Source organism: Rousettus aegyptiacus, unplaced genomic scaffold, assembly GCF_014176215.1.
Source record: "Rousettus aegyptiacus isolate mRouAeg1 unplaced genomic scaffold, mRouAeg1.p scaffold_m13_p_7, whole genome shotgun sequence".
NCBI classification, from domain to species: domain Eukaryota; kingdom Metazoa; phylum Chordata; class Mammalia; order Chiroptera; family Pteropodidae; genus Rousettus; species Rousettus aegyptiacus.
In genome coordinates, this window is record NW_023416310.1 from 65,649,102 (window position 1) to 65,788,856 (window position 139,755).

Below are 139,755 nucleotides of genomic sequence, written 5' to 3' on the forward strand. Positions count from 1 at the left end.
GAAGTCCTCAGGGCACAGTGCCCTCCATGAGGCTCCAGGTAAATTCAGGGCAAATAAAACGCAAAGCTGCTGCATGTGCTTAAAAACAAAGACTCCCAAAGCTGGGTTTAGAACAAGGTTCAGGAGCAAGGTGAGGGCCTGATGGAAAGCATGGTGTCTACGGTTGGTGACGCTGTGTTTTATCACCGAAGTTTGCTAAGAACATGCAACTTGAACGTTCTTGCCATGGATTAAAGATCAGTATGTGGGGTGACATGGGTGTTTCACGGTGCGTACATACCTCAAGTCACTGTGACGTACATTTTAAATGTCTCACAACTTTGTCGCTTTCACATCAATTAAGCTAAAAAGCAAATTTAAAAAAGGCGGAAGGACAAGTGTAGGTGGCCGATTTACTCTGTCTTGCCACCATGTTTGGTGACGACACTGCACCAGGGGTATGGGATTTCAGTGAGGGCTGTGGCTCTGATTACCTCCCACCCTTTCACTGGCCTGTCCTCTCGGAGGCCTGGGACACAGAAGGCTCCTTGCTACAGGTCAGACTTCCTCCACAGGCCAGTGGCGGCCTCCTTTTCTAGTTTGTGTTCCCATTTGTCCCAGGGGCTGTCTGTGGGCTCTCACTACACCATCTGTGCCCCCCAAACACACAAGTGGCAGGCAGAACGCTGACTCAGCATTTAGATCTCGACTCTGCTGTCAACAGGGTGATTCAGAGCAGCCTCTATGTCTCTGTTGCCTCAAAACTCGCTTGGATGTCCTGGGAGATAAATAGGGTTACTCGAGAGGTGCTTGACAGTCACTGGAGAGTAGTGAGACTTAGTGACAGGGGACAAGGCTGCTGTTACTGGGAGGAAGCACCATACCCAGAATCTCCCTCACACAGGGTGACACCACCCAGGAAGGGGCCCGGAGACAGAAGCAGGCTGCAAAGCAATGATCCCCCTGCTGAGGCTGCTCCAGATGCGGGGAGGCAGGGAGGAGGGTCTGGAGCAGAATGCAAGACGCCCAACGAGGAGCGAAGCGGGGGTCTGGGGACGCTGTGCTCAGATGCCCAGCCTTCCTTCCTGGGAGGCGGCCCGTCCACTCGCCAGCCCCCAGGGTTCTGGCTCTGTCTTCAGGGCCCTGGGCACAGCTGCGGGTTGGGAAGGTCCAACTCTGCTTCCTGCCAACAGCAGGGACCTCTGGTATCCCAAGGCCACAGAGAGCAAAGCTAGTCCTGTGTCTGCTGGAGCCCTGGGTGTCTTCCTGTCAGGAAGGCAGCCCACTCAGGCAGGCGAGGGCCCTAGGAAGGCTCCTGGGTCCCGACCCCAGCTGCTCTGGGCTGGCCACCGGGCCTGGCACTAGGACGGCATTCCTGCCAAGTGATCTGCTCCCCTCTCCTAGGGCAGGAAAGTTTTCTAGCCACGGGGCCTGACCTCACCCTGGCCACACCCTGGGTTCCAGAACCTTTTTCCTGAAGGCAATAGGAGGGAGCTGGGGAGGGAGGAACCAGGCCAGGGAGAGCAGAAATCCCGATACCTGCAGCAAGACCAGAGTCACCAGTGATCAGCAGGACACGAAGTCATCTGCCCACCAGCTAAGAACCTTGTGTGTGGGGCACTTACTTCCCTGAGGCTTTGTTTGCTCACCAGCAAAACAGGCTGCAAAAGGGCCCAGCTTAATATTTGTAACTTGGAAAACTCTTATTACTAGAAAGAAGCCGTCCCGTGTTAGCTCTCTCCAACAGCCCTCCCTCCTCTTGTCACCTTCCTCTCTGCCCCCAGAGAGGCTCCACCAAGGGGCTGCAGGCCGGCAGGGAGACACCCTCCAACCCGAAACCAACTGGACAAATGCCACCAGTGGCTTTTTCTAAACTACTTTCCCCACCCAGTGGCCCTTCCCACTCACCTGCCAGGACCTGTGTTTCTATTTCTGGGTTTTGAAAGCCTGACGGGAGGGGAGGAACACAGGGCAATTAATGATTGATTCTCTGGTACAGCCACCAGGAGGCCCCGGGGCAGGCAGTGGCCATTTCCTGGGGTGGGGACAGGGTAGAAGCCCTGAGTGGTTGCGACACAGCTGGGCAGTCTGTGAGGAGAGGGTGCACCCTGACCACTTCTGCCTCTGCAGACTGTCCGGGGCCCCCTCTGCCCTCGCTCTGGGTCCCACACAGATACCCCTGCATCCTGCGGCCCCCACATCCACTCTACACTCACTGGCCCTTTCCTGCCAACAGGAAGTCACCTGTCCATCACCCAGGGGCTCAGGTGGCTGTTTGAAAAGCTCACAGTGCTTGGGGACAGGATTAAAGGAACCGACCTCTAAAGCAGAATTTCCGAGGAGTTTGACTCTGCCCTCATGGAAGCCTTGCCCTGCCTTTGTTGTCTGATAATTAACTTTGTGCAGAGCTACCCTTTCAAAGGCTTTCACATCCACAATTCTATTCTCCTCACAACAAAGCTAGGAAGGGCCACCCCTCCTCACACCCCACCTGCACCCATATCCCACAGAAGGGGAAACTGAGGTTCAGGGAAGGGACAGCACCCACCCTCTTAGCCCACAGAACTGCTCACCTCCTACCCAAAACAGGAGTGGCCGTTTCCTTCCCAAAGGTGCTCTTTAATCCTAGGAGTTGTGGGAGGTGGCGGGGACCTTCCCCCAAGCCTAGTCTCTCCTGGGGTACATGGGAAGGGAGAGAAGCCTGTGGACCAGCTGGAGTTCAAGGAGCCAAGCAGCCTGAGCCTAAGGGGTGGGCTTCAGCTGCACAACTAAACGCCTGCCGTGGTCAGTGTGGACTCTGAGCTGCTGGGAAAGACCCCAAGCCACCAGCTTCCCGGCTTCCTCAGCTCGGCCTTGTTGGTCCAGGACAGTTGGGTTCCAGCACCCAAAACTCCACCCCAGGAAAAAGATGCCCTCAGCCTTGTCCTTGACCAGCCCTATCCCCAGCTCAGTAGATTTCAGCTGGGTCCTGGGAACAAAGATCATCTTTAGAAAGTTCAGCAGATCAACCGAAAATTTAAAAAATTACAGAATACTCACTGGTCTTAGGTAGAGATGTATATTAAATGCCTGAGGTGTATGGTAAACACTCTGAATGTTAAATCTGAAAGAATATTCATTTCCACAAAGAAACGCTCAGATCTGTGGCCAGATTGGTGCGATATTTAAAGGCAAGCCAGAGGTATTTTCTCTTCTCTATTCATTTTCTTACTGGCAACTCATTAATTTTGGGGGGGGAAACATTGAGTTAAAAAAAAAAATTGTAACTGGGCTTAAACCACAGGTTGCCTGTTGATTATGGCATGAAAGGCTGGCGGGCATCACATCACAAAGGGCTGGGGAGGAAAGGGCTCTAAATTTCCCATTGAGCTTACAGTCAGCTCTTAGTCATGACACTAAATTCATTTCAAAATTTCAAGTAACATCGAGGGAAGGCTGGAGATTTTTATGCTTACCTAAGAGGATCACAGATTTCTTTTTAAGTTGGAGAAAAAACCATGATAAAAGGCTTTTGAAATAAACATAAATATACATACAATTCAATCTCTTTCATTTTGCTGGCCCCAAGGGATGGGGGGTCTGTTAACAACTTTTTTTAGCCTTGGGATCCCAAGCCTGCTTCCCACTGACACTGGAAAGCAGGCCCAGGAGGGAATGAAGACCCCTCCACGCCCCGGTCTCCCCCCACCCCGCCCGAGGGCCCCTTGGCTCCAGAACTTCCCTGCAGAGCCACCAACTGGCCATCTATCTGCTGTGTCACCTGCCCTCTGGGCAAGGGGTGTTCTCAAAGGGCATGGAGGTGATTTTTGCAAACTAGGTTTTCATGTTAAAATGACATTTAAAAAAATAAGCTCACAAATGGGTCAGGCACATTTTGATGACTTGCCCTTTTGTCCTCTGAGAACTTTTACCAAAATGGGGAGGGGGCAGGGGCTCGTTTTGTGAGCGGGAGACAGCGTTGGCAAGAATGGGTGCGTGACTTTCACGGCCGATGGTTCCTCAGCCCCGTCGTGTGCCCCTCTGAGGTCTGCAGAACTGTTGGGTGAGGGCTGTGGTCCCTGGAGGGAGGACAGCCTCTCCCAGGCCCAACACCCCACAGCCCCCCAGGTGGTGATGACCCTTATACTGAGGTCGCTTCACCTGCACACCTTGGAGCTTCTCTCTGGGGTCTGACCAGAGATGTGGAGTGTCTGCAAATCTAGAAACCACGAGCAATTGTAAATAACGATTTTGGAGAAACATTTAAAATAACAAAGCAGCTACTGTTTGTTTAGAGACATTCACAAATGCCGAGGATCCACTGGCAGACATATAGATTCTTAGCTCGGTTCCCAAAATGATTAATTTCTGCTCAGTTCAAAAACAAGAGTCTAGGGATGTGGTGGGGCTGGAGGGGAGTAAGTAGATTAACCTGAGAGATAAAATATTATTTTAACTAAGAATTCTGTATGTATACACACACACACACACACACACACACACACACACACACACACACTCCTGAACAACCCCAGTATCCTCTGCCCCTTCCCTTTCCACTCACTTCAGACCTCTGGCTTATAGTCCAGAGCAGCACACTGTCCTCTCAGCTATAACCCTGAATCCAGAAACCTGGTCTGAAATTGAGGGGACAACTGGGCTTTGCCCTGTATGCACAGTCTGCCTTGTGCCTTGCTTCCCTCCCGTAAGGAGAGGCAGCTTTGCCACCACTAAGGGCTCCCCAGTCCCACAGAGGAGACCCTCTTGCCTACACCCAGACCCCCACGTCCACGAGGCTGTGACCCCTGCAGACAAGGCGGAGGCCAGCTCAGTCCCGTCCCTTTCCAGCCTTCCATGTTGAGGTCCAATGTGGGTCCTCACTGCCAGTCTTCTGAACTCTTTTCCAAAGTTCGAAATCCTCAGGAAGCAAGAAGGAGAGCTGGTGCTGTGTGTATTGGGAGAGAGGGGTCCTGCGCAATGTCATCAGCATAGTGGTGGAGAGTGTGGCCCTTGTCCGGTGGTGAGGCCAGAGTGGACTTAGAGGCTGTTTAGGGATGATGACGAGGTGGAACCTTTGGCCTACAGCTCTGCAAGCAGCCTCTACCTTAAGAGACAGGCACGAAAACAAAAGTGTCTCTGGTAAAAAAAAAAAAAAAAAAGGCTGCTTGTTGGGGGTGCGGGGGGGGGGGGGGGCAGACCAGGGGTGAGGAGGGGAGGGTGTCACACTGCAGCCATGCTTCTCATTTCTGGTAGCAGGGACTCTCATCCCCATACTCTGAGGCAGCATCTCCCACCCCCCAACTGTGTCGGGGCCTGCTCAGTTAGGGCTCACTGCCTCCCTCTCTTCTCTCCGCTGGAAACAGAAGCTCTGGCCTATGTTTCTAACTGCTGAGTCCACTCAGCCATGTCCCCCTTGCAAAATCCGCCCCTTCCCACACCCCCTGCTCCAAGCCAGCCAATCCGCAGGCTGAGAGGCTCTCCAGACCCTTGTCTCAGGGCCCTGGCGGGATAAAACCGGTCTGCGATGCCGGGTGGATGGGAACAAACTTGGGACAGAGAAGAGACATAGGCCCAGGGCACCCTCTCAGAGGACCTAGGGCACTGAGGGCCTGCAGCTGTGGGCCAGGTATGCCGCCCAGGGGCTGGCTGCAGCTGACCGGGGGAGCGGGGTGACTCCAGAAGGGAGAGGGTCCCAGGAAGCTATCTCCCCACCAAGTTAAACTGGATGAGGCTAGGGTGGCAGAGGAAAAGGGCACCAGGGCTGGAGTTGGGGCTTCGTCAGCAGACCGCAAGTCCTGGACCCTCCGGCCCTCCATGTGTGTGCTCAGCCAGGTTCAGATTGGCCACACTTTAGGAAAACCCTCAGACTCCTGCCATGCCATGAAGGCCAGGGGGACAGGGCCTGGGAAGAGCACTAAGGCAGCAGTCACGCGTCTCATGCCCCTTCCTCTGGGTCTGCAGGGCAGCAGCGCGGAGGGCGCGGAGGGGACCTGCGTGAGAACGCCCTGAGCCCCGGCGGGCCGCGAGTGATCCTGGCAATGCCTCACAACTCCATCCGATCCGGTAAGGATGCGCGTGGCCGGACCGAGACCCGCGTCGCCGCGCGTCCGTGCGTGCGCTGTTTGGGTCGGTGAGGCTGGGGGCGTGCGCGCTGGGCTCGCGGGACCCCGCCGCCCCCTGCGTGGGGACGCAGCTGGGGAGCCTCGGGCCTGGCTCTCCGCCGCGACCGCCTCGCCGCTCTCTGGTCCTGAGGTCCCCGGCGCCCGGCGCAGCCGCCTCCCCAGGCCTTGGTGTCTGTGGGCCACACGGAGGGGTGAGAGGCTTTCTGTGGGGTCAGAAGGGGACATTCGCGCCCGGCCGCGGCTTTCATGGCCCGGGGAAGCGGGCGTCCTGCGCGCTCAGGCCCTGGGCTGCGCCCTGCTGGGCTTGCAGCTCCCCTGTCCGGATCTCTGAGCCCTCAGCCGGGTGCGCTCCGCTCTCGCCCTCCCGTAGTTCCCCAGGAAGGACAGTGCGCCCCGCGCACTTCTCGAACCAGAGGAAAAGGAGTCATTGGTCCGGGCCTGGGAGGCTTGAGTGCGCTTGGTAGCTCTGACCACTTCTAGCTGAACCTGGGCAGGCGGGGAGTCACGCGGGGGTCGTCCAGCCTGCGAAGACTGACTGCCTGCGGGGCCGAAAGCCTCCCCGCTGGCGCCGGGGCTCAGGGCCTTCAGAAGCGTTTGGGGTCCTGGCGGTGGGCGCCTGCTCTCTCCATCTCCTGACCCAGGCCGGGGGTGGAGACGGGGTCTGTGTTGGGAGGGAGCCCCAGGGTCGGGCTGATGGGAGCGCTGGGCACAGCCACCGGCGCGCAGCCAGTGTGGACAGCCAGCAGAGGCGCGGCCCGGCCGCGGTGATAGATGGAGCTGGGCCGGCCGAGGGGAAGGCGATTTATGGGGCCAGGGCGCAGCGCTATCGATTGGGGCCCGCAAAGTGAGAGGAAATCAATATCTCAGAAGAATTCTCGCCGAACATGAAGTCCACTCGGCAAACCGGACATTCGTTATAATCAGGAGGGTCGGGCCGACGCGGCACGCTGCTGAGATCTCTATTCTGCCCGAGCGCCGCGGTCCAGCTTCGCGCGCAGCTTCGGGTCCGCGGGCGGAGGCGCCACAGTGAGGGGCGCGGGGAGCCCGAGGCGCCAGAGGGTTTGCTCCGGGGCGGAGACGGGCTCGGCAGTCCGCCCCCCACTGCTGGCCCTCTGAGGGCGCGGGGTGGAAACCTTGCGGCCCTTCGCGGAGCCAAGGGACGGAGCGGCGGAGCTGCCCTGCACTCCTTGCCCAGCTGCGCCCGGGCGCCCCGGCCGCCCCGGGCGCTCCTGGACCACCGTCTGAGGCCAGGACGAGGTTTTCGCCCGCTCGGTCTGTGGCCAAATCGGGTGCGATACCGCCTCAGGAGCAGGGCCGGTCTTCAAGGCCGAACGCGCTGCGGGCCCGATCTCTACCGGGCCTGGCGGTGCCTTCACTGCAACCCCGGTTGGTCTGTCCCCCCGACCTTCCCCTGACCTTTCTAACGGTGGTAGGAGAGGGTGCTCTCAAGACCCGAATTTACCGCGGTGGACCTGACCCTTTGAGATATAAGCAGAAGTCCCGGCCCCTCCTGCTGGCTTGATTTTGTTTTCTCTACTTATTTTCGTTCTAGAAGCGCTAGTTATAACAAATGGGAATAAACGAAGGGAAGGATAAAGGTCACAATTTATTGTTATTTTTAATCAACAAGAGGCCCAGACTCTGCGTGGTTTCCCATGCTCTTGGATGCAAACTGCCCTTGGTTTGTGGGGAGCAGTGCACCCCCCAGCCCAGGACAGAGGCATTTTCGGACCAGGGGGGCTTTGGCCCTCCCCAAAGCAAAAAGAAATGAGGCTGAGCGGGAGGGAGGACGAGACTCTCTCCTTCGGTTTAATTTAATGCTAATGGACAGAAGAGAATTGCCTAGAAGGCAGCTCTGAGGGTTCAAGGCTGCCCCTGTTCCCAGCTAACTTGGTGCTGCTGCCCGTATTCCCACCCTGATCCTCCACCCGGCCCCTCCCGGTTTTGTAATGCCCTTCCTCTCTGAGGTGTTAGCAGCACTTGCATTTCTTAGGGGCTTCGCCCACAGACCCCCCTCCTAGTGTCCTCTGGGGCAGGGAGCAGGCTGTTCGCAGGAGCGGGGTGGGCTGTTTGCAAGACCGAGCTTGCTCCGCGTGTCCCCCGCCTCTGCCTGCCGCTGGTCTGCTGCCGGCCCACCAGCGGCTTGCTCTCAGCTGGTCTTGCTCTGCAGAGAGGTCTGGACATAAACTTTCTCCAGCTTTATTCTGAAGGGATGTGGAGAGCCAATGACAAATTATTCTGGTGTGCGCTGGTTAGCTTTGATCTGAGCGCTTTGTAAAACCCACTGAGAATTTTGTAGCATCGGGGGACAGGCCCTCTAAAGCAAATATGTTTTAAGTATTCAAAGATGCTTGAGGAATGAGAAACGCCACATAAATATGAAAATGTAAACAATACGCTTTCAGTGCAGATGAGTTTAGTAAAACAAGCAGGGTGTTAGTAAAAGTTTGTGCAATAACTTGCCACAAGTCCAGCTCCGGAAAGTCGAAAGTTGGTTATTCAAGTGGTAAAAGGAGACTTCAGATGGCGGGGGAGAGTGCCTGTAATATCCCACATCTGGGAGGTGAGGCCCTGTGCCCCACTCTGGGTCCTAGAGAGGATGAAAGGGGCCAGATGAATTTGCGGCAGGTGCGTTTTCTTCCAGGTTTCTTGCCTAGGTTGAAAATAAGGTCTCTCCGGGATGGTAACCTGTCCAGAGGAAGAGAAAGAGTTATTGGTTTCTCAATCCATCTTTGTTTCAAGATGGTCCACCCTCCCCCCTCCTCAGTGCAAGTTAATTAGGAGATAATTTAGCTAGCTTGTGAATTAGTTTTAAGATAAGTATCTTTTCAAGCTTTGTCACTTTAATTGCCCCACTGATTGATAAGAAGTAATTATTTCTAATTGACACTTTTTTGATGTCTATTGGAAGCATTTATTTGGGACTTTTTGGGAATGGAAGAAAGTTAATTAATTTTATCCGTCTATACCCAAAACTGGCTCTCCCTAATTTTGCTGAAGAGGACAAAGGAAGTGAAGGAACACAGCACAGAAATCAATCTCATGGAATTTTAATTATTAGATATTTTTGTTCAAAGACGAGCATCTCCTAATATATTCATATGACAAAACTTTGTGTTCATGGACTCAAATCTTGGCTTTTAATGGGGTACACGGTCTCTGAGTATACACTTCTCAGGCGTACGCAGGGCTCTCTTGTATGCAGACTTCATTTTGGAGGTTACTCTGTTTCGTAATTAAGTTTTGTGGAAAGTAAAATTAATAGAACTCAGAATGCTCTTTTGTAAAAGCTAACTGTAAGAAAGATTTCCTAACAGTCATTCTTGTTCTCTAATTATTGATAGAGTTGGGTATAAAGGTGAACCTTTACTTATGGTGACATGCCTTTTCATACCTGAACTCGGAGTAAACAGTTTAATCATTCACATCCTCCAGAATGGGTTACCGAGAAAGAGAATGTAGGAAAAGAATGAAGAGAAAAAGAAAGACGCTGAAAGGAGGCAATGTGGGGCTGTCTGGGGCGAAGGTGGCTGGAGAATAAAAATGAAAGAACTTACTCCATAAGCGAAGGCAGCCAGTGCATGGAACTCTGGCCGTTCACTGTGAGCACATCGCTCTACTTCAAAACACATCCGTTTGAACGCGATTCCCACCAAGGCCCCCAAGCAATCCCTGACCACCACCAGAACCCCTACTTTTCTGGGCATAAAAGAGGAAAGAGGCAGGCTCTTTGGGAGCCAGCTGGTCTGGAGCTCAGGTGTCTAGATGTCGACATCCTAATTTGTGTCCATGAAACAGGAGCAGGAAACTGCGCTGAGCTCTGGGGGCTCATGAAGAGATTTGTGTTGTTTATTTTGTCATTAAAGCACCGCCCCCCCCCCTCCCCGGGATCTTCACTCCAGTCTGTGTACCCACAGTCTTTCCACAGATAAACTTGTGACTCGCTGACAGGAAAACATGAGCTCACGAGCCCAGAGTGGAGACACACTCTCACACGCGTGCACGTCTAGAACGAGGGCACAATCAGACAGTGTGCCCACCAGCGGGCTGATCATGGCCGGTGCCCTTGTAGATCATTTATGTGCAAAGTCTTGCCTGCCTTTAATGGTGTCTCTCCCAGATTACGTGGGGCTGCAAGAATGAGGAAACACTTTAAATAAAGAAATTTAAGACACACAAACAGCAGATAAATATCACATACCAACCTCACTCTTTGTGCAAGTGAAAATATCTAAATAATCCAAAAAGAAAAATCAGCAAGGGAGAGTTTAGTAATGGAAAATTCCCCTGCAATTAAATGAAACAGTAATTTAGTGGAGATATGCCTGAATGAATTAGCATTTATTAATTGTTTCTCGTAAAAACAATGTGTATGTGTGGCTGGGGGCGGGTATGTTTAAAGTATCTATTTTTCATAGGAAAAGTTTCTCAAATATTCATATCACATTGTGTAGTGATCACACTCTATTTTGTGAAAAATCTCAGTTCCCTTCCTGGTAAATTCCACCTGCACACAAACAGCGTGGGGGTAAGGATGGGGGTTCCCTTAGATGAGATTAAAGCCACCCCTCTCCTCTAGGGACATTTCCAAGTGTGAAACCATCGGGAGATACGTTGGCAGACTCTGCCATAGTAGAGACATCCAGACTGGGGCTGAGTAGACTCCCTGGTGGCCCGTGCCCTCAGGGACACAACTGCGGGATGCAGAGGGGCTGCTTTGCGGCTTCACCCAGCCTGTGCCAGCACCTCAAGGCTGGGCAGCAGCTGCGATATCTGTTCTCGGGAGGAACTGGCCAGCATCACTGTGCACAGAAATGCTCTCCATCACCACAGTGGACTGTATTCAGTCCCAAGCACTTGGAGCTGCTGGGTTTATCAGTCCGGAGGTGCTGAGTTCCCAGCTCCGCTCCTCTGGCTCTGGATGCATGAGGAGCCAAAGGGTCAAAGAAACGTCTCTCAAGAGGATAAAGCATATTTTAAAGAGAGGGGAAGGAGAACGCACCCCGTTCAAGACTGCACCTTGCCTTCGTTTTAGTTGTGACTTGGAGGAAAGCTGAGTCCCAGTCCCCACGGCGCCTACTCTCTTCAGAGACAGAACTTGGGGATGTAAACAGAGGAGAATATGCCCCACCTTCAGGGCGCTGGGTTCACGCTGGAACAACACCTTAGCCCAGATGCTTCTCAAAGGGAGCTTGAAGATGCCTGCCTGGCAATGTGCCAGTGACTTCTCCCAAGAGGGGGACAGGGATTCTCTCTGGGGAAGAGGCAGAGACTACCCCAATCCAGTGGACCCCTGTTCCTGGTCACTCTCCTAGGCCAGTCCCAGTTTATCAGCACCAGTGTCAGTGGCCTGGGCTGGAGCCCCTGGGCTGGGGGTGAGGGTGGGCATCCCCCTTCCCTGTGTATCTGTGGTCACTGCACTTTTAGGTTTATCTGTGAGGGTTCGTAGCTATTTCCTTGGGGCCAGGGTCGTGGCCTACAGCCCGTCTGGAGTCTGAAAGCCCTTCCACAATCTCCCCTGGCCAGGCGGCGGCATGATGGGAACATCTGTTACACAGGGCCACACAGCAGGGCGACCTTCACGGGGCACAAGTCAATCCCTGAATCTGGGCTTTACGGTGACCGCGGCTCCCTCCCCAGGAGTGTCCTACCCGAGGGGGGCTCCCCCATGACACTTGGGTCCTGTTTCTGTGTTGATTCCTGAGTCCCCTCCCTTAGTCATGAATGCCACATAAGATGGCAGATATCACGAAGACTCCTCACAGCCGCTTCAACCCCGCCAGTGCCACCTCTATATCCGGAGAAAGAGCAAGCGTGCCCTGCTCTATGAACCCTCAGCCAAGGGACGGTGACTGCTACGCAGGAGCCTGCCTAGGTGTGGGGTCCACTGGAGGAGGTACACCGTCACTTCTCATTCTCAGGACTTGCGAGGCAGGGCTGCTACCTACGCTGGCTGGCGGAGAGGAGCGGACCTCTGCACAGAGAGGCTGATCAGCTTCCTGCACATTTTCAGCTGCCCCTGCTCAAAGTCCAGCTCACCACAACCCCTGCGGCACCTGAGGGTTGCGCTGCCACTCCGGACCTGGGGCCAGAGCCCCCAGTGAGAAGGCACAAACAGGGGACCAGGGTCTCCGGTCCCTCACTTATTTTCCTCGTCTGTGTCCCCAGGTCTCCAGCTTAGTGAGAACAGCTCCCTCCAGTGCAGGGCTGAGACTTCTGGGAGAAGTGGTCCCTGACTCACAGCAGTCCTAGAGGCCATCGTGAGGAGGACGGACGTGAAAGGCAGAGAGAGGGTTTTTCTTTGGACACGGTCCCCCAAGGCTGCCATGTTCCCACCTGCACCAAAAAAAGCAGCTCTCGTGGACACCTTCAAGGACCACAGGCCACAAAGGGACTTACTCCTGGGCATCTTGAGGTCACACCTGACCTCCCCGCTGGGCCCAGAGACTGGCTAGTCAGTGGGGCGATGAAATCTGTTTCAGAGTTGTCAGAAGGACCCACCCAAGAAGTCGGGGACCGCTGCTGGACCCGTGCCCACCGGAACGCAGGTGCTGGGTCTCAGACCCCCACTGCTCCCTTGGGTCACTCCACTCAGGTTCAAAGCCCAGTCCCACACCCCGTGGGGGCTCTGCCGAGCTTAACTTGTAATGTTGGCAGCAAAGAGGTTTAATTTTAAGGTCTCACTTTTTGCTGTGGAGAGTGGGCTGGTGGCATTTCTCAGAAGAAAACCCTTCGTGGTTCAAGCAGAGACTTTGAGAGGAAAAACAGCATTCCTTCTACCTGCCCCCTCCCATCTTCAGCCACAGGCTCCTTGGCTTTGTCTCCCGCACTGCTCTGCTAAGTGGCCTTGGAGTGACCAGAGTACTGAGTGCTGCCTGGACCCCTGGGACACATTGTAGCTGTCAGAGCCGCACAGAAGAACCCAGGGAGCTGGCTGGGTGACGGTCTGAGAGGGAAACAGCTTAATCTGCTATCGCGGGAACCACATGTTTGCACAAACTCAGGGCCTCCGTGTGTTCTGATTCCGGGAGGGCGGCACGACCTTTCCCCCAGGTGTGTGTGTACCCACCTTTCCCCCAGGTGTGTGTGTGTGTGGGGGGGTGACTTTTGAAGTCACTGTGGAGCAGGGCCTCTGGCAGCCTTCCGTCTCTACAGGGGCAAGAGGGGCTGACAATGACCCCGACCTTGCTGATTCTCCCTGTGTGATCTGAGGCCAGTCAGCTGCCTCTCTGGCATAGAACTTCCTCACCTGTGTGAAATGCCAGGGCCATGGGGGCTTCCAGGAGGCGCTGACAGTTGGACCAGGATCCTCGCCTGGCAAATGGCAGCTGCTCACAAAATTTCTCCTGCTCTAGCAGTGGTCACCAGGGAGATGGTTTTCCCAAGTCCGCTGAGGCAGACGCCCAGGTCTTATATTTTCTTAATGTTTCCTGTGAAACATCCTGAGTAACTTGAAACCAGGCGACGAAACTTTGTTCCAGTTGAAACCGAGGACAGACCTTTTAAGGTTCCACAAGCACAAAATCAAAGCACCTGCCCGGGGCTGTGGGATTAAACAAAAGGACAGGCAGGAAGTGCTGGCCCAGCGCCTGTGGCCATGACCAGGGGCTACCACAGCCCTGCCTGGAAAAATATTCCTTTCTTCATTTCACCAGAAAACCCAGTCATAGGGGAAGCACCCAGCTGGGCCTGGAACAGGCTGTTGGTGGACTTCCTGTGGGAATCCAGAGCCCTCGTGGGTTTGGGGATCATCTGTCTCGAAGGAGAGACGAGCTGAAGCGGGTGTGGCTAAGCCTGGAGGATCTGTTCTTGACCGACACAGAACCTCGTGCCTATTTTTTAAAAATAAAAATCCACTCATCTTCATTCTTCTCCCCGCCGCCCACCTAAGTCTTATGTTTTCTAGCTTTGTGTAATGATATCCTGCTTTGGCATGAGAGCAAACCCGGTTGACATTTAAATCTGTGATTTGCTGAGCAGCGGATCACCGGCCCCAGCCTTGTTTGGTTCCCCAACACTGAGGTGGCTCTGAGTACTGTCAAACAGAGGTGGCGGGAAGGGGTGTCCTCTTGACACAAGGGGTATCCTCGGTGTGTAGCTATGACTTTGAGGTGGGAACCAGGAGCAGGGGTGAGGCCGGGACAGCTAGGAGCCAGCTAGGAGCCAGCTGGATCCAAGCACCAGTGGTTTAATTCAATTTATAGGCCGCCTGCGTGTGCAGAGTGCCATGCCAGCGATGGTGGCAGTCCCTGCCAGTAGTCAAGGTAGATGATGAGTGACACATTTCTTAGGACTGGCAGTTGGGGTCTCATGACTCCCTCTCAAGTGGACCGACCAGCACCAGGAGGGGAAGGAATCAGACCACAGAAGCCAGTGGGGAACAAGGACTGTGAACTAACACCCTGGCTGGCGGGTGTGCCGAGCCATTCATCTTAGAGTCACCCAATACACCACGCCGTGAACCGCACAAGAACCTCATCCAGCTCACTGCTCCGGACAGGCAGCTGTGAGCCGCAGGCTCAGCCAGCCCCATGGCGGTCCCCACTGGCTGCAGAGGGTGGTGCCTGGCCAGCTCATGGGAAGTGTGGACAGCTATCGGTGCCATGTTGTGGGGACTTGCCCACCTCTGCCAAATGGAAATGCATGCTGGACACTTCCACGCTTAATCCCCAGAGGTTTGCTGATAACGGGATGCCGCTCTGGACCTCCAGTCTCCTTGACCATATGACAAGGCCTGGGGCCTTCCAGTCCCCATATTCTATGGTGACATGATAGCGTCCATGCCAGGAAGATCCCATGCCTCCATGGCCCCCATCCTGGCGGCCACAGAACATCTGAATCAACGCCCCTAACTGGGTATGGGTACAGCCTGCTGCGCATGGGTACAGCCCGCTACGAGTAGACCAGCTCTCAGGAGCCCACACTTGCTATCCTCAGGGCCTGGAAGGTGTCCGTCTCCCTGGAGTCTGAGCCAGTAGCGCTTGCGTGGTGCCCCTGCCCACTCTACCCTGAGTCCCCCTCCCTGGAGGTCACCGTTCCCACCGCAGCTTAGGCATAGCCTCCGCGGTTTGAGTGTGCCCATCCCCTTGGACGCTGCTCGCACCCGTATGTCAGGGAGCCTACCTGTCCCCCTTGTTGGCTGACCCTTCAGGGTCCCACATCCTGGTTTCAAACTCCCTCCAACTGCTTACACCTGTACGACGACACCAGTAAAGGGACTGGCAGCTCCTGCCCACACGGGCTGCTGAGGGTCGACTGAGCTCACTTTTGAGACGCACCAGGTCATGGGTTCCCTGTGCCCCTGGCCTCCTCAAGGCTGAGGCCTCCATGTCCCCTCACCGCTGCCCAAGTTCCCTGCACTTCCCATGACAGCCTGTTTTGCCCTCTGCTGGGGTACGACCCTTACCTCTGCAGCTCCCTCCTAGACTTCACGCCTGAGCACCAGGGAGGATGTGCCTCATGCAGCACAGTGGCCTCAGGGGATCTCAATACCCTGTGGTCTCTTTGCACCCCAAGATGATCGGGCCAAAAGGGGCTCCCAGACGAACACAGAGAAGCCAGAGCAGCTACGGGCTTTCCATCAGAGTAAGGCTCCATACGAGAGCCGGGGCTGTTCCTGACCACCCACCTTCCAGAGCGTGGGTCGGGGGCTGAGCCAGGCCTTTTTCTGTGCCTGCACCTGGAAAGGAGTCGCCGTCTCCTCCTCTTCTCATGTGGGTGCTGACCTCCACCGGGGCTCACCTTCATGACCCCCTGCAGCCCTGTTCACCTCCTGAAGGCTCCACCTCCACCTGCCTTCACACTGGGGGTCAGGACTCCCATCTGCGTGTGGGGCACGAATGTTCGGCCCACATACCACCCACAGAAACATGCCTATTTTTCTCCCTCTTGGGTGCACAGACTCTGGGGTCCTCCCTCTGGACACCCCAATTCTCAACCTTCTGTGTCATGCGACCCCTTCCCCTCCTGGCCAACTTCTCCCCAAGGGCCACTCAGTGTGGACCCTGTGCCAGGATCACCCCAGTCTCACCATGGCTCCTAACGGACCTCCTGGTGTTCCTCACTCTCTGCTTCTGAGCCCTGGAATACCCACACCCACCCCATCACCCTGGTTCTTACACCTTGCTGTCACCCAGGAAGGAATCCCTGGTCACACAAGCCTTGGGGTCTAACTGCAGTTCTCTGCAAAGGGCATCATTACTTGAACACTCAGGGCAGCAGGGGAACGTCGTGAGCCCTTTGGGATGACATGTGTAGTTATAGGCTCCGCAGACAGTGCCTCTGCCATTATGACAGGTTCAGTGCAGGTGGGCACAAAACGCTGAGTGCTGAGCTGTGTGTTGGGGGGCAGGAGCCTCCTGATTGAGGCCGGGACCCCACCAGATGACCTGACGAGGGGCTGGCAGGAGCAGGGATGCGCAGTCCCGGGTGTGCGCGCTCTGAGAGTAGGGACAGCGGGGCTCAGACCACTGTGGGCTCTGACCACAGAAGGTGCAGGTGCCAATCTCGACCTTCTTCTGGGAAGCCCAGGTCACGTGCACGTGGAGCATGAGGCTCCCTCCTCACCTGGCTCCACAGTGCACTAGAGGCATCAATTCCTTGTCCCTTCCAGCTCCTTGTCACAGCCACGTGCCCACTTGCTCCATCCCACTCAGCTCCATGCTTTTCTTATTGAGGGGGCAGCCTGGTGGCCATTGCAGGAGCTGGAGGATCGCATTGTTGACATGCTCCGGTTTGTCCCTTTCTCAGCCTGGTGACTTTCCAGAAGAGTCTTAAGCCCTGCTTATACTTCCTTTCCATCCATTCTTAATAAGTATTTACAGGAAAATCGTGTGTACATTCTGAGAAGTGCCTTCCTGATACCCTGACCAGCCTTCCCACCATCTCCGAGTGCAAACTCATGTTCTAGCCAGCTAGTCTTTGCTTCCAAAATGCACGTGTATGGCCCCCCCTCTGTGCCTGGTCCAGGGGACATCTTTCTGTGCATTTGTTGGCAGCTGCCTGGACCACCGTCCCCATGCCCCACATCCTGGCATGCTCAGTCAAGTCCCAGCTACCTAACCCAGACCCTCTGATGCCAACACCTGTGGTGGCCATCCTGCTGACATCCCCTTACACCTGCTCTGCCCCTTACTCAGCATTCAGGTCGTCAGCAACGTTCAGTGTCATCCACCCTTGCCATTGAGGCCCAGCCTTGGAGCCAGGCAGAGTAAGAGCTGCGGTCTGTGCTATGGGCCAGTCCCTCACTGTCCAACATGCAGTGAGAGCTTCACGGCATCCACAACAGTTGTTTTCACCTAACTGTGTGATGCTACACTTAAGTGTGTGGTCAGTGGACCTGATATGCAGGTTTAGGTTTCGTTAGGTTTTCCTAACATGAGGCATACCTGGTCTTTTTACGAGATGATGCTGTCACCCTGCTACTACTTTCCTTATGATAAGTGACTACTATGGGGCTGAGGCTCCCTAGAAGGGAACCTGGGAACCTGCCGCGGCCATCAGGGCCCGAGGTGCCCCACTGGGACACCTTCCTGGTCCTGGGGATGTCTTTCTGTCCTGGGCTTAGACGCACAGTGTCAAGGCTGGGCAGCAGTGGTCTTTGAGTAGCAAGTGTTGGCAGGCCTGGACAAGTCTGACCCTAGGAACATCCTGGTGGACACTGGATGTTGGCTCGGCAGGGCGGTCCATCGGATTTAGGCAGAGCATCTGTGAGGACCAGCAGTTACACGACTCTGCAGGCTGGTACTAAAACTCCCCAGACAATATCTGGCACATATCAGATGCATAGTAGGTGCATAACAAGCATTTGGCAGGAGGATGTCTTTAGCTTGCCCTGCATGGGGCTGTGGTCTCCGGTTGAGTGTCAGATGTTCTGGGCTCTGCTAGCAAACCAGCCCGTGGGAAGCAGAGATCCAGGCCAGCTCTCAGGGTCTCTCAACCTCTTGGAGATAGCCCTGCTTCCTATATGGTACCTATCCTCCCAGAGATTCCCAGGAGAGATCAAGTGCTGACACAGCCTCAGGTCTGCTCTCAGATGGCTGTGCAGAAGCCACTGAACCTCCAAGCTGTCATCCTCACCCATAAAACAGACTCAAAGCACCAGCCACACAGAGTGTGAGAACCTATCTCTGAGGCAACCAAGGCCCAATTGATATTTACTGTATTGAGTTAAATTTTAGAATCACTTGCCTGACAGCACTTCAAAGGGGCTCGGCAGGTGTTAGGTGGTTCATCACCAACCTGTAGACTGGACCCAGAAAGTTCTGGAAGGAGGAGGAGCCTGGCGGCTTCAGGTCCAGCCTGGCAGCTGGCATCATTGTGCTGTTGGTTGACTCTTCTGCGTCACAGAATAATCTGCCACATGATGCAGGGTCAAGAGCAGAGACCAGCATGGGGCCCCATGGGAGGTTCCCAGTGCAGAAAGCTTTGCTCTTGGCTGCACTGACCAAACTTTGTACAGCAAAGCCACTTGGAAGGAACTCCCCAGGCCTGCCATGTCTGCTTCAGAGCCAGAACCTCATTATCTGTGCATTGTTCCCTGGGCTGCCATGACAAAGTACCACAAACCGATGGGTTTCAACACCAGAAATGTTTTCTCTCATGGTCCTGGAAGCTGGAAGTGCGAGATCAAGGAGTCCATAAGGCAGGGTCCTGCCGAGGCTGAGGGAGGGTCTATTCCATGCTCTCCCGCCACTCCTGGGGGTTTGCTGGCACCTTTGCTGCTCCTTGGCTCGTGGCAGCATGAGTCCAGTCTTCACATGGCATCGCTCTGTGTCTTCTCTATGTCTGCACTTCACCGTCATGTAATGACACAGCCACATGGGATTAGAGCCCATCCTGGTGGTTTTATCTTAGCTGGTCCTCTGCAAAGACCCTATTTCCAGATGAGGTTTCATTCCAATGTCCTGGGGGCTCAGCTGTAAGGTATTGGATGTGCGGGCACAGTCCAAACCACAGCGGCCTGGGTATTACACGTTCTTGGCATATCTCAGCCCTTACCTGGCCCCTATTCGGACTCTCAGCAGGTCTAGGTCCAAGTGACACCAGCTGTGAAAGCACAGTGTGGAAGTGACAAAGCGCAGAGAAGGTCACACATTCTCTAGAGCCTTTCCCGTTGTGCCCGTCCAAGCACTCCCATGAGGAGGGGACGCTGCCCCCAGACCCAGGTCCCACAGGAGAGAGCCTCACAACTTGGTTTTCCACCTGAGAAAATACAGATGACAAGCAAGCAAGCCAACTAGAGGATCAGAGAGCTTGCAGGTGTGCCACCATCTGGAACCCATTCTGCCCAGTCCCCAGCACCTCTTCCCCCACTGTCTACCAGGGCAACCCTAGCCAAGATGGCACCAGGTCTCAAAGGGCCCAGGGTGTGAAGCAAACAGGGCTTAGGTCAGGGATTATGAGTGCTGCCCGGCCTGCCGAGAGGTGAGTCTGTAACATTAGATGGGCCGTCTCCCTGTCATGGCCAGGGAAGCTCCCAGATGTACCCCAGACTCTGGTGCCTGCCGACCTCAACTGGGTGTTAGCTAGAGTGTCTTGCTTGCCACCATGCAGATCACACTGCCATCATGGCCACTGTGTACTACTGTCCCTCACTGGCTACTCCCTCCCAATGCTGACCACAGGTCCCCAGAGGCCAGATTTGGGCTCAGGCCACCCCAAGTAGTTGTCTGGGTGGGAGACTGCCCAGGTCCCCACAGAGCCCTCTGCACCCCTCTGATCCTGGTGGGAAGGCATCCTGGCACTGCAAATGTTAGCACTGGGGGACAGCAAAGGCCATCTGCTCCCTTCAAGCCAGACAAGAACACTGAAGTGTGAGCATGCAAGTCAGCATGGACACAGCTGTCTCCTCATTCTCCAAACCAATACACACACAGACGCACACACAGAGACACACACACATGCACGCACACAGACATGCATGCATACACAGACATTCACACACATACACACAGACATCTACACACACAGAAACACATACATGTACGCACATACATGGGTAAACACACAGATAGAAAGACACACACAGATAGACATACACAAACACACACAAGGCACACGCACAGATAGACATGGAGTTGGACACACAGAGACACACACAGAGACACACAGATAGATGCACAGACATGCACACACACACACATACAGAGACACGCACACATAGCCGTACACTCAGACACACACAGATACACAGACGCACGTATAGGTAGACACACACACAGATAGACGCACACACAGATGGACACACAGACACACACAGATAGGCACACAGATATATACACAGGTAGATACACACACACCACGGGTGTCCCCAGGGGAGGAAGGGCTGCAGAGCAGTACTCTCTCTGGGTTATGGAAGTTTGTCTTCTACTCCGAAGCCACCTCCCCACATAGCCCGAATCTTATCAGACAATACGGCTGCTCACTGAGTTGAGATCCAGGGAACTGAAAAGTGCTCCAGGGCAGACTCACTTTGTGGAATCAGCAGTGACATCTTCAGGCCTACAGCCCCAGAGGGAGTGGTCTGTACAGACTCTGGGCTCCCTGTGCATGTGCAGCAGGGGCCGGCACACCCACCTCACATGCAGCCGCTGTCCCCAAAGGAAGGGGCCCTGGCCCTCGCACTGCCGCCAGGTGTGTGAGGCCGAGTCCGGGCACTTGGGAGCTCAGTGGGAAGGAGCGTGGACAGGTGGCCTCTGGGGACCTGTGGTCAGCATTGGGAGGGAGTTCGTGTTTAATCAATTAATTCTTGCTTTCAGTATGTCTTTATTAACCATCTGCTGAGTGGATATAAACTCTGGGCAACCACCAGAGGAGCTTTTTAAAAATGCAGATTTGGGGGCACCATGCCGAGAGATTCTGGTTGACCGAGAGTCTAACTGTTCAGAAGCTTGGCCTCCTCCCTGCTAGGCAAGCCAGCGAGGTCAGATGGAATGCTGTGCCTGCCCACAAGGAGCCCAGCACCCAGGGCAGGCAGAGTGCTGGCTGGAGAGAGGCCTGGACACTGAGACTCAGGTAAATGACTAAGCACAGTGGTCAGTGGGGCACAGTGAGGAGGTAGAGGTTCTGAGGGCCAGCCCATGAAGGCTCTTTTCTGGCAGATGTGCAGGGGAGAGTGCAGGGTGAGGGCTAGCCACCCCAGAGCCATGTCTAGAGGGGAGGCTTGCCTCTTTAGAAAGGAAGGGGTGTCTCCACTTTGGGAAATGGGGACAGAGGTCTAGTGGCCCATCCTCAGCCACTGACATAACTTACAGGGTTCAAGAAAGCTTACAGAGTCCTCCAGAAGTCTCTGAGACATCCCCAAAGGAGTCCCAGCCCTGGAACCCTTGACCCTGGTAACCCTTAGGTCTGGGCATCCAGACACGGTGGGGCCTTGCACCCAACAGCGCTTTGCTTAGGAGGCTTACAGGTCTGTGGACATTTGCAGTAGCTCCATCCCGAAAGTCCAGTCCACTGGGCCCCGGCACCCCAGGAGGGAGGGGACAGAGTTAATCTAAGGGCTGGGGGGAGGTGGAGAAGGGCCTTGAAACCACTCGTGAAGCCAACCAGATTAATAGGGGAAGAGAGAGGGGGTAGACCATTAGGAAGACAAAGAGAAAATCATGCTGGAGCAATAGAAAGGAAATCTAATATCAACTAGGGAAAAATAAATGGAGATTAGGGCAAACAAATTAGCTTTAATGGGTTTGGTGCTAATACAAGAATAACAGCGAGCTGAGAATGCCTTTGAGGGGAAGACGGGTAAGGGACCTGAGCAGTCATGCAGGCAACAAAGACAGTGGGGAGGGGACAGCACAGCTAGGGAGGAAGGGAAGTCTCTGGGCGAGTGGATGGGAGGCTGGTGGGAGGCAGCAGGGAAGGGGCTGGGAGGAGGTGAGAGGCAGCAAGGAGAGAGCAGGGGCAAACATAAAAGATAGCAAGGGACCTGAAGAGACAGAGGACAGAGGAGCAAACCGGCAAAGGCCTGGGGAGGGGGTGTGGCGCAGGGGTAAACAGGCTGGAAAGAGGGGGTGAGAAGGAATTAGGTTTGTTCTAAGGAAAATCACAAAAAGAGAAACTTAGGCTCCAACCCTGGCAAGGGTTGAAAACTGAGTTTGGGAAAGTGGCCCCACTTGGTGGTGACAGGAAGAAGGGTTTGCTCCTAGAAGAGGGGCTGCCCTGAGACCTGGGCTGCAGCCTAAGGAGCAGCCTCCCAGCTCGTAGCACCAAACAAGCCGCACCAGGCAAGTTCCAAGGGTCTCGGCTCCTCCTGTCTGTTAGGTGGAGATAATGTGCTCCTCATCAGGGCATCATGAGAATTTAACACAAAGATGTGCTTGGAGTGTCCACTTGCCTCCAGAGTGAGCCTCCCTACACCTGGCTAGGGGTGCCCTCCCAGGGGAGAGACTGAATACTGCCCAGGCCTAGATCCCTCCTTCCTTCCCTGCTTCCTTTGTCTTTAAAGTCGCCCCCGCCACACACACGCAGAGGCCCACCACAGGAACCTCAGTGTCCTCCCTCATCTACCTGCCTTCCCGCTCCCCAGCTCTCTCCTGGTGGGGCTGGAAGCACAGTGCTCCCTCCTACCCTCCAGACTGATCCAGGGAACCAGACTTCTCACCCTATTGGTCTCAGGGCCCCAGGGACTCTCCCATTGGCCAGGACTCCAGAGTGTGGGAGGCCTGGCCTAGGAGACAGGCCCGCCTGTGAACCCTGTGTGGCTCCTCACAACAGCCCAACACATTTAATGTCAATGACAAGACTTGATGGCAGAGCTGACAAAGTCCCCTGCAGTCGTTCTGCCTCCTGCAGGGGGGCAACCTCTCTGTTCCTGGGGGGGGGGATAGCTGTACCCCCTCTTTAAACAGCCTATGTCTCAGAGTTCTGCTCAGGGCAGAGAATGTGGGGGCCTTACACATTCTAAGCTCATTTGGGCCTGCCTCCTTCCCTCCAATAATTAACTCAACCAGCATTTACCGGGTACCTATTGTGCATTATACTAGATATTAAGGTCTCGTGGACAGAGCAGCTATGTTACCCCTCAGGGATGCACAGTATATGCAGCACCACCCAGCCAGAACAAACACATGCTTACATCCTGCTATGCATAAGGGGAGAGATTATGCCCTGGCACGTTTAAAAGAGACAATAAGCAGAAAGGTCAGGGAGGACTTCCTATAGGAGGTTGCTTCCTGAACTAATTCAGGTTTGAGAATGAATCAATCAGGAGGAGGTAAGGATAGAGCCTTCTGGCAGAGAAGGCAACATTAACAAGAATACAGTATGGTGGTGGTGGGTGGGAAGGGATTCGGGATTCGGATGCTGCAGAAGGTGGGCATCTTCCTCCTGATTTAGTAGCCTAAACTTCACCCTGCAGATAATGGGGCCGCGCCCTGGAAGGCTCCTTGAACATGGGAGTGACGTGGCCAGGCTGAGGGCTTCCTGCACAAAGCTGGGTACACAGACCAGTGAGCCAGGTGATGGGCTAAGCCCTGCTCACTTCCATCCCAGAGCATGTACACACCACTCAGGTTTTCCTTGGTCACCCAGAACTAATTCCATCTCTTGCCCTGCCCTCATTATTCTTTAATGCCATGCCCTGCGTTGTGTTCTTCTTGGCACATATCCTAGCAATGATTTTACATTTATTTCTGTGTTTCCTTATTCCTGGTTTGGAAGCTACACGAGGCAGGACAAGTTCCATGCCATCAAGTTTAGTTAAGTGCTTGGCAAATGATCGATGCTCAATAAACATGTGTCGAGTGGATACATGAACATAGGAACATGCACGTGCTGGGGGCGGCCGGGTGGTACTGGCTAAGTAAATATTTAGGAGGTGAAAATGGCATGGTTTGGCGAGTACTCTGCAGGGGCAGAATGGAAGACACTAGCGGCAGCCAGTTAATTCACGTGGCGTATATTTCTTAAACACCTAGCGTAATTCAATGGTGAACAAAACAGACATGGTCCTGTCCTCATGGGCTTTCAGCCTGGTGAGTGAAGACAGTCACCACTTGGACAAATGATCATGCGAATGCACGTAGAATTAAAACATGACCTATGCCATGCTAGAAAGGTGACAGGTGCTACGTGAACATCTTTCTGGACAGGAGAACATCTTTCTGCCCTGTGGAATGATACAGAGCCACCTGGGGAATATGACCGGGCTGAGCTGTACAGAGTGGGCAGGAGGTGACTAGATAAGAGAGAATGAGGGTTCCAGGTAGAGGGGACATACAGACAGCACTAGAGGAGGAGCCTCAGCAAAGGGGAGATTTCCGATGAAAAGTTGAAAATAAAATGGGGCTAGAGGCACCTGGGATACCCAGGAGGCCATCAGTATGTGAGGCCAGGTAAAACAATAACAGTGGGTGGGGCCGCTGAGGACAGCCAGGTGGAGTGAACACAGCACCTGGATTTGAGAGAAGTCCCCCTAAACACACACACACAGTGGATATAAAGGGACAAGGGAGGGCCGAGAACCCATCAAAAAGGAACCACAGCAAGTCTGAAGGCAAAAGGACTAGAAGGCTTATTGCCATGGAAACCTCCATGGGGATCCTAGCACCGCCACCATAGCCATCTGTCTGGCGTCACCAAGCGTCTGAGCACATGTCCAGCACATGGGAAGGTGACCATTGAGCAGCAAAGGCGGAAACGAAGGAAGTGGAAGAGCAAAGCTTCTTGAAAAATTCAGGCGAAGGCCACAGGAAACAAACGTTTTGTTGTCAAGGGAAGGGTTTTCTTTGCATGCGCACGTACATGTGTATGCATGTGTGTGTGTTTGCTGTGATCAGGTCTGCAAGGCTGCAGAGATCGATCCAAACATGTCTGCAAGTCCAGGGCAAGGACCTGGTTGAAACGGAAAGGCAAACGATATCATAGGAATGGAGGGTAGTTGGTAGAGAGGGTTCCAGGACAGGCAGAGGCTGCAGGACCAACAAGAAATGGCTGCTGTCTTCAGAAGCAAAGGACAAGCCGGTCGGGGGAAACCCAGATGCGGTGCCACTCTCAGCCTGCCAGCCCTTTTGTGCTCGTCTGAGGGCCTGAGTGCTCAGTCTCCCGCACCCTCACGCCGCAGGAGTGACCTGGGGTGCAGACTCGGGGTGGGAAGTGGAACAAGAGGTTGGAATACTAGGTTGTTCCAAAAAGGCGCCACGCCAAGGGGAGCAGCTGGGAGGTCACAGTGGGAGATCACAGCCTGCAAGTGAGCGTGCTCTAAGACGCCAGAGACGGTTGGCTTGGCATCGGCCCCGCCACGCCTCTGTGCAGGGTGGGAGGCATGACCCAGAGTACACCCCACATCCCACCAGAGTCCTGCCAACACCTACACTTACAACCATACTCTGGGCTTAAGCAAAAAACCCCAGAATAGCACCTTGGATGTGCAGGAGGAAAGTAACTGAGTCTGGGACCTGGGGTTCCAGGGTGGGGAGCCCACTCAACAACCCTTATGGTGCTCCTCATGTTTATGAAGCATCTGTCAGTCATGTGTGTCTAGTAAATAGCATTGGTCGGACTTTTGTGACAGACGACACATCCAGGAAAGCAAACAGAAAAGGTCACGGTTCAGTGTTGCCATGCTGTGACAGAAATGTATGCAAAGGACCGTGGGGCACGGAAAGCCATCCTCACACCTCCAGGGCTCAGGTGTCAGCGACTAACACAAATCTGGGTATGAGCCTCTCTTTTCCCTACTCCTTGGAGCCCAGAAGGGGAGAAGAAAACACAGAGAAGGTCCTCAGACCTCCGCCTCTGCTGAGGACGGCAGGCCTCCCAGCAGCGCTGCGGGATGCAGACGCCCTCACCGTGCAGCATCCTCTCTGCCTGGGCAGCTGGCACACCCTCGTCCAAGGACCTTCACGCAGAACCCACTGTGTCCAGCCAGGCTTCGTCTTCCTCCTCCACACCTACAAGCCTCTGGACTATGCCAAGGGCCTTTGCCACAGGGGTTGCAAACTCCTTCCTGGTCCACACCTGCTCCCGGCCCCACCAGGAGCTCCCACTCATGCCTGGTTTCCGGCCTCCAAGGCCACCCATCTGCTGCCGCAGGAAAGGTGGCTAGCACTCCACCGTGCAGGAAGGAAGGCTGCACCCACCTCCAGGCATTCACTGAGACTGACTCAAAGGAGTCCACCCACCCATGCCAGACACAGGAGGGACACAAGTCCTTGCATGTCGGGGATGCAGCTCCAAGCCTCAACCAGAGGGGCTGTCTCCATTTGCAGCCAGCTGGCCCTGAGCGAAAGCTCCCTCCTGCCACTCTCCGGCCACAATAAGGCCTCCAGTGTGGACAGCACAAAGGCCTCATGCGTGGACGGCTCCACCTGGCCATTCTCCGGTCATACCACCCTACAGCTCCTCTGACCCCAATGGGCCCCAGCCTCCAGACCCACCTCTGTAGGGAGCGTCCCCTTAACGTGGCAATTCCCAATGGTCCGATCACATCCCCCTAGAGATTTAAGTTCCTCCAGGGCCTGGCTTCAGTCAAGTTCAAGTTAGAGCCCTTGGGGCTTTTGGCCTGGTTCACTGTGGGCACTTGGTACATATGTCTTAAGAAGAGAACTGTAAGAATTATAATTCCAGAAGAAGGTGGGGCCAGAGATAGGGGTGCACAGGTAGTCAGCTGTTCTCTTAAACTTACTCCACCAGCCACCGCCCACCCTGAAGCAGTGGCGCTCGGCCCATGGCCCAGGGCCAGCAGCACAGCCCCACCTGGGACGTCTTAGAGGCACAGGTTCTTGGTTCCATCCCAGGCCTGCCAACTCAGAAGCTCACTGGGCTCAGCAGCCTGTGTTTTAAGAAGCCCCCAAGTGATTGGATGTTCACTCAAGTCTAAGCACCGCTGCCTGGCTTAGGGCCAAGCTTGGGCCACTACATGCAACCACATGAATATAGAAAATTAGAAAACCTTTACATTTTTAGCAGAATTCTCAGCTAACCAAGCACTCCCCATCCTCACCACCCCCGCCCTACACATACACTTCCATAGCAGATGGCATTGGTCAGCGGCAGATACAAGAGGCTCTGTTTAGCTCCATTCAGCGGATGAAAACACTAAGGCTGAAAAAAATCCAACTTTCTCAAATGATAAAATTGAGACAGACTGAGTCAATGTGGGAGCCCACCTCTCCGCACAGTCACATGAGTCACTCAAATACCATTAACATAAAAGAAAGACCCAGAAAATTCAAAATTCAAAGGTCCCCACATGCTGAGCTAGTCAATGAGCTCCTGGAAGGGCCTACATCCCTGGGTGCTACGAATCAGCCAGCCAAGCCTTTCAGAGAAGCAGCTATTATGTTAAAGGCAAAACACCAAGTAGTTCACACCAGCCAGAGTGGCATTTGGATCTTTAGCCCTGCAGCCTGTCTGACAGGGAAGATCTCCAGTTGTGGGGAGCCTCGCTTCCAGACACGGAGGTCCTGGGCCTGTGTGGGTGGCCTGGAGCCTCTGTTCTGGGCAGTGGGGACAAAGCTGGACACTCAAGGGCTGGCTGGGTTTTGGTGGCTGTCTGGCGCCACCTGGTGTTCAGTATCTGGACCCCAAAGAGTTGAAAGGCCACCAGGACAGAGAGGAGGTCAAAGGGCTACAGCTGTTCTCCAAGACAGGCTGCGGCCAGGGAGGGGCCAGTGAGCCACTCCTCAGCCATCTGGGCAACGCCGATGCCCCTCCAGGCACCCCCAGCCCTGGAGGGAAGTACTCCTGGGGACAAGCTGCCCAGGACAAGGAGGAGGAGGGTGTGCCCAAGCTCACCAGGAAGTTGGATCATCGTGTCCCTCCTGCTGAGTGTTTGGCCAGAGGGCTTTTCCTCCTGACTTAGTGCCCAGGCCGGAGGCTTTTGGCCTCTTTAATTTTTTTTTTAAGGGAAATTGACCCCTGCGCTGAAGACAGCCTGGGCCAGAGGAGGCCCTGCACGCAGTTCTGACTGTGCTAAGTCAGTGGGCGGTAATGGGCACGGGGCGCCCAGCGGGGGGCTGCCCAGCCTCGGCCACAAGGGGTTTTTACCAGGTCCGCACAGAAGGCCTGGCTCCCCTCGCCTGCCTATTCCCCAAATGCCACCCTCGAGGCTCCACCATCGTGGCTGCTCGCCACATCCTGCCCCTGTGAGAAAAGACATCCTCGTGTCGGGACCATGGCCTCCTGAGTGCAGGGCCACTGCCCACTCCCAGGCTCAGCTCGGGCCAAGGGCAGAGCCCACGCAGCCGGTAGCACAGTGGGGCCCTCACCCCTCAGTTGGGTCCTCGCTCTTCCACGTACATGCAGAGGCACGTAAGTGCTATGATCAAACCACTAACACGCTCTGAGCCCGGTGTCCTATCAGGCTAACAGAGGTCTGCCCTGAAATCATCCCAACTGGATCCAGGCAGTTGCTCAACCTGACAGACCAGCCCCTCGCTCCCTTATCCTTCCCACTTCGCTCAGCCAGCAGCACCTCTTCTCCTCAGTCCCTGCTTGGGCTTCTCCAGGAGCCCTTCTGCCATCCCCTGAGCCTGGGCTTGGTCCCCTCTGTGCTTCCATACCCCTTGTAGATCCCTGCCCCTCAGTGGCCACCTGTCATATTCCTGGGCTGCTGGTGGTCTGGACCACACTTTAATAAACCCCATGAGGTGAAAGCAGGGAACATCCGCCTTATTCCTCTCAGCAGAGCCTGGCACATAGTAGGCCCACAGTACCTGGGTGTGGGACAACAGATAGGCACAGCAACCCAGGTTGCCCACCTGGCCCAACCCCTGAGCTGGCCCCTGTCCTCTCAGGCCATGGAGGGCTGAACCAGCTGGGAGGTGCCTTCGTGAATGGCAGGCCGCTGCCAGAGGTGGTTCGCCAGCGCATCGTGGACCTGGCGCACCAGGGTGTCAGGCCCTGTGACATCTCCCGCCAGCTCCGCGTCAGCCATGGCTGCGTCAGCAAGATCCTCGGCAGGTAAGCATGAACTTCACCCACTTCTCCTGCAGGCTGGCCTCACAGCCACCCTCACCAGCAGGGCCCAGTCCTGGGATGGACAGGGTAGGCTGGTGCCTCTGGCCATCAGCTCGTGGCTCTTCCTTCCCTACACACCTCTCCTTTCCCCCTCATCTCATTTTTCAGAGGCTTCTCTGCTCCTGTAACAGGAGAGTCTTCCCCAGAGGCTATCCTCTTGCTAAGACCCAGGGACAAAGAGCCATTAGGCAGGGGACATGTGCTCGAAGGTGGGCCCCAAGGTCAAACCCCTACACGCGTGACATCCAAGTTCGTGCTTCTCAAACTGTAGCTCCCAGAGCACCAGGCTGCTTGGTGAAATACAGACCCCTGGGACCCCAGATTCACTACATTGCATCTCCCACAGCCAGGCCTGGTGCTGGGAACCTTATGAGATGGCCAGATGACACTCATGAACACTAACTCAGCGCAGTGGCTCACAGCCTTCTCTGCATGTTACAGTCACCTAAAGAACCTTAGTTTAAAAAATGAATTCAAGGTCTAGGCGCCAGCCCATGCCCATGAGAGCAGAGCTGGGGGGGCTGCAGGGGGGCGTGCTGTCTCCCACCCCCATTCTGCTGAGTCCCATCTTCTGGGTGAATTGGGAACCTCTGACCAAAGGTTTGAGTGGGACCAGAAGTAGCCAGGACTGCATCTGGGCTGCTGTGGCCACTCTCGCAGCAGTGCCCCTAGGAAAAGGGTTGGGGCCTCCATCCAAGTCCCCTCAGGAAAGCTGCCTCCCTGCCCCACCCACAAGCAGGGAGTGGGGGGCTCCAGTTCAAAGGAACAAAGGGCCTGGGCTGTCACTGAGTCCTGGGAAGCTCTGGCCTCCTGATGGGAGGTGTCAGGGGAGAGTGGGATCAGGAAAGGGCACCCTGGGGCGAGTCTGTCCCAGAAAGGGGGTGAGGCCTGGAGGATGGTGACGGGTGAACAACCTTTGAAGAGTAGAAGTTAGTTCATGGCAGAGGAGACCAGAGAGTTTCCAGAACAAGGCAGGGTGGGCATCCTGACGCTGGCTGGTGATCTGCCAAAGCAGCTGGCTGGGTGGACAAAGCAGAGGCTCAGCTTGAGGATGCAGCCGGATATCAAGCGGGGCTGGGATCCCAGACGCTGGGAGGGACGGCTTCAGCCTGAGCCCCAGAACCTAGTGAAAACCCCGTGTCCAGCAGGGGTGGAGTGAGGGGAAGGGAGGTGAACCAGCAGACAGGCAGAGGCCCAGCCACCCCGGCTGGCCTCCTGGGGAGGGGCAAAACCAGGACAACCAAAGAGATTGCGAGCCACACTGTGGCCAAGAGAAGCTGGGTGGAGGAAACCACCACAGTGACCCCATGATTCACAAAGCTCTGACGTAAGCACTGCCTTTCTCAGAGGGAGTCTCGTAGGCCCCATAGAGTGGCACCACTGGCGAGAGGGAGGGGAAGGGAAGGGGAGAAACCAGGCATCCAGGTTGAGGTCTGCAGCACCGCAGTCCAGCAGGGCAGCAGCATAGACCTGCCCATGCAGGAGACAGTGCTGGACCACCAAGTGTTTGAGGCCAGCCTCGGGGCACAGACCCCAGTCGCTCCCCAGAAGCCTCTGCGGGGACGAGGGCCTCCTGCCTACTAGGCGGTCTCTGGGTGCCTACTGGAGCAGGTACTACGAGACTGGCAGCATCCGGCCTGGGGTGATAGGTGGCTCTAAGCCCAAGGTGGCCACCCCCAAGGTGGTGGAGAAGATCGGGGACTACAAGCGCCAGAACCCCACCATGTTCGCCTGGGAGATCCGGGACCGGCTGCTGGCCGAGGGCGTCTGTGACAATGACACTGTGCCTAGTGTCAGCTCCATCAACAGGTGAGAGATGGGCAGAGGGCATGGCCCTTGGGGGACTGTGAGGGAGAAGGGCCTGGCTTGTGGAGCGAGCTGGGGGGGACCTCTGCAGAAGAGGAAGCAGGTGTCACCTCCCCCCACCCCCCTGAGGCTGCAGGCACCCCCACGCCCCGCCTGACTGTCCTGGCGGTCTCCTTCCCTGCGCAACACATGCTCTTTCGTGCCATCAGATCCTTCTGTTTGAATCAATTCTTAAGGTCACATGACCCCAAATCTGGAACTCATTCAGTCACTCATTTGTTTAACCATCCGGTGATTCACTCAGGACCTTAACCAATCACTTGCCCACTCATTTCTTCACACCTACGTAATTCACTGCCATGTGCTAGGTGCTCGGAGCACAACCCTTGGCCTGGCAGAGCTTCCAGTGGGAAGACAGAGGCTCATCAAGTGCCCACACAAACAGCTGTAAAAACACAGATCTAGTGGTGCTAAGGAGAGGGCCGTGAGGGCATGTGAGCCAGCATGGAGCAACCCGGTTTAAGGGAGCTCTAAAGAGATGCCCCTGAGCAAGACACAGTGAATAATGTCAACTAGCTGAAAGGGGGCGACAGAGCTCCGAGACAGCACATGCAAAGGCCCTGTGGCTCAGGGGACCTGAAACAAGAGGTTGGGAGAAAGCCAGCACACAGAGAAAGACAGGCAGGGGACAGGCTGAGGAGCAGCTGTCAGCAAAGGCCACAAGGTGGTGTCAGTAGGAAAACAGCAGGGGGGCCGGTAACATGGTCTTGTCTCTGGCTTTTGAGCGAGGAGAAGCTCGTGGCAGTTTTTAAGCAGGAGACTGACTTGCATTTCAGAAAGTCCAGTCTGACTGCAATAGAAAGAAGAGACCGGAAAGGACGAGATGGATGGGGCGGGCAGTGAGCAACCTGGAGGGAGGCAGCGGGCGGCGGGGCACACTGCCGTGCCTGCAGCCATGTGCAGAGAGGGACCAGGGCCGGAGGGGTCCAAGGTCAAACCGCAGCACCCGAGAGCAGTGTGATCGCAGAAGGAGGGGTAGGCAGTGTCAGCCCTGCATCTGCCTCAAGTGACTGGGATGTCACTGTGAGATGGGAGTACTGGGGAAGGCCATGTGTGAGCAGTGAGGTCGTGGGTTTGATGGGCACAGGCTGAGTGCCAGGCGCCTCTATGACCCCCAAGCGGAATTTCAAAAGGGCACTTGGGTCTGAGAGGCCCCCGGGCCTGCTTGCTGGCCCCCTCCTAGCCTCCCCATCTACCCCGCAGAATCATCCGGACCAAAGTGCAGCAGCCCTTCAACCTCCCCATGGACAGCTGCGTGGCCACCAAGTCCCTGAGCCCAGGACACACGCTGAGTGAGTGGCCGAGAGGCTGCAGGAGCACACACGGGGACACGCAGGGGGTTGTGCACATGCCCGCTATGCAGATGAGCCCTTGCACAGGGACAAAGCCTTGCTGGGCTCCAGGGTCCGGTCACTGAGATGTTCAGGGTGGCAGTACCTCAGGCAACCTCAACTCCAGAATCCCTTCTGCCAGTGGCCCCAACTCCTCCCTGGTGGCAGCAGGGGCTCCCAGGGGTGTCACTCCCCCATATCCTGACCCTGTCCTTCTCATGCCCTTCAGTCCCCAGCTCGGCCGTGACGCCCCCAGAGTCACCACAGTCCGATTCTCTGGGCTCTACCTACTCCATCAATGGGCTGCTAGGGATCGCGCAGCCAGGGGACAGCAAGAGGAAGACTGATGACAGTGAGTGTGGGGCACAGGGGTAGGGGAGTGCCAGGGTGGTTTGCTCTGATGGGGACAGAAGCCTCTTCAGCCTAGGGCTTTGCAGCTTGGCAGCTCCCCACCTGCAGCATGTGGCCTATATCTGAGCAACCACAGCCAGAGCCTGGCCTGGCCCTCTGTCTGCAGCTGAGTCTGCTACTCCACTCTGGGCTGGGTGGAGATGAGTCCCCTGAGAGCTTTCTCCCTGCCTGGGGATGCCAGGTGACCAGGACAGCTGCCGCCTAAGCATCGACTCGCAGAGCAGCAGCGGGGCCCGCAAGCATCTGCGCACGGAGGCCTTTGGCCAGCACCACCTCGAGCCGCTTGAGTGCCCCTTCGAGCGACAGCACTACCCTGAGGCCTACGCATCTCCTAGCCACTCCAAAGGCGAACAGGTGAGAAGCACCTGGGATAGGCGTGCAGGTGGGCGACGCACGGTCTCCGAGGACCCCAATCTGCCCACGGTCCTGCCACCAGAGCAGCCAGAAGTTGTCTTGATAGCTCGGGCTTGAGCGTCACGTGGTTCCAAGCTGGCATGCTGTTCCTCCAGGAGCTGGCACTTCCTCCTTGTCCCCCAGCCCTCTCGCCTCCTCTGAACCAGCCCTTTGAGGGGAGCCACACGGCCACTACCTTCTGGCCAGAGGCACAGCCCCAGACCCCCTCAAAACTGTAGCCCAAAGTCTCCACGCCATGACTTCAACCAGCACCCCAGCCCCCTCCAGCCACTCGCACTCACACACCCATGACCCTGGTGACTCATGTTCCACAGCACGCACTCCGTCCATGCCTCCCTGCCCTGGCACGCTGTGTGCCCTCCCAGTGCTCTGCCCGGAAAAGTACCGCCCAGCCAGTATGACTCAGCTCACGCACCACCTTGCCTGCAAATTCTGCTCCCCAGGTGTTTGACCCCTCCCTCCTGTGCTTTTACATGGCGACCTGCTGCTCCTGGTCACCTCTCACACTGGATCGCAGTCATCCAGTGGACAGAGGTGTGAGGACACGGGGCAGCATCTTGGAGCATGTTTTACTCCCCAAGCTCTGTGCCTTGTTGAAGTAGGTGCTCAGGAAAAGCAGAGTCAGTGAACACAGCGAGATCCAGACAGTTGATTGACAGCCCCAAAGCCACTCTCATTCCCAGCTCAGGACAGGTGACGGTTTGTGGTGGGCTGGCTTCTGGGAGGTGGCAGAGATGGCCCAGTGAGGTTGCACCACTGACAGAACCCCCAGGAGCTGCCTCTGGCCGTACTGGCTGCCAGAAGTCATTGTGACCCCCACCCTGCCGGTCATCAGCGGGGGAACTTTAGATGTCTTTCCCTCTTTGCTCATGTTGTCACTGTCCAGCAGTGAGATGGCCCTATGTGCTAAGATCTGAACAGGACAATGGCAATGAGGCTGCCAATCTGCTGAGCCTTTGCTGGTGGCTGTCTGGGCGGCCGGGTCCAGGTAGGCAACTTTGTCAACCTGGCTACAGCAGCCACAGGGGCCAGGGAGGAAGCTGCCATCAGCAGCTGGGGACAGGCTGGCTTGCTGAGAGTTGGCACAGGGCTCCGGGGGCAGGGAGCAGCAGTTGAGCCACTCCCCAAAGGGACCAGCATGACCCGAGTACAAACACCGTGTCCTGGTAGAGGTCAGGAACCCCGCCACAGGGCCCTCCCTGAGCACCTGCTGGGCCACAGTGCCATTTCCCAGCCCCATTCCCCATGGGACCTGCTGGGTCACAAGGAGACTGAGACCCTGGCACATGCACAGGAGTCATGCAGTGAGAGTGGCAGGGACCTCAGGACAAGTGTCTCCATGTGTGTGGGGATGAGCCAGGGCCAGGAAGGGTGGAAACACCTGATGTCACTCAGACTGTGCGATGGTCACCTGTGTTAGAAGCTGTACCTCTAGGTCAGTTCTTGTTTGAAGACTGGAAAAGAGTTAGTGAAAGCCGGGGACCTGCTGCAGATGGGGAGACTGAAGCCCAGCACATTCCTCAGTGACCCCCACCCTATCCCTGTCACTCATTCGTTGTCATTCACTCCTTTAGCTTCTGGCGAAAGGTCTTTCCAGCCCTCGATGGCCAACGGTGCTGCCCAAGGAGCGCTGTGTTCCTTCACCTGGCACAGCCGGGCCCTCGGGGCTAGAGGTGGGGTAGGGACAGGCCACCTCCTTGAGAACCCAATATGGGGAGGGTGTTCAGCAGAAGCATTGGATGTCACTCCCAGGCGTACCCAAGGTGTGTAGCTCTTGTCCCTCTACTGTCCACTCGCACTAAGCAGCACATTGACATGACAGAGGTCAAGAGCCCAGCGGCTCCTGACTCCTCATGAGTTTGTGACGACCGATGATGAGCACATGTTGTCCCTGTGCCTCGCGCCTGCACACATACACGTGGACAAACCTCAGTCCATGCATCAGCCTCAGGAAGCAGGTCCTGTTGCCCAGGTAATACAGGTAACAAAATCGCGGCTCAGAGAGGCGAGGACACTAAAGCTGCTGGGGGTGATGCAGACCCGCCTCACCTAGCTCAAGTGCAGTCCCTCAAGCAATCCATCCATCCATAGGGTGTGGAACCCACTCTGTGCAACATCATCAAAATGCTGACTGTGTAGATTTGGGTTTTCTGTCCACTGAATTTCCCAGATTTTGGAACAGCCACAGGATTTCAGTAGGTGTTTTGCTATGGAACCAAGATATCCGTAAGATACTTTAAACCTTCCCTACACTCTAGAAATTAGGTACTTGTTCTGTCACGTTAAGCTGGGCCACAGCACCTCCACCCACTGTGAAGCTGGCCCCTTGGGAGGCATGAGGCTAGAGCCCACTGAGTCATCAATTGCTGTGATACCGGTGCCCTGGTGGCCTCCAGAACTGCCCGCAAGTAGTGAAAGCACTGTGTCCTTGGAGAGCGGGTGGATGGAAGTCACTGGAAGCGTCACCTTCAGTGGAGTGCCCCTGCACTAGTTCTGACAGTTTCACATAGCTCAGTGGGCGTGGTGCATTCCTGCCTTCGATGGAGAAACTTCTTTCTGGAAGGGACACCAAGGAGATGGCCCTGCTCATTGCAGAGGCCAAGAGGGGTTGAAGATGGGGTTTGAATGAAGAGAACCCACGTACTTGACAAAGAACTTCTCCAACACCATCAGCTGAGCGTCGTCTCCAAGCCAGAGCTGAACACCAGCATTTGCTTGAACATGGAGGGAGCCCACCTGCCACTGCAGGAGAAAGCTCCGGGGTTAAGGGTCAGGGCGGTATCCTCAGTGCAGCTGCCCAGGCTCCTGGCTGCGGGCTCCCCACAGAGAAAGCAGACGTGATGTCACTCACCCATGTCACAGAGCTGACGGGGACAGATCAGCCAATAGAAGCAGAGCTGTGCAAATGTAAGAAGGGTGATGATGTCAACCAGCTTGAGCATCAGCACTGGGTTTAACCCTGGCCGTCTCCTACGGCAGGGGTCCCCAACTGCGCCACACAGCAGGAGGTGAGCAGCAGGCAAGCAAACGAAGCTTCATCTGGATTTGCAGCCGCTCCCAGCACTAGCATCACCACCTCAGCTCCACCTCAGATCATCAGACATTAGATTCTCATAGGAGCATGGTCCCTGATGCCAGAAAGACTGGAGACCACTGCCCTGTGGGACAGTGACAAGTTTCTTGACTTCTCTGCACCTGTGTTTCCTCTCTGGATGGGAGTCAACTATGGAGCTGAGTGAAACACTTGGCACAGCTCTTGTGGGCTGAGGGCTCTACCCTGTACCCTGTCCTCGCCGGGTTCAGACCCTGCAAGCAGACGAGGAACCGGACTGCGTCAGGCCAGGTGACGCCCTCAGAAGGAGCCGCCCCCTCCTGTATCTGCTCGCAGGCCGCCAGCTCTGGCAGAGGGGGCAGCTGTGATCTTGGGGGTGAGGAGAGCGAGGATGTGAGTCAGAATAAAACCACCTGAGCCTGCGAAGTGGAGTTAAGAGTGAGTGGAAGAGGGGACAGTGCGGGTGTTTCCTGGGACCCAGCTGAGGTAAGGCTGCCTCGGGCTCTGCTGACTTCTCTTTCTCCCCAGGGCCTCTACCCACTGCCCCTGCTCAACAGCGCCCTGGACGATGGGAAGGCCACCCTGACTCCGTCCAATACACCCTTGGGGCGCAACCTCTCAACTCACCAGACTTACCCTGTGGTGGCAGGTAGGACGCTGGGATCTCCTGGGCCCCGTGGACCTGGCTGGAGGCTGGGCTGGAGGGCAGGGCGTGGCTGGCCTGAGGAGGAAGCATTAGGGCCTGGGACCTGGAGAGGACAGAGGCTGTGCTGGCAGGGCCTCCTGGTGGGTCATGAGGGTCTGACCCTCTCTGCTCAGCCCCTACTGCGGGACAAGCAGTCACACAGCCCTCGGCCACACTGGCAGGGGCACCACAGGGAGGTAGAGGCTCCCTACTTCGCCCAGCCTGACAAGCTCCCCTCCCGCCTGCCGCCTGCCCCATCTCATAGCTGGTCGTGCATGCCCCCCATGCCATCTCACCCTCTCTCCTTGTCTCCCTCCCCGGCAGATCCTCACTCACCCTTCGCCATAAAGCAGGAAAGCCCTGAGGTGTCCAGTTCTAGCTCCACCCCTTCCTCTTTATCTAGCTCCGCCTTTTTGGACCTGCAGCAAGCCGGCTCTGGGGTTGCAGCCGGCACCTCGGTCCCGCCCTTCAATGCCTTTCCCCACGCTGCCTCCATGTACGGGCAGCTCGCGGGCCAGGCCCTCCTCTCAGGTACGACAGGGAGGTCCGGGCCAGCAGCCTATGGGGGCGGGAGGGTCCTCAGAGCCAATCCCCTGGTCCAAGGGGTCCGGCCCTTGCTCTGCCCCCATCAGCCTCTTCCCAAATCCCCAGCAATTGCCGGAGGTACCAGGACGTGGGTCTCCATGGAGCAAAATGGGCCACTTGGGGCAGGCACTCTGGAGGTACTTGGGAGTGGGGTGCCCTGCGGGTTTCCAGCACCTGGCCCAATGGCCAGCAACCAGGCACTGAGAAGCAGTGAACACTTGATCTGGGTAAAAATATTTAAAAAGAAGGAGAAAATGACAACACTTTGGAGGGGAAAAAAAAATCATTGGCTTTTAGAGCCGATTTCTGAATCAGATTTTAAAGAAGACAGAAGACCAGTCACAGTTGAGTTCCCACTGTGTGACTCCCTCTGAGTAGACTCCACAGTGTGCCCCTTAGAGGGCACTCAGCGGTGATCCACCCATGAGAGACAGGAGGGCCGCATCCTCGAGGCCTTCCAAGCTGGAAGCACCTTAGTTACGTCGAGAGCAAATCTCGGCACCCAAGGAGAGGCAGGCAGGGAGAGGGCCTGGCTGGGCCCTGAATGGGCACTTGGCTGGTGAGGGCCTGGCCCAGTGCACCCTGTGACCCTGGTGGGGCCTAGGCAGCAGCTGACCAGGCAGGGCATTTGCTTGGGCAGAGCAGGCATAGAACCAGGACCCCCTGTGGCAGCAGGAGGGGACAGCCCTTGGACCAATGGTTTTCACTGGTCCTGGCCACTCTCTCAAAATGAAAGCTTTTACTTGAAAATCACTGCCCCTCTGCCCAGGGACCACAGCTACACACCTAAGTTCATCCCCCTCTCATAACTGACTGTACCGCAATCCACTGGACACTGAGATTCCTCTGTGTATCCCACATTTGCTGTGGGAGGCCCTCTGCGCGCCCCACGTCTGCTGTGGGAGGCCCTCTTGGAAGAGAGGGCACAGAGATAAAGGGTTAACACAGCAAGCCCAGTGTGTGGGAAGCAAGGAAGAAAATGTTGACTCAGAGTCAGGATTTCAAAAGAGGTGAAGTCAGTGGGGACGGGTCACTTGTTTTGACCAAAGTGATAAAAGGAGAGTCTGTGAGCTGCGTGGGCTGACGTCAGCAGAGAAAATGGGGGTCAGGCATAGGAGAGGCCACCTTGTGTGAAAAGCAGGCCAGGGCTAGGAGGGCCAGGTAAGACAGGTTCAGGGTGAGAGTGTAGTTAAGAATGGAGGATGTGAGGGTGTGGATGGGCGGCAGGACCAGCCAAGAGCGGGGGACAACAGAGAGCTGGACAATAGCTTAGTAGTGGCATAGTGGCATGGAGTATAGCTGAAGCAGCTCAGGACAAACTTCCTGCCATAAGGTCCTCATGCTTTCTCACCTCCCCATCTTCCTGTCAGGGCTCCAAGCACCCTTGTCAACATGCAGTCAGGTCAGGGGACACTTCCTACTTCTATTTGCTCCTGGCTGAGTGACATGCCGGCTCTCCAGATTAGCTGCAGAGCATGCGCCATGGAACAGAGAAGCTGGTGGCAGGCGCCTGGAGGTCAGGCAGGCAGCAAAATCACAGCTTTGGGGTGTTCCTCAGGCACGAGGCCATGACATTGGTGCCCATGCCGAGATCAGGGCATTGGCTTGGGCTCCTTAAAAACTGTCCACCTGCAGCCCCTGGTTGAGACTGGATGTGGGTACTCTCCATGTGGCCAAGCCAGGGCAAGCAGATGGGAGGCCACAGAGAGAAGGCAGAGGTGCGGGGGCTGTTACACCTGTTCAGAGAGCAGGAGATTAATTTAAGAGAGGAGAAGAAGTGGGGACAAGAGGGGAGCAGCAAGGCAGTGAGTGTCCGTTCCATGGCCATCTCAGCCCACCTATGCGCCCCATCCTCCTCCGAGGTTCCCGTGGACCCTTCTGCTACCTCCTGCCACTTTTGCTGCTTGGCAGAGTTTCCAGGTCACTGACCACCCGGCCCAGGCCTCTGACTGTCCTGCTGGCTCACAGCTTCTCCCCATCCCACTAGGGACCAAACTTCATCGGGGTTTGGAGGGTGCTCCCTATTCCTCCCCATTCCCTCCAGACACTCATCTAGGGTCCCAACATATTTGTCAGAAGCAATCTGGAGGAGGCTGGTCTGGGCTGACTCCCGCTCCACTGGTCAGAGGCTGTGAGTTTGGTTTTATCATCAAAGAGTCCACTGCCTGCCTCCATCCTTTTGTGCAAAATTATATTTAGTCCTGCCAGAGAGATTGCTGGGTTCATAAATTCTCCTTGCTATCGGAACAAGATAAGGGACTGAAAAGGTCGTGTAGAGGGCAGACATCAAAGCGGGCAAGTAAAAGGGTCTGAAACCACGTCCGCCCGCCTCGGCATCCCTCCGCATCACTGTGTGCTAAGCCCGCTCTGTACAATAATCGCGACAGCTACCAAGATTTCTGGGGTGCTAGTGTTCCCTTGTGAAACCCCACTTTACAGCCAGTCGACATGGGCCTGTGCCTATGTCTTAAAAATAGGACCGTATTGGAGGCATATTTGCAGAGGAGATGGAGTTACAGACCAAAGAGAAACTTCTGGTGAAGAACCTTGAAAGTGAGTGGATGAATGCCACAGCTGGGTCGCCATGGAGGAGTTCTGTCTTGTGGCTTCTGTAGTTTCACTTCTGAGAAGGTGGCAAGGCTCTTGGCTTTTGGGGAAAGACTATGTATGTAAGGAATTGAAGCGAAGAGTGCCGTGGGACTCGTAGGAAAGACCACAGTCTAGGAGAGGGCACCCTGAAGGGGGTCTACCAGCCTGTCCCAGAGGCTAAGGTCATGGGAGGAGGACTTCGGGGTCTGCTCCAGCACTGCTCAGAAATCTCTGCCCCATGGAAGGAAATTGGGCAGCTGAGGGGAACGAAGGTTAAAATCTCAGAATACAAAGGAATGAGGCTGGCGAGTTCGACTTCCAAGAGCAGTTTGGGGGCTGGTTCTCATGGGAGGGGACCCCGGGCTACTGTGCCCTGGCACTCAGCCCGCTGAGCTGCTCAAGAAGCAGTAGGGTCAGGCGGTGGAAGAGACAAGATGAGGGCAGGAGGAAGCAGCAGCCTGAGGTGCACCTAGGCCTGCCCCACAAATCAGTGGCCTGAAAGCTGAAACTTACCTCCTCACTCCTGCCCCATCATGGTGGACACAGATGCGACCTCAGAATCTGCCCCATGCAGCGCCCCAGGCAGTCCCTGGCCACTGGTCAAGGGTCTTGTCCACTGGCTCCTCGTAAGACATGTGGGCAGGAGGGAAGCCTCTGTCCTTTGCTCCTCAGCCACAGCCTGGCCTGGGCCTGGCCCCTCTCTCAGGGGTGGGGGGCGGCATCGAGCCTGAGCCAGCTCAGCACCCCCTCTGCCGTGGCTTTCCCCCTAGGGCGCCTGCCCTCACAGACGTCACATCACTCCCTCATGCAGGCTCTCAGCCAAGCTGTTGGCCTTAGGGCCAAGGGCCGAGTCTGAGAGCTGACCACCCACGGTCTTCTCTGAAGGAAGACCAGCTTGGCCCTGGATCCTCCTCCTGCTGCTCCTGAGCATTCTGCAGTTCCTTTTCCTCACCTGCATTGCCATCCCCTCACTTGCTCGAACCCTGTGTCTAGGGACCCGGATCCATCTGTAGAAACCCAGCAGGGCCTTCTCTGTTTGATCCAGCACCAGTCACAGCTGCACATTATCCTGACATTCAAACAAAATGTTGTTCATTTTGATCAACAAAGTCACCCTTTTTCAAATCATGAACCTCGATGACTCATTTTAAACAGAATTTATTCTGTAAAGACTCTCGCAACATGTAATAATTTATAGGATATGTCCACAGCACTAGTCAGTGTCCACCTGTAGTAGGGACCACACTGGTGACACCATAGCGCTAGGGATGCAATAGTAACGGTGATAAAGCACACGAGACTACTTCTTTTCACATTCTGTGTGTTCAGAGGCCAAGGCTTGGGGCACGTGGGTGGCTGGCCTATTATGGCTGCTTGGAAATGGTCCTAGAAGCAAGATGAGAGCCAAGGTCCTAGGACACCAGGGGCAGAAGTCCAGCGGGCCTCCCTGCCTGCTGACCTCTTGTGCTTGTCCCCCAATGCCCACCCCAGTCTGCGCCCTGTCCTCACCTGCTGCCTGGCCTGGCTAGTCCAGCACCCTTGTTCCTGCTGTAACACGAGTGCTCTGAAACATGCTAGCACATGCTCACAGGGTTTTTGGAGGAGCAGCTATGTTAGGGGATGCTCCAGAAAGAGAGGCGAGGAGAACTTAGCCACTGATATTGATGACTTACAGGGTTCCATGGGACGTGCCTTCTCCTCCATCACGGCCAGGCACTCCCCAAAGGGGCTAAGGGAGGAAGGTCCACACAAGGGCTGCTGGGAGGGAAGTTGGACCCCAGTGGGGTCCAACAAGGGAATACACTTGGGAAGTTGGCTGGCAGAGACTCACAGGGCCACTTGAGTCCTCGAGGGACTTACAGACTGGGGTAGAAGAGCAAAGGGCACTGGGTAATGGTCACAATCTACACAGTGGTTCCCAACCAGGGGACATATGGCACCATCTGGAGAGAATTTCGATGTCACACTGTGTAGGAACTGCTACTGGCACCCAGTGGGTAGGGGCCAGGGATGGGCCTGAACACCTTGCTGTGCAGGGATGCCCCGAACGTCAGCAGCATTGAGCTCGCGAAACCCTGAGAGGTCACCAAGAGCTTGGATGACCCAATAAGTCACCCTTCAAACACACTTGTCAGTGGATTTGGCATTGTTAACAAATGTGGTGGGACAGAGGCCCTGACCAGGGCAGAGCGAGAGTCCTCAGAGAGGGGGCCTGACCCAGGCCTGCATGACGTGAGGAGAGACTGAGGGCCCTGCAGCCGTTGGCACAGGGTGCTGAGGCGAGAAGCCCACCGGCTCAGAAGGCCTCCAGAGTGGGAAGGCTGGGCTGCCTGAAGTTAGGGACGGGCATAGCCAAGGAAAGCAGGGCCTCATGGGACACTGGGTGGGTCTCCCGCAGATACAGATAAACAGGGGACCAGGCTCTGTTTGACAGAGAGTGGTTCTTTTCAAGAATAGAACGGACAGTGTGTGGTTTGTGGTCACACATAAATGCTGAATATTTCTCAGCTGTGTCTCCTTTCCAGGTCGGGGATGGCCAGTGGGTTTCATGTCCTTTGTAACTCTGATGGGCTGTTTCCCTGTCAGACCAGGAGGAGGAGACCCCACTGTGGCTCAGTGGAAAAGAGCACAGTGACTAATACAACGTCTGCCGTGAAGCCAAAAAGGGTAGCAATGGGCCTGCAGGCCATACCTGTGCCACCCTTCGAGGGGCCTTGCTCTTGGTTCTCCTCAGAGCTGGGGCTGAGAAGGCATGAGGTCTCAGGCCTCTAATGTTTTCATTTAGGCCACTGCTATGCTGAGGCTGGGGGTCAGGGTTATGGTTAGAAAGATAGCCCCAGCATCACCCCAGGACAGTGACGTGTTTGTGGGTGAGTAGAATTCACATAAGCGAGTCACCAAGAACAGGGAACAATGCAGCCTACAACAGCCAGTGAGTGCTCTCTGCATGGTGGGGCCTGTCCTCTGCCAAGGACAGAGGAAGTGGCTTGGGACAGAGTGAGCAATGTGGGTGGGAAGCAAGACAGAAAGTACATGGGCCCCTTTGGCCCAGCTGATGACTCCTTCTTGTGTTTTTCCAGGGCGAGAGATGGTGGGACCCACGCTGCCCGGATACCCACCCCACATCCCCACCAGCGGACAGGGCAGCTATGCCTCTTCTGCCATTGCAGGCATGGTGGCAGGTAAGGGAGGGACTGGCTGGAGGGGACTGTTGTAAGAGGAAGTGTCTGCCAAAGGTGGAGCAAGAGGGGACAAGAAGGAGGGGTGTCCTATGCATAGACTTCTGGAGGGACACCGGAGGGTAGACGGGAAGGTCCACCTTTGTAATCACCTGGAGAAGAGACTCTCATGTAGTCCTGGCCACTTACCTGTCCCCAACTTGGCCTCCTTCTTCTCAGATGCTCCCACATCACCTGCCGTGGTGACAAGGGGGTGGCTGAGGCAGACAGCTGGTCAAATCCAAGCTCTACCCCTTCCACCTATTTCAGGAGCGCTGATGGAGGGTGCTTGGGGCTGCGAAACTCTAGGGGCCAAACATAGCCCAGCCTGTAAGAAATCTGTGGTCACCCAGTTACTTAACGCTGGTGACTCTGGTTCACCATTCTGTAATCTTTGAATTCAGATGGTGTTGGAGTTGGTGATAATGATGGTTGAAATACAGCCCCCTTCACATCCCACACTCATGGACCCTGTGTGGGCAGAGTCCTTTCCAGCTACTCTAGAGGTACTGCAGAGTGTGACAAGAGCTGGGAGCATTGCTCCATCCTCATCCAGGCTGTCCTGCAGTCTTGCCTGCCAGTCATTTCGGTTTCTTTATCCACCAGCATGGTCATCATCCAATGGTGATCCATGTTGTCAAGGTCTGGACAAGCAAGGAGGACAAGGAAGGTCTCTTGGGGCGAGTGTCTCTCTTAGGAACCACACAAGAAGGGTGGACAGGGTAGAATCAAGCCATTTCCACCGCCCAGAAGGCCCGAGGACCTGGAGCTTCTAGAAGGGACTCTGGATCCGGGCATTGGTAACTCCCACACCAGCCCTGGGCCAGCCTCGTAGGCCTGATCCCAGAGACAGTGCCATCACCCAGGCCTGCTCCCTGTCCCACCCCCCACCCCAGACTGTCTCTGCCAGCCACCCACTCTGGTGCCCTGTGCGAGGGGGGCAGGGCTCCTGGGCAAAGGGAAGGGAGGGCTTGGAGGGCTCTGCGCTCCCTGGGAACCTGCTGAGCTGGCACTTGTTGCTGCCTGGTTACCGTGGCGATGTGCTTAATGCAGCGTTGAAAATACAGAATACTGACTCCTCTCTCTCCCTCCTGGCCCCACTCCCTGCCTCCCTCCCTTCCTCTCCTGGAGCGTGAAATGAGATTGGTCAAGATAAAAAAGGAAAAGATTCGGTTATTTTTTTAAGAGTGTGGATAATGGGGCCTCTCAATCAAAATCCCAGGCTCCCGTCGGCTCTCCCATCCCCCTTCCAACCTCTCCACCTTTCCCTGCCGCCAGCTTAGAGGGGAGGAAGAAACATAAAGCCCAGCTCCTCTCTTAATTATGAATCGTCCTGTCCCGGGAGCAGGCCCAGGGCAAGGGGTTCCGGGGGACCAAAGTCGAAACATGGGGTAGCTGGGAGACGTGGGCCTTTCATCAAAGGCCCCCAGGTTGTTTCCAGAATGACTTCACCCTGAGTAGGTGTCAAGAAAAATGGCTCAGCCCCACCATCCACTGCAAATTGGTTGCAATAGGGAGGAGCCCTGCTTTGTGCGGCGAGTTGGCTCTCGATAAGTTACATACAAATTTGTCATACTGAAGTGTTTTACCCGGTTCCTAGGAACTCCATGGTGCAGAAGAATTCTTAAGGAGTTTTTTAGTAGAAAAATTATTTGTCCATCTCTTGCCAGTGGCCACAATCTCCTGGTTGACTGAATGGGGATTTTTTCCACTAGATCAATAAACCTTTCACTGAGCACCTATTATGTGCTATGACATAATAAATGCTCCAAGCAAGGCATGCCAATGACAGTCTTCAGTCAGTCATGGAAGGAAGGAAGAGATCATTTATTAAGTCCTTTTGTGTTCCTGGCTATCCACAGATGTCACTTTATTTCTTATTTACCACTCCCATGTGCTTGGGGAGCTAGTATTATCGTAGTTTTATAAAGATAAGAAAACAAGCTTAGGAAAGCAGAATTGTGTGCTCAGGGCCATAGCCCTACTAACTGACTGAGTTAGTAAATTGATTTCACACCTAGAGCTCTTTCTATTGCACCACACTGCCACCCACCACACCGGACACAATGATACCAGCTCCAGGAGAGCAGCCCGGAACAGGACAGGACCCAGACTTCTGCTTTGCCTTCTAATTATTGTCGTTGCTCCTGCCCCACTACTAACACTCTCACACCTGTTCTGGAGCTGAACCAACAGCTCCAGACAGCTTGATCCATCCACCCACCCACCCACCCATCCACCCATCCATCCATTCATCTATCTTTACACACATTTTCATACATCCATACATATCATCCATCCTTCCATCCATCCATTTATCCATCCACCTATCATCCACCAATTCATTCATCCTTCTATCCATTGCCAACAACACTTGCTGATGAATTGGCTATAGGCGTTCAAAAAAAGAGAAACGAGGATGACTCCAAGGTTTGGGGTTTGGGAAAATGCATGGGTGGTGGTGGCAAGTGCAAGTGGGGGAGACTGGGAGAGAAAGAAGAAGAGTGTGTAGCAGGTAGAAATCAAGAGTCGTTTGGGGCCAGGTTAGGCTTGAGACACCTCCTCTGTACCCAGTTTAGTAAGTCAGTAGGCACGGCATGTGTCCCAAGTCAGGAACCATCCTGGTGAGGGCACACATTTCAGCCTCTTTTCAGAGCTGTTATTGAATGTGAAGGGTTAGACAAGATCAGCAAAAAGAATGTGGGTGAGAATCACAGAAAGTTCACACGCCACGGCCGGGCTCTTAAGCACTTGGAGTTCTCACAGGGAGGAAGCCAGAAGGAGAGTGAGGAGGAGAGGCCAGTGGGTCAGGACGCAGACCTAGAGAGGGCGTGGTGGACAAGTTGAAGCTGCTGAGAGGTTCAGGGTGGTGGACACAGAAGTGGCCACTGGAATGACCAGGTGGAGGCTATGGGGATTTGGACCATCAGCCGGACACAGGAGCATGAGAAGGTGAAGGCAGCAACCATGCAGCAGAGATAGATGCTGGGAGCTGAGAGGGGCAGGGGCTTAGGGAGAGGGTTTTTTAATGTGGGGAGAACAGGGAGCATTTGCTGGCTGAAGGGAGTGATGGGCTAGAAAGGGAGAGACAGAGTTAACGGAGAGGAGCAGGGATCCAGGGTCAGAGCCAAGTCTTTGGAAGGAGCAGCAAGGGCGCGCCTTTCCTGTGCGTGGGGACACCCACAGGACAGGTGTGGGAAGGTGCTGTGCTGCCTATCAAGTCCTGCCCGTCCCTACCCCAGCTTCCCTGTGACTGAAGCAGACGTGTGTTCATGTGCTCGAGAGTGAATGAAACCAGGGAGGAAGCCAGAGAGCACACACACCTCATTTCTGCCTCTCTTCCTTGTCCCTTAGAGCAAGTGGCATTGGCCCTGGGTGGGGCACAGGCATGCGGCACAGGGCAGACTGGTTTCCTCCACGGACGTAGTAAACCAGGGAGGTCTGGGCTACATGGGGCGCTTCGCATTGTGGGGTGCAGGAAAGAGCTGGAGTAGGAGCTGGGGGGTTTTGGCTGGCTGTCAGTGCAGATGTGGCCTTGGGCTGTCATTCCCTCTATGCTTAGCAGGCTCTTCATTTGGGAGACCAGTGGTTGGATCAGATCATTTCTTTCTTTCTTTGCTTTTTCCTCCCTCCCTCCTCTCTTCGACACATTTGTTTTGTGAGCCCAGGTTGAGTTCAGGGACCTGCTCTGTTCCTGCCCTGGCATCCTCCCCTCCCCCTCCTCACTCCCACTCACTCCTGCACAAGTGCCTCCTTCCCAGGTCAGCAAGCAGCCCCTCCAACCCCAACTCAGGCTTTAACATTGTATTCTGGCACCTGCTTAATGGGAAAAGAAGAAAGGCCAGCACTCCTTAACTGTTTCTTGCACAGCAAACATGGTGCCAAGCATTTAATGTGCATCATCTAACTCAGCCCTCACGAACCATTTGCCCCTTCCTACAGATGAGGAAACCAAAGCTCAGAGGAGTGAAGTGACTTGCCCAAGGTGACACAGCCAGGAGGTGGAGGCAGGGATGGGACCCCAGGCCAGGCGGTTTCAGGCCACAGTGCCACAGAGATACTCAGCTCCCAGGAGCATGAGTTTCTGAAAGGCAGCGTGGACACTAGTGGGACCAGGGTCAGCAGGAACCTGGAACTGAGAGCCGAGAGGCCCAAGGTGGCTCTGCTCTGCTGCCTACGGGGTGACCTGGTCCACCTGGAGGTGCCCTGCCCTCCCCTCTCTGCGCGCTTCACGGGAGGGCTGTGACAGCAGGGGCACAGTGCTCATGCCTACTTGACCCTGTGGTTATTTAAGGGCATTCTTCAGTCATTTCTTTGGAATATAATTCTTCGGTGATGCCAGAATCCAGTCACAGAAAGAAGCGATCTGACTTGTTTTGTGTAAATTCACACACTGAGTTTGCTTGAAGTGGCAGAGTTGGGACAGGACAACAAAGCCCTCAGCCAGGTCCCTGGACAGGTTCCCGGCGGCCCCCACCCCCAGCGCCTCCCCACTGCTCCCTAACAGACACGCGGGGGGTGGTGTGGGTGAAGGCAGAGTCCCCTGGCCCTGGCCCCTCTGCAGACGGCCCAGGCCGCAGTAGCAGTGCTTAAGACATGGGCCCTGGGGTCACAGCATCCACAGGTCCCTGGCCTGTCCTTTACCTGGGGAATAAAGTGTCGTCCACCTCTGGGTTCCTCTGGGTTCCTGAGGGCAAGGCCTGCAGTACTTGGCAGGAAGGGCACTGCCAAGGTGTGCCGATGAAGGGCCCGAGGGCCAGGGGCGCCTTCTGAGCTCCCATCAGCCTGCCCTGGCTCCTCGGTTGTTATTTGTTTAACTCTTCGGCGCTGCACAGCCCCGTCCTCTACCCAGGCACCATTTTGACGCCCACTTCTCCTCTTGCCCTTGTGTCCCCAACAGGAAGCGACTATTCTGGCAACACCTACGGCCACACCCCCTACTCCTCCTACGGGGAGGCCTGGCGCTTCCCCAACTCCAGCCTGCTGAGTAAGTCCCGGGGTGGCCCTCTGCTATGCAGGGCGCTGGGGCATGAGGCTGGGCGGCCAGTGGGCAAGGGCCTGGGAGACAGGGTCACGAGTGGGGTCACCGGGCCAGAAGGTGGTGCACCAGGTCAGGTCATCCTGTGTTCAGGGAAAGAGGGTGGGAGGGAAACATCCCTGAGCCTTCTCCCTCCTGCTGCCACATCTACAAGATCTTGTTCTGAGATGGACCAGGGCTCAGGCCTCGGGAGGCCCAGGTAGATGGGAAATCTCAGGATGGACGCGCTGCCTTCAGGGGCTGGCAGTCCAGCAGCAGCAGACATCTGCGGGTGCCCTCTCTCCCCTGCCTGGGAGTGTGCCATGCGCACACGTGGGCCACCTAAGAGATGACAAGTGCTCGTGACGCAGCAGAAGCCCCCCACTCCACCACCACCCTGGGGGTTGGCTTGGAGCTGGACAGGCTTCAGGGTCTTCCTACGTCCACGGGGCCCTCGAACCCTGGCCCCTTGACCATCAGATTCCAAATCCTTTGGTTCTTAGGAGGAAGATTCTGTGACCTCTCACCGTTCAGGCAAAGCTGGGGGGCCCCCAATGGTCCCCCGGTGTGCATGGTTATGGGGTCACAGCAATCGTGGGGGAGGGGCAAGAGCCGCTTTCTCATTCAGGCCAGAAGCTCAAAGGGGAGGCAGTGGAAGAACCAGGGCCGGGAGCCGATCAGACAGGCCAGGGGGATGAATAACCTGCACTGTCCCAAGGTCTGCGGAGCCGGGCGGCTGTGCTGCGACCCCCCTCTGACCAGCAACGCTATTATTTTTTGATGTGTCCAGGTTCCCCCTACTATTACAGTCCCACACCAAGGCCAAGCGCACCACCCACCACCACCACAGCCTTTGACCACCTGTAGTGGCCACGGGGCAGCTGGAGGACCCGGCCGGGGACGGGCCCCAGAGAGTCACAGAAAGGAATCTTTATTTATTACACAGAGACCATGCAGGTCCGGCCTCACGGTCACTCCCTGTGTGGTTGGCTTCATGACCCATGAAATGCAGGACAACTCTGCAGAGGCCCCATCCTCTAAGATTCCTTTGTGGGGACAAGAGTCTCACCAGAGAGATGCAGACAAGGGACGTGCAGACAAGAGGAGGCCGAGCGCTCGAGAGGGATGGCAGCCTGGCCCAGGGCACCTCCCTGGCTCCACCAACAATGTGCCATAGCGGTCCCATGCTGTCAGCACTCCTGCATCCCCCTCTTGGCCATGCATGGGCTGAGGTCCATCCATCTGAAGCTCCAGTCTCCGTCAAGAGGCCTTCCGGCTGTTGCCATGCACCAGCATGCCCTGCCTGTCATCCCACGGCTCGTCTCAGAAACCAGCTCCTCACAGCTGCAGACAGACTCTTCAAAGGGCCCAGCATAGAGCAGGCCAAGCTGCTGGGGACCTGTGTCCCTCCAATAGCACTGCCACAGTCCCGACCCCTAACCCCAAGGACACTTGCGCCCGCCCACCAGCCATGCCAGCTCCCTCTCAGCCCACAGCTCCTGCCCCAGGCCTGACTGTAAATACTGCAGATGCAGCTCTGCTGGGCCCATCTCCCCTCTGTCCACACCTACTTGAACATCTCACCAAATTGTCTGCGTTGGGCTTATCTCCTTAATGCTTCTTTATCAAGGACCACTCACCATTGCCACTCGATTCAATAAACCATTACTCTGTCTCAGGCCTTAGACTTGGCTGGGAAGGGGTGGGGCACTGGGCTCTCACTTTGGGTCCAGGGTGGACAGCCCATCTAATACCCAGAAGCTCTCTCCCCTGACACACTGAACACCAGCACACCACCGACTCCACGCTTGGACACCTCCATCTCCGAGTAGATGCAAGGATAACATAAGCACAGGGCACAGCTCCGGGCCAATCGTGGCCACCCAAGTAGGCACTATTAACAGAGTTGTAGGGAGGCTGGTGAAGGCGGGGATGGTGTTGTACAGAAACGACCATGACGTGCGGTGTGACAGGGAAGGCAGAAGATGTTTACTGGGCTCTATTGTGCCAGGTGCAGTGTGCAGGCCTCATACCAGTTTAGGTGGGGTCGGCCCCCATTTTATGTGTATAAAGACTGAGGCTCAGAAACAATGAAGTCGCTTGCCCAAGGGGTAGCTTGGACTCAGTCACATCCTGCTACCGTAAGTCTAGCACCTCAACCCCACAGCACAGGGCCCCGGCCAGGCGACTGGAGGGGAACTGTGGAGAGGCACCAGGTGGCAGGGCCAGAATGGGGGAGGGAGCCCATAGGAACAACCTCTTCCTTAGAAATTTTGGAGAACAAGGGGACATGTACCAAGGTGTTTGGCTCCCAGGGGCTATGTGATGTCCATGTGGACTCTCTCTATGTGGGACTCCAGTAACAAGGGGCCAAGCTCTGTGGCTGGACAGAGTCAGAAGAGGAGTCCTCACCCCAGCATACCCAGCACCCAGTGGTGCCAAGGCTAGAAGCAAGATTGGCCAGGGGTTCTTGCCACCAATGGCATGGAGCCACAGGGTGGGGTTCCGCCCCACAAAGGAACCAGTACCTATGTCTCCAGGGCAACCTGAGATGAGGCTTGCCCTTCAACAACAGGCTGTCCTCTAGCCACAAACCAGGAGCAAGACTGGCCCCCATTGTACCTAAGGCCCCAAGACAGCCCACCTGGCTCTGGGCCACAGTGAACCCCACCTGAGAGTCACCTGTATGGAGATGCAGGGTACCCAGGGAGCCCACAGAGCAACCTCAGAATGCCGGTGCCTCTGGCCAGCTCTCTCCAACCCCTGAATGACAAAGAGACTTGGGCTGTGCTGCTGGTGACATGGTTCAGAGCTCCCCTTCCTGCCCATCCTGTACCAGGGACACGCTCGGCCCTGGGACAACTGAGGCAGGGGGGTTGGTGTCACAGCCAACAGATAGGCCTGCTGAGGGCTCCTCTCTCTTGCTTCCTCCACACATGCACACACACACACACACACACACACACATACACCACACACATACACATACCATATGCACATATGTAAATACAGACACATATGTAAATACAGAAAGACACATACACACGTGCACATGCATACATGCGCAACATATGTACACAGAGAGACACATATGCACACACATGCATGCACACAGGCACACACACGCAGGCCATCTCTGGCATCCCCGTCCTGCAGGAGGAGGGGTATGACTCCCTCCCAGCCTTCCTTACCCCCAGGAGCATGACAGCCCTTTAGGTAGCCTCAGTATCTTTCTGTGGTAAAGTTTGTCCACACCCATTTTCCTCTGATTTTGGACATTGGCCCCATTTTTCACCTGCGGAAACTGACAGCAAGAGGTGAACTTTCAAAGGCATTCAGAGGATCTGGGACGACAGCCGGAGCACTGTCATCTAAGGCCTCCAGTGTCTGGAAGCGGCCATGCTTCTGCAGAGGCCTCAGGCCCTTGTGGGGAGGGACAGAGTTACTGGCCACCTGGGGCACTTTCACCAGCTCCCAGCAGTGAGTTGTCCTGGGTGGAGCTCACAAATCAGCATAGGTCCAGGAGGAGTGCCAGGTGACCCTGTTTCCCACCATCCTTTGCTCCTGAGTCCTCCCTGCTCAGTCTTTACAGTCAAGAAGTACTGCCATCTGATGTTGTGCCCAGGTTGCCTGTCACCTTCTGTAGCACTGGCCTAGCCAGGCTGATAGTGGCTAATCCTGGTGAAAGCATGGACCCTGTCCCACAGAGTATCCTCCCAGCCCACCCCGCCCCCACTTTCCTGTTTTCACCTCTGTTGGTTTATCCCAGTCCCTCTTCTGTTGTGTCCCAAGCGAACATGCCCTCATGCCCTCGGTCACCTTCCTAGATGCCTTAGTGCCTGCAGGGTGCGCCCTCCCTCCATCCCCTTTTCTCTGGCTGCTCATCCCCTTTCGTTCTTCCTTCCCCTGGCTCCCTGGGAGACTGGGGACAACGCACTGGGGATGTCATCTCCTGGTGGCAGAAACTCACCCCTCCACCTCCCCTCACACGTAACTCCATGGAGGAGGCTAAAAGCACAGGCCAGGCCGGTGGGTCAGCACCCAGGGCCAGGGCCCAGTCGCACAGAGGCTACAGGGGGCAGGATGTGTGGTGGGGGCCCCTTCTAGGGGCGGGAAATGGCCATTGGGTGGAGGGGGGCAGCTGCTCCATCTACGAGGGTGGCAGCAGGCCAGGCTGGGGAGCCAAGGCGCCCGGCTGCGGCTCTCCGCGGGAGGGGACGCCATTTCCCGCGGGTGAAGCAGACTGTGCAGTGTGGAAATTGGCTCTTTCTGAGCCAGCGGCGCTACTGAGAATCAGGCCGGGCCGCGGGAGGCACTGCCCCTGGAGTGCACAGAGCAGCCATGTGCTGAGAACTCATTAGGGATAAATCAAACCAGCACCAGTGCACGAGCTCCCAGCGCACTGGATCCCCAGACCTCCTCCAGCTCAGACCCCCGGCTCAGGCCCCTGGCTCAGGCCCACGCATGTGCGGAGAGGCAGCAACACCTGGGAAGGCCTGTGCGGTTACAGATAAACTCCGATTTGCTGGTTTTATGTTTGTTTGCTTTGGGGTTGGGGGTGAGGAGCATTGGTAACAGGCCTAACATAGGCCTGGCTAGGACCCCCTCTCTCACACTCCCCACATATGCTCCTGGGAAGACAGGCCCAGTCTAGCCGCCACCCCAAGGACCTTACAGCAGCAGGGAAGAAGCTCTTTTCAGGGATGAGCCCAGGTGAATGGATGCTCACTGCCCGCAGAAGGGGAAGAGGTAGGGAGGACGGCGAGTGAGGCCCAGCTCGCAAAGGGAGGGGCTGGTACCCCTGCCTGCCATTCCAGGTGCTGAGCTGTGGGGGGTCATTGGACCCTGTCAGTCCTGTCACCATAAGCAGCCAGACCATCAGGTTGTCACCTTTTCCCCTGCCTCCTGCTAAAGAGTCTGGGCCAGGAGTGGATTAGTGATATGCCCCAACACCTCCCCAGAGATGACACCTAGGGGCCCCGAGTTTCCTCAGCTGTGAAATGCCAGTCTCTGGCCAGAATGACGTCCACCCGGAACACCTGGGTCAGTGCAAGGCAACGCAGCCTCATCTGGCTGGTTCAGGTATGAAGCCCTCATTCTCCCAAATCCCCAGGTAATTTTCCACTTAATACCACAGGCCAAAACCACATTCTCACATTCAGGATCCGGTCTCTGTCTGGGGGTTGGGTGTCCTGGGTGCCGCCCCAGCTACAAGCCACAGCCAGGCACCCAAAGGCTTCCAGGCTGGGACAGGCCCCAGAGCTCACCAGCCAGTTCATATAGGCTGGGCACAAGAAGTCACACTCATTCATTCATTCATTCTTTTATAAGTCTTTCATGAACCACCCACTATGTGCCAGACCCTGTGATAGGCACCTAGGGGACAAGACGAAGCCAATCAGATTACATCCTCCACAGAAACAAAACAAAGCAGAACACCCGCTGAGCTTAGAAATGAGACTTTCATGAAAGTCACTTGAGAGCACGGTAGCAAAGCAATGACAGGCATAGATGGTGGGGTATGAAGCGCTGTCAGAGGCGATGCCACTTGCAAAGCCCCTCAGGCCCTCCAAGCCATTCTCTGCCTCCCTCATGTCCTCATGTCCAAGCAGCAGCTGCTGGGGACCAAGAGCAGACCCTAAACATCAGGACTAGTTGGACCATCTTCCTGAAAAAGGGCTTTTCTCTGTGTTCCTGTGTCTCCGGGGCTATAAGGAAGACAGGAGACCAGAAGATGCAAAATGTACCTTCTTTTCCCAAGCATTCCCCAGCCTGGGCCTAGACAGGAGCTGGCGCTAAGCTCCTGGCTTTGCTTAGAACCACTGCTTTGCTTGACAGTGAGTGTGGGACAGGAAGCCTGGGGCCTTGAAACGGGCCAGAGCTGCCCCTCCCTGTGTGATCTGGCTAGTCCCCCTTGTCCTCATCTCAGTTCCCCCCTCACCAAGCTCAGGCCAGTGCAGACCCCAGACCTCAGGTCCAAGTTTCTGGAGAGAAAGAGGGAGGAGGGTCCTGGGTGAAGAAGTAGGAGGTGGGGGCCCTGCTGGCTGAGTCCTAGGTCTGGGCTCTTCCTTCCCATAAACTCAGGCCCAGGGGTGGTGTCAGTGGTGGGGCCTTGGGTACAGGCCTCACCGCCCTGACCCCTTATCCCATCTGTTTTTCGTTCAGCTCCCCTTGGAGGGTAGACAGAGGGTCTGCAGGGATGGAAACACAATGGAAGGGAGCAGGTGCCACCCGGCAGCCAGCCTGGGTAGCTGGGGGTGGACCCAGACCCAGGCCCAGGCTCAGACCCATCTGAGCACGTCGCCTGCTGAGGAGCAGAGGCGGGTGAGGGGAGGGCGGGGAGGTGAATAAATAATAGGAAATAAAAGTTCATGAAGCAGAAAATAAAAGGCAGATTATACAGATGTGGCAATTTGAAGGATCATTGCCTCTGTCCTCTTTTAACTGCCGCATCTGGAGTTTTGAAGCAGCATACCGTCTCCCCACTTTGCCAGGTCTCCGCCTGGTTGGAGACCCCCACGGGGACAGCACCTCCAAAGGCTTGGCCACTGGCATCTCCTCGCACCCGCACTGCTGCCCAGCCTGGGCAAGCCTGAGGGGCTGGGTGTTGGTGAAAGTGGGCCAGGTGTTTCGGGGCGCAGCACTGGGTGGCTGTGGCTGTGGCTGTGGCTGTCTGTGAGAGGGCAGAGGGTAGGCGAGGCCGAGGCTGGTCCTGGGAGCATGCACGGGAAGAAGCAGGACTGGGTGAGGATTCCAGTAGGGCAGGAGCCCAGGGGGCTTGGACGAGGCAAAGCCATAGCGTGAGGTCTGAAGCTCTGTGTCTTCATGCGGGCAGCTCCTTTCTCATCTTCATCAAAATTCACTTGTCAGGCTTCAGCTTGATGCTGTGCCAGGTGCTGCACAAACAGACATGGTCCTTGCCCTTAAGGAATTTCCAGCCTAAGACACACATACTGACATTTTGTTTATCATGTTTTAAATATTAATGTATTCCCCCACCTTGTTCCACAGAGGTTTTGAGACAACTCACAGGAAATGCACACAGTGAATCAATCAAATCCGAGGGAGAAACAAAGCGTCAGGAACAAAGCAACATGAAGTGGGGGAGTCTGGCAGCCAGGGCAGCTGCAAGAGACCGCCTGTGGGCCCCAAGTGTCTTGGTGGCCAGATGAAGGGCCGTCTGGTCACTTACCTGGCTCGTTTGCTGGATGAGAGAATCCTCACTTCTCTGTCCATCTACTTCTCTGTCCATTGCCTGTCACACCAGATGGACACCAAGAGACCAAATAGCAGAGAGGAGGCGATGGCCCACTTGGCTCCAGTCTGCTCACCGCCCTGGTACACCATCTCTCAAAGCAGGGGACGACTGTCACAGGGCCATGAATGCAGATGGGAGTCAGGGCAGGCAACGCTATGTTCAGACCTAGGTATGATAGTAGCACCCATCCCGACTTGACCATCCCAGGAGGGTTTGCAGAGGGGCCCTGTCCCATGGACGGTTAGAGCGCCAGATCTGAAATTCAGAACAAAGATGGGAGAGCAGGCTAGGTTATGAGAGGTCCCAGAAGTTCCCCAAGCTTTGTAGGCAGCGCCTCATGGGGAGGCTGAGCCCAGGGTTTGGAGGAGCGAGAGGAGGAAAAACAGAAAACAAACGTGCAGGACAGCAGAGCCAGGAGCATGGGCTGCACTGGAGCCAGGAGGTAAGGCTTGAGGCTCATGGTTCTACTCTAGGTGTTAGGCCTGGACGAGGCCCTGGGAATGCAGTGGAAACCAGCTTACCCTTCCTACCTATTCTCCTGGGAGCAGGGAGTGGAAAAGGAGGGGAGGTGAAGGGGGGGAGGGAGTTACAGACTCACTGTGAGGGAGAATAGCTGGGGAAGAGGGCTCAAGGAAGGCTTCCTGGAGGAGGTGGCATCTGGATGTCAGGGAGCATCGCCCCTTCCAACTCCTGGGAGAACTCAGAATTTCTCTGCTGCTGGTCCCAGTCCCCATGCTTTGGTGCATTTGCCTCCAGCCACCCCAGCCCCTCTCAGAAGATGAGCTCTGCCTGCCCGAAGCCCTGTTCCTAGTGGCGGGCTCAGAGACAGGAACATGAGCCGGGCAGGCTGCTCAAAGGATCCCTACTCTCAGACTTGAGTTTGTAGTCCTCACAGGGCAAATATTTTCTGTGTGCTGGATTTGCACCCCGAAGAGGGGGTCTTGGGAGCTGCTGAGCCATCGTGGTACCAAGAGGCTGCTCCTGGAGTGAGCCTCACCTGTACAGAGACCCCCTAGTCAAGGTCCTTTCCTGCCAAAGCCCATCTGAGTTGAGACTTGTGACTTGCAGCATCCAGGCTAGAGAGCACAGTGCAGTGGCACAGCCTGGGAGAGGACTCTCTGTCAGAGGACCCAAAGGGTAGAGGCCCTGCCAGCTCTCCCGCTGTGTTCTTGGATATTTACATGCTTCCCTGATTCCAAGGACCCCCTGAAGCAAGCATGATTAGCATCCCATTTTATAGGAAAGCAAACCAGAACATGGGAGGCTAAGCGATTGGCCCAGGGTCAGACATAGGGACAGCGGGAACCCATGCCCAGGCAGTCAACTCCAGGGCCTGCTGCCAAGACCTCATCATGCTGGCCTTGGGCAGGTTGTGAGGCCAAGGGCCAAGGGCCACCGAGAGGGGAGGGACAAGGCTGAGAAGACACTCACTGAGGGTGATCAGTGGCACTTAGGGAGGGTGGTGTTTTAGGGAGGGTGGAGTGGAAGCCAATTTGCAAGGTGTGAATAGGAGCCTGGTGAGGGAGGAAAAGAGCTGGAAATACCACCTTTTTCTTCATGATGGTGATACCTAAAGGTGTTCGCAAGGTAAAATAATGAAGCAGGTAGAGAGTAGGCCCACAGGCCTAGCTGGGACCCCTGAGGAAGCCAGATCATGGTGGCAGAGAAGTGGGCGGTGGTGCGCTGGCCCAGGGCAGGGGTCAGTCTCCACCATACAGAGATGCAGGGGCAGGAGAAAGGAAGAGGAAGGGACAGGTAAAGGCGTGAGCCACGGGTAATTGCGCGGGGCCCTCAGGCAAAGGTGTTGGCAGCAGGGTGATGGAGAGGCACTGTCATAGACAGCGTGGCAGTCAAGAAATGGTAAGAGTGAGCACGTGGGGAGCGAGGGAGGAGGGGGGCCAGGCGTGGTACCACCAGGGCATCCTAAGGTTTCAGGCCACTCTGTGGACTTATAGAAGAGTCTTGCAAGACAGCACAGATGGTCTCCAGACCACATTCGGACTCTGCCAGTTGGCCTTGCTCAAGCCATTTCACTTTCTTAAAGCCAGGCCCCTAGGCTGTCTCCCAAGCCATGAGCCAGTCCCTCTTTCACCGGGAAACCACACTCCTGGGCTGCAAGCAAGGGCCTTTCCGACCCAGCCTCAGTCTCCCATTCCTCCGCGGCCTCCCCGCACCTCCCCTGCCCGCAGCCCAGCTCCTTCCAACCCCTACTTGTTGTCTGCATCTGACTCTGAGCTCCCAGAGGAAAGGACCCAGGCCTGAGCCCTAGAGACCATTCCCTCTTCCCTGGTGCCTGGCAAACAAATGATGTCACCAGCAGAAAGCCAGATGGAGCAGAGATGTAAGAGGCCAGGTGGTTCCACCTGGGGTCCCACCCGGGCCATGGCCCATGGGGAAGGAGGGTGGGGAAGCACAAAGATAAGATGTGGGCCTGTGGGTCCATCCTGCCCCATACGCAGGGTGGGGGCTGCTTCCGCTTTCGCAGGTCACCTGGGATGATCCTGCAAGGAGCTCTAGGCTAGCCCCACAAGCCTCCAGAAACTTCCGTCTGCTCATCTGCAGGAAGATGCCATAGTCCCTCCCTTTGCATGGTAGAGATGTGTCCGGATGTGGGAGGCCCGGCCTGGGCCATTCCTGGTTCTAGATGGCGGGACAGACTTCCTGCCGTCTGCGGCTGGACGCCTGGGCCAAGGAGCTGGGGAGATGCAAGCCTGCCACCCAGTGGCCACCTGTCATGACTGCAGCCCAACAACCAGCAGTCCACCAGCAAGGCCTCAGACACAGCAGGCCTGGCAGCCACCACGCGCTGGCTCTGCAGGCCTCTTGTGCCCAGGTGAAAGAGAGGTGTGGTTCCACATGGGCAAGGAAGCACCGAGTATTACACACCCACACACATGCACACAAACCTCTGCCTTTTATTCTGGTTTTAGAAATAAGAATACATGTTTGGTGAGGTCCCATAACCCACCCAAGGCCACCTAGCTGCAAGCTTCAGTCATGGGCGGAGTTCCGTCCAGCCTAATAACACGAATGATCAGACTCTGCCGTGCCGTTGCTTGCACTGCAGTTACCCAGAGGGCTTCAGGAGTGCACATCCACACCCCGGACCCAGGCCCAGTGGTCCAAATCCTGCGCGCAGGCAGGAATGTGTCTTCAGCTCACCTCCCCTGCAAGATGAATGTGTCTCTCTGCTAACATCTGGGAATCACAGGGCAGAACTGCCACCTCTGGGAGGTCACGAGTATGTTCAATTCAGTTTTGAACCCCCCAGTACTGGTTCATAAAAAGTGGCCTGGATCATTTGTGAAATGAGTAAATGAAGGACCTGGTGAATATGATTGAGGTACCCTCCAGCTTTTGACAGTTTGTAAACGTCTGACTCCTGCATACAAACACACAGTGCTCTACACACATGCACAAGAATGAATACACACACACAGACATGCATATACACAGACACAATCAGACGTAGACAGAGACACACAGATACATATGCACACACAGATAAACAGACATGCATATAAACACAGGCACACACAACTACAGATACACAGACGCATATGCAAACACACACACATACACTCGCAGATACACACTCACAGGCATGCATACACATGCAGACACGCATTACTTCACACACAGACATACATACACTCGCAGACACACAAACACATGCGAACACATATACACAGACATGGACATTCGCAGACACACATGTATACTCAGACACACACACACACGCACACACATACACTCGCAGACATGCGCGCACACACACACACACACACACACACATATACACTCGGAGATACGTGTATGCCACCGAGCAGAGGGGAATGCAGCCCGACACTCTGCATGTGTCCCCAGCTGCTCAGAGCTGCCTGATCCTCCCCTCCTTACACACTCATGCACACCTCCTTCTTTACAGGCCATATTTACTGCACACCCATTGGGTGCTTGGCTCAGCCCCAGGCCCTGGTCAGACACCTCTCGTGCCCCCTGGGTCAGCCCCACTTGGGGCAGTTCCAGCCCCAGGGCTGCTTACAAGCACAGCTGGGAGGAGGGCCTCACGAGGGCTGGGGAGGCAGCCATCAGCCAGCCAGCAGGCTGCAGGCGGCAGGCGGCAGGCGGCACCAGAGGCCCCTCTTGGCAGGCAGCCTGTGGGCACACTTGGGTGAACAGAGACAATGGTGGCTGCTCCTCCAGCCCAGCCCCCTTCCCACAGGCACAGCTTCGGGTTTGGGAGTGTCCAGACTGCCCGCCCCCCAGGAAAGGCCCAGCTGGGAGTGGCCAGGGGCAGCTCAAGAGGACTTCCTTGAGGGTGGGGGGTGGGGGGGTGGGCAGAGAAGCCTGTGAGCCCATTAGAAGGGAAGGGGTCCAGAGGATCGTGAGGATGGAGCTTTAAGGAAGAAGGAAGTGTGGCAGGGATCAGGGCCTCCCTAGGGGTCCAAACCTCCTGCTCAGCAGGCTCTGGGGACACAAATGCCCCTTGTTCCAGGGCTCCCTGCACAGCTCTGGGAGTCCTCACCCTTTTGGGCCATTGGCCCTGCTCTGTTGGTTAGCAATTAGGCATGAAAGGCGGGAGCTCTTGGCTGCCCCAGGCACAGGGACACAGGGATGGAGGGATGAGTCTAGGGAAAAAAGGATGAAGGCCCAGGCCCCAGGGCCCTACCCAGAAGGCTGTCCCCTCTGCGACCAGGGCCTGAGCGACCTTGCTCCCTCAGTCACAGGAGGCCAGCTGAAGTCTCCCAGGGCCTGGACCAATAGGTCACCTGACTCTCCTCTAGGGCCTCTGCTGCCCCAGGCTCTCTCAGAAGCCGAGGCCCCACCACTCTGATTCTCAAATAAAGGCCCAGGAACCATAGCCACTTGGGCTTCTGGAGGGGTGGAGAGTGACATAGGACAAACTGAAAATGTAACCAAATCCTTGACCTCCACCCCCCCACTCAGGAGTGTCCAGGGACCAGGGCAGCCGAGGACCTCTCACGGGGGCGGGCATAGCAGTACTGGCAAAGCTCAGAGCAGGAGTCTGTCTTCCAGCAGAGGTGGGGGGCCTCACCCTCACTGTGGGCCACTGATTGGCTCCCCACAGGAGTCATCCCAGGGACTTCGAGTGGGCCAGTCTGCCCTGTAACTGTTTCACAGCTGGTGGCGGCCTCGCCTGGGGATGACCTTCCGGTAGGTTCTACGCTCTGAGACATTGCGCTTCACCTTGGCAGTGGTGGGTGCCTCGTCCTGGTGCAAGGATGGGCTTGAGTGTGACTTCTTTAGGCCGGGCTTGGGCCCCTGGGTGCCTCCAGCTTCCCTCCCCAGCTGCTCCTCCCACAGGTCCAGGTCATCTGCAGGGCAGTGCAGACGGGCCACCAGCAGCTGCAGGTATGTCTCGTAACGGGTTTTCTGCAACACAGGCACCCCCACCTTAGCACCACCTGGCTCCAGGCGGTGGGAGGCTGGGATCGCGAGGACAGACCGCTCACGTGTGCAGGGAACTACAGCGATAAGGGATTCTGCAGAAGGAGGTGGGTGATAGCTAGCGTCTGCGCTGCGCCCGAGCCAGCGGCCTCTGTCGGACACAGTGAAGTGTGTGACAGCCCTGCCGCAACCTGGACAAGGGGGCAACACGACTGCCAACATGGCAAAGTGCTGAACCAGCAGGTCCAAGACACTGAAGACCCGTGACCCACCGGTCTGAGTCCTGAATAGAGGTGGCTGTCTACACTGACCAGCACTGTGACAAGTGGCATCGGCAGAGCGGGGTGCCAACTGCCCTCCCCTCATCTGCTCATCTCCACTATGGCCTCTGTGACTCACACCCTCCAGGTCTGGTTCGCAATTTGCTCAGTGTTCTCCCTCCTCCATCCCAGTGGGTCATCATCCCAGCCTGGGAAATCAGGTGGGGCCCTATCGCTGCTTATAAAGAGAGAAAGGTGGCTTCATGAGGACCAGTGGCTGCTGAAGGTCCTGCTAGTCAACTATGAGGAGGGGCTGGAATTTTGCAGGCAGAGCTGGGTCCTGTCAGCCACACCGGGGCTCACAGCCATGGATGCGACAGAGGGACAGCCAGGAAGGAAGAGGGCAGCTCAAGGGCCCAGTGCGCACAGCCAGTGGCAACACTGAGGCTCCCTTCTCTGGCATCTGCCTTGGGATGGCCTCTGTCCCCTCTGTTGTCACACTGCCCCTCACCCACCACTCCTGATTAGGTCTCAGAGAGTGCACAGGTAAGGCCAAAGCAGAGTTGGTGTGGTGGGGGGGGATGGTCAATAAGTCTCTATATCGGTCAGGGAGCGAATGATGGTCACTCCTTAGCTAAGACCATAAATGATTGAAAGAGCATACAGTCACCACTAGACAAGCTCCTTGCTCTCTCTAGGCCTCATGCTCCTCATTTGTGAAACAAGGACCATAGCCCCTACCCCCAGCCCACTGGAATAACTATAAAATAATCCAGCACCCCTGCATACATCTGATCGCTATTAGTTAGGTAAGCACTATGGGAATAACTCACTAAGATAGTTTTCTCTTCACCTTAGGAAAAGCCAAGTATACCATTTAGGAGGAAAAGATAACCGTGGCGTCCCCTGAGATTGTGTCAGCCAAAAGTCTGCTCAGTCCGAGGACCTGAGGACTCCTTTCCTGCCCATGGCACTTCTCAGCCTGGGAGCGCAGGCTGCAGGCAGGTGCTCACCTCATGCTCCAGATGCTCCTTCCGCAGGCGGTACTCCTCCAGCTCGCGGCTGCGGCTGCGCCCCTCTGGTAAGTTCCTCTGCAAGTCCAGCAGGTCGTCGGAGGCAGCGTCCAAGCAGTTCTCGTGGGATCGGTGCTGCTCCTCCTGCAAGCCCAAGGCGGAGTGGAAGCCGTCAGGGGCATACATGAGCAGCAGCACCTCCCCTTGTCCCACGCCCAGCAGAGCCCTGGTCCCGGGTTATGCACACACCGCCCACCCACCACACGCACCACTTCACGGCCCTGCTGCCCTGCTGCTTACCAGAGAGCTCTGGGCGGGGCCCGCGGGCAGGATGGGCCGCACGAATCTGCGCTGGGAGCCCACCGCGGCAGGGAAGGGCGGCGCTGAGTGCGTAGCAGCGGCCAGGTTGATGCGCGCGATCCAGGAGCTCATCTCCTTGGCAGTGCTGCAGGCACAGAGGCCCGTGGGTTCCTAGGGCCCCAGAATCGGCCCTGTCCCTGATCCCCGCCCCCACCTCCTAGGTCCTCCCAGCAGCTCAGGCCCAGGTCCCCCAGAGCCAGAAGCCCTGCCACTGGCAGAGTGGTCGACTTCTGCCAGTGGTTTTTCTCAGCCACCAAAGAGGTAAGTCTGAGAAGGCAGCAGGTGTATATAGGATGCCAAAGAATGACAATGGGAGTGACATCCTAGAACCCTCTGTTCCCAGGGGGGAAGCTGACCTGGGCTTGCAAGGAGCAAGCACACAGGGGCCAAGGGGGCAATGGGCAGGGAAGAGGGGTGCCACCCCAGACCCCTTCCAGTTTGCCCATCTAAGCTCCCAGGGCCAGCAGCGCCAGAGGTGAACAGGGCTCAGGAAACAAGGAACTGGGGCCCGCTGCTGGTCTCCCAATCCGACTCACGGTGCCTGGAAGAGGTAGAGGCGCCAGTCTGCAGTCCGCAGCTGGAAGACGTGTGGTTTCTTGGTATAATGGGTGGCTGGGGTAGCCAGCGAGTGGTGCACTCCCACGGGCTCATCAACCATCTGCCCCTCTGGACCATAGTCCTCTCCCTGCCACAGGGTACAGGGCTCACAAAAAGACCGTTTCAGCAGTTGCCCACCCTCCCAAACATGCAGGCCCTTCCTGGTTCCCCACTTTGCCCATCAGGAAGGAGATGACCACTCCCTTCATACCTTTAGGAAGTAGAGGGCCATTCCTCGGAGCAAGGTATGGAACATCTTCCAGCCGCGCTTGCCCCATGGCGCTGCTCCGGGAGAACACGCAGGTGGGTGGGGCACCCCCCTCAGATACCCAGCCCCCCGCCCACCCCCCCGCAGCCGCACATAAGCACGAAGAAGCATGCACACACAGTCACAAACAGGCAAGGACCACGTCTCACACATAGAACTAGTTATGACACTCAGAAAGACTGTCCCCTATCCCGACACAGTCACCCACAAGCATAGCCCCTCTCAGAAATCGGTCTGGCCCCTGCAAGATGATCTTGCCTTTGGGAACCTGTCTGAAGGAACACAGGGCCTGGCTCTCAGCTTGCCTTGCTCGCGCAGGCCCCAAGGGGTTCCAGATTCCTGGTGGTGTCCACACTCATCCTCTCTGGGACTTCATAACTGCTCTGGTCACCTGCTGCCCTGCTCTAAAGCCTCTACACATCTGGTCTGTGAATGAGACTGGAATGCAAATCCAGGTATTCTGGCCTAAGTGCATCATTCTCTTTTACATGCCCCATATCTGGAGCAAACTGTGCCTGCTCCTTTCTCTGTGGGGGATGCCCTCTACCCACCTTCAATTACCCAGACCATCCAAGGTTCAGCTCAGATACCATCGTTTCCTAGAAGCCTTAACTGTCCTGCCCCCACAAATACATTCCACGCCAAAAACAACCCCAAACCTTGCCTTCCTCCATACATCCCATACCTGACTTAGGCCTCTCGACACCATTCAGCCTATGCCTCACCTTGGGGGTGCTGGGGGCAGGAATACTAGGCCCCTCCTGTGTCTGCACCCCAACCCCTGGTGGGCACCTCACACAGCATCTGGCACACAGCCACCCTTGAGGAAGAAGCGTGGCTGCCTGTCCTCAACCTGTGCACACATGAGCAGGTGCCCCTAAGCAGAGTCCCCCGCACACCCCTGTGCACAGAGGCCCCACACAGCAGCAGGCACCCACTCTTCTTGCCGTCTGCGTCATGATGCATCTTCCGAGCCAGGACGCCCTGCTTATAGGTGGGCACCGTTGGGTCCTGGACCAGCTGGAGGAGGGGGCTGCTCGTCTTGCTGGCCTGGGGGGCCGGCCGGGCCTTCTCTGGCCTGGCTGCGTCGTCTTCGTCCCTGGACATAGAGAGCCAGGCTGCTGGGGTGCTGACTCGGCAGAGGCCACCAGGAGGCGCATGCCGCCTCAGAGGCCCCACCCTCTGTCTTGCTGGGAGCCACACCCAGGATACCCCAAAAGGGTCCTAGAAAAGCCAACCAATCAGTTCCTGTCATTTCCCCTACCACCCCCCTCCCGGTTCCTCCATGTGTCACCTGGGTCCTTAGAGTCTCTCTGAATCTGGCCCAGGATCCTGCCTCTAGCTCAGCCCCAGAGGAACCATGGCCCAGGGCCCTGAACTTCCCCTCTCAAGTGGGCTGGGGAGGGAATGGGGGAAGGAGAGAGGAATGAGAGGAGAGGGGCCCTCACTCACACAGCCCACTCCAGCTTCTCACTCCGGATGGACCAGTATAGGGCCTGGAATAGAAGCACACAGGTAGGCAGGGGAGCCTCAGGCTACGGGCCCCAAACTCCATCTGGAAGGGGTACTGCAGCCTGTGTTTTCCACCCCCAAGACAGCTACCCTCCTCCCTTAAGCTATGGGGAGCTCATCCCCATATCTGTGCACACACACAACTTATAGAGAATTTGTCACACACTGCCACTCGCCAGGCACTGTGCTGGGAGCTGGAGACATGGGGTGACCACAGCAGTCCTCGTCCCTGTCTGAGCTCAGGGAGGTCTGACCTGGTTCTCTCAAAGGGAAATAATCACCCACATGCTGTCCTTCCCAGAGGGAGCTGACAGCAAGAAGGTTCACCAATGGGGCGGTAAATGCAGAAGGAAGGAAGGAAGGAAGGAAGGAAGGAAGGAAGGAAGGAAGGAAGGAAGGAAGGAAGGAAGGAAGGAAGGAAGGAAGGAAGGAAGGAAAGAAGGAAGGAAGGACTGAGCTTTGAGATGATGTAGTGGAGAGCTCATTTGTACATCCGCCAGCTTTCATAGCCCTGGCCATGCCTGGCTCCTAGTAAGTACTCCTTAAATGCTGACTAAACAGATAAGGACAAATGCTGTGACTGCTGATGGTGCCGGACACTGTGACCCATGGGGACACCAACACTGTTAGTACCTCTGCCCCAGGAGGAACGTGAGCCTCCAAGGGGTAAGTTGCCCAGACCAGGACTCAAACCCAGAGCACCCACCCACCCCCCCACCCCCCACCCCCCACCCCCGACCCCCCACACACGGACTTTCGCCTCTTGCAGCTTTGCCTTCCCTCACTCAGCGCTCCTCAGAGTGTGCAGGCCTTGGGATCACCTGGAAGCATCATGACCACTTCGGGGGCCCCAGCCCACCGGGCTAGGTCAGTGAGTCCAGGGTGGGGGCTGAGAACATGCACACGCTAAAAGACCCAAGCTGACACTCCAGTACTCTTCACACTCTGAAGACATCTGGGCAGAGCCAGGCCTGAGCTTAGCAGGGAGCTGCTGCCTGGGTACCCTTGTGCCTCACCTTCAGCAGCTCCTTGGGGAAGTTCCCACCTTCCTGCAGGCCGTTCAGGTTGCTTATGAATTCCTGGCAGCTCATGCTCCTCCCGATGTTCTATGGCCGTGGAGAGAGGGGACAGCTGGCACTCCAGGCCAATGGGCACCCCCACCAGCTACTCTGGAACCCTCCTATCCACAGGGCCATCCCTAGCTTGGACCCTGGCCAGCTCTGGTCCCACAGGCGCCTGCCCAGCCGCTCACCTGTCCATGCAGGTCCGTGTTCAGGAGCATGGTAGCGCAGGTCAGGGTGTGCACGGAGTCTGCCCGCGAGGGAGGTGGATGGAGAAAAGACACTGAACCGAACCCTGCATGTTTCCTCTGCCCGCACTGGGCTGGGTGGCCCCCAAATACTTCTGCTCCTCCGCAGCCCCCCAAACACCCCGCCAGCCTTCATCCAGGGAGGTTCCGAACAGGCCTAGGGACAGGTCTCGCCACCCTCCCGGCACCCGGAGTCCCTTGCCCGCCTACCTACTGAGGGGAAGAGCCCAGGGTTGCAGTGATGGAAGCGCCTGGAGAACTGGTACAGGACGCGCTCCCGCTCCTGGGTCTCCCCACTGAGCACCAGGGCTTGGAGGAAGCCCCTGGACAGATGGCCAGAGTCAGGGCCGCACCCAGTCCGCAGGCCCACAGGCCCAGGCCAAAAGCGGGCCCCAGCCACCCTCCCTCCCCAGAGACCCAGGCAGTACCGGAGGGCATGGTCCAGGCTCTGGCCACCAAACTGGAAGAAGCCAAGGTACTCCTGAGCCACGGCCCTGCTAAAGTCGTTGCTGTGGAGAGGAGTGGGGCAGAGTCTGGGCTGGGGGGCTGGGATGGGGGACCCCAGGGCCTGCACACATCCCGAAGCCTGAAAGGTGGGTCCCGGGGCAGAGAGGGCAAGGGTCAGCCAGGGTCTGGTCTGCTGGGTGGGAGGGACACCTAGAGTCAAGGCAGGGGGTCAAAGTGGTCAGTCCAGTAGCTCTAAGCTGAGTCAAGGGTGTGGAGAAGGGGCGACACAAGTGTGACTGAGAGGAAGAGGCGGGCACAGCAAGGGTACGGGAGACAGGTGCCACCAGGGCAGATGTGGTGGGGTCAGAGGTCAGCGGTGCACTGGGGGGCACAGCAACAGGGAGGGCAGCCAGGGGAGCAAGCCTGTATGGCCTCACCCTGGAGCCTCGCCCAGGCTCAGAGCCCCTTACTTCTTTTGCAGGTGGGCAGCCACTTCAGACTTCCGGAAACCCTCCAGGCGGTAGAGGCGGGAGGCCAGGTCCCAGGCCAGCTGGTGGCTCCTCACACCGTTAGCCAGCTTGTCTCCAGCCTGCTGGCTCTGGCCCTCCTCTGGGGATGGCATGTGGGGCGTGGGGCTCTCAGGAAGCCTGGAAAAGTCCATCAGCCCTCAGACTCCCACTTGGATGGATACAAAGGGACTCTGGGCCAAGTCGTGGAGGGGCCCTCGGTGTGCCTATCTCCCTGACGCCCTCCAGCTCCAGCCTCCACCGCTACACTTGGAGCCAAGAAAGCTGCGCTCACACATGACGGGGGAACTGAAAGCTAGACTGGCCTTAGGAGTCATAGCAGCCGGGGCTCAGGTGGTCCCCAGTCTCTCTTCATACCAAGGGGGACAGGCAGACGACCCGTTACCCATTGACACAGGCCGGCAGCCCCCACAGAGTCTGACACTGAGAACCTCATAAGTCATACCCCACCTCTATCTGACCCAGCAACATCACGACCCGGGCCCAGTGGCCTGGCAGTCTGGGTGCGCATTACCCAGCTGCCACAGTTAGGGACTGCAGGGAGCAGGACTTGTAACAGAGAAATGCTCCCTGATAAGACACTCTCTGTGCTTAACACGTCCATCTCTGGCCTGACTGGGACAGTGTCTTTGTTGGTCCCTGCTCACTGCGTCCTGAGGCTCATATACGCCTGATAAGCACGGCAAACATAACAGAAACCAGCCGAGAAGTGAAATCACAAATCTTGCAAAAAAAAAAAAAAAAACACTGGGCTTTCAAAACGTCCATGAAAGTGGTGCTGCGAGACCAGGGGTCACAAGGAGAGCCACAGCCTAGGGAACCTGGGAGCGTTTTTCCACTGGAGAGCTGAGCGCAGGAAATAAAACGACTCACTTGCCTCCTCTAAAAAGAACTACTTGGACATTCAGCTGACGAAGCCATGAAATACTTTTACAAAAGTGACCTAGTCAGCGTTGTTACCAAAACAATGTCCAGGTGGAAAGGCTTTGGGAAAACACTGGGTAAAATGCAAGTCGGCAGGGGATTGGATGCTTTACATGAGTGCATCGTAGGGCATGTGACTCTATCTCAATAAAGCTGTTATTACAATCAAATAAGAAAAAGCTTTACGGTCTCACGAAAGCCCAGCATGAAAGAAGGACGTCTCACTGGACCAGCAAGCTTATGCCGGAAACACGATACCTCCTACATCATGTTAAATAGAAGATTCAATAAACTTATAGAATATGTGGTATACAATTTACTATAAAAGCGCGGTTCTCACTTTGGGTGTGTTTACTTATTTTATCTTGGGTTGAGTTAACTAATTTCAAGACAATGAACCCTCTCTGCTGAGAGGCTGGGAGAACCATCTGGTGATCCAGCCTCTGCACATCCACCTCCAGGAGCAGTTTTTCAGTTGAACGAGGGGAACGGCTCTTCAATCCTGACGCTACAGGTTCTGCGGCCACATCGCAGGGACACCGAGATGGAAGTGCGGTTAAGCCTGCAGCTCTTGACCTAAATGGACACTGCTTCCCCTGGCCTCCTGAACATGACCCTTCATTAACTGACCAGCAAACAAATCTCCCTCCCATGTAGAGACCCCAGAGGCCATCTTCACATAGAATCCAGCGGGCAGAACAAGACTGGTCTCTCACTTAGCCTGCCCCTACTCGCCACAGTTTGGGGCTCACTGGACCCATCTCTGGGCCCCGACCTGTCCCCTGGGTCTCAGCCAAAGCCCCTGGTGCCCGGCTTCCCCTTTGGTCTAAGTGTGAGTTTTTCCCAGATGCCTCCGCAAAGTCAGAGCAAATGTGATCCCACATTGTGAGCCCTGACCTCCCAGACCCATAGCCACCTAGTACAACTTCAGCTCTGGACACGCAGCCCTGGTCAGTTCCCTCCTTGGATACTGTCTAGACTTGGACCTGTTTCTCGGGGCCCTGCTTTGGCTCATTCAAACTCTGCCCATGTGTGACTGACTGCTCTTTGCTTTCTGGTGCTTTCAAACCCTCCTGTCTTCCTTAAAACCCTGCCAGTGCCTGGGCACATAACTCTGGCTTAAGTGACGTCAGTGTGTGAACTCCCAGTGTGTACTTCTCTGCTCTCAGACCAGGGGCCCTAGACGCATCCGTGAGCAGGGGCCAGAGCCACTTAGTCCCACACTCACCCTTCGGAAGCAGCTGCAGACACGTCTGGCTGGCCGGCTCTCTCACTCTTCACCTCCTCTGCTGGCCCCAGGGCCTCCTCAGCCTCTCTTCTCTCCAGGGAACTTGGCTCTGCCTCGTCTGTCTCCAGGAGTGAAGGATGGGCAGCGTCTCCTGTCCTCTCAGGGAAGATACTACCAGAATGGCAGCCCTGGGACTGTGGGCTGCCTTCCCGGGAAGACTCGGGGCTGGGCCTGGGACTGGGGCCTCTGCTCACAGACTCAGGGCTGCCTGGTTCTAATGAAGAGGCTGGGCACCCCCAGGGGCCAGGGGCTGAGGTGCAGGGAGCAGAGTCCTGGGGATACTCAGCATCTCTGTCACCTAAGGAAGAACATGAAGTAAGGCTGGCAGGGGGCAAGCAACAGGCTGAGGGCCCAGGGGCCAGGCAGAGCCAGGACTCCCTGTGCCTCCCCCCAGGCACCCTCCCTGGGCCTCCTCCTCCACTGGGCAGCACGTCCTGTCCCTCCGTCAGGCCATGACCTCCCACACACAGAGGCAGAGAGCAGAGGGCTCCCAGGACTCCAGCCCCAAGGTGACCAGGGCTCAGGACTCATTAAACCACTAAGACCCAGGTGCTAGGTCACCTGCACATTTGCTCACTCACTCCAGAAAGCGAGTATTTAAAACCCAGGCTCCTGATGGTGTCACAGCGGCTGAGGCAGGATTTAACCCCAAGTCTAGCTCCAACACAGACACCAAGACTCTTAATGACGTCCATGGATCCAAGAGTGATATCTATCCCACTCCAGATGCCAAAGCCTCCCACCACCCAATTTCCCAGACCCTACAGTAGGTCTCACTTCTGTCCTTGGAGATGAGAGGCACCTGAAGCCAGGAAGGACCTCGTCCTGTCTGCCAGCCCTCAGCACTGGGCAGAGCCTGCTGAGAGAGGCACAGGGTGTCCGTGAGCCCTGGAGGCCCTGAGAGGTGAAGGGGGTGCAGGAGGGGAGGGGGAGCATGACTGAGTATAGAGGCCCACGTCCCGCCATTCTCCTACCCAACCTGAGCCCTGAGCTCAGAAGAGGGTCCTGGACAGGAGAAGACCCACATCCTAGGGGGCTGGGGCTGGGCCCTGGATATCACGGGGTCATGTCCCTCTTTATAGGTGGAGATGAGGAGGCCTGGAGAGGAGAAGTGACTTGCCCGAGGTCGCACAGGATGAGGGCCAGGGCTAGGGTCGGATCCAACATGTCCTGTTTCCCAGATCAATGCTTCGTCCACAAGGGGTGCTTCAGGGTCAAGACTATCTGCCAGAGAAGTCTAGAGGAAGAAAGGGGTGGAGAGAGGTGACCTGGGAGACTATCCCCAGGGCTTTTTCCACATCAAGGACCCGCCAGCCCCCTGTCCTTGTCCACTGAGTTCCGGTCTTTTCTGCCTGTCATCCTCCCTCTGGCGTCCCCCAGATGAACTGCCCCTTGCAGCACCAACCCAAAGAAGGGCCATTACAGGGAAGCCAACAACCCCAGGCACTGGGTGGAGTCAGCCACCCCAGGTGGACCAGGTCCCCAAGGGCTCCACAGCCCCAAGGTCCCAACCACACCAGGACCCCAGCCACTTGGTGGCAGCCCCTCTGATCGTGGGCTAACAGGTATGCACTGCTGTCTGGGCCAGAAGACAGGACAGTCCCAGCCCTGCCCAGCCATCCAGAGCTTCCTTATCTCTTCGCAGAGGCCTCCCTGGAAAAACCCTGCTCCTTGGTGCCTCCCACACTCGTCCCATAACTCGCCCTACTTGATATCAACGGCTTCTGCCATTGTGCTCTGGGCCCAATCTGCCCAATCATGGCTACCATGTTCGACCAGGGTCATAGCATCCACAAACTCTCCCACAACCCTGGTCCTGCTCTCCTGCCACTTTATTCCAGGGCTCCCATGGGCCCTGGCATCTGAAGGGTGTCCTGGGCCAGTGACTGCAGAGCAAGGCCCATTCTCTCATGTCTCCAAGGACAGCTCCAGGTCGGTTCCCAGGGCCCAGCTTACCTCACTGTCTCCCCAGCTGCGAGGTGCAGTGGGAGGCCTGTCGGTGGTGGCCACTTGGGTCCAGCAGTGTGGCTGGTAGATGGGTACGGGAAATGAGGGAGTAGTGCACCCACTGGAACCACCTGAGCCATCCCCCGAGTCTGGCTCATCCTCCAGCCCCCACGGCACCCCATCTCTCAGGAGCAGAGGACTCTCAGGCCTCGTGTCAGTAGAGGCATCTGGGAGCCCCCGGGAGAAGTGAGGTATGGAAGCAGAGTCCGAGTGGGAGCTCTCCAGGAAGAGGGGGTTGTCGCAGAACACTCTCTCCTCCTCAGCACCCCACTCCAGGGAGGAGCCTGGGGTCCCCTCGGCCAGCCGCACAGGGTCCTGGCCCTCACCCTCAGGGCTGCTGCCGTCCTCCTCCAAGGCCTCCCCTGCAGGTGGGCTGGGGAGCAGGCCTGTGTCCAAGGGGCTCCCCTGGCTGGAGGAGAAAGAAGGGAGGGCAGCAGGGGCCATGGGGAGGCAGGACCGCAGCTCAGCCCGGAGCTCCTCTGTCTTCTCCAGCTCCTCCTCCAGGTCTAGGACACACATCTGCGCCTGTAGGATGCCTGCCCAGAACACTACTTGGGCGGACGTGCTCCGGCTTGGGTTCCGCTGGGAAAAGCCATCCCCTAGGCCTGTGGGCTCCGTGCCACAGCCCCCAGAGGGAGAGTCTTGCCTCATGGACTCAGGGGAGTCAGACGCCCAGGTCTGTCCCTGGAGAGGTTCAGGTGGGTCCGGATGGCTGCATGCTCCCCTCGGGTGCACTCCTGGATGGGGCTGCAGGTTGTCTCCCAAACAGACATTGAGAAATTCCACAGGGCTGGGACGCTCAGAGAGACTGTTGTCACCCATCATTCACAGAGTGCATGGGTGTGAGTGTCCACGTCACAATCCCATTGTGTGGCTTAGGGGGCGCCGGCCAGGGTGCGCTGGGAACCACTGTGCCCTGGAAGTGCGCAAAGCAAGTGCAGGTCAGCAAGGGGCCGCCAGCCCGGGGAGCTCCTGCTAGTGTGTCTGCCGACTCTGCTGCTTTGATCCCCTGGACACTGAAACCGTGACTGGACTGTCGCCCCTAATACGGGTGCTCAGAAGGTGCAGGTTAAGCACATGGGCCCCGTGGCATCCAGCTGCAGCACCAAATGCACCCCAGGCCTCGTCACTTGTTTGCCTCACTCCCTTCACTCACATGTCTTTCTTGAAAACCGTGTGCCCGTAAGCCATGCTGAAACTTGTGGACAAAGGTGTGAGCACACACACGCTCCCAACCTGTACCCATGGGACTCTCACCTGTCCACAGCCCACCTGACACACCTATGAGTGGGGCCTCAGAGATGGAAAACCAAGGTCTGCAGGTGCCTGGGTTTGGGACCCAGAAGGCTCGGCCTGGGCCTGCCCTTCCCAGGGGAACCCGAGGAATACGGGCCAGGACCGCCTTGAGTCCATTTCCCTTGCTCTTGAGACCATCCTACAAAAAGTCCCACAAACACAGAACCCCTTCCTCGGCTTCCACCTGTGCCTCTGCCCCAGCCCTATGCTCCTCACTTCCAGCAGGGATCCGAAGCCACTGGGTAGTGCCTCTATCCTCAAGTCTCAGCCCCGGGAGGCACCAGCCAGTCTTCAGGGCACAGCTGTGGGCTCTCAGCCATGTATTCCCGCTCTGAGTCAAAGTGATCAGAACCCACTTTGCTTTCCCTGTCCCCTGAGGGTGTCCCAGGCCTAGCTCGGCCTCTCTATGAACCCCTTCCCCAGACTGCAGGCAAAGGATCACATGGTTTGCTCCCTGTGCCACCCGCTGGCCTGGCTGGCTACCCAGGTCCCCAAGCCACTGTCCAGTCAATACTCTCCACCCTCTTTGGGCCAGACACCTACTGTGGTCCTGTTCCCGGGACCAGACGACGAGCTCAGGACTGTGGTCTGTGCCTAGCAGCCCCTCCAGCCCCCTCCCCAGACCCCTCTGGTAAAGAACAACCAAGAGGGAAGAGGCGGGTGGCCCCCACTGCAGCCTCCCTCAGCAATCAGCCAGCAGGACCCTGAGATACTGAGAGGGCAGCACCACTTGGGGAAGGGGGCACAGGGACAGGGAAGCACTCGGACCTGAACACAGGCATCCCAGCGCCCTTCCAGACCCTGACTGAGCTGCCCCTTTGGCTCCTCTGTGTGGGCCCTCACCCCTCCACATCCTACAGCTGCATCTGAACGCATCTGGCTTTCAGAACACCCTGGTGGGCACGAGACATCAGACCCTGTAGTCACTAGTGAGCTCAAATGACAGGAAAAGTTCTGATGCCAGTAACCAGCAACGGGATGAGTGCTGGGTGGGGCAGGGCCAGGGCATCAACAAGTTTGTAAGGAGGCGTCATGGACCCATCTTTGCAAATGTGTATGTACTCGCAGGCACGGAAAGGCACACAAGTCTTGTTAGCTCTGCGCTACACGCTGGACGTGCTCCCTGAGAGAACCAAGGCAACCAAAGAGAAACGAGCTCTAGGCCTGGGACGGGAGTCAAGGCCATGCAAAAGAAGCAGATAGACAGACAACCAACTCTGAACCAAGGAAACTCAGCCCAGCCACACCCCATCACTCCCAGATCGCTTGCCCAACATGCAGTTTTAGCAGGCCTCCTCCCCAGAATGTAAGCACGACCAAGCAGGTTCTCGTCACACTCCCTGTCTCACTGGGGGCATGCTGGGTGACTGAGCCACACTGGTGACCGGCGATGTTATACCCACCCCCACCTACAGCTCAAGCAGATTAGAGACATGAAGCTTGGGGTGGCTGTGAGACGCGGGGTCACGGAGCCTAGTGGGATGGGTCCTGGCTCCAGATGGCCAGTCCACAGGCCACGCCACGGCACGGCCACCATGTTTAGCAAGTAAACATACAGGACGCCCACTGGTCCTTTCCGGTACTTGGGACACACAGCAATAAAAATCACTGTCTGAAAGTGGGCACCCTGAGTTTCCACTGACAACCCAGCACCACAGAAGGTACAAGGGACACGCAGTCAGCCACAGCACAAAGGAGACAAGCGGTGACATCTAATCCAGACACCAAGGCTCCAGAGTTTCAGGGAGCAGGAGCACAGCAGGGAGGCAGAAACCAGGCTGAGAATCCAGGTCAGCAGCTCCTATGTCGGTCCTCCCTCTAAGGTCACAAACCCCCCTCTGGTCAGCCCCTCACACCCATCTGTCCCCACTGTGCAGAGCAGGGCCCTCAGGGCTCACAGCTGTTTGTGAGCAAGAGGAAGGAAGGTCTGGCAGGGTGGGTGGAACTGAAGGACACAGCCTCGACCACCTCCCTGGAGGCCTGGGAGCCTGCTACTTTGGAGAAGATTCAGCAGCATTGCAACCTCAAGACCTGAAGGCAGAGCTGTCCCCTGGTGCTCCTGCCAGGCCAGCAGGCAAAATGCTCATGTGGGGCCCCACTCCCAGGGGTAGCTGGACAGAGAGGAGAACAGAGAACAGGTTCATCTCATCTGCGCCCTCCACCTTTGGAAGGAACCCTTCCAAACCTGCAATGGCAGGTTTAAGAAATGTTTGTCTATCATCTATCATCTATTTATCTATCATCTATCTATCAATTTCTCAACCATCTATGATCTATCAATCTATCATCTATCTTTCAATCATCTACCATCTAGCTATGTTAACTATCTATCATTTATTATCTATCAGTCATCTATCATCTTTCTATCACCTATCATCCACCTACATCTATCAATCATCTATCTGTTTATCTATCACCTATCTATATCATCTATCACCTATCAATCATGTCGCCTATCAATCATCTATGTATCTATCATCTATTTTCAATCATTTATCTATCTATATCTATATCTATCTATCTATCTATCTATCTCTCAGTCTATCTACTTCCTCGCCCCCTACCTTTCTCTTTTTTTTTAAATTTCTCCTCCTGAAAATTTCTCCTCACTGAATAGTCAGTCACCTGGGTGAAGGCAGCCTCATCCAGCAAGAGGCAAGGGGCAAGGGTCAAAGAGTGACCAGCCTATTTCTGGGAGGTAGGATAGCATCTCTCAGGCAGAGGTGGGCCCAGTCTCCTACACCTAGAATCTTCTTGGTTTACTTTTTCCCACCCCGGTGTTTAGTGAAATCTCAAGATCATAGCAACCTTATAACGAAGGAGGGAGACTCTGCCACAGGCCTCCCAGGTAGGCTGGTTAGGTCCTTAGGTCGGCCCTCACCTCTCTCACAGCATGAGGGCATGGAGCTCAGGGTAAGTGCTGGGAGAAGTGGGATGTCTCTTTGGAATCCAAGAAAATGCCTGATCTCAGGGAGATGGTGAAGGGCTGGCACTGAGGTGTGGGGAGAAGGCTGAGCATACTGCCAGGGTCTCTCATGGAGAAGGAACATGTTGGCTGGGGAGAGGACACAGAGACTGGCCTGGGGTACGGGAGGACGAGGCCAGCCCCACACTACCTGGGCTCTAAAGCAGCCTCTCTTTGATCTGGGGGAGGGAAGCAGCCTTGGGTTTGCTTCCCTCCACTCTGCTCTCTGCCTGTGGGAGGCTGGAGACAGCCTGCCCAGAGGGACAGGTGACAGCCTCAGTGTCCTGTGGCCCCATAGCTGAGGATTACAACTCACGGCTCTGCAGGGCCGCTCAGAGAAGCAAAAACCACTGACCAACAGCCACCTGGCAGACAGCACCAGCAGCCAGCAGACCCCGGCCCTCGAGCCCCTCCAAGCTGCCTGTATGCCCCTCTCTCCTGTGAGCTTCCATATTCTCAAGCATTCCCTCTTCCTGCCCCAGAACTTCTCTTTCCTGTGGAAAAAGCAGAGGCTCCTGGCTTATCGGGACTGAGGAAGTGGCCCAGCCAGTCCTGGGCAGCCCTGGGAGCCATTTGATGGAGCTGAGGGTGGGGTCGTCCATTGGAGCCTCAAGACTGATGCCCTGCCAGAATCTGGGCCCAAGCACCGCAAGACATACTCAGGACAGGCCCACTTCCTGCCCACACAAGCAGCTGCATGCAAATGTGCAGAGAGTCGAGGGGCCCATGGGGTGCTAAGAACTAGAGGGTGCAGCCAGTCCATTGGATCCGAACAAAGAGCCGCCTAAAGGCCGAGCTGGCCCTCTTGTAGTGACCGCACTCAAACTCAGGTTGAGGATCGAGGCTCACCTAAGGCCTCTGGCCCCAAGTGCACCCATGGGCACCCAGCCAAAGCAGTCACCACACACCCTGAGGCCTCCTCAGCCCCCTACTTTCTCTCCTGCAGACCCCAGGGGCTAGTGGGAAGCCAAGGAGGAAGCAGAGAAAGGGTGGGTGGGCCAGGTGGGCCAAGGAACCAGGGGGACAAAGAGAAGGAAGAGGAAGGGTTGGGGTGCTGCCCGCCAGGCGTTCAGCAGGTGCACAGCAGGGCCCACAGCTCCTGCCTTCCTACCCAGCTGCCCCTGCCACTGGGACACACATGACTCTCGCACACCCGCTCCCTCCGTCCCCGCCAGGCCCAAACCCCTGCCCCGGGTCCACCTTGCTCACCTCTAAAGGACCCAGGAAAGGGCCAGTGCCTGGCTCCCGGGGAGCAGTCCCTGCTGCTGAGTGTCTGCCCACGAGTGGTGAGCGTGGCGGCTGCAGCTTCCGACTTCCGCTCCCCTTGCCCCCAGAGACTCTCACCAGTCTGCTTGGCTCCCCAGCTGCTCTGTGCCTCACACTTCCTGTCCACAGAGGGGAGCCCTCATGCCCAGGCCAGTGCCCAATGAGCCCTTCATCATGCCCCCACTCTGGCCAGAGAGAATCCACCACCCTTCTCCCCCAGGGCCAGGGACAGAAAGGGGAAGGTGAAGGCCCTGCGCTGTGACAGGCCCCACCCCTTCCTGCCTGCGGTTCTGTCACCAGGTTCTCAGGCCCCAGTGGCACACAGGAGGTCTGGGTCAGGCAACTGTTCTTTTGTTTTTAACAATCAACATTCAGATTTTCATGGCCTGATACAACTGTCCCATGTCACAATGTCTCCTAGCAGCGACTCAGCCACTCCTTTCACCTCCTTAAGAAGCATCACTGTGCCCATCACACCTGTCGGGATACAGGCTCAGGAAGGAGAAGCCACTGCCTGGGGCTGCTTGGCAGGGAGTCACACAGCCGGGTGAGCACCCAGAGCCTCTGAGGACATGCACCGACTGGTGTCCATGCCCACACGCACCCGCAGGACAGCCTCAGGTGCATGCGAGCGTGTGACGGGCCGGAGCATCGCTGTCCTGTGTCCCTCCACACGGTCCACTTCCCCAGTCTCGCCCACCACTGCCATGTCTGCTGAGGGTCCAGAGACCCGCCAACCTCATACATCAGACTGCCGTGAGGCCCCTCCCACCACAGCGCCTCCAGGCCTGGCCAGGTTCATGGGAGCACCAGCCTCCACCAGCTACACCCAGGGCGGGGCCATGGGCCCTTCTCCACACGCTGGGCACCCAGAGCCTGGCATTCTCCGCCTCCCGGGCCCACGTGGCCTCTTCCTCCCACCAGGATGTGGCCTCACTGCTCCAAGCAGGCGGGCCACCACTGTTCTCCTGAGCTGGAAATGTTAGTCCACAGGACCAAACCGGGTTCACCCCCCACCTACAGTTCCTGCTGTATTTGGGTGCTTACGACGCACCCTGCGTGTATGCCAGAAACCTAGTCACTGAGGCCTACATGCGAGCCCCCCACATGCGGGCCCCCCACATGTAGGCTCACAACATGGACTTGGCTCTCCAGTCCCCACATGAGGCCCCTGCCCTCAGGGAGCATCCAGTCCAGTGGCAAACAGAGACTAGACAGTGACAGATGAACCAACACCAGATTTCAAACCGTGCCAAGGCCAGGGAGGGAAGGAGCAGGGAGGACAGGGAGGACAAGGGAGCCCACCCAGACGGGCTCAGGCTTGGAGTGGCCACGTGTGAAGAGTGTGGGGCAGGCGATACAGGCAGAGGGGCCTGCAGACTGCATACCCACCCAAGGCCAGAAAGGCTCCCTGAGGCAAGAGGAAGCAGGAGGGCCAGTGTGGCCCCAGCAGCCACCCTGGGAGCCTGAAGAAGATGGGGCCGGAGTGGCAGAGCCGGTCCCAAAGGGTCCCCAGTGGTCAGCAGGGCAATGACAGGTCTGGGAGTATTTCTGTCCAGTGTTTAAGGGTGCTGGCTGAACAGGGAGGACGGTCAGGGGCTTGATGACCAGGGGAAGCAGGGCATGGAAGAGGAGGGGAGACAGAAGACTTGGGGTACATACTGGGGCACTTGGCAGGATCTGCTACTTTAGACATGTGAGGTGCAAAGGACAGAGAAGCAGGGGCCACTTCTGGCTGGAGTGACTCAACGTAGGTGATGGAATCTGCTGGAATGGGACAGAATCGGAAACATGAGACCTAAAGGAGAAAATCAAGAGTTTGGTTGTTTTAAGTAATAGGTTTGCAACACCTGTGAGACACTCGGCAGGCCACTGAAAGCCACGCTGGGACTGGGCAGGCGGGGCAGGCTGGGGAAAGCATCAGAAGGGGGTCCATGCTGGGGCCTGGGGGTGCCCAGGGACGGCTGCTCTGTCGAGGAGGTGAGAGAACCATGAGGACAGTGTTGTCACTGGACAACAGAGGAGGTGAGTCTGGAAGAGGAAGTGGTCAGCTCTATCAAACGCCACTGCAAAGTCTGGGGAGATACGCAGAGACCCCCAGGGAGGCTATGGGGAGGTTAGGACAGCGGGGTGCAGGGCAAGTGTGATGGGGGTAGGATTTGGGTGGCCATGCATGATGACGGCCAGCCTCCCAGCCTCCATTGCAGGCACTCCACCAGCCCCATGGTCCTAGCTCCCAGGGCTGGACAGTCCACCTGCTCCTTAACTACGAGCACAAGGTGAGTGAATGACACTCTCGTCCCCTCCCCCTGACCACATCCTGACCCGCTCACGGGGAGGGCATCTGCCTCTCCTTCCCCTGCAGGCCGTGGCCTTGGATGTGACCATGTGTGTCTGGGGGCTCCAGGATGGGGTGCTTCCAGCTTTCAGCAACTTCAAGAACAGACCCCCAGGCTCCTGCAGCCACCAGCTCTGTTTCAGCTCCTGGAATTTTATCTCCTTCCCAAGACAGCAAGGAGCCAGGCTGGGGGACCCTGTGTGCTGGTGAGGGGGGAGTGTGGCTACCCCTAAAAGCCCCACCCGAGTCGGCTTTGATATCATGCACCCCACTGCTGGGGTTCCGTGCCTGGCCCACCTGCCCCTCCCCAGGGCCGAGGGCTTGCACAGCCGCTGCACAGACAGCCCTGCAAGGCAGCCCTTCCTGCCGCCTCCAGGTAGAGACTTCCTGTTTGCCCGCAGAGGAAGCCGCTGGGCACAGGTGGGAGGTGGTGTCTCAGACCTGAGAGCAGCAGAGGAGTGGAGCCCATCCCCAGGAGATGGCCTCTGGGGGTTTCAGCACAAGTCCTGCCTTCCCAGGAGCAATAGAGGATGGGGATGACACCTGGCTGATCACTGCCCTTAACGAAGGGGCCCTCGACAAGCAGTGCCTCCCTCCCTTTGAGTCTGGGGGGGTCACTGAGCCCATCCTGCAGATGCATGAGGACATGTAGGGTCAGAGCAGGCACTTGGACTGGACCTGACCTCAGGACTGCAGAACCTGGCCACCACACACCCTGCTGCCCCCGCCCTGTGCACCTGCGGACATGAAGGGTCGGGCCTTCCTCTAGAGCCAACAGCGTACTGACGGGGCAGCCTGACGCATCTGCCCAGCTCAGAGTTTATAAAACTCTGGTGCCGAAGGGGCTCACACTGTGCTTCCAAGAAGGCCAGCTCCCAGGCAAGGTGACAGCCAAGCCCAGAAAAAGGGGCCTGTGTCCCTCAATGCGCAGAAGGCATAGCGTGGGGTGACTGTGCCCTGATTCCTGCAGAAAAGGCCCATCCCTCCCAGATTAGCCTTAGGGAAGACAGACAGGAGGACCCCTGCCTCCAAACATCCCTCTACCTGGTCACAGTCCAACTGGCCAGATCAACTGGACTGCGGGCTCCCTAGCCCGGAGCAGAGCTAGGGGGCAGGGTGGGCTGAGGGCGGCTAGTGACTGAGCCCATGGCTCCGGAACAAAGGTGCCCTAAGGCCTGTGATCTCAGGATGGGGGAAAGAGATGTCTCTGGCAGGTCAGGGAGGAACAGGAACAGCCCAGCACGAACTCTGTCACCAGCCTCCAGGCACATGCTGGGCTCCAGTGCTGCCCTGGGTTTCCTGGGGCAGGAAGTGATTTCAAAAGTGAATGACGAGGTTTAACAAGCTTTTATCTCTTAGACCTGGTTGCCCAATCTCTTGGGCACAGTAGCCTCAGGACTGTCCCTTTTCTGCCTGTGGACAGATGCCCAGGCCTCAGCTCCCTAGCCCAGCCTGTTTCTCCCAGGCTCCCTTCTCGGTGAGTTTTTAGCCCAGCATCTTACCTGCAGCCACCTGTCATGGATCTGTCCTCATGCAGGCAGTGACGGGGGCTCTAAAGTCATTCTCCTCCATCCCCGAAACCCTCTTGGTACCCAGAAGCCGCTCGGAAAACATCTGCTGAAACACATGGCACGAAGTTACTGATGAAGGAAGGATGCTCTCTTGTCGGCATCCACAACTGGATCCGTGGGTAGACAGATGGTGGCCTAGTCGTATGGTGAACCTCGGTGGCCTGGGACCACTTCACTTCTGCAGATTACTTAACAAAGTGGAAACACGCTGACGGGGCACCATAAAGTAGGAAACCCAATGATACATTCAGGAAGACCTCAAGTTTTAAAACCTTGCTTGTGTGTTTAAGCAATAAAATACGAAAACATTGGTTTACAGCGGCTATCTGTTGTGTGTACCCGTTGTGCTTTTTGGTGTGTATCTGATTTTTAAAAATATGTATTACATTTATCATCAGCAAAAATAACAGAGGCATTAGAAAGTTAAATTTGTTACATTAACTAATGATTGACTATTTTTGCTCACTTTGAAGGCTAGAAGGCTCTTTGCCAACCTCCATCCCCTTCGCTGGCGAAGGCTGAGCCCCGTGTGGGCCAAGAGAGGGTGCGAGAGGCTCTGTTAGGACCCCTCACTGTCACTGTCTCTCAAGTAGCTGCCAGTGTGACCTGTGTGATGTTGGTGTGGGGACCCATTTGGATCCAGAGTTGGTATGAAGATTATTTTAAGTCAAAGATGTTTCACATTTGCCAGATGTGAAAAAGTGGCCCTCAGAGCTTCCCGATTTAAAAAAACAAAACAAAAAAAAAAAAAAAACAAAAAAAAAAATATCAACTTCTGGAAAACAAGCTCCAGAAATCCCTTCTCCAGGGTGGTCCTCCTCCCAGTGGGGAGCTCAGTGACTCCCCCAAGTCCCTCCTCCAGAAGACACTGGCCCTGAAGAGCTGAAATGGCACACGCACCTGTAGGCACAAACACCACCACAAACTTCCTCAGCTCCCACTTGTTCTCAGAGCCCACCTGTGTGTCCTCCCATAGACACCTTTCTGCCCCATCTCCCATTTCCCCTGCTGGGTGAGGCACATGCACCTCTAACTTCAACACAGTCATAAGCTCGCCACTTTGATTGGTCCCGTGTGCGTGCCAATAAGCCCTCCTCTGCTGTTCACCTGTCTTTAGTGAGTCTAATTCGCAGGCCCCAGTCACTAAATCTAAGAGGGCAGAGGAAAAGTTTTTCTCTCGTACGTAGTAGAGATCATCTCCTCACCCAGAATCCAGGGCTGAGTTTGCCTGAGGATATGGGACACAGGATGACTATATTGAACAGTTAAGCACTTATTTGAATTGCGCTATAAAAAAATAACATACAGCAAACCTATGCTTTCCACAGAGGGTAGTGCCTGGGGCCACACTAATATAATGCCTACTTTTTTTTTTTTCAAATTGTGTGTATTCAAGGAAAAATATTAGATCAAATAGCGTAGGTGGATAACCAGTCAGATGGCGACAAGAATTTACTCCTTTGGAGGAAGGGCCCAGCTTCTCGACAATGCTGATCGGCCGTGACCAGCCAGCAGGTGCAGAGCAGGATGGAGGGTTCACAGCAGGGAGGGACAGCGGCAGGAGTGCTGCATGGAACAGAACGGGCATGCTGGCACGGCGACGGTGACAGGGCAGGAGGAAGACGGCACTCAGAGCTGGCACTGCCGGGTCACCCGCAGAGCTGCGTACTCCCTGGGGGTGCCCGCACTCACCCGCCTGGGCCCAGCGCCCTGTGCACCCGCAGGAGCCGACCCGCACTATACGGATAAAAAGGCACCTGCAGGGACAAGGGGACAGCCGGACCTGACAGTTCCCGGCAGGAACAGCACCAGGCTGGCACTCGCCACCAGGGGGAAAGCCCACACACCTACCCATGCTCCCAGGGCCACAGCCCTCCTGTCTGCCTCGGCATGCCCGTGTGTCCTCCAAGGCCCCTCTGAAGGCGTCAGGGAGGCAGGGACCCTCCTCGGACATACCTGTCCCCACGTCCCTATCCAACCCTTGCCTGGGTCCCCTCCACCAGGACAGGACAGAGTTCAAAAGGGCAGTAGCCTCCCTGGCTAGTTGGGCCTGTCCATCCACTTCTCCCTGCATACTTGCACCTGGCTCTGTCCCTAGGCCACCCCACCCACTGCCTCATGCTCACCTCCTGTCTTCTCGGGGAAGGTTCACAAACCCCTCTCCGGCCAGCAGAGATCTTTCAGCCGGGTGGGCAGGACTTCAAGTTTGGAGGCAATCCCAGCATTGTGGCCATGTGCCCACGGGTGCCCTCCCTGGGCCCAGGCCACCCCTCCTGGGTCCTGTCTGTGGTGTCACATCGACCCCCAACCGCCAAGTTCCCACCTAGACCCCTGCCTCCCAGTGGCCCTCCCTCCCCTGCTCCACTGCTCCCCACTCAGCTGCAGATTACGGAAGGCAGGGGCCTCTACCTCCCGGGTCCACACCCACAGTCCACCTGGAGATACTCCTGCCCTCAGAAACCTCTGCTGTCTCCCAGTGCCTTTAGGGAAAGCCCAGCCCTGGCACTTGCAAGCCCAGCCTCTCCTGGGACCACAGGCCCGCACCCCCAGGCATCCCCCAAGTGTCCCGGACTTTCAAGTCAAGTCAGCACAGCGGTGTGTCTCCATGCTGCCTCTTGCTCAGCCCTGATCCCTTCTCCGCCTTCCTCATGTTCCCAGGCCTACACTCCAAAATGCCATTTCTCCAAACCACCTTACTGACCACGCCAGTGATAACCGACTATCATGACAATGCCACAACACCTCCAACTGTGGAGCACTGTACATCCACCAAGCTCACAGGTGGTCAGAGATCTTTCTAAAAACAGCACCCATTTAAAAAAGTTAGAGGACCATGATTCGCAGCACAGTGCAATGCAAAAGACACATGCAAAACACACCCAGATCCGAAAACAAACCTCTTGTAACTATGCCAGAGTGGCCACCACTCCCTAGCATAGGGACGGGTGGTGAGGGCCCGTGAGTGGGACTAGAGATGAGAGATCATTGTAATTCAGTGACAAAAGACAAGATAACAGCCCAATTTAAACCACAGGCCATGGACATGAATAGTCCACAGAAAGAGAAAGACAAATGGCTTAAAATGTGTGAGACTCACAGTGCCGCTCACTCGGAAGAAACACCTATGAAACCACAACGTGAAGCCACTGATTTCGGTCAAACTGGCAAGAACAAGAAGCTGGTAACATCTCGACTGGTGGGGCTGCCAGAAACAGTCTCAGAACCAGGCCTCATCGTCTTTGGAAGCAGGTTGGCGGCTCCCACCAAAACCTAAAATACACAAGGCTTTTAAATCAGTGAGTCCACATTTATGGATCTCTCCTACTGAAACACACAGAAGTGAGTCAATACGTAGGTACAAGCATGCTCCAGGCATCACTGTCACTGCAAAAATATGGGGAAACAACCAGAAAGCCAGAGAGGACCGCTAGGCAAATGTGGGAACTATGTTCATGAGAAGTTTCATTTATTCACATTTATTCAACAAGGATGAAGTGCATACGCATGTTCTGACTCTGGACAGTAAGTGTATTAAAGTACAAGTTTAAAAAGCACAGACCTGAGTATTCACGTGAAGAAAGAGAGAGGGAGGACACACGCACACATGCTTGGCTGCAAGTAGAACACATTCCTCCGGACGCATTCTCAAGGAACAGAAGGGAGCACTGGGCTCTGAGGATTGGAGGGAACGAGATGGCTCTCTGTGTGCCTGAAGGGCCGTTTGAATTAACATTTGTAAAAATATTTTTAACACATGCAATCGTTACCTTTAACAACATTTTTCAAAGAAATTTTAAATCACGCAAATATTACCTTAAAAAGAAGGGAAAAGTGGAATAGGCTCACAGCCCCTGAGTCTCTCTGAGCACCCCGCCATTGGGACAAACATCTCCACTGTGACCAACCTCCCCTCAGCCACGCCTCTCCCTGCCTTTACTACAGCACTTGGCTCTAAGACCACCTGACTGCAACCCTGACCTCTGCACTCACCAGCTCTGTGAAGGTGCCAGCAAGTGCACCCTAGGCCTCAGTTTTCTTATCTGTGAAATGGGAGCAGTGATGGTGCACCCTTCAGACTTGCTGTGAGGGCAACGTATGTCTGCACATAAGGCAGTCTGGCACACAGTGTGTGCCCAATAAATGTCCTGTTTTCCATGTGAGCCAACTAATGAGATCGCCGGATTAGTTTAAGAATGAAAGATTATGGGAATTTTCCGAGAATGCTACAGTTCTTCTCCCCATCTCCTGTTTCCCAAGTTACTAATTTTAAAAGCTCAGGTTTGCCCTCACTTTAGCTCTCTCTTTGTTGGCTCATGATTTCTGGGCAGGTGCTGGGTGTGAGAAAAGCAAATGACACTGCTCCCATCTCTGGTGGTCACCTGTCCCCTGTTTGGGGTAAACCACCACTCCTATTCCTGAATTTGCCTGGGAGCACCATCTGCTTTCCTGGGCGCCTACGGCCTGAGGCCAGCCTGCCTCCTCTAACCAGAGGCTCTGGGAGACCTACTACCTTCCATCCTGTCCCTCCAGCACAGCCAGTAGGCTCACGCCCCATCACGCCTCAGGGCCTTTGCACTCTCTGTCCGCTCTTCCTGGAATGTTCTGCCCCAGACAGCCAGGTAATTGTGTCTTGTCTACATTCAGGTCCTACTCAAATTTCACCCCTCAGCTCCATCCCTCCTGACGTCTCTCCCTCAGACTATGCTTCCTAGTAGGACACTCACTCTCAGGACGCAGAGGAGGACAACCCATCACTCTCTACCAGGCACCGCTCAGTGTCCCTTCCAGGCAGCTCCTAAGTCTTGCTCACAGTAACGAAGGCACCCCACGCTGTGACCGTAGGGTACCATTCCCTGCCCCACTCAGCAGGTCAGCCTTCTGCCTCTTTCTCCTAAGGGTGGTGCGTGTGAACCTACCTGTTCCACCTGGTGCCCACCACCGCCCTGTTCTGTTCCATTTTCACTGCACTTACTGCCCTGAAATAATGGGCATCTGTCTGGGTGTTTCAGTCTGTATTTGCTGAGTGAGTGAATGAGTGAGTGAATGAATGAATGGCTCTTCTTCACATCCTGGGCAGGGAAGAAACGCCATGTCTGGGAGGAAGACTGGGCCCAGCAGCACTGGCTAGGGTCTACACTGATCGTGGTGATTACTACCGGGAGGGGCTCATAGACACCCACCTGGTGGCTAATTACACTCATCAGCTGGGCGGCGAGCAAGGTAAGGAGGTTCCAGCGCATGCAGCCTTGGCTTCCATGCTGGTTATTTGCACAGGGCTCCAGCTAGGGCACTGGGGGGAGGGGCAAGCCTGGTCACTAGCTCCAGAGGAGTGGGGGCAAAGCCCTCAGGGTCACCTGGGTCTAACACTGGATGGCCATGGCCATAAGGGCGTGGTGCCCAGATCCACCAGCCCAGCTGGTGGAGCCGGCAGAGCCACCCACGCGGCCCTGGCCGCTTCTCCCCATGGGGCACCGCCGAGAGTCCCCTTGCTGCTCCTACCCCACCACTAGACCAGGTTGGATTCTGAGAGACCCCACTTGCCCTGGGCCCTCCTGCAGCCTTCTGTGGCTCTCCTGGCTCCTGGCCCCCTGACCCTAAGGTTCTGGCCCGGCCCCTGACAGGTGCTGCAGCGGCTCACAGACACCATCAGGCGGCGAGACTCCCAGCCGGCCTCCCCACTGCCCTTACCCATTTCCCGCCGGGCTCCTGCTCCGGCCACATGCCGGCTCGCGCGCCCCATGGCCAGGTGCTCAGGTGCCCAGGTGCGGGGGCAGCAAGGGCCGCGGGCGGTGGCCTCGGGGGCTGTGTCGTCAGCTCCGCGTGCGCTCGCGGGAGAGGCCAGTTCCCGATTGGGGCGGAGGGCGCGGCCAGGGGCGGGGCCGTGCGGGGGCGTAGCCGTCCGACAGGTCGGACCCGAGCCGCGCCGGGCGGGGCAGGGCCGGTTTGGGCACGGCTGGTGCTTGCGGGTACCTGTGTCTGTCCCCAGCCCTGGACCCCCATCCCACCTCCCCACGCCCACCAAGGGCACGCAGTCACACAGGACCTAGGGCCCTGATGCTGGGTGCTGGGTCTGCAAACCTGTAACTTACCGGTATTTCATCCGTTCATTCTACCAGCATTTGCTGCTCACCCACTGTGTGCGTGTCAGGCACTGTGGGGTAGAATGAACCGTCTCCAAAGATTGCTGCCTGCCCCGGGGCTGCGAAGTGAACTGTTCCTGGGGGTGGGGGGACTCCCTAGGGGAAACCCCTGGAAAGGAGGGAGCCCCTCCACCTGCACACACACTGCCCAGCAGACCTGCAGCTGACTCCTGGTTGAGCTCGCCTGGGGCGAGAATATAAACAACCCAAAGGAAAACAGCTGGGCGGACATGCCTGCAGTGAGCTGCCTGCTGCGGAGGGAACTGGGGGCTCAAGTTCCGCCCCGTTAGCCCGACTTGGTGAACACTTTGGACTGTCCACTAGAGACCCAGGATGGCCACACTTATGGAGCAGAGACTATGTCCCAGGATAAAGGGATACATCCTAGGTTTAGGGACAAAACCAAAAGGAATCCATCCAAAATATAAAATCAAGGCTCCACAAAACCAAGGTGAGGTTCCATGAATTTAACTTCCTGCTAGAACAAAGCTGACACCCTTCAGAGAAAAATAACAGAACCCAGAGCATCCATCCACAGTGTATCATCCACAACGACCACTATACAACAGAAACTAGATATTGTAACAAAATATCACCATATCACCTAGGAAATAACAAGGTTTATTATGAGCTCTGTGTCAGGAATGGGGGGGGGCAAATGCCAAATATGTATTTCTTATCATATCTCAGTAGCACATATGCAGAAAAATAAGATGTTAGACTCTCAGGGTAAAGAATTAAAAATGAAAACCATGACGAAGACGTCAAAAAGGCTACAGCAAAAGATGGATAGAATGAGTGGAGAGATAGGGGGTTGCAGCAGAGATATAATCACCATGACTTTAAAAATAAATGAACAAGTAGACTGTAGATAAGCCTGCTCCAGGCAGGGGAACTTCCCTCTGCATTACCCTGGAATGGAGACACACTTCAGTATTTCCCCGTCGGAGGAACACAAGTGAGTTTCTCAGCATAAAATCAAGGCTTCCCAATTTTAGGGTCCTCTGCTGCAACTCAGCCCACTTCTCTGCAGGCAGCATCTGGCCCTCATCATGTCACCCTGAGGGAACTGGGGTCAGAGACTTGTACAACGAGGTTGCTCTGCCATTGCCATGAGTCATAAAGTGTCTCATCTTCTGCTAGTAACGATGTAAGCTATGACATGCCAACTCACTGACTTACTAGCAGAGAAAAGTCAAATCTCAGGTCCTTTCACACTTCCTGACTTAACAGAGATGAAGACAAAAGTCTTATAAGGGGAATACACACTGCATATGGGGACCCAGTGATAAGAATGGCTGCTTGTTTCTCATCAGAGACAACATGGGCCAGGGAGTAATGGAACATCTATGTGAAATGCCAACAGAAAAAAAAAAAATATTGATTTACAGTTCTGTATTCAGTTAAATACATATTTTAAATAGAAACCCAAATAAGGACATTCTCAAATAAGCAAAACCACTGGCAGACCCAGACTACAGAAAGAGGGAAGAAACAGGATAAAACTTAGAATCTACAGAAAGGGACAAAGAGACCTGGAAATGATAACTGGAGGAGTAAATCGAAAAGACTCTTTCTTGTGTTAAATGATTTAAAAGTCAACTGACAATTTAAATAAAAAACAATAGCATATTAGGAGTTAATAATGTGCACCCAAATAGCTGGATGACAAGAAAGGGAGGGGAAACACAAGCACGTTCTTATACTTGCAGCTTTACAATATTCACGCAGAGTGATGTCCAGTACGAGATACAAAAGCAATGGCTGAAATGAATCAGGAAAGAAAAAGTAAGCAAAAACAAACGGGATATATAAAACAAACAAGCAAGATTGAAAACGATCAATAATCACATTAAACACTCCAATTAAAAGGCAGAGCTTGTCAAAATGGCCAAGAAAAGAAGACCTGCCTATCTGTTTAGAAGAGACACATTTTAAATATAAAACACAGACAGGTCGAAAGGATGGAAAAATATACCTTGTAACCAGTCAGTGAGCCTAAGAAAGTTTGGTGCAGTTATGTTAATTTTGGACAATTATCCTTGACTGGGGTGATGGCACAGACTTCAATACGAGGAGTATTCCGAGAAATGAAGTGTCATAGAGATAAAAGGATCGATTCATCAAGAAGACATAACAAACCTAAATATGTCTGAATCTAGCAACAGATCTTCCAAATACATCAGGCAGAAAAAGACAGAACCAAATGGAGAAATATAAAATCCACAATCAGAGTTAAATATTTTAACACGTCTTTCGATAATTAATAAACAAGGACACACAGAATCAGTCGGGGTGTAGAAGATGTGAACCTTATCATTCATCTTTACAAAATGAAACTACGGAATCTGACCCCACCGAGAGTAGAACACAAATGCTTCTCAGGTGCACATGGAACATTACCCAAAACCAACTATGCGGACTGGCTAAAAACAATCTCTAGATATTGTAGGTGAGAGTCATGTAGATCCTATCTTCTTGATTATGGTGGAATTAAATTAGAAATAATCAACAGCATTTTATCTAGAAAATGCCCTAATATTTGGAAATTAAACAGTGCACTTCTAAATAATCCATGAGTAAAAGAAGAAATCACAGGGAAATTAGGAAGTGCTTTCATCTGAAATGGGGTAATGATAGATAAATGGATCAATGTAACAGAGTTAGTGTCCAAATGCAGACACGCATATTTATGGTCAATCGGTGTCTTCCGACAACTGTGTCATGTAACTTCGACAGAGAAGAAGAGTCTCTTCACGAGTGTTTTGGAAACACCTAGAAATCTGCATGGTGAAAAACAACCCTGGATTTGTATCTAGATGTATAAAGACATGTTCCAACTCAACAGAAAGACAAGTAACCCAACTAAAAAATGGGCAAGGGATCTGAATAGACATTTCTCTAAATAAGACATACGAATGGCCAGTAAGCACACAAAAACATGCTCAACACCATTAGGCATCAGAGACACACTCATCAGAACCACGAGACAACGCTTCTCAGCCATTAATCTGGTCACGATGAACGAGAGAGTAGCCAGTGTGTGTGTGGGTGGGGGGAGGGTGGATGGAAAAGCTGGGGGAATGGTGAAGGGACCCAGCAGCTTTGGAAAATAGCATGTGGCGGTTCCTCAAGAGTCAGGCATGGAAGCACCATGAAAGCCAGGATCCACACTTTCGGTGTATACCCAAGAGAAATGAAAATACACATCCATGTAAAAATATGTGCAAGGCCATTCACAGTAGTGCAGTCCATTACAGCCCAAAGTGGACATGACCCAATGTTACCACTGATGCATAAACAACAAGTAGAGTGGCTACGCGCTGGGATGTTACTCAGCCTGACTGAGGTGACGCCACAGTGTGCATCAGCTTGCAAAACATCATGCTCGGTGAAAAGCTCCATCACAAAAGGCCACACATTGCCTGACTCCACTTACACAAAACGTCTGGAAAGGGCAGATCAATAGGTACGGAAAGATGAATGTCACCCCGGACTGAGGAAAAGAGGGAAATGGGATTCGCCAGCTAAAAGAGGTGGAGTTTTCTATTTGTGGTGATAAAAATGATGAAATTCATTGTGGTGAGGATTACACAACTCCATGAATATATTTCCATTAGTCAGAGTTCTCCAGAGAAGTAGAACCAGAGCATACATGCAGACATGTATGAAAGGAGGTAGGCTACAAAGCACCAGCTCACCACCTGCCGTCCACAAGCCGGAGCACCAGGAGGGCTGGGTGTGAATCCCAGTCTGCGCCCAAGGCCCAAGAACCAAGGGTCCAATGTCCGAAGGCAGGAAAACATGGGCATCCCAGCTGCAACAGAGAGGGCAAATGTGCCCTTTTGCCTTTTGTCCTGTTGGAGCATCAGTGGGTCGACCAGGCCCCCCTGCACTGGGGAGGGGTCTGCTTCTCTCCTCAGTCACTGATGCAAACCCATCTCCTCCAGAAACATCTAGAGGTCATGGGTGTCAGCTCCCTGAGTTCCTTTAGCCCATGTGAGTGACACTTGAAATTAACCATGGCAAAACTAAAAGCTGTGAGACTGTACACTTTAAATGGGTGAGTGGTGTGGCATGTGAACAAGAATATCTCAATGAAGCTGTTTCAGAGAAATAAAAGAAACTTATGCCACACATAAAAACGAATTCGAAATGGACCATAGCCATAAGTATAAAAACTAAAACTATAAAATATCTAAGAGGAAACAGGAGGGAATGGTTTCTTACAACTTGATGAAAAGAATTGATAACTTGAGTTTTATTTTAAAAGTGTTCTAAATTATGTCCATTGAAATACCCTGTTAGGAGAATGAATAAGCCCCAGATTGGGAGGAAATATTCACAAAACATAAACCTGACAAAAGAACCATATTCAGATTATATTCAAGTGCTACTGATCAATAATAAAAAACAAAACATTCAGTTACAATAACGGCCAAACACTTAAACAGACACTTCAAACAGGTAAATAAATGGCCAATAAGCACGTGACAGATGCTCAATGACATCAGCACAAAATAAAGCTACGGTAAGACACCACTTCACCCCACAAGGAAGGCTACAATTTGAACACTGGTAATACCAAACACCGGCAAGGAAAAGGGGCAGGTGCTGCTCTCACACTTTGCTTGTATAAATGGTGCCGCCACTTTGGAAAGCAACTTGGCAATTTCTTGTAAAACTAACACGCTTCTACCATTTAACCCAGATGTTCCGCTCCTCACTACTTAACTGAGAGACATAAAAATAAATGCGCATGAGAAGACTTGTCCTAAAGGACGTCCACAGCTGCTTTACTTATCATGCACAAGAGTGACAAGAGCTCACAAGTCCATGGACACGGTAGTGATGTAGTCGGAAACTGGAACACTGCTCAGCAAGAGAAAGAAGCCATCCACTGACTCCCCCACGACAGCTGCGTGCATCTCACAGACACTGTGTTGAGAGGAAGAAACCAGAGGAAGAGCCTGCGGTCTGCGCCCCATTCCAGGAAGTCCTTCGTAAGATGGGGGGGGCAGGCTGTGGGTAGAGACCAAGCAGTGTCTTCCTAAGGGGGAGTTGTGATCAGCAGACAGAAGATTTTCCCGTGTTATGGAAAACTTCTGCGTTTTTGGTGAGATGGTGGTTACACACATGTACATTTGTATGAACTCACAGGCTGAACACTGCTAAGTTGTGCAGGATGTTGCTATAAATTGTGCCTTAATCAAAAGTGCTATTCAAATCCTTTTGCCTTTTAACTTAAAGCCCCCTAACGGCTCCTGATGGCTCAGATCTAACTCCCTCATGTCCCTAGGAGGCCACTAGTGATCTACACTCTTATGGGATTCGGTGGGGAAATGAAATGAATTTATATCCCAAGAGAGAGAAGAGGAGTGCCACCTGATGCGAACGCCACTGGCTTCACCCAACGCCACCCAGTGAGCAGGTCGTAAGTGTAATTTCAGTCTGTTCCCAATGAAATGGGAGAGTGCTGAGCAGAGTGAGGGGTGCGAGGGTAAACTGGTTGCTTGGTAGTATTCCTGAGGGAGCCTCCTTGTCACAGAGCGGGCAGGAGAGAGAGAAGCACCAGCTCCGAGGATGGGAGTCAGAGCCTAACTGAGTCCTTGGTCCCAATGTTCTTGAAAGCCTGGTGTGGTCAGTTGAAAGGGAAGATATCACATCAGAGCAGCAAGCAGTTCTGTCTTAGGAAAGTGAACACTTGGAAAGGCATTGGCGGCAGGTGGATCCTTTGCTCTGGACACAGAATGAGGCATTTGGTTATATGTGTGCGAAGCGAAAACTATTCTCCCAAAGGCAGGGATTAAAGAGCTGTCCTGTGGCAGTGCGAGTGGTGTAGACGGTGCGACGGTGTAGGTGGTGCGAATGGTGCAGACACAGTGGACGGTGTGGAGGACGTGGGGGGTGTGACTGGTGTAGACAGTGCAGATGGTGTAGGCAGTGTGGACAGCATGGATGGTGTGAATGGTGTGACAGTGTGGATCGCATAAGCGGTGTGGACGATGTAGGTGGTGTGAATGGTGCAGACAGTGCAGACAGCATGGGTGGCGTGGATGGTGTGGCGGTGTGGACAGTGTGGCCGTGAGTACGGTACGGGCGGGAGGCGAGCGGCCACATCTCGACACGCAGCTTCCACGTGTTTCTCTTCTCATCTGGTCGGCCCACACCGCACCTGCACGCGTTGCATCTGCTTGGGAGTGAGTGTCCTGCTGAAACAGATGATCCTAGGCCAAGTTTCTCACATGGACTGTCGGACAGCATAGAGTGCTGTCTGGGGACACAGGTGCCACCTAGTGGTACAGAGCTGGAGAAATATTCTCTTATTTCTTGGAACCCTCTGGGTGCCTTGAGAAAGAAGGCTTGGGGATTGATCATCTGGAGAGACGGCCCTTGGTGTAGACATTGATGGATAAGAGGGGGCAGTGTGGAAGATCTGGCAGATGGGCCCCATGGGCACAAGTGAGGGCCCTCCCTGGGTCACCCCAGAAACACTGGATAGGGTGGTATTACATCAGGACCAGGATGCTCCGACAGAGTCATCTGCTTGGCTTTCTTCTGCAGCTGAAAGCCCTAAAGACAGTGGCTGCAACATCATTAGCGGGCTTTACAGAGCACATTTGCACAGAGACTTCCACATGACAGCTATCAAAACAGCCCAACAAGTGCTGTGACCTCGGTTACCAAGTGAAATGAGCTTTAAGAAGTTTCAGGAGCCTGTTCAGAGTTACCCAACTGCTGGCCGTGAAGCTGGATCTTACTTCTGGGCCTTTAGACTTCAAGTCAGAGACTTCTTTCTTCTGTGGCACCCAGCCACCCAAAAGTGGGCTTCTGGACACCGGCCATCCCTACTCCTGGCTACCCTCTTCCCTGCTCAGGGCAGCACACACCCTCCCCACCGAGGGCCTCAGAGGGGGCAAAACGCACTTTCTCCAGAGAGTTGCCCTGCTCTGCAAGGGTGGAGGCTTTGTCCGAGGATGTGACACTAGAGGTGACCGTGACTTCAGAGCTCTGCCCTCCTGGAGCACACGGACATTTTGTCTGGATACCTACAGGTGAGCCTGGACCTACCTGGTGTTGGGAGGTTGCAGGACATGCACAACAGAAATGAGAAATTGGGAGCTGGCGGCCCAACAGCAGCAGGGATGGTCTCCAGGGAAAGAGGGTGGCTGAGAGCGAAGCACAGGCCGGGCCTTGGAAGGCTTCCCAGGTGGCGAGGCCCAGAATATTTGGGACAATGGCCTCTCATACTCTGTTCTCATTGTGGCTCATGCAGTCTCTGCCGTGAGCCTGCATTCCTGTTCAACTTTCTCTCTCTTTCCATTTGTCCCTCCTCACCTCCCCACTGAAACTGACTTTCACAGTGATGACACAGACACCCAGTTAGAGCACCTGAGTCCCTACGTCTGCCACAGCAGAAGGAATCATTCCCGCCCAGCACAAGAGAGAGACACAACGGCAAAACACATTAACTACAGAACAGCAACACACACGCTGTATATTTGAACGGGCCCCACTCCTGGCCTCTGTGTATGGCCTCCGTGGCTGGATGTGACATAGAGCTCCTGCTCCACGATGAAGGTTCTGGAGTTGATGATAGGACACTGGTGTTGGGGACCACTCCTGTCAGGATCCAGCAGGGAAATGGATGTCAGCAAGCAAACAAGCAAACATGCATGTTGTCAGAGCTAGTATTGGTAGAAAGAATAATAAAGTGAGGCACAACGACAAGTCAAGAAGATATAGGTGGCTTTGGGGCAGATGCCACCTGAGATGGGTGGTCAGAAAAGACCTCTAGGAGGCTCCATTTGGACAGTAGCCTCTGCAGAGGACACGGGCCAAGTGGGTCTACGAGATGGAGAATTCTGAGCAGACAGAAGAGTGGTTGGGAAATGCCCATGGAGCCTACACACTTCACAACATGTCCAAATGAGCTCAGTCAGTTTCAGGTAAGAGGCCAGGCGTTCCAGAGATTGCAAAATGCAGAGCACTCAGTACCTATATTAAGGGTTCAAATAGCACCCCTGAAAGGGTTCAAACAGACACCATGCAGATGGGATCTGGCCATAGTCCTGCTGAGAGCTGCGAGACCAGGCAACTAAGGGCCAGCAGGGGGCCTCCACGTCTCCGCAGGAAGTCATCCCAGAGCCTGGGTTTGTAGGCCACATAGGAATAGTCAGTGCCTAGCAAGAGATTATGTACCCTACAGAAGGCAGGCGGTGAGGGGTTAGGCTTCAGAGTGTCCTGGGCCTGTTCGCGCTTCACAGTGGCTATAATACTGACTGTCACCGGCCAGGCTGGCAGGATCTGCCCCTGCCAATCTTGCCCCCTGCCCCGTGCTCCAGCCATAGGTCAGTCACAAAAGCAGACTTCTGCAACTCACCAGATACTGCCGAGGTGCCACAGTGACCCCAACCGCCCGGGAAGGCCACTTTGACAATGGGCACGATGGTCCTGTCCTTTGGCAAGGAGAGCCTCGAGGGGAGGTGGAGTAACAAGGGGACACAGTTTGAGGTCACTGCTACCCAGATCACCCTCTGCTCTGATCATCTGACTCCACGTGGAGTCCCCTGGGAGAGGACGGGCATGGCTATCTCCCCCCATTCCACTCCCCCGCCCTGACCCAGTCCTCCCTGTAAGGAGAGTCCTGGCCTTTTTGTCTATGTCTTTTATGCACGCCATCCACCACCCACCAATGACAAAGCTTACGTTTCCCCTGCAGGCATGGCCCTGGGTTCCCGTGTGGGCAGGGTTGGCGTGTGTGCTCCTGATCTGGGATATAGGGATGAGTCTACAGGTCAGCCACCTGGCACTTGAGTCAGGAGCCATCTGGTCCAGGGGTCCAGGCCCTGGCATGCTGATGTCCTGGCTTCACCCCAGCCACCCTCAAACCAGACCAGTTGGGATCAGGGAGCAGGGCAGGGTGAGGGGTATTGCCTACCACTCAACCCTTCTTGTGGGGTGTGCCCCTAGGCATCTGGCAGAGGGGTCCAGGGAGCTTCGGCTAGAAACCCCCGTCTGAGTCACACTGTCCTGGAACAAACCAGGTGGCCAGGATTCCACTGCAGCTGGTGGCCTAGCAGGGGATTCAGGCAGGAGAAAGGATAGCACCCCACTTGCGGACCATTTGGAGGATGTCTGATGAGCAGTGGCTCCTACACACTTGCACATGCACCTAGTGAGGCCAAATGCGATGTACCACTGCCAACTTCCTCTCCCACCACCACCACCCTTATTTCCCAGGTACCCCTTCCCTCACACCCCAGGAGCTGACGTTTTGTCTGTGGACATTCCAGAGTCACGAAATATGACACACACACACACACACACACACACACAGAAGACTGTTCGGTAGCGTCCATGGCAAGATGTAGCGTGCTGCCTAGATCCCACATCTCTGCTGCTCTTGCCTGACCCCTCTGCCCCACCCCATGGCATGCAGTCCCCACCACCAGCCTTCAGGGACAGCATGGTTTCACCTTTCCTCGTGCTCACCTACATAGCCCTCCACACAACCTTTGGTTGTTTTGAACTCTGTGTGAACGAGCTGTGCTCTTGGCTTCTGTGGGTGGGGCTCCCTGCTCCGCTGCGGGCAGCTGCCATAGTCCCGTCTCTGCTGCTGAGCTGCATCATATGGACACAGGCTACCAGGTGTTCTGTGCTGGGGGTTGCATTGTTTTTGGTTCAGGGCTACTGCTGCCACACACCTTTATGCAGGGAGGCATGTCCTTGTGTGTCTGGGGACAGCAAGGCCCCAGGAGGGACTGGCTCAGAGGAAGGCGCCAGGCCCCCTGGATGAGAAAGCCGTCAGCCTCCCTGTCTCCCCACACCCTCTGCCCTGAGCCTGGGGGCCACAGACACAGCTGGAAACATAGATGCATTTGCAAGGTTTTATTGTAAAACAGAGAGAGCTTAAGACACAGGGGCCAGGAGACGCTCCACTCATCATATACGACACACCTGTGAGCACCTATTGGGAGTCAGGCACATGCTCGGCCCTGCAACAACTTGAGACACATGCAAGTCACAGTCCCTACTCTAGTCTGGGGGGACAGATTTGGGGGTGCTGCCGGCAGCCATGGGAGGTCTGGAGTGGAGATGGTGCTCAGGACCAGGGCAGCAGGGTCTAGACTCGGGGAACACTCAGGAAAGAAAGAATTGGGGACCAGCACAGAGCGTGCACTCTCATTTTTACAAGTTAGGCCATCACAAAAACAAGGAAGAAAAAGGAAAAGGAGACCTGCTTTCTCTACTGTCCCACAGGCATAGGAGGACTTCCACCCGCACCCCTAGGAAGGATGCCATCACCAAGCTAAGGGCTCTAGTTCAGGTTGGATGGGATGGGCTCCCACAAACACTAGGAAGCTCTTGCTTGCCGTCAAGCCACAGACCTGGAACTACTGCTTCCCACAGTTTGCAAAACGAGGTTGGGAGCCACTTGGCGAGAGGCGAGCAAGTGGCTTGAAGGAATGGGGAGAGGGTGGACAGGAGAGCAGAGGATGTCAGGCTGGCCAGGAGGCCTGGGTGGTCCCGGGAAGGCACAGGTGGCCCTGAAGGGCTTTGAGCTGTGCTGGTTCAAGCTGCCCCTTAGAAAGGCTACTACGGGGGCAGATGGGGGCTGGACAAGGGTCCCGATGCCAGGGCTCTCACAGCCCCTGTGCTGGCAGTGGGACGGAGTGGCAGCTCCTCTAGTCCTGCTGGAAGTAGAACTTGGTGACAATGACGGCCTCCTCGGGCCTATTGGTGAGGCTGACGGGCTGGTCTGCCTCCAGAGCCGTGCACAGGAACCAGCCCGGGCAGGCAGCAGACTCGAAGCTGGTGGTGGTGCCGCTGTCTGTGCGAATGAAGGTGAAGCGCTTGCCCTGCTCCTGCGTCCTGCTCAGGTCAGTGATGTTGACTTCCTGGGAGCCGGGGTAGACAGGTGAGGGCTCTGGTGCCACCTCCCCCTACCCCACGCTGGGGCCCAGACACCCCACAGGACCCCACACGTCCAGGCCTCGTAGGACAACAGTCACATGAAGAGGCTGTGGCATTGTTACACCCTTGCTCGGGAAAGTCTAACCACTCCTGCCAGGAGTCCATGAGTCTGATGAACACACAGCACATGAGCAGAGGCAGTGCCTCTCCTCACGGCTACTGTGGGTTAAGGTTCACGTTTGGATTAAGACTTGGTCCAATAAGCTCCTGAGACAAGACCATCTGTCCCCACTGTGGGCAGCCCATAATCCTGCATGGCGCCAAGGAGTACAGGGCCCCAGGTGAGGAGGACAGCACACGATCTGAGTCGACAAAGACTGGGGAGGTCCTAAACTGGAGGAGGGAATATCTAAGGGGAAGCCCTGGGACAAGGGAGTGGCACACAGAAACTGAGGGCCCCACAGGAGCCTCCTCCTGGTGCTGACCCCCTATAACCCCTCCCCCTCTGAGGCTAGACTCAGCCATGTGACACAGGCTTTGGCCAAGGGAACATTAGCAGTGTGATGCAAGCAAACGTTTCATAAGTGCTTGTGGTTCTGGAATAATCCCCCTTAGAAACCAGCAGCCATGCTGTCGGGAGGCACAAGCTGCCCCCAGAGCTCTGGGTGGCCATGCGGAGACAGCTTGAAGGAGGGGAATCGTCCAGACGCCCCAGGGCCCACCGAGCCCCAGCTCCCCATGTGGAAGGGGAGGGCCAGGTCTTAGTTGGTCTACGAGCCACGAGGAAGAACATGAGTGACTATTGTCTGGGCAAGTCTCACCTCCAACTGCAGCCTGATCTCGTCCCCCACCTTGACACAGGACAGGCACAGCTTCCCGCCATGGATCCCCAGGAGCATGGCATGTGGCTCGACCGGCACCACACTGAGCTTCTCTGGGGGGAGCAGAGCAAATGGTCAGGCTGTGGGGGTGGAGAGGCCAAGACAGCCAACAGTTGACCTCTCCCTGGGCTTGTTCTGCCCCCGACCTAAACCCAAGGTCATCAGAACAGTAGGGCCTACCTTTCTGGTCTGCACCCAAACAGAAGACCAGACAAGCACATACCTAACTGCTCCCAGACACTTGACTCCAGCCAGCTGGCATGTGGCCCATGCTAGGAATCACACACAGTCAGGATGGTACCCAAGATGTGGTGATTTTGAGCCACATGTCCCTCCTTGGCCTCTGGGCTGCCAGTAGCAATGGGAAGCCAGCCTGTCTATACCATGTGCTCATCGTGGGAGTGGGGCATCGAAGTCCAGGCACAGGGATACGGGCCTGGCTAGACACAGGCTGGTGCACAGGCTCCATCTGGCTCCCCCAGCCCCAGTTGTGGCCCTGGGACCACCGCGCCTGCAGGTGGTGGCTCCTAAGCTCTGCCCTCCCTGCCCTCTTGGGACCACCCCCAAATGTGGCCCTTAGAGGCCGGGCCTCCCCAGCAGGGTCAAGATGTCACACGGAGGCCGCCATACTGCAGACCCAGGCAGGATGACCCAGCGCCCACACCGGTGTCCCCAGCGACCTCTCACCTTCTAACTTAGTGTTTTGTCCTTGCAAGTATCCGGCAATGAGCTGGTTATTTCTCAGGTAGAAGGTCTTTTGATTAACATCCCAGATCCTGAAACATAAAAGGGCCGCTGTGGTGGACAGCACTGGGCCCGACCCCAGTGTCCCTGGACTTCTACCTGGGGAGTGGCACTTTCGCACGTCTATGGCAGGAGAAGGACATGAGGGTCAGCCCAGGCTTGCCTGCTCCTCATCCTCAGGTCCCAGGAGGAGACCTGGACTTGGGCCCTGAGCAGCACCAGCCTGCAGGCCCTCCAGGTGCACACACGTTCTGCCTGCCACCCCCTGTGGTAGCTGCTGAGTTGCTAGGGTCTCTAGAAAGTTGGCTGGGCTCCCAATGCCAGCTAGGCACAAGCACAAGTTCGGACAGCCCCGCGGTGGCAGCCCCTTCCCAGCGCCCGGCCCGCACCGGCCCTACCTGAAGGCTTGCATCTCGCTGGGCCTCTTCCCTGAAGGGTGGCAGGCTGTCTCTGCGGGGAACAGGAAGAGGAGGAGGAAAATGAGGTGGCTGGGGCTGCGGATCTCCATCCTGTGGCAGCACTGGCAGCGGGGACTGCCATTTCGGGCCCAGAGGAGCTGCTTATAAAGAAGATAGTCCCTCACCCGGACCAGCCACTGCGCCCTGCCCCACTCAGAAATGGAAATTCCTCACATTTCCAAAAAGAGAAACCTCGCTGTTGTCACCGTCTGCCCTGAGGGTGTCGCAAGTCAGTGTCGTAACTGGCCTGCCTTTTCCCCGGTAGGGCAATTTCCGCAAAACAAAGATTTCCATTTCCCTGCACTGAGCTCCTGGGCAAGACAAGCACACAGGACCCTACCCCGAGCCTCAGCTGCCCATAGGTGCCCTGGGGCTGTGTGTTGACTTAAAAAACAGATCTGAGTAGAAATGTCCGAGGGGCAGGGCCCCGGCACAGGGACGGTCTCATGTCACACCGTGTCCTTTGAAGGGTGGACAGCCTTGCTGGACTCTGGACCAGGGACTGTGAAACATTCTGTAAAAAGGACCAGGTGGCAGATGGGGTAGGGCTTGAGGGCCACGCCACCCCATGATCACCCAGCTCAGCGTTGCAGCTTGAATGCAGCCAACAATCTGTCAACAAATAGGCTGCTTGGGTTCCATCTAACTTTATTTACAGAACCGAGTGGTGGTAGCTTTCCCTGGAGTTTTCTGACACCAGGTCCTGAGCTGGTGTCCTGGAAGGGACCTTGACACCAGCTCTGTCCCTGTCATCCACACCTCTGAGGTCACGGTCTTGAGAATGTTAGGGTGAGCTCATCACTGGGACAGAAATGGATCCAAATTCTACCTCTGCCACTTGAGGCCTGGGTGGCCTTGAAAAAGTCTCCTCACTGGGAGGGAAGGGGGGATGCTGGTTGGAAGGGACGGCTGTGGCCCACAGTAGACATGAGCAACACTTGTTCCTTCCCCACTACATTCTAGAGCCTTAGGAAGAGGTCAGCACCCTCCTGATTCTGGACAGAATGAAGGCGAGGAGGGCCCCGAGTGACCGTGACCAGGGTGCACACGCCAGGACAGAAGCAGATTGTGGCATCTCAGGACTGCTTGGGAGCTTGGCCACCCCCACCACTGTCGTCTCACCCTGTCACTGCTGGAAGAAGACCCAGAAAGGCCCGGGAAGGGAAGGACCCAGGGCCCCCGATTCTCTGCCGAGGGCCTTCCTCCTGCGGCAGCCAGCATGTTGAGCCTGATGGTTCTCCAAGCAAGGTGGAATCTGCACCCGAATGAGGGGTGAGCCATTGAGGAGGACAGCCAAGCTGCAAGGCTGAGGGCAGCCAAGGGAGGATGCCCTCGAGGTTTTCATCACAAGAAAAAATGACATGACTATGTGTGGTGACAGGCAAACCACTGCATTCTGCCCCTGAAACCAATATGCCATGTCGGTCACACCTCAATAAAAAATAAATGAGAGGAAGTTCACGAAGGAATTCAATTTCTAAAGAGCCCTTCATCAGAGCAAATGAAACATTTCTGCAAAAATTGAGTCACTTCCCTGGTTGTCTGAACAGAGGGGCAAATGGCTCGTACACATCCCTGCTCTGTTCTCACATGTGACCTGGTGGGAGTCATCTGCCAGGAGAGTCATCTGGGAGTCATCTCCCAGAGACACATGTGAGAAGAGAGCGTATCTACCTTTGAGGGCCGGGCATTCTGTTGTCTCTGTTGGTTTGGGAGGACTGCCTGAAGGAGGCGATGTGTGTGAGCCCGCAGTCAAGGTCCTGCCCACAGGGCATCTCCTGGGAACGCTGCTGTCTCCAGCCCGAATTCAGAGTAGAAGCTGGTGTCCCCACCTTTCTCAAGTCTGTGCCTTCACCTGCTGTGCCTACGGGCCTCCTTGGGTCTGAGGACGGCTGTCCTCAGGACCGGGCTTGAAGCCAGGCGACTGGGCTGCATCCTCCCACATCCTTTATGAGCTGGACCACCCAGAACATGTACACAGGCTCTCTTGCTCACTGCTTCTCTACTGCTAGCTGGGGCTAATAACAAAAGGCATGTGACAGTGACTACAAGGATGGGGCATTGTGTGTGTCGTGCTGAGTCCTGGCCTTGACGCATAGGAAATGCTCAAACAACAGATGGCTGCTGTGTGTTCCCTTTGTCCCAGGTGAAATGGGCAAGGTCGGTCACATGCCCCTGACCCAGTCAACCCTTCCCTTGCCCCCGGGGGTGGGGGAAGGGGAAGCCCCTGGCCTATCCCCATGCCTCTGGCCACAGCTTGACTCTTGGTTCCGTCTCAAGGAGGCTGGTGGCCCTACCTCAGTACAGGAACTCTCTGACTCAGCTCATTCTCAGTTCTGCTGCTTGGCCCCTCACTCTGCTTCAGGTGTAATGGACTCAGCCCTCCCTGCTGGGCCCCATTTTTCCCTCCGAGCTCCAGGCACCACGATTGTGTCTGGTGCCACCCATGTGCCAAGCCCTGCCCAACTAGACGATGGTGACAACAGAAACAACCCAGTTCCACTTGCACAAAAATAGGAAACCCGGGCCATCCATTTCCCAGGGGTGACACTAGGCAAGGGCATGGCGGCCGCAGGCTCAGCCTGCACTGTTGACCCCCACACAGCGTTCAGCACGTACATGCCGGCGCTTTCTCAATTTCGGTTCACTGCATCTCTCAGTTCTAGAATTTCCATTAGGTTCCTTTTTTGTATACTTTCTAGTTCTCTGCCAAAAGTTTCGATCTTGTCTTTAAAATCCTTTAACATGTTGCTCATGGTTCTTGTAAAGCCTGCCCCTCCCTGGCTTGAACCCACCAGGTCCTCTCCTGTTGTATTTTCTTCCAGTGAATAGGCCACCTGGTCTGTACCCGATTATGCCTTACTTCTGGACTCTGCACAGAGAACCCTACAGGGATTATATGAGGCTCTGAGTGATGTCTTTATTCAGAGGAGACCATGCTGGCCTCCACTGAGCAGGGAGGCCAGGGCAAGGCAGCCCAGGTACACTGGCCCCGGCGGGGCTGAAGGCCATTCAGTGGCTGTGCTGGCCACTCACACCTGACCCCCTGGGGTCCCAGCCCAAATCTGGGGGTCCATTGGACCTCACTCCTCAGTGAGAGATAGAGCACAAACTTTTTCACCAACCACCCTGAATCCCTAAGTCTACCAAGCTTAGCGGCAGCCTTAGAATCCGGCCAAGGCTCCCGGGGTGAAGGCCGAGGTCCAGCTCCACCTCCCAGCTATTCTTTGAAGCCTCAGATTTTCAGCAATGCATTTCGTCTGGCTTCACTAGGTACCAAACAGAAAGGCTGGTCCTAGACAGCCTGGGCCAAATGAGGAAACTGACATGTTGTGTTTTTTGAATCTGATTATTCATGGTGCTGGAGTTAAAGCAGCATTTGGGGCGGGAGCCAGAGGAGGAAGGGCAGGGAGCTCTTCTTTAGCTTAAAGGAAAGTGAACCAGAGGGTGACACTGTCAGATTCATTTTAAGGTTGCCCTGGACAACAGTGACACCAGGTTGTGGTCTGGGGTGACGAGCCTGGAGGCAGAGCAGCGGGCGCTGGCTAGTGTCACAGCCGGGTTTCAAAAAAGAGTTCCAATATGTAGCATTCGCTGGTTCCTCGGCATGAGTGCTTTCGCCATGGACGATTTCGAGCCACCAACATGCCATCACTGAGTGCAGTCAGGGAGGGACACGTACAGTCAGACCCCGCTGACTCCAGCACCTCACGGGGCGGGGAGGGGAGGGGGCGGCTGCTCCCAGACTTTCCAGAGAAAAACCTTCCCATGTCCCAACTCCAACCTCACGCCTTATCAGCCCACAGGTCCTGTTCCCTTGCAGAGAACAATCCCTCCTGATAAATCCAGTTTATCGGACACCCTGAATGACCTTTGGTGCAGACACATTCAGCTGTGCCTCCTGGAGCTGCATCTGTGTCACCCCAGCTCTGTTGGTAAGAATTTAAGCTGCTGTTTCGGGTGGACAAGTGCGCCCTTTAAATTGCATGGCTGAATCTTGCCCTTGGACTCCTGCGTGCCTGAGTGTCACAGCACACGGCACACAATATGGGCAGTTGTCCCATCTTGTAGAGTTTTGCTGAGATAATAGTGTAGAGACTCTAGTTACTCTTTCTAAGACGTGGATAACAAACTGGTATGCAGAGGAGAAAGAGGGATAAAGCAGCATGACGTCTTCTCTGTCATCCGCACCTGCCCAGCCCTGCTGAGGGCAGAGTCCACCTCAGCCAAATCAACAGTAGGTCAAGTTTGGAGACAGGCTCTCCTGGGCACTGCTGCCCACCAAACGACCACATGGGGTGACCAAGTCTGTTCTCTGGCTGCTGACAAGCAGTCAGGAGACCATGTGTAAAGCCAATTGTCACCATCACTGCTGGACAATGAGGCTGCTCTCCCCAGGCCTCAGGACTCACCTGGCTTAGTTCTCTAAGGCAGTTTAGCCCAGCAGCTCCGGGGTCGGGCATGCATCTGCACTGAGAGCCACTTTTATGTATTTATCTTGTGTGTCCAGACATACACATTTGTTCTTGCTGTCTTGGCTCTAGGGACGAGCCTTATTGGGCAGTTTCTCTGCAGGTAGGAGAGGGATAGGAACTGGGGAAGGGACAGCCATGTGTCTTACCTGCTCTGCTCAGGCCCTGTGTCCTTCTCTCTTACACAGATCTCCCTTGGTCCTCCCAACACAACAATAACAAGCTGTGCCAGGCAGGCACGTTTGCACCCACTCTTGAGATGTGTGAGTACTTGCGCTCACTTTGCAGAATAAGAAATCAAAGCTCCAAGAGACTAACTCACTTGCCCAATCCAGGCCAAGGTGGGGTCTGAACCCAGGTCCCATGCTGCCCCCTACATGGCCATCCTGCCAGGCGGCCCCTGCTTCTCCTCTCTGCTCCATCACACCGTTCCCGGGAGTAAGAATGTTGCTCATTCTTAAAAGATAAACTCACATCATACAGGGCAATGGTTTGTTCCACAATTGCTTTGAAATTTTGGGAGGTTTTTTAGTCAAAATGAAAGGACAACCCCAAAGCCTCACCTGGATTGAAGAGAAAGCTCTCCATGTACTCGTGAGCTAGGCAGTGGGCAGCAGGGTTTTCTAGGTCTTCCCCAGTTTTAGTGTGAGGGTCTCACATCCTGGCTAACCCTCAGCCCCCGGAAAACTGAGCCAGAGTTGGTCACCGTGCAACACAAACCCTGAAAAGTGCCGGCCATCTGTTGTCTGGTACATGCACGGTGGTCACTCTACCTTGCTGGCCTTTTAGCTACATGCTTCCTGCAGCCCGGGTATGGTCCCTTCATGAGACAGACAGGCAGGCAGAGTGTGCATAGCCTGCAGTGGGCACAGGTGTTACGGCCACTTCTACAGGCAGACCTTGGGAACACTGTGGCTCGGGGCCACACTACCTTGAAGTGGCGAGTCACATGAATTCTTAGGTTTCCTAGCTCATCTAAAAGTTCTGTTCACATTGCACTATAGTCTTTAGGTCTATATAATGCAATAGCATTCTATCAAAAAAAAAAAACGAATATATACTGTAACTAAAAAATACTAATTATTACTAAATGTATTACTAAAAAATATCAACCATCATCTGAGCCTTTAGCAAGTCGTAATCTTTTTTCTGAGGAAGGGTGTGCTCCAGAGAGTCTGCCCCGATGCTGATGGCTGCTGACCAGTCATGCTGGCAGTCACCATAGGTGGGTGGCGATTTCTCAGAATAAGACAACAATGGAGTTTGCCACATGGACTGACTCTTCCTTTCACGAACAATTTCTCTATAGCATGTGATGCTGTTGGATAGCATTTTACTCGCAGATCTTCTTTCGAAGAGGGTATTAGTCCTCTCAGAACTGTCACTGCTTTATCGGCAGAGTTTATGTGACATTTTCAATCCTTGGTTGTCACTTCAATAATTTGCCCAGCATCTTCACGGGAGTGGACATGTGACTCTTCCTTTCACTTGATCACTTAAAGGCCACCATAGGGTTATTAACCGGCCTAACTGCAATATTGTTGTGACTCAAGGACAAAGGAAGCCCGAGGAGAGGGCAGAGATATGGGACTGGCCAGTCAGGTGGCAGTCAGAACACACACGAGGTTTGTCCATTAAGGGCACTATGTCCTATGGGTGTGGTGTACAGCATCTCAAAACAATCGCAGCAGCCACTTCAAAGATGACTGAGCATATATCATTATAACACACAATAATAATGAAGAAGTACAAAATATTGTGAGGTTTACCAAAATGTGACGCAGAGACACAAAGCGAGCAAATACTGTTAGAAAAGTGATACCAACAGAGGTGCCGGACGCAGGGCTGCCTCAAACCGTCAATTCTCAAAAACACGCAGCACCTGTGAGCCCCAGGGTCTCCCAGCCCCTACTGACCTCAAGGAATTGAGACCCAGAGGGAGAAAGAGTTCATGCACCAGGTGCACCTGGCCCCAGAGGCCGAGCCCTCAGAGCCGACGTGTGGGTCCCCCCCACCTGCGCCAGAGGCTGTGCCCGCAGCCCCTACACTCGATATTTCATTTGCTCACCTTATCGTTCAATTTAATCAAATACCGCACATACTACAATCAGAACATCTGACTCCTCTTGAGAAACAAGACGTTCTGGCCACCTGGGCCTCTTCTCAGGTGACAAGCATTGGCTGGAACTAATTTGCGACAGCTACCACCATTCCCACTGCCTGTCGGACCTATGAGTGTTTTTCAGGGAGCCCACACCATCCTCCGCATCATTCCACAGAATGTGTCCCTGGCCCCCATGCTTCCACCAACACAGGAAGACCAGCGACAGGCTCTGAGCTACAGGCTTTCCTCCCTCGTGCCGGCCTCCTGCTACCTGCGGGCCGGCCCATGTCTGCATGGTCCCCCCACCTCCACCGTGGCCAGGTCTCCCACACAGGCCTGTAGCCCATGCCCGCGACATCTCCCAATGACCCTGCTCTTCCATCTGAAAGCATTTGGTAAACACCAACAACATTTCCTCCCCAGTTTTCAGATGAAAAAGCAGAAGTAGAAGGAGCTTACCCGAAGCCATGGGGGCCTAGGGGAACGAGTCCTCTGAGGTCCTCCTGGCCCCGGCTCCAGACCAAGCTGCAGCCCAAAATGGAGGACACTGGGCAGCACCTGGGCCCCCAGAGCCTCCTGGGTGCGGCCGCGTCTCCTCCTGACGCCCACACAGGGCTGGCCCAGCCCTGCTGCCAGGAGCGTGACTCAGGCTGACAGGAACCAGACAGGTTCTTATCCGCGGAAAACTGGAGGCTGCACTGGACCACTGGGCTGGACCCTAGTGCCCACCCAGCCCCAACTGCCACTGCCCCCGCATGTGTCCACTCCTCCAGACACTGCGCTGACAGAGCCCTGTGTGTCAGGCACCGCTGCAGGCAAGGTCTTTGACACTCAAAGGGAGAAAGGTGGATAGGAAACCAGGAAACAAACCAACTTTACGTGGCAGCAAGTGCTGCAGGGGAATCAACACACGACATGCTTCTGAGGGGTCTGGGGTGGGCGCACGGAAGCAGAGAGCCCCAGGTCTGTGCTCAAAATGTGTCCCTTCTGCTCTCCAGGCCTCAGCCTGCCAGCTGCCAAATACTGATGCTGCCCCCACCTTAGGTCAGGGGTGGGCTGGCAGAAGCAGCCAGAAACAGGGCATTGGGGGCAGGGAAGGCAGGGAGTTCACCCAGTGGCTGCCGCCCATCCAGTACCTTCGAGCCTGTGTCCCCCGTGGGGCAGGACCAGCCCCATTCACCTGCGGAGGGCCCCTTACTCGTGAATATGTCTGGCGGCACCTGTTGAAAGCCATCACATCCCTGACCCCATCTCTGGGCCTCAACTCACACCAGAGGCCTTCACTGGTCCCACAGGGCTTGAGGTCGGGCCAGAGGCAGGCGGGTCCTGCTGCAGTAACCCAGGGACTTCCCATGCCCCTACTTCCTGCAGGGAGGACGAGGCCCCTCACCCCACGGGGGTACCTGAGTAAAGCAGCTTTCGTAGGGAAATGCCTATTTGCTGCCGAACAAGGAGCCGGGTCTTATAAGCCTGGAGAGTGGGGCCTTAGGATAACAGGGCACCTGCCCACAGGCCGCCTTGTCACCACACTGAGTTTCCTCTGTCACATCAGGGGGCTGCTCCGTGGGGCGGGTCTGGGCCACACGTCCACGCCTCGCGAGGCCAGTGTGCCACACGCCTCACGTTTACCGGCTCAGCCCTGCAGCCACCACACAAGCTGAGCAGCCATGTGACGCTTGTTTCACGCATGTCCCTAGAATGGCACAGACGTGGTTCAGAAGGAAGCAGAGATGCAGGCAGGACAGGGAGGCCACCATGTCCCAGGACTTCCCCTCCCAGTGAAGGCCCTTCACAAGCTCCTGGATGAAAGCCCACCAGTCGGTCTGCTGGCTCTCCTTATCTCCCCACCATAATCCTGCCCTCGGACAGTCATCGGGCCCGGGGCTCAGTCACGACAACCGGACCCTCCTGTGTCAGTAGAGGCGGCACTGGAGGGGAGGATCAATCCCTGTTGCTCTCTCCGCAGTCCTGTGACAGAACTATCAGCTGGTGTGGTCCCTGCAACAGCCACCATGACAAAACCAAAGGACACTGTCTCCTCCCACCCCACCAGTGCTGTTAGACTCTGAGGGATGGAGGTGAGCACAGTGGTTGTGTCCTTGTTCCCTCTGTCATCACAGCACCAGAAACTGCTCCACAGGGGGCCATCTGCCCACACACGGGGAGCACGGGTTTTTTGGGAGTGCTGGACAGGGTCACCTGCCATGCTGTGGGTATGGTGAGAGGAGAGCAAGAGGAAGCAAGGCTATGGGCTCCAGGGGGAGCCCCGAGGTCTGGGCCCTGTCCCTAGACCCTCTCTGGTGACCCCTGTAAGGGCCCTGGGGGGGCAGAGCCTCCAGCAGGGGATTTGGGGTCGAGGCTTCCTGCTGAGGAGCAGTGCAGGCAGGGCGTCTTGCCCCTTGACAGCTTGAGCTGATGTGCATCTGTGGGCTCATCCATGCCACGGGAAGGCTGGGCCCCAAATGTCCTGAGGCCAGGGGCCTCCATGGATAAGTAGAAGCACCTCCACCCAGGATCCTGGACAGACAGCCCAGTGGCTCTGTGCAGTGACAAGGGCACGTAGGTGCCCTGCAGTCTGCTGTGCAGGATGGCGTCACAGGGGAAGCTGTGCCCAGCAACAGAACGGCCGGTGTTGTTGGGGCTTGCCCAGGCCTGGGGGCCAGCTTGGTCTTTTGCAAGAGCACGACTGCAAACCCAACCCAGACTGGCCCCGACCACTGGGAGGGGCCCTGAGTGATGGTTCCAGGCAGACACCCACTCCCTGAGCTCGAGACCGGGCTCGCAGCACCCAAGCACCTTTTCTTTTACTCTGGGACCATCAGATATGGAGACCGATCACAAACGAGGCCGTGTGTGCAGGTGTGCTTTGCACACTGCTCACCTCACACACCTGCAAGATGGAGTTCTCATTGCGCACGTGATGTAGGAGGTGGCGGCATAAGGCCTCCAAAGCCTCTGAGGTGGCCCGTGTCCTGAACCTTTCGGACTCTCCAACGGGCAGACATCAAGTGCAAATAGAAAGATAGAGGTCAGTGCAGGGAAGTCTGCAGACGACTCAGGCCAAAATTAGCTTTCAGAATCCATGTTCCACATGGCCTTGGTGTGGCTCTGATGCCACCAAAAAAATAATGTCCACCCATCCTAGTGTACAGACTTCCTGAGCCATGTAGAAGATGGACAATCTTTTTAAAATGCCCACCTGCACTCGGCTCCCAACCAGGTGCTTTACACAGGGCAGGTTTCCACCCCTTCAGCAGCCATAGGCACATGACAACCAGCAAATCTGTGATATGTTCAGAAGTGCAGGGTAATGAGTTAGGGGCACAGAGCGGGAAGGGCAGGGCCATGGCCTTCTCCAGCACAAGTGACTGCCTACTGTCAGGTGAGGGGCTCGTCCCGACACCACAGGCAGGAGCTGTCACCGAGGGGTGGGAAGCTGTGCGGGCTGGCCAGCACCTGCGCCAGTCTCCACCCAGCAGTCCGAGCTGTGGGAGACAGACGGGCAGCCTTCACTGGGGTGCCAGGGGCCTGATGTAGTTGAGTGAGGAGAGTGGAGGCTGGGGGCCAGGGCTCCGAGTCCCAGCACAGGAAGAGCCCTCTGGGCAAGGACAGAGTGCAGAGAAGGGGCCTCTGTCCATGCAGTGGAAGTGACCATAGAGCTTCAACGGGCCTGCAGCGCTGCCGGTAGCAGCACACGGTAAGTACATGCCAGCTGACTGCCATGGCCCTGCCAAAAGTCTGGGGGCATTCCTTTCCATTCTGTGTTTTGCAGTCATGCACGTTCAGAAGTTTCATCTTTTTGGTAGATTAAGCACTTGGTCACTATGTGGTGGCTGTCCCCTTGCTCTCCCCAAGGAAGCTCTGCGCTGAGGGAGTGAAGTGGCCCGGCTCCCAGCTCATTAGTGCTCGCCTCTGTTTTCTTGTCCCTTTACTTTCAACTTCTCTGTTTCATATTTTGGGTGTGTCTCTTGTAAACAGCATTAAGCCGGATTTTAAGATCCAATCTGACACACCGTCTCTCAACTTGGGAGCTTAGGTCACATTCTCTTTTTTGTAATCTTTAATTTTGTAATTTTGAATTTTGTAATCTTTGTATTTGGACTTGCTTTTTTTACCTACATTTTTAATTCTTATTTTAGCCCTTTTTCGATGTTTCTCAGTTTGCCTCTCTTGTCTGATTTTTTTGCGGGAGGGGGCTTGTCATTGTTCTGTATTCCGGTCCCTCCTTCCTTACTGGTTTAGAAGTTACACACTATGTTTCTGCCCTTCTCATGGTCACTGTTGACATTTCCCTGTGAGTATTTTACGTTTCGGGGTCTGCAGGTAGTCAGCACGTGCACTTCCTTCCCCCCGAGCCCGTGGGTCCGTGAGCATGTTTAACTTCAGTCCTCTCCCTCTCAACCTAGGGGTGGTGGTGACGGTTTAGTTGTGTCCTCTTCCGAACCCCACGTCTATATGTATAGTTTTTCACAGATAACACGAGGCCTGTTGAGGTTTTCCTACACGTTTGCTGCTTTCTTGGCTCATCATTCTCACTTACACCGTAGGTCTCATGTGACAGGTAGAAGAATGGCCCCCCAAACCATCCACGTCCTGGTCCCCAGACTGTGATATGTCAGGTCACATGGAAGGCAGGGGGTGGGGGTTAAGGTTACGGGTAGGATGAAGGTTGCTAGTCAGCTCACCCTAGAGCATAGGGCTGAGTGGACGGCACGGTGACATCACAGGGCCCAGGAACAGGAGTGCGTCAGCAGTGTGATCTGCGCAGGGCCCCCGGCGATGATGCAGGAGGCACCAGAAGGTAGAAAAGCCGGGGAAGCAGGTTCTCCCGCGAGCCTCTGGTGCCCACTGACCCCTGACTCCAGCCAGGGGACATGGGCCAGAATTTCGACAGCAGAAAGGGACAGTAGCAGCTTGTATTGTCTCAGCCACGAAGTTTGTGGCAGTTTGTTATAGCGACTAATAAAAAAGACCTAATATACTTAATTCTGGGATTGTTCTCTTCCTTTTAAAACACGTTTCAGCCATTCTCTTGATGAGGGCTCCTTGGTGTTAAACCCATTTATTGTTTCTCTGGAAATATTTGTATTGTATCCTTTTTCTTGACAGATAGTTCTGATAGGAACATAATTCTGGATTAACAGTTAATTTTCTCAGCATGTGGCCACCATGGAAAAAAGTTGTAAAAAGTTAAAATCAGACAGAAAATAGAAATATAGAAAATGCTTAGCTTTCTTCATTAAGGAGGGAACCATAATCAAAATAAGGCATTTACAGGTAATGAATTAGTAAAATTCAGGAAAAGCATGTCTCCCAGCACCAGTGAGGTTTCAGGGAGATCCGATGACAGCAAGAGGCTGCCAGTCCAGCTTCCGAAGGTGAGTGCGTCATGTGCCCAAAGCCACAGAATATAATGGCTCTTTGGTCCATCGATCTCATTTCAGGGAACCTTTCAACAGAAAATAGTCCAAAGAATAAAAGCCACGTGATTATTTCAGCAAAGATGAAAATAGCAAACAGGAGAAAGTTCCGTGTTCCCAAAGGAAACATTAATCACTAACGTGACCTTGGTGGCCTGGGCGACAAACATGAGAAGCACTCATAACACACCGACAGTGTCACCACACCCACTGGGCTCAGAGGGAGGGAAAGTTCTGAGGTTCTCTGGCTGGCAGAGTGAGGACGCAAATTCCCTCCTTTTCAGAGAAGTTCTGAGTAGCTGTTTGTGCCTCCTGGTCGATGTGACAAACTGGGGGGTCCGCGACATGAAGCGTAGACTTCTCAGCCCTGAGCAACAGACCTCACCCAGAACCCCACACTGATACACACTTAACGAGCAGAGGGTTTGTGATCACGGAACTAAGTGATCCCGATGTCCACCCTCTAGGCTCTGACGAGGACTCAGCTGGAAGGGTTAAGGGCTTCTTGTCATCGTCGTGCCAACAGTGTCTCCTGATGCCGTGAGCTCTTGAGTCACCATTGAGGTCACTTCCCTTCCCACTCTCCCCACACACGCCCGCCATCTCCCTACCTCTTCCCAGTTCTCCCTCTATCCAGAAGACCCCTTCTCCTGGCCCGAAACTCAGGCACCCCACACACTGAGGCCACTCCCTCGGAGGGCTGGGCCCAGGCACTCCAGCCAGGGTCTGCTCCCCGGGCTTCCATGCCTGTCTCCTTTGTCCCTATCACTGTGCCGTGCACAGACATGCTGGGTTTCCGTTTCTTCACTGCTACTGTGAGCTTCTTAGAACCAGAACCATGTTTAATCACAGAAAAATGAATCAAATATGGGCTATGGAGCTGGATAAACCTGGTTTTCAGTTGTGACCACACCACTGACTATCTCTGTGAGCTGGGGTAAGTCACTGAGCCTCCCCGAATGTCTTTCTTCACTAGTACTTTGGGGCCAGAGAAAGCCTGTTTCACAGGCTATGGGCATGTGCCACGTGCCCGATGAGTGCTGGCTATGCCCGGGCTGTAGGCCCTGAGTGGGCCAAGGCCAGGTACTTAAGCTCCCAGCTCAGGGCCACACCACGTGGGCTGGGGTGGGTGTGGAGCACGGGATGCCCCAGCCCCCTGGGCCAACAGGAGACCAACTCTGAGTCTGGAGGTCAGAAGCTACTTCCCCTGGCCCTTTAGACACTGGGGAAGTCCCTTCATACACTTCCTCCTGAACACCCACGGAGGCCCAGGAATCGACACCAGGCCAGGACCCAGATACCCCAGCCGCTGCCCCACTTCCCGCCCCTGCCCCTGCTCGGCCCACAGACAGTGAGTCACTGCTGACATCACCATGACACCCACTGGTTTGGGACCCTGTGACCTCAAGGCGTGAAGAAACTTTCCTTCTCAGCAGCATCTCCTCAGGTTGCCAGCGATCCATCCACCCTCCTACTGCCATCGCTCTGAACCTCACCACTAGCCTCTCGGAGGAATGACAGTCCCAACTCCCTGCAGGGGCCCCATCTAACACTGAGAGAACTGGGACATCTGTCAGGGCTGCCTTCAGAGTGCAGCAGAGCCATAACCCCACGAAGCCATAAAAGCCACACAGTCTGCAATCAGGTCGGCCCGGACACAGTCTGGGTTCTGTCTGTTGTCGCATGAGGACTGAGTACATCTCCTGACTCTAGCCGCTATCTGGGCCACTCACCTGTGAATGTTAGGTTTAAAAAACCCACCTCCAAGATGGGGATCAAATAAAACAGCTCGGTGAGAGAATCAGGGACTGTGTATTTTCAACAGATAGTGGTACGACCCACTTCTCTTCTTTTCAAAGCACTGTTGTCCTCTCTTCTGCCCCTGGAGTCCTAGCTGCTGAGTGGATATCTCCCCACAGTGTGCACCCTCCGTGTGACATGCAGAACCCCAAGACAGAACCATTATCTGCCCACCTCTCTTAGGCTACCTTCTTCCTGTGGGTGACAGAACCCTTCTTGTATCAGCTTTCCTCATTATTTTACTGTCCAGTAGGTCAGAAGCCTCTCATAGGTGTCACCGGGCAAGTCAAGGTGTCAGCAGGCCGAGTTCCTTCTGGAGGGTCCGGGAATCTTCTCTGGATTCTAGAGGCTGCCCTCTTCCTGGCTCACGGCTGCACGTCTTGACCCCTCCTTTTGTCATGCTTGGGCTCTCGGCTGCAAGGTGGACATTGGAGGAGGAGCATGTCCTTCAATAGAGGAGAGTGTTGGTCCGACTTTCTGCCGTTAGCGGGACACCCAATAACCCTGCACGTCCAAACCAGCGACCAGGTTGGGGGGGGGGGGGTAAAGGGGGAGTGGGGAAGGCACCTGCATGGGGCTCGCCTAGTCTGTGTGGCCAGACCCAGGCCACTTCTGGCCCCTGCCCCTCAGTGGAGGTGGAAGGGGCCTTGACGCCCCTCCAACTTGTCCCCTCAGTGCTTAAAAAGCTGAAAAGCTCATTTCTCAGACCCCCTTGCAGCTAGAGGTCCACATACGATCTTGGACACCCCATGGGAACCTCAAGCCTGGATGTGTCCTTCAAGCAAAGTCACGGTCTCTCCCTGCAGGTTTCTACAAACATAGCTTGCCTCAGGGGGGCAGCTTTCCAGTCTCCAAATGTGGGTGAGGCCGTGTGCCCCTGGAGCTGACAGAATGGCCGCCGCTTCCCAGTCCCTCCCTGGGCCCCAGCAGCGAGAACTGGGTCTTGACGAACATACCGGCATCCGCCATCATCCCCACCTCTGTGCCATGCCTTGTGTCTGTGGCTCCGTGGACAAGTCCTCTTGCCCCGACTGCCCCAGCCACCTTTGCCCAGCATGGACTGGCTCCTGTCTCCCATCCCTGTTCCTCAGTCTCTCTCTTCCATGCATTCTCTACTTATTCTTTCACCGCACATTTATTGGGCACTCACTGCAGTGTGATCACTGAGACACAAACGCACAGGGCACAGCCCATATGAGGCCGCTCACAGAGGAGGCTCACGATTAAAATGTGTCATGTCGCCTGTGGGATGCGTGACCCTGGGTCTTGCAGGAGCGTGGAAAAGCAAGTCCTCATATGGCCGTGGAGCACCACACCATTTCCTAGAGGAGTGAGGTCCTTAGCTCTGCCCCAAGGTGCAACTCCCAACCAGAAGGAGCCTCATGTGCAAACACAAAGCCTGGGAGAGGGCATACGCCCCAAGGGCCTGCAGGAGGCTCTTGGTGGCTGTCGCATGGTGTGTGTGTGGAGACTTGTGAGAGCAATGGAGAGATAAGCTGCAGGCTGGCAGGACCCGGGATGGGAGGGAACTTGTCTGTGCCCTGAGCACATGGGGACCAAGGCAGAGCGGCACATGCAGTCAGGGGCTGGCGGAGCAGGTCAAGCCCATTCTTGGTTGGGGACAGGGACCGTAGAATCCTTATTGAGAGAAAAGACAAAAGGGGACGATGAGACTCTTTCCAGGGTGGTGCAGGGAGTGGTCAACTCAAGGAGGTGGTATCTGGGACGCATGGGACCTGGATGGAGGTGCATGTGACAGCTGAGGCCTGAGGGAGAGTGAAAGAGGAGGGCAGGTGACATCTCAGCTCACAATATTTCACAAGGCCTTTTGTAAAACCACCTGCTCTCACTACCGGAAGGCAAACATCGCACTTTTACCTTTAAGTCTCTGTTTTCTACACTAGAGTCTTGAGCAGAGTGAGAGCTGGATGTATCTGAATGTGTTAATTAGTAATGAGTGCATTTACTCCTTTTTAAAGGGGAGGGCTTCCACTGTGGCTAGAAAAATTCATCTTCCTTGTCACCTGCAGGACGGTGGGGTCATCACACAGGAGAACCAGGTGGGCTGGGGCAACCTGGGCAGAGTGGTGTACCTGATGTCACTCAGAGTGAGATCCCCCAAAGTCCTTGTTCTCATCACCAGTCAGTTACCGTTCTGTCTCCCAGTGTGGCCCCTGGTCCCCTGTCGACCTGATCTGGATACCTAATAGGAGAGTAAATTTCCTATGTCTACCAACCCTGGTAAAGTGAAACTTTCTTTTCTGTGCCCTAAAGAAGTCTCCTCTAAGCCTCAAAGGGTGTCACATCTGAACACTAGCCACTTCCCTTACTCAAGGATACCACTGTTTCCTGCACTGTTGCTATGAGCAAACTGTTCCCAAGCTACCTCCTGCACCCACAGCAGGCGGCCCCTCCAGGGGTTGCAAGTGTCTGCACTGGCCTTGAGGTCAAGCAGGTAGCAGAGGCCCTGGCCACAGTATCCCCAGGTAGCCACAGCGGGAGAGGACTGCTGTGAGACCAGCTGTCACTGCGCAGCGCCAGACCCACCGATGGCCTGCCAACCCAGCCTGCTCCCTCGCCCTCGCTCGGCTGCTGCCTCTCCCCACGGACATCCACCCAGCAATGTGTAGGCCCGCCGGCAGCACACATCCCACTGCACCCTCCGTTCCCGTGGGGGACCCTGTTCGTGCCCAGCAAATCCCCACTCCGCCATACTTCCTCGCTCTCCACCTTCAGTCTGCTGCCCACCCGAAACGCCACTGAGCATTTGCTTGGGTGTTTCCCCTCCACTCTCCCTTGGGTATCAGCCCCTCACTCTGTCCTGTTCTCACACACACCCACAAACACACACACACATACACATCACCCACACACACGCACGCACGCACTGTGCCCAGGATGGTTCCCTTGCAAGGGGTGGATCCATCCTGCTCAAGTTCCCTTTTCTAAACACCCCTCGATTCTTGCCCTGGCTGACATCTGGCTCCCCGGGGACCGTGCTCACCCTGCAGCCCTCTCAGGAGAAAGAGCTGGATGGTTCAGGCTGAGAAGTCAGGCCACCATTGGGTCACCCCTGCATTGACATTGACATCAGTTGTAACCTTTGTAAAATGAACCAACCAAAACAAACAGGAGCCCCACCTTTTGAAGCGACAGCACCCTGCCCCTCTCTCAGCTTTGGGGTCCTGGCCTCCTGTCACCCCTCTGTGCATTAATACTCAGTCCTCATCTTCATCTTAGACCTTGAGGGACTTCTCAGTCCTTGGCTTTCTCACCTCCAGTGACTTCCACTTCTACGCTCCCTCGGGCTATACCCTGTGTCTTGTCATCATTAGAAACCTCTTTAGCACTAAAAAGCTCGAAATCCAACCCTCAACCCTTAGAGGACAATGGGCCATCTCTATGGCCATCTCTTGCCTATTCTTTTCCCCACTGTCCTTTCTTTCATTCCTGTCACTCAGCGCACATAGGAGCCCACTCCCATCCCAGGCCCCTCTCCACTCAGCCTCCTCGGGCCCCTCATCACCTATCCCTCTGTCTTTAGCAAGCCCCTGTGCTGTACCCACCTAGGGCTCACCCTATCAGCTCCCTCAGGCCTCCCAAAGCTGGGATGTGGTCACTGTGGGCACACATGCACCAGGGTGGGAGGAATGTGCCTCTGTCCCCTTCCCACCACCAGTAAATGGAGCACCCTCTCATCCTTCCCCACTTCTGCTGGTAGATTTACGCACAAGGCCTGCCTGCCATTTCTCATCACACGAAGAGCATTGCCCACCATGCCAGTTTCACGGCGACAGATAAGGAGGCCCCAGACACATGGGAACCCCTCACATATCCGGAAGCAGAGAGCTGAGAGTTGAGACCCAGCACAAGACTGTAACTTTGCTCTGGCATTAGGAAAACCTGCATAAATATTCATTCTATCACCAGCATTTCCATGCTTCGTTAAGATAAAATATTATTTAAACAGAAGGGTCTTACAGAACACTGGAGGCTTCAGTAGCTGTTAAGTCCTATAAAAACCCCCTGAAGAAAACTGTAATTTTAGTTTTTCATCTGAACTGGTGATGTGTTGTGGTGGTGGCTTTAAAGCAAGCTCGCCGGTTCTCTGAAGGCAGCTGACATTAGTGATGCACTTCTAACGAGTGGAGTGAGGTAGAGGGGATGCCGGTCACTTCCAAGGATGTACAGCGTCTGCTTGGCTCTGTCCCTCCAGACACACACTCTTGGGACCCAAGCTGTCTGGGATGGCCTAAGGTACCTGTAGGAAGCTGCCATCACCTGCTGGCTATGAAATCAGTGAGCCACTGGATGACTCCAGCCCCCTGCCTTGAGCCCCTCCACTGAGCTGGGTGGGGAAGAGACGAGGTATCCCCACTGAGCACTGGTCAGTGCAGGTTTACACCCAGAATAAACACTGTCTTTTTCTCTCTTTTGTTTTTAAGCTACTGAGTTTCGGGATGGTCACTTCACACTGACAGATAAATGAAATAGTTGCCTTGGAAGTAATGCAGAAAAGGCGTCTCCATGTCCTTAAACCATGCAGAAGATTTCATGTTAAGTCTGAGGAAGGTCATTGGCACGTTTCCTCCAAGTGTGTCAGGGAGGTTCATCAGGGACATGCAAGTGGGTGACCTGCTCCATCTATATGGTGTAGGTGACTCCAGCGTGAGACTTCCTCAGACAGCAAGCAGGTGGCTGAGCAGAACCATAAACTCAGATGAGCTCTCTGCAGAACCCACACACGTAGCCATGAAACTTTTGTGCACCCCATTTTCCAGGCCCCGCCCCCCCCCACACACACACTAGCTGCCACCATCAGCCTTTTTACACATGTCCAGGCCTCTCCAGCTTCATGTCTCCTCTGGCTACAGATGTCTATCTACCCCCTTCACAGCTGATCCACTGGAGATGCAGTGTCCTCACCTCGAACCCCAAGACCCTGCCCAGGGCGTCCGCTCAAAGGTCTCTGAGTTCCCATGGATGCTGAGCTTCACCAGATTCCATGCCCAGTCGGTGTTGCACTGCTGCCCAGCTTTGAGGCCCTGCGCTGCCCTGTGTCCACTCTCCATGCCCCCAGCCGTCCCCCCACCCCCAGCCTCATGGTTCCACCCCCCACCAAAGGCTCTGTGCCCTCCCAGATGTCTCTCTGTCCTGGCTGAGCTTCTCCGGCAATTCACTCAGGTTCTAGCATCTTCTTTATGCTGAAAACCCCAAAGGAGTGATAGGCGTGGGGGCTGCAGGGCCCGGGCACCCTAAGTCTTCAGTGGCGAGACCTGAAGTCTGGGCAGGCTGAAGTCCAGTTGATCTGACTCTGCGGGGGGAAGCGATTTGATCCTCTCTTGAGGGAGTGGGTCACAGTCTACTTTCCTTTGACTTTTCTTGCCACAGCGTGGACAAGGACCTGGAGGAAGATGAGGATTAGGGTAACCTTTGGCTCAGTGTCCCTCTTTGCCACACTTAAAGCAGGGGCCCAGAGGGGCCTTGAGGGTTCTGCCCTAAGGGGTTTGCTGATTTCTGTGAGAGGCCTGGTAGCTGCTGCCAGAATCTAGCATTCAACCTGATCTCCCTTAAGTTGTTTATTTTTCATTTCCTTATTATTGAAAACTTTAAAGGCGGCATTTAAGAGGTCCCTTTGTGGGGTTCGAGGGTCATCTTCCAGCCTCTGTGATGTCAGGGGCCAATTGAGAAATGAAATGAGTACGTAGGAAGAGGAGGTCTTCCTCTGACGAAGGGTCTAGTTTAGTATATTTTTGGAGAGCCTCTGTTAAGGGAGACAGAAAAAGTGTGGGATTTTCATCTGGACCTTGGCTGATCTCTGAGTTTTTCATAGTTAAGTGCCTTGTGTGCCACTTTTTAAAGTCCTGCTATGAGGCAATTACCATATGATTTCAGTGTCTGGGGCCTGGGGAATCTGTCTGGTAGTTCCAGTTGGGATCCTATCTGGGGACACCTACTGCCCCCACCAGCTGTTGATTATATCTTGCTGGTGGAGTTTAACAACCTGACCCTGAGCAGCTAGCCAGACTCTCTCTTTTTATTCAGGGGAAAGACTGAAGGAAAGGATTACGTAGAGGTCATGCCAGTTAAGATCATAGAATTGAGTTAGGTATTCAGATTCCTTGACATAAGTGGCAGGGTCAGTGGAGAGGACCCTCTCAGTTTGAAAGATCGACCAGAGAGAAGGGGACATGCATGAAGGCTGTACCCTCAGCTCCTGCAACTGCCCTTAAAGAGAAAATGGTAGCAGCCTCCTGGGACGTGTCTGAGACCTTGTGTGAGGCAGGGAGAAGGAGGTTCTGAGAAATCTGAGGGGTTAAAGGAGGAAGGAGTGGAAGAGTTGTGAGCTGAAGGGTTAAGAGAAGAAGGAGTGGGGGAGTTGTCTGGGAGGTAGGTTGAAAGAGGGGCATGCAGGGGTGGGGGGCCTAGGGGTGGGAGTCGGGTGGGGGCCTAATGGTTGGGAGTCCATGGTCAGTGGGATCAAAAGAGGAAGTGTCAGTTTCAGAGTCAAGGGAAGCAGATTGTTTGGAGTGAAGAAGTAAAATCTGATAAGTAGAGCAGGATTTACAGAGGGTCTGGCGTGGGGAGTAAAGACGGCCTGGACATAGGGAACTTCAAATCATTTTCCAGTACAGTGACAGAAGTTACCAAGGTCTCTTAATGTGTTATAATCAAAGGTGCCATTCTCAGGCCATCGAGATCCATTATCCAATTTATATTGTGGCCAAGCAGTGTTAGAATAGAAAATGAGACGCTTAGGTCTGATATCACCCTCGAGGCTGAGGTTGTCTAGGTTCCTTAAAAGGCAGCCAAGGTGGGTGGTTTTGGAGCATGTACAGGGTGTGTTCCCATGATGAAGAGAATGAGAACGACAGGGAAAGTGAGGAGGGCGAGCGGCAAACCACGAGGGAGGGAGCGGCTCTTTGCTTGGGAGACTCCACTGACAAAGAGACTGTCTGCTAGAGCAGAGGGGTCATTTCTGAGCCAGGCATCCTCAGTTCAGAAAGACCTGAGGCCAGGAGGCCGAGGAGTCTTCTGACCTAGTGCTAGGATTTGTCAGAGAACAAGAGAGACAGAAGACCCGAGAAGAGGTGGGTAACTGCTCACCCGCAAATTAAATGACCTATGTGGACTAGCAGGTCAGCAATGAAAAGGTGAAGCTCCTGATCCAGTGTCCTCCCTGACTGAGTTTGAAGAGGATTTAGGAGGTTAGGTTTAAACCACTTAGAGCCTGAGGAAAAGGTAGGATCCAGAGGAGCGAGCTGCTACAGCCCACTGCTCTCTAGGTTACAAACCAATAACCTCAGGGCTCAGAGGAGTGGCCACTGAATCTGCAACAAACCCCCCCGGGTTTCGGCACCAGATGTTAGGTTCATCAGAGGAGGAATGCACAAGGCCGAATGGGTTAAGCAAGATTTATCGTAGCAGAGTGACAGCCTGGCTGAGCCGAAGACGGCATCGGCCCTGAGTGCAAGGGGACCTGAAACTTACATGAGGCTTGAGGAGGGCTTTTTTGGTGGGAATATTTTGGGCAGGGAAATTGGCAGGGAAGGAAAGAAAGTCTAGTGAAGCAGGTGGTAAGCATGTAGTGTTACCAACCCAGATTCAATTTCCAGTTTACAAAGAAAAGAGAGGAGTCTGGTTCCCACACTGCAGGGGCTAGGTATAGGGCCCTCCTGGACCTAACAGTTACCAGCCCATTCTGCCAGCCCACCTCCATGCCATGCCTTAGTTCCTCCAGTCCCAGATGGCTCACTCTCCTCAGGGCTCAGTGAGAGTGGCCGGAGTGAGAGCCCCAAGGAGCCTGTGCCACTCCTCTCTCCAGAAAGCAGCCAGAAGCACTGTGTTCTGAGGCACACGCACATGCCACCGAAGTCACCGATGGGAACCCCATGCTGCGCCCTGAGGAGGACTGAACTTCTAGCAGCCTGGAACCTCCCCAGAGCCACTCCTGTCCCTCTGCCCCTTTCTCTTCCCCCTGGCTCCAAGCACTTGCACCCCCTGGAGTGACTCACCAAAGACTCCCTTGCCTGGTTGTATCCTCATCAACTGGACAGTCATTAGCAATGTGGGCTTTTCAGCACTGGGCCCTTTACTGCCAACAGTCCTGACAACATCACACAGATGTTCGCTCTATGACATCAAAATGTAGGAGGTGCCCCAGCTGGGTGGGGACTGGCATGTGGGGGGATCCCATAGGTCTGAGCTGGTTTGTGTGTGCATGGGAGTGAAAACAGCTCTTGGCTTCTGTGGCCCACAGTCGGGGTGTAGACAAGATAGTGATGAGGTAAAGTGTCTGCAGCAAGCTGGGCCTGCCCACGCCCTGCTCTCCTGCAAAGATTTGTTCAGGCAGTGGCCATTATGGTGAAGTGGTCTGCCAGCCTAGGAAGTGCCATCCGCGAGGGCCACCAGAGGACAACCTTGCCTGTGAGCTGAGCCCTGGTGAGCTCTCAGCACCAGCCTCCCTACGTCTCCACGTGGGTGGGGGGTGGGGGCGTTGCACAGCTCTCCATGAGGGTGACTTTCCATGATCTCCCCTGACTAACAAGCCCAGTAGAGAGTGACACATTGGTAACATCCGTGGCACATGCTTTGGTTGGAGCTTTATGTTTTGATTGGCAGCTTCCTGTTTTAGTGATTTCTGTTTCGTCATGGAAACACATACGAGGGTCATGTGCGCTGACCAGTGTTGGATGTCCATGGGGCTGACCGCAGAGGAGGAGAAGTTCAGCACATGTGGGCCCTGGGGCCCCTCAGAATCACCCGGGGGTTTCCTGGGCCCCACGGGTATAGGTCTGCATCCGAGGGCCCCAGAACCAGGGTGCTGGTGTCCCAGAACAAGAAAAGACAGCACACTCTTTGTCCCTTCCTCCACCCTTTGTCTCATGGGGCCCCACGGGGTTGGCTGAGGCCCCCTGCCCTGGGAAGGAGTGTCTTCCCTCAGTCACTGAGTCACATCTAGTCTCCAGCATACACACCCAGGGGTCTCGGGTGTCAGCAACCCAGGTTCCTTCAGCCCAGCCCAATTGACACACAATAACCAGCACAATAACCCTCCTTCTGCATAAACCCACTGACATGCCCTGGAACTGCCTCCCGGGGCAAGCCTGCCGCATGCTTGGAGAGATGGGCCACACAACCTGCACTGACCTCTGTCCAGGGGCCTCAGAAACATCCCATGCGGAAGAGCCTTGCTCCAATGTCCTTTGTCCCCACCTGCTATGACCAGAGCCTGGGCCAGGCATCCTCAGCTTGAAGGGGATGAGGGCAGGAGCAGAAGACTCAATGTAATGCCATGGCCACAGAGAGGAAGGCTCAAGCACGTGACAAACGCACAGGACATACGAGTCTGTGTTCAAGCCTTTTCCAGCCCAGGCTCGAGGTCCTGGAAGCAGGGCCCACTGCTCCTGCTCAGGGCCCTAGGAAGCTGCTGAGGAAGGAAGGGGTCTGAGAAGGGAGCATCTGCTGGAGCGAGGCGGGGACTTGGGGCACAGGGCTGATGCCAGTGACACGAAACAAGGCGCTTCAGTGTCCTTGCTCCAACGGCTCAGGCCCAGACGGCCAAAGAAGCTAATCATTGCCACCACCTACAGGCTACAGGCCTCACTGCAGGCCCCTGGCCTCTGGGCTCCGGGTGGGCAGGGACAGATGACAGATGCGAACACTTGTACTCACCCGAACATGAAGTCCGACTGGAAATGCCATCAAATACCTCACATGCCAGCGTGTGGCACATGCACAGCACACACATGGACACAGACACCAATGCATACACACGGCATACACGCGCACCCAGATACCTATGCACTCACAGAGCACACATGCATACCTAGACTCCAATGTGTGTTACACAGCGCATAGGTGCACATAGGTGGACACAGATTCATGTGCACACACAGCACACATGTGGACACAGATACTCATGCACACAGAGAACACATGTCCACATGTAGATACAGGTTCATATATGTGCACATGAACACACGTACACCACACACACACATGTGCACATGTGCATGCTCATGAGTCCACACATACATGCATGAACTAACACACACACACAGCCACATTCAGGGTTTCCTTCAGGCCTGTGTGTGCCCATCTCCTCTGCCTGGACCATGCTGACCTGCTCACATCTCCCGGCCCCTCCCCAGCAGCCCATACAGGCCCCACGGGGGGCTACGCACTGCATCCAATCACGTTTCCTGCCTGGCTCTGAACTTCTAGCTCCCTCTCAGATGTAAATAAGGAGTACGAACCTCAGCGTGCCTCTCCCAGAACACAAGTGACAATAGCTCTGAGGTCCGGTGTGGTCACCGGGGAGAAGGAAGTGTTAAAGGGACAAGCTGAGTTGCTGGCATCCCTAAACTGCACTTGTCAGGAGCTACTTCCACTTCTTCCCCAAAATCGCTGGCCAGAGCATGCGTCAGTATCCCCATAGAGCCGGGCAGTCTTCTTCCTGTCACTCTGTGGGAAGCAGTCTTCAGTTTCTAGCTTTTATTTGTGACATCTAGTCTCCCCACCAATACCATGACTTTATAAGGTCGGGGTGCACCTTCTAGATCCCATGTACTCGTTTCCTCTCCTGAGCACCAACACGCAGCCGCATGTATTGGGTGCTGTGAGTGTTTTCACATAAGTGGAGAACTCAGCCCAAGTCGCCTTCACCAGCCCTGCTCTGTGAGATGGGCCCACAGCCAGCCAGGCCTGCCCACCTGAGTGACCGTGAGTGAAGGAGACAAGTAGCCATGGGAAGAGACAGGTCAGGCCATCCTTGGAGCTTACTGCCAGCACTGACCCCAGGGCAGTGCCAAGCCGAAGGCTAAGGGTAAGAGGTGCCAAGAATGAGCCAGGATGAGCTGAAGCCCTGGGAGCAGCTGGTGGGTCCTGTGTTGGCCTTGGGGGCCAGGCCAGGTCCCACCCAGCCCTCCCGGACAAAGTCCAAGCTCCCTTCAGGGTCCCGCCCATCTTCCCAGCCTACATTTCAGCAACACTCACCCCACAGGCACTAGGTGCCAGCATGTGGATGGCTCGGCTCCCCTGTCATCACTCCCCGCAATGCACTCTGGCCAGAGCGACCCTCCCCACTTCAGCTGGTAAGCTGCTTGCTCTTGGAGGCCTGTGTTAAGCACCCTGTGCTTTGTGCAGCCCCGCCAGCACCAGCTCCGCCCTGCAGTCATGTTATCCCCTTGTTGCCACAGCCATCCTCACACTGCTTCCAACAGGAACCACACGATCATCCCCCAATTCACCAGAGATTTCTCACTGCCTGTTGCCTCCTGGTAAGCCATAATTAAATGGAACTTACCCTCAAATGCACAGAGAAGCCCTGGGGTGGGGGGGAATGCAGGGCCTTGGAGACATAGGAAAGGGGTCTAGATTGTTGGAGACCCCATCCCCTAGCCCACTGTCCTCTGCTTCCTCCCCTGCTTCCCCATGCACATGAAATGAACCAAACCCCTCACTCGGCCTTCCTGGCCCCCAACAGGGCCCTGGGGTCCCCAACTCCTGATCCTCTCTATAGCCCTCCAGGCTCCAGCCACCAGCCGTCCTCGGCCATCTGAATGTCCAGCCGCCTTCTGTCCCAGGGCCTGAGCTTCACTGCTCCCCCATCACTCCTTGTCCCGCGCCTTACTGCCCCTCAGCCTCGGCTCATGTGTCACTTTTTCCTGCCCGACTCTCAAAATGTCAGGGTCGGGCAGAAAAAAATGGCATAGATGATAGAGGGTCTATTCTTCCCTCTGGTGACCAAATCAATGTTGTGACAGAAACAAGGAGCAGACAGCAAGGAAAAATTGCATGGGATCTAGATGAACAAGCCATACGACTAGGGAGAACTCTAAGAAGTCATCCTGCAACAGCAGAAGGTAGAATGGGGCAAGGACACGAGGCTGCCCGGTCCCGAGTGGCTGAGCGGGACAGAGGCTGCGGCAGCCGGGAGCTGCAGACGCATCTTAAAGGGGCCGTGTCCATAGTGGACTTTCACAGTGACGGACCTGCTTGCTGTGAGCACCAGTGCCGGTTAGGCTGTGCAGGGGGCACCAGGGACTTATAGGGGGACACTGAGTTGTCACAGTGAGGGCAAAGGAGAGAATCGCTCTGTACAGAAGTACCAGATGTATCCATTGTTCCCTGTTGAGCCCTTCCCTGTCCCAGTGCGTGAACTCAGCGCTGCCAAAGCAGACTTCATCAAACTGGATAACAGAGGTCATTCTGCCTAGAGGATTCCCTGAAATCCTGTCTCCCTCAACTCGCGATTCCACCCCAGCCAAATCCAGGGGTGTCCTCAGAGTCAGGTGCTCCTTGCTGAGTAGCATCTAGAATCTGATTCTGGTTGCAGCTAGCCCTGGTTTCTGGTGAGGCCTTTTGAGGCAACTATAAGCACAGCATCTGTGGATTGTTTGCTGAATCTTAACTGGTGGCCCTGGATGGGTGGAGGCTCAGGCTAAGTTTGGTCTACAGCTGAACCCCTCTCAGGACTGTGGCACTGGACACCTACTACACAAAGCCACGCTAATTAAACTAGGAAATTTAGGAGCTTTGCTTAGTACATAGAAACAGGCACAGAAAGGCAGCCAAAATGGGAAGACTAAGAAACCATATGAAAGAACAGAACAGAGATCCAGAAATAATGGAGTCAAGCAATATAACAAATGCAGAGTTCAAAACACTGGTTATTAAGATGCTCAATGAACTTAGAGGAAGTGTAGATGAATTCAGTGAGAACTTCAACAAAGAGATAAAAAACATAAAAATGGAAATCATAAAAGGGAACTAGTCAAAAATAAAGAACACATTATCTGAGATGAGAAGTATATTAAATGGAATAAACCAAGTGAATAAAGAAGAGGAATCAAATAACCTATACAGAGGATGGGAAAGCCAAGGACATTCAATCAGAATGGCAAGAAAAAAGAAGTCAAGAGTCTAATAACAATTTAAGGAGCCTATGAGACACTATTAAAGGTAAAAATGTCCATGCCAGAGGAGTACCTGAAGGAAAACAAGATACTGAAGAGCTATTTGAAGAAATAATGATGGAAAACTTTCCTAATCTGGTGAAAGAAATAAACATAAAACCCCAGGAAGTTCAGAGAGTCCCAAAAACCAGGAACCCAAAGAGGCCCACACCAAGACACATCACAATGAAAATGCCAAAGATTAAATACAAAGAGAGAATCTTAAAAACAGCAAGAGAAAAGCAGTTACTTCCCTACAAGGGAGCACCCATGAGACTGGCAGCTGATTTCTCAAAAGAAACTATGCAGGACAGAAAAGCTTGGCAGAAAATATTCAACGTGATGAAAACCCAGGATCTACAACCAAGAATACTTTATCTAGCAAAGCTATCATTTAGAGCTTCTCAGACAAAACTAAGCTAAAGGAATTTATGATCACCAAGCCAGTATTATAGGAAATGCTGGAGGGACTTTTTTAAGAAGAAAAAAACACGTATCAAAAACAGGAATAAAGAATGGTAATAACTACATTCCTATCAACAACTACTTCAAATGGAAAAAAAATAAGTGCTCCAACCAAAAGATACAGTGGCTGAATGGATAAGAAAACAAGACCCCTACATATACTGCCTACAAGAGGCTCACTTCAGATTAAAAGACACACACAGACTAAAAGAAAGGAGATGGAAAAAGATCTGGCCTTGATGGACCTAGAAGGTATTGCACTGAATGAAATGGGTCAGATAGAGAAAGACAAATATCGCATGATTTCACATACATGTGGAATCTAAAGAACAAAATCAACAACAACAAAAGTGGAAATAAACTCATAGATACAGAGAATATTTAGAGGGATACTAGATAGGAGGGTTGGGAGGACAAAAAAAAAAGCAAAGGGATTAAGAGGTACAAATGCAGAATAGACATGGAGATGTAGAGTGTAGCATGGGGAAGAGGGTTAATAATGTTGTAATAAATATGTAAGGAGGAAGAAAGATACTATATTAGGGGGGTGATCACTTTGTGAGTTATGTGGATCTCTGGTCACTATGCTATACAACTGAAACTGGTATATTATTGTATGCCAACTGTAATTGAAAAAAACCTCATTGAATTGTACAATATAAATACAAGCAACTAATTGTCTAGTATACCTCTCTGTTTCTGTGAGCAGCTGCCACCCCGCCCTCTGTAGGGGAGTGGCCAATTTGTCTTCATGCTTATTTGCTTGCCCAAGTGTTTATCCGCTCAAGCATCAGCGGGTTCAGTAGCCACTCTGTGCCCAGTCCTGGAGTATGAGATGTGAACATTGTGGGGCGTCCCTGTGGTCATGTGAGCTCCAAGAACTGCATTCCTCTTAGCGCAGCCTCACCTGTCAGATGGCCATAGGCAGCTCACCTTACAGAGTTGTCCTGGATGCAGACACACAGCTCCAGATGCACTAGCCCAATGCATGGGCGCTGAATGGTCCTTGGACACAGGAGGGCGCCAGGCAGCAGCGCACCTGCCGAGCTCACACCATGGGCTATGTTCTCACTGGAGCGCAACCACACAGCCCCAGGGAAAAGAAGAGGGACCAGGGCCTGGGGTGAAGCTTCGGCCAGCGCCCCCCCCCCAAGCCCTAGTCACGGTGCCCTGCCCCTAGTGTTAGACACCTCATGCAGTGGCCTGAGGCCACATCAGTCTCCTACAGCTGTAACAAACCACCACCAACTCGAGTTAAGTCAGCGCGACTTTACTATCTCTCGGTCTGGAACGGACCTGAAATGGGTGTCCCAGGATTAAACCATGGGTAGGCAGGGCTCGTTCATTCTGGAAGCTCCAGGGCAACACAGCACCCCCACTTTCCCTCTCTGGAAACTGCATGCACCCGCTGGCTCATGGCCCCCTTGTTCCAGCTTTAAAATTAGCAACTTCCAATCTCTCTCCAACTCCCACCCAGCTGCTCCCCTCTTATGAGTTCCCCAGTAATTCAGGATGGTCTCCCCAACTCAGGATTCGTAACTTGATCATGCTTGCAAAGTCCTTTGGCCTTGTAAGGGAACCGAGTCACAGGCGCTGGGCTTTTGTGTGGACCTCTTTGAGGGCTGCCTCCTGCCCCCTACCAACTTTGCTCGAAGTAAAATGTGGTGCGAGCAGAGAGCTCAGGCTCCCTGGCCAGGCGCACCGGCTGCTGGGGCTCATCCGGGCCGCAGAGAAACCAACCAGGCCAGGCAGCAGCCTCGAGCCTGAAGGCAGGGCCCACACTCCTCTGGAAGAAAGTGAAGCGTGTGGCCTGCTCACCGCCTTTGTACAGGTCCTCGATGTTCACGTCCTGTGGGGACAGGTTGGGGGCTGCAGGGTGAGGCTGCTGACAGGAGTGCCAGCCCTGGGGGTCTCCGGGCCTGGTTAGGGCCCGGTGGGCCAGGAGGGTCTTTACTGGGAGCTGCCCTGAGGGCAAGGGCCTTGGCGCTGGGTGCAGAGTGTGATGGCAGAAACCCCCCTGGGAGGGTGGTGCGGGCCTGGCCAGGGACCCGCAGATGGGAGCAGAGAGGCTGGAGTCACAGGGTCTGGGAAGTGGGGTGACCCCTAGGGGCAGGCACATCTGCAGGGTCCCCCAGACTAGGCGCATCTCACCTCCAGCTGCAGGGAAGGTCCCTCCCCCGCCTCCACGCAGGCCAGGCAGCGGCTGCCTCCCTGGACGCCCAGGAAGATGGGGACCTTGGAGCGGTCCAGGCCTCTGTTGGGGAGTGTGCAGACCTTCTCTGAGAGGAGAGAGCATAGCTGAGACCCCTACAGGCATCGTGACCCTCTCATTAGAAGGACCCTCAGCTGCCCCTTCTCACCATCCCAGGAGAGAAGGGGAGGGGAGCCTGTGGTAGGGAAAGCCCAGGGCTCACCTGCACAGCAGTTGCCTGCATCAGGGTCTCCCAGCAGGAGCTGGCTGCCTCTCGTGTACAAAACCTGCTGGTCTGCATCCCTAATGCTGGAACAGATGCAAAGCTGATGGCCCGTCCTCCCTTCGCTCTGATCACCACACCGAGCATCAGCTTCTTCTCCTTCTACAGGCGAGGGGTTCCTGCCCCACCCCACCCCCACCTCTGAGCAGGTAGGAGCCAGCCATCTCACTGGGAGCTCATGGGAGCTCAGCATTGTCCTGCCCATGGGCCCCTGGCCACGCCCCCTGGACAGACTTCCTGGTGAGGCTGAGGTGCTATCAGGGAGCAGTGAGCCTTACTCAGGTTTCTGGGCCCGCCCCCATTTTTCACAGATGTTTGTCCTTTTAGGTAAAGGGATCAGTTGAGTGTATAATGAAGTGCGATGTGTTTTTCAGCTACTTTAAAGACTTTTTAAGGGAAGAAAATCCACAAATTGGAAAATAAAAACCCTATGTGACAGTAAGGATGCCACGTGGCCTTCTACCCTGGGAAGGTGCTCTCTGGGGCGCCCACGTATGGGTGCCAAGTGCCGGGTGATCAGCAGAGAGCTGGAGCGAGCTCAGTGTCAGTCGCTGGGCTTGGCTGTGGTTCTAATGACGGGCCCGGGAGGTGATGACGGGCCTGGGCTTGGGAGGAATCGTACTGAGCCAGCATGTGCCACAGCAAAGCCGGTAGCCTGTTAGCTCGGCCACCTGGCTGGTTTCAAAGACATTTGTCAGCCACTCTCAGGCCTGGGGAGCCTGCCTTACCTCCCTCAAAGCCAACATAGAGCCTCCCGGAGATTTTCCTCTCGATAACAGCTAATTACACACCCTTAGCTAATGAGTGTTGTGTTTAAGGCAAGTCTTTTTGTTAATAAAAACTAAAGACCTCAGGAGCCAGCTAGACCATCAGGACTGTCTGCTTCATCGGCCAGCGGTGGGCTATTTGCAGGCATGAACCCAAATGTGGCATCTGTCCTCTAACCTGCATGTTTTGTGCATGTGTCCCGCCTTCCCGGCCAAGCTGTAGCTTCCTGGGGCCCCGACCAGCATTATGTTGGGGCGGGGTACTCACGGGGGAGCGGACGGGACCCCTAAAGTCCAGGCTATTTTGTTTTCATTGTATCTCATCTCCCCCTGGAAGGGCTAGGAGTGGTTTACAGCAAAAGTCACAGAGGGTAAAGAGTGAACCATAAGCGAACACCCAAATGTCGGAAGAGGTGAAGTGCAAGTGAGACCTAGAAGCCCCGACCAGGAGCAGAGGCCACAAAGATGCTGCCACCTCGACTCAAACTGTCTCTGAGGTTTGAAGAGAGGTAGAGCAGCCCAGAGAATGTGCAGGCTGGCCAGGCTCTCGGTGACATCAGGGAATTCATTTAAGCATTTCGAGCCCCAGTTTCCAGATAAATAGGCTCCGTGACCCATGCAGGCCTCTCAGGACAGAGGCAAGAGAGTGGAATGGCTGGCATCTTGCACATGCTCGGGAAAGGGTTGTCGTCATTGGGGTTAATTGAGCTTAATTATGGGGCACTGGAGGTTCCTAGGGTGAGAAAGAGCCTCGTTCCTCTGACTCCGCCCCTGCCCTGTCTCCTGTCATCTCCGGGCCCTGATCAGGAGAGGGGGACTTACATGTAGTATCTCGCCATGGGGAGGGAGCACATCCCTGCAGTCAGAGGTGGCTGGTCCTTGCTGAGGGGAGGGGACAAGGGCTGTCAGACACCCCATGCACGCTCAGTCCCCAGCCATAGGGAGAAAGGTCTTCCAAGCTCCCCCCACCCCAGGTAGATCTGGCTGCCCCTACTTGGGGCCATCTGGGAACAGATTGAGCTGGCTGGGGTGTGACCTATGACTGTGCCCTGGTGCCAGCCTGGGAAGTTGGAGAACAGGTCCCCAAACCCTTCATTTAGGGGCTGAGCCCAGTTGGGCAGATTCTAGTCTCCCAGTTTGAGGACAAACATGCTCAAACCCTGTCCCACATCCCAACCTGGCTGGGAGTCCCCATACTCCGTCTCCCTGCCCTAAGTAGGAGTTAGGACCCAGCACTGAGGGACAAGCAGGTGGCCCTGCAGAGAGTGCAGCAGCACCGTCCTTAGGGACTGGACTGCTTTGCTGAGACCATGGAGGGTGCTACCGGACCCCCATAGGCCCTTGTCTGCCCCACACGGAAGCAGGACAGGCTTGAGATATAGACACTGCTTGAGGACGAGGGATCTAGACCAACACCAGTGTCCCCATATCAGCCCCAGATGTCAGAGCCCCTCCATCCGGCTTACCTTCTTGAGAGCTAGTCCCCAAGACGAACTTCGAGAAGGCTGGCCTGGAATCTAGCTTGGAAAATCCGGAGCGAATTAGGGCACAAGGGTGGCTGGAGTTGGAACAGAAAAGTGAGATGCAAGCCTGGCTAGGGCCAAGGTCATGGAGCAGATGTGATTCTCACTCGGTAAGATGGGAAAAGAGAAGGAAGAAGACCAGAGCAGGGAATGAGGTGGGTCGGAGGATGGAGCAGGGCTCAGAGAGAAAGAAGGTGGTACTGGGCGCATTTGGGGAAGCGGGTGACAGGACAGGTTGGTGCTGGCAGCCTGATTGGACACCCCGGCAGCACTGGCTCCATGGCCTGGGTGGGGTACCCAGGCAGCCTGAGCACTGGACCTGCCCTCAGACAATCAACGGCCTGTCCCTGAGCTTTGTGGTGACAGTGAAGGGTGACAGGGCACCTCGTGGGTATGCAAATCTGGACGGAATTTGCTGATGTGATCGGTCTTAAAGGCGTCTCCGTACCCTGCTTCCATCCGCTGCCCTCACTCTAAGGAAAAGTAAAGGGTTTCCCGAGAGCTTCGCCATCAAGGTGCTCGCTCACTGCACCACCGTCACAACAGCAGAAAGCTGCAAAAGATCCCGACGTCTGACGACGGGCCGCTGGTTAAAGAGCATCAGCGAGTTCAGTGAGTAGGAAAATGCGTGCAGGGATGATGTTGCAGAAGGACATGTCATGACACGAGCGTTCACAGCACACCAAGCGAAAGGTGTGGGCGAGAAGCCGTACGTACGCTGCGGCTCCACTTACACGCCCGCACGCGGGGACACACACGGAGCGCCCACGCCTGCCCAGCTACGGCACCGCTGCTCTGCCGTGGCGGGGTCCCGAGTGGCCGCTGTTTTCTTTAAACGCCTTTTAACATTTTTCCCATATGAACATGAATTCCCTTTATAGTATAAAGTGAATTTTAATTTTTTTAAATGGAGCATTTAGCTGAAGTCATGGGGTGTGGAGTGCAGCACAGGGAACACAGTCAGTCGTGTTGTGATAACATGATGGTGTCGGGCGGTTGCAAGACTAATCAGGTGCATAAAATGTCTAACCCCAGCACCGCGCACTTGGAACTAATATGATATAGTATATCAACTGCAACTGAAAAAAAGTTTTTTTATTTAAAAAAACGAAGACCCAGAATCTAGCAACCCAAACAATTAAATTTCAATAAGAAATAAACTGTTACCTTTAAATTGAAATCAAAAAAAATTAAATTAAAAATAAATAAAGTCACTGGCTCCCAAAACCTCCTGCCATTGAGTCACCTGGGCTATAGTCAAGAGCTGTTTCCTGGGCCGGAAGGGAGTCCAGGGCCGGCCAGGCTTGGAGCCACTGTACTGTCCCAGTCCTCACCCTCAGATGAACACGGAGACCACCGCAGCTGTTGTTGAACTGCAGATACTGACCCCTCAGGTGGCAGTGGGACCCACAACTCTCCATTTCAAGTGTGCAACCAGGTGACACTACCGCTGCTGGCCTCTGGGCCAGCCACGCTTGGAGCAGCAAAGCACTAGCTGGCCTCAGACAGAGCAGCAGCCCGGCCTCAATGCTGTGCTCCCTCTGGGCCAAATTGCCACCTCCTTTGTTGTGGCAGCAAAATGCGGACATCATGATGGCCATGCCACCATCTGGCCAGGCTGACTGAGTGGGGGCCTATGTGAAGCTGGACAGGCTGGCTAATGACACTCACCCTCTGTCAGCATCAGCTTAAAGAGCCAGGAATCAGTGCTGGCCCAGTCCAGTTGGGTCCCCTGGTGTCCAGAAGCCCTTGACCTACCCTGGCCCCAGACCCTAGCATATGCATCCTCACAGGCTCCTGCAGAGTCCCACCTTTGCCTCGGCCTGGGTGCCAGCTTGACTGTGATGGGGTAAAGAGGAGCCAGAAGTCGGCACTCCATCCATCAGGAAGCCTGGGGTCCTGGTGAGGGGTGTCCATCTCGGTCCCTCCCTGAGTGCCACGTACTCTGGCCCCAAAGCTGTTCCTTCTCTGTTGTCCCCAAGTGACCTTCGCTGGACTTTGTCCTGCACTTCTCCCTGGACACCACCATATCTGGCTGTCTCAGACCTCACCAGCTCCCCATTTCTGGCTCCAATGTCACCAGCAAGTAGCCCTGGGCATCCTCTATGCTATCTGTGCATCACCTGGCCTCCCCCTTCGGGTCCCCATCTGTCCTCTGCATGGAAGGTATTCTTGAGACTAACTTCAGCCTTCATGGAGCTAAGTATAGACTATTTCCTGGGCCCTCCACTATCTGGCCCTCAGGCCTCTCCTTTCCCCCTTCTCATACCCACTGTAGGCTGTCCCTTCCTTGTGAAGGCATCCCTAAGGCTGAAAGTCACAAGTCAAAGTCCCAAGCACATCTCTTCCACATCCCAGAGAATTTCACAGCCCATTTCCACAGCCATAGTGACCACCTCAGCCTAGCACCCCTGAGCTCAGACTGAACACCCAACTGCACCTCTAGAACATCCAGGACACCCCATCCAGACACCCTGCCACCACAGCCAAGCAAGTATCCCTACGGTCATGTCAGCCTTGGCGCCCGGCTCATTCTCCCTCTCGGTCATGTCTCTCACTGACATAATCTCTTCCAGCCAGAGATTCAAACCCCAAGAATCACCGACATTTCTCCCAGGTCCCCTGACTCCGGCTCGATTCACCAGCAAGTTCCAGCATGTGGATTAGACTTTACAGGGCACACTTACAGCCACTTCACCTGTGTCCACGTTCTGGCGTTTCTCCCTCAAATCTGGCCCCGCCTGCACTCCCGCTCTGGGCACTGCTTCGTTATGTCCAATCCAACCCTGCCGGCCTGGGTTCGCCTGTCAGAGTGGGTCTCGCTTCTCCAGGCCCGTGACTCCTCACCTTCCCAGTGGCCACACTCAGGGCTGCCTTTGCTGTCCCTGCCTCAGACATCACCTTCCTCACCACCGTCCATCCGGGCATTGGCGTCGGGGCCAACTATCTAGTTCTGCCAGATTAATTATCGGCTCAGAGTAATGACTCAGACACCCAAGGGCCTGTCACTGCACCTCCAATCCTCAGCCCCAGCATCTATAAAACTATCAAACCAGGTACGTGGTTATTAAGATTCAGATGAAACGATGGTGATTCCATGATGTGGGGTCGCCGAGTCTTCACTTTGCTGTTGCACCCTGTGCTGCTCTCCTACTAAACTCCCCGGCTTGTCGTGGTTCTCTGTGCAGACATTCGTTTCTCCACAGAAGTTAACAAGATCTTAAAGCCATGCAGCTCATAGCTCTCCCAGCCCCACCCTCCCTCCACCCGAAGAAGCACAGGGCTTACAGGCTGGTCCCACGACCTCGCAGCAGGTTTAAACAGTGACATGGGGTTCTGGGCCCAGAGCTACCGCCTGTTTCTCTTGCCACCTTGGAAAGTACCCTTTGTCCCTGGGTCTCCAAGTTATTGCCACTGGAATAAGAGGCTGGACAGGGCAGTATTTTCAAAGCTGAGTTTTACTGCACATTTTACACAGAAACCTGGTGAAAGTTATATGGGTCCCAGGGACCTGCTTTTGCAGAGTCAGGGAGCAGTACAGGCACGGGGGCCTGCGAGCATTGCCTTGAGTGGCGAAGCCAGCACCAGGGCGTCCATGAGGAGTCCCTAGCCTCAACAACTACTGAACACCACCGGCCTGGAATCCCTGAAATTACTTCCTCAAATCTACGGTTCTAAAGACTTTTAAATCCTTAACATCCACCTCCTTCTCAGATTCCTTCTATGTGCCCTGGACTCACCTGGAATCCTGCAGTGTCCTGCCGTCTACCTTGTCATCCAGAGAGTTGCCAGGAAGTATGAAGAAACGGAGCACACTGGAAATATTGGCAGAGGGAGGAGAGAGAGAGAGAGAGAGAGAGAGAGCGCTAGAGAGAGGGAGGGAGGGAGGGAGAGGGAGAGCACACACAGCCTGCCCACCACTGATCTGCAGGGTCTGGATACCTGGAACCCCTGGCTCTCCAGGCGCCTGTCCTGGGTTTACACTGTCTGGCCAGGTGGCTCAGGCCCGTAGCATCTCTATAAATGGCTCCAGGTCAAGGAAGAAGAGCCTGGGGGTTCACAACATTAGCAGCATGGTTTGGGTAATGAGAAGTTTGGGGCATTAATGAGCGTTGGTCCTCAGAAACCAGGCGCTGGGCCCCTGCTCTTAGCTACTATGATTGACTCTGTTGTGGGTGGCCTAGGCCACCAGATAAGCACTGCTGGGGTCAGACGTCTTCAGGTCACTTCTGGTGCCCCATGTGCTCCATTCTAGGCTTAGAGGTGGAAGAGGCAAGAGTGGGTATGTCCAATGAGACAAGGACAGAACAGCCTCTGATCTCTGCAGCCAGATAGGTGACATGAGAGTGGGGCTAATAGCTTGGTGACTATGGCCCTGTTTGGAAAGAAGACAGGGATGTCTTTGTTTTTCAACAGGTTCTGACAGCATCAGCTCGACAAGCCAAGACATCTAAGGAAGGCCACCTAGGGAGGACACTGAGCCCAGATCTATGTTGAACCAGGCAGGTGCCAATAGCCCGTATACCTAGGGCATATGACTCAGCATGAGCAAGGCAAGGTGGACACACAGGTCCCTAACTGCCAGAACTTAACTCAGCCTGCCCACCCCCATCTGTCTGCCCACTCGCCCTCACTCAGGGGGCAGAACACCTGGGCATAGTGTTCTCTGGGAACCCTGTCTTGCGGTGATTCTCCCCATCGGGTCACTTGTGAAGTTCCACAAAGGGCTTGGGGGGTAGTGGGAGAGGTCAGGCAGCACCTCAGAAGAGGTGAGAGAAGGTGGGCAGGCTGGGCCTGCTTTCTGTTCTGTGAGGCCAGTCAACCTTCACTCCTCCCAAGCCCCGTCCCTCTGAGGGAAGGGCACAGCACGGGGCATGACGCTGGGAATACTGAGTGCCACTGAGCACTCACACTGCTGTGACAACAGCACACAGCACAGGGACCCTGAGACTCGCAGTCCAGCTGGGTTGCTGAGTTTTCAACCCTTGAAAAGATAATTAATACCCAACTCAAGTCTGTGGGCAGGTTGGAGACAATGCAGGCAGACAATGTCCTTGAGGACAAAACTAAATTCCCAGGACCAGATGGTCCTCAGACACGACCTGATAGATGCTGCGGTGTCCCTCAGAAGTGGCCTGAGTGAGCTCTACGTCACCACTCAGGGTGGGGGACCCCACCACCTCCTAAGAACCCGAACAGCATGTGGGCCTTGTAGTCACCCAGGAGAGCCCCACACAGTGCCACTGGCTGGGGCTTGCACATCCCGGGGCGGCACAGGACGAGTGTGGCCTCTAGCCTGCAACCTCTGAGTGCACTGCTTCTTTATGGTTCAGAGCCTCCGTGACATCTCCACTCCCGTGAATGGGTCTGAGACCCTCTCTGGACACTCGACTGTCCTCGGTGCCAACCACTGGTACAGACGGTACATGCTGCAGGAACAGCTCAATAAACACTGGCTTCTGCGGGGGGCTCATGAGGAAGAAGAGACCCCCAACCACAGACCATGCCACGTGAGCATCGTGATGCCAGCTCACCTGCTAACGCCCTTTTGAGTTTTGTCGTCCTGCTGATGGTGCCGACCCTCTCCAGGCTACAGAAGCTTCAGGAAAGACTTGAGAGTCAGCTGCTCCCAAGGTGGGTTGGTTCAGCTGGTGGAGGGAGCATGTTCTGATATGACACATGGCCTCTGCATGCGATGCTCACTGGATTCTGTCAGCACTGTGCCAGGGACCTGAACACAAACTGATGCAGCCCTGACTTCAAGGTCATTTTAGGGGCCACAGACCCCAAGTGAGGGGACATTCACATAGAGACACACAAGGCACTATCAGAGCAAGGCTAGGGCTCTCGACTCAGCAGAGGCTCCTGGGAAGAGGTGACTGTAGGGGACAGAGTGCAGACTAGATCTGCAGAAGCAGCCTGGTACCTGGGGCCGTGTTCTCCCTGGGGTTCAGGAGGCTATGTCAGGGTCCAGCAGGCAAACCCTCTGGCCGGGCCGCCCCCTTGCCAGCCCCTCAGTGGAATCAGAGCCTGCCAGCTTGGTCTGAGTGTGGGGAGCAGGTGCAATACCTGGGCTCAGATCTGGCCCCACCCCAGCCTCTGCTCTCACCCCTGGGATTCAGGTGCAGACCTGGGCCACAGTCCCTGGCACACATGGCTGGAGGTGCAAAGGTTGTCAAGGAAGACCTAGACCTTGTGGGAACACAGAATGGTCAACAAAAGGGCCAGTGTTTGTTGTAAGAAGAAAATAAAAGTGTTGGAGAAAATTGAATCATGATAAAATAAATGCATTTACTTCTCTTCACTGTGTATCCGTGACTTATCACTACCTAACAGCTAACCCCAAAACAGAGTCATGTAAAGAACCAGGTACTTATTTCTCTTGCAGTTTCTGAGGGTCGGTGTCTGGAAAAGCTTGGAGGCTGGTTCTGTGTCTCAGTGTCCCCAGGCTGCAGCTGAGCTGTCAGCGGCATCTTCAGATGTGGATCTTGGCAGGATACATCATTTTTCAGTACCCAACCTCTTTCGGCTGCTTACAGCATGGCGGCTGTCCCCCAGCACAAGGGACAAAGAGTCAGAGAGACGAGCACAGAAGCCAAGGAACTTCAGAAGAGGCGCTGTGTTACTTACACCGTGTCCTACAGGTCACAGAGATGGCCAGGCAGTGTGCGTGTGGCAAGGGTGGGGGACACAGGTGTGTACACCAGGACACCTGGACGACCAGTTGCCTCTGTGCCGTAACCAGTTAGCACAGACTTGGTGGTTTAAAACAACAGAGACGTGCTCTCTGAGCTAAGGACTCTGGCAGGCCACGCTCTGCTGGGCACTGGTGTCTCCAACCCGCCTTTTTGCCTGGGTCCTCTGAGTGCTTGCACATCCTCTCCTCCTCTCGCAAAGGCAGTGGCAGATTGGATGGAGGTCCGTCCCAGTGCAGCACAACCGCGAAGCTAATTGCACCTGCGAAGTCCCTATCTCCATGCAAGGCTGCAGTCTGAAGTTCCCGAGGAACACAAATCTGGGGACACTACCCACTCGGCACAGGAGACCCTGGGAGGCCGAACCCCATACCTGGAGTCCCAGTGGCTGTGACCACTCCGGGTCAGAGTGTGTGAAACCTTCGCTGGGGGACAACACCCATCCTCCAGGCTCTGCCCAGCCGTCACTCAGGGAGTGAGCAGTCAGTCATTCACTCCGCTCTCCACAAGACCAGTTCCCCTGATAGTGACACAGGGGGCCTACCACCACTGTGTGACAGCGAGGGGTACTGCTAAATAGGAACAAGGGGAGCACCTGAAGCCCCGGTGCCTGACACCCCAAGTATTGAGGTGAACTCTCAGGCTTCCTGCTGCACAGGAGCAGACGGACAGTTCTTAACCGAGAACTAGGTTAACTAGGGCTGTGCCGCCGTGCGGCCCACTCTTCCCACGCACTGGGTAATGAGCGTCTTGCCAAGTGAACAGGCTCCAGCCTCTTGGATTTCACTTGCACCTTGGGCTTCAGGAGTGACCCAGCTGCCCATCCTCGGATCTCTGAGCTGGAGCTGTTGCCCTGGGCACCATGGCCCTCCCTGAGCATGGCAAGTGGGACAGTGAGAATGGAGAGGACACACACACACACACACACACACATGTGCGCGTGCGATGCAACTAAACTGGAAGGCGGGGAGGAGCCTTGGGACCCTTACTCTGTGACAGCCTCCTCTCTTGCACTGCAGTGTTGACAGGACCTTGAGTGCGCAGCTGGTAGCCCTAATAGGCTCAGTCGGGGATGGGCTGGCCTGCAGGACTCAGGAGCACTGCGCACGTC

The 139,755-nt window shown here is 55.1% G+C and overlaps 4 protein-coding genes across 14 annotated transcripts; 1 reads left to right on the forward strand and 3 right to left on the reverse strand.

Annotated features, from left to right (window-relative positions):
- Positions 1-5,442: 5,442 nt before the first annotated feature.
- On the forward strand, positions 5,443-49,346 carry PAX8 (paired box 8). Of its 8 annotated transcripts, none has more exons than XM_036224216.1 (12): positions 5,443-5,584; positions 5,920-6,021; positions 28,817-28,982; positions 30,648-30,848; positions 32,109-32,197; positions 32,466-32,588; positions 32,829-33,001; positions 36,642-36,762; positions 37,123-37,329; positions 43,053-43,154; positions 48,091-48,177; positions 49,154-49,346. In XM_036224216.1, exons 1-12 carry the CDS (start codon positions 5,494-5,496, stop codon positions 49,210-49,212), a joined length of 1,521 nt encoding a protein of 506 aa, XP_036080109.1. In that variant the 5' UTR covers positions 5,443-5,493; the 3' UTR covers positions 49,213-49,346. The 8 variants fall into 8 exon arrangements, with proteins under 8 accessions (XP_036080109.1, XP_036080111.1, XP_036080108.1 ...); XM_036224218.1 differs by having other exon boundaries at positions 37,202-37,329; positions 49,154-49,253; XM_036224215.1 differs by having other exon boundaries at positions 48,998-49,210.
- Positions 49,347-59,228: 9,882 nt separating this feature from the next.
- Positions 59,229-86,528, reverse strand: PSD4 (pleckstrin and Sec7 domain containing 4). 4 transcript variants are annotated; one of them, XM_036224770.1, is made up of 18 exons: positions 86,514-86,528; positions 80,757-80,868; positions 71,339-72,305; positions 70,503-70,619; positions 70,160-70,241; positions 69,323-69,680; positions 67,114-67,290; positions 66,625-66,705; positions 66,407-66,519; positions 66,140-66,198; positions 65,904-65,993; positions 64,828-64,871; positions 64,314-64,474; positions 63,319-63,389; positions 63,047-63,195; positions 62,451-62,595; positions 62,151-62,294; positions 59,229-60,862 (listed from the first exon to the last, which is right to left on the reverse strand). In XM_036224770.1, exons 3-18 carry the CDS (start codon positions 72,212-72,214, stop codon positions 60,605-60,607), a joined length of 2,925 nt encoding a protein of 974 aa, XP_036080663.1. In that variant the 5' UTR covers positions 72,215-72,305; positions 80,757-80,868; positions 86,514-86,528; the 3' UTR covers positions 59,229-60,604. The 4 variants fall into 4 exon arrangements, with proteins under 4 accessions (XP_036080663.1, XP_016008537.2, XP_016008546.2 ...); XM_016153051.2 differs by lacking the exon at positions 86,514-86,528 and having other exon boundaries at positions 80,757-80,878; XM_016153060.2 differs by lacking the exons at positions 80,757-80,868; positions 86,514-86,528 and adding an exon at positions 76,860-77,178 and having other exon boundaries at positions 70,160-70,238.
- Positions 86,529-96,841: 10,313 nt separating this feature from the next.
- On the reverse strand, positions 96,842-100,134 carry IL1RN (interleukin 1 receptor antagonist). The gene is made up of 4 exons (XM_016153089.2): positions 99,906-100,134; positions 99,451-99,539; positions 98,704-98,816; positions 96,842-97,866 (listed from the first exon to the last, which is right to left on the reverse strand). The coding sequence occupies exons 1-4, from the start codon at positions 100,013-100,015 to the stop codon at positions 97,654-97,656; spliced, it is 525 nt and encodes a 174-aa protein (XP_016008575.1). The 5' UTR covers positions 100,016-100,134; the 3' UTR covers positions 96,842-97,653.
- Positions 100,135-128,821: 28,687 nt separating this feature from the next.
- IL1F10 (interleukin 1 family member 10) lies at positions 128,822-131,280 on the reverse strand. The gene is made up of 4 exons (XM_016153279.2): positions 131,249-131,280; positions 129,600-129,685; positions 129,337-129,464; positions 128,822-129,034 (listed from the first exon to the last, which is right to left on the reverse strand). The coding sequence occupies exons 1-4, from the start codon at positions 131,278-131,280 to the stop codon at positions 128,822-128,824; spliced, it is 459 nt and encodes a 152-aa protein (XP_016008765.1).
- Between the last annotated feature and the right edge of the window lie 8,475 nt (positions 131,281-139,755).

Excerpts from the sequence above, each read along its gene's own strand:
- PAX8 (XM_036224215.1), top strand. The coding sequence starts at position 5,494 with ATGGGAACAAACTTGGGACAGAGAAGAGACATAGGCCCAGGGCACCCT. Across the intron at positions 5,585-5,919 it reads GGCCTGCAGCTGTGGGCCAG|GGCAGCAGCGCGGAGGGCGC; the intron begins GTATGCCGCCCA and ends CTGGGTCTGCAG. Across the intron at positions 36,763-37,122 it reads GACTTACCCTGTGGTGGCAG|ATCCTCACTCACCCTTCGCC; the intron begins GTAGGACGCTGG and ends CCTCCCCGGCAG.
- PSD4 (XM_036224770.1), bottom strand. The coding sequence starts at position 72,214 with ATGATGGGTGACAACAGTCTCTCTGAGCGTCCCAGCCCTGTGGAATTT. Across the intron at positions 63,390-64,313 it reads TGACGCAGACGGCAAGAAGA|CGCCATGGGGCAAGCGCGGC; the intron begins GTGGGTGCCTGC and ends CTCCCGGAGCAG. Across the intron at positions 63,196-63,318 it reads TGGCCCTCTACTTCCTAAAG|GGAGAGGACTATGGTCCAGA; the intron begins GTATGAAGGGAG and ends ACCCTGTGGCAG.
- IL1RN (XM_016153089.2), bottom strand. The coding sequence starts at position 100,015 with ATGGAGATCCGCAGCCCCAGCCACCTCATTTTCCTCCTCCTCTTCCTG. Across the intron at positions 99,540-99,905 it reads AGCGAGATGCAAGCCTTCAG|GATCTGGGATGTTAATCAAA; the intron begins GTAGGGCCGGTG and ends TTTATGTTTCAG. Across the intron at positions 97,867-98,703 it reads AGATCAGGCTGCAGTTGGAG|GAAGTCAACATCACTGACCT; the intron begins GTGAGACTTGCC and ends CCCGGCTCCCAG.
- IL1F10 (XM_016153279.2), bottom strand. The coding sequence starts at position 131,280 with ATGTGCTCCCTCCCCATGGCGAGATACTACAT. Across the intron at positions 129,686-131,248 it reads CCCATGGCGAGATACTACAT|CATTAGGGATGCAGACCAGC; the intron begins GTAAGTCCCCCT and ends CATCTGTTCCAG. Across the intron at positions 129,035-129,336 it reads GACCTTCCCTGCAGCTGGAG|GACGTGAACATCGAGGACCT; the intron begins GTGAGATGCGCC and ends CTGTCCCCACAG.